At 40.9% G+C, this 130,308-nt stretch overlaps 1 protein-coding gene across 4 annotated transcripts; it reads left to right on the top strand.

The window, feature by feature from the left end:
* Positions 1-14,554: 14,554 nt before the first annotated feature.
* On the top strand, positions 14,555-119,284 carry LDLRAD3 (low density lipoprotein receptor class A domain containing 3). Of its 4 annotated transcripts, none has more exons than XM_050334948.1 (6): positions 14,555-14,640; positions 48,000-48,146; positions 65,125-65,250; positions 68,157-68,291; positions 115,441-115,786; positions 117,312-119,284. In XM_050334948.1, the coding sequence occupies exons 1-6, from the start codon at positions 14,607-14,609 to the stop codon at positions 117,568-117,570; spliced, it is 1,047 nt and encodes a 348-aa protein (XP_050190905.1). In that variant the 5' UTR covers positions 14,555-14,606; the 3' UTR covers positions 117,571-119,284. The 4 variants fall into 4 exon arrangements, with proteins under 4 accessions (XP_050190905.1, XP_050190904.1, XP_050190907.1 ...); XM_050334947.1 differs by having other exon boundaries at positions 117,309-119,284; XM_050334950.1 differs by having other exon boundaries at positions 14,613-14,640; positions 48,004-48,146; positions 117,309-119,284.
* The last annotated feature ends 11,024 nt before the right edge of the window (positions 119,285-130,308 follow it).

Below are 130,308 nucleotides of genomic sequence, written 5' to 3'. Positions count from 1 at the left end.
TAGGACTGGAGACACAGAGCTGGGAGCTGGCAGGCCAGGGGAAATGCTCTCTAGGAAGACAGTAACACATTCTTCAACTTTGGGAATTTCGTGAAACATTTCAGGGCCAAACACATGTTCAGGATTACTTAGCAGAAATTTATATGACTGTCAGCAAACTAAATTGTTTTGAATGAAGATGAACAAGGCATGTAAGCCGAGTCAGAGAACTACTGTTAATTAATCACTTGTCTGACCTTAACTGCTGTCTAATTACGGGTCCAGAATGCCTTAGATAAATGCTTATAGTAACATAATGCCTTTTACAGGAGGACTGGCAGTGCTTTATATGTAGACACATCAGGTTGAGAAGGATATTAAGTCCTGTGAGACAAAGTGCAGGCGGGTTTGGTGCCGGCTGCCAGCTTCTCCTCCCTGCCTGCTGCCTGGGGTGATGTGCCCATGGGGCCCAGCATGACTTGCTAGACCACCCCAGTCCCTGCTTTGCTCCCCTTGCACCTTTCCCCTCTCACAGGATGTGCCACCTCAGAAGATAAAAGCCTCAGATGTCCCAGGCATGGACAGGAGTCCTTCAATGCTCCCATGACACTTTATTAGCGGGCTCTGGAAGCTCAGGGAGCAGGCAGTGGGCCACGAGGATGTTTTGCTTGGAAGCAGCCACCCCACATTATGGCACTCATAATGTATAAACACAGTAATGCATCCAGCTAACACGTGCCAGTCTGCTAGGCACTGCCAACCACAGCATGGATGGGGCAGCCTGGGGGACTAGGATGCAGCCTCTCATCTGTGAAATCCAGGTCAAAGCAGAAGAAGTCCAGTCTGATGGGCCCCTGATGTGACATTAAGCCCCAGAAAACTAACAGCAGGCACCAGTCTCAAGCTTCTCTTCTGGAAACCTCTTTGATTGTCCAGCTCTAGGGAAAGAAGCCCTGAATGGGTACTTAGACTAGGCTAGCAAAACCAGAGCCTGGGTGCTTCCCAGAGCCTGTGGCCCATGGTCCCTTTCCTTCCCTAGGAAAGGACTGATCTCTGCCATATTTGTAGACTTTGCCCACCTGAGATCTCACACTGAACACCACCTGGCTGTGGTGAGAAGGCAGCTGTCTGCCTCCCCAAAACCAGAGGGGTCGTCTCATCACCGAAGGCAAATAACCAGACACTGCACCACACCTGCAAACACATTTGTTATAGCAGCATTGTACACAGGTCACAGTCGTGGGGGATGTCTTCTCTGGGCTGAGCACAGGGCTAACAACTTGGGAAACAATCATCCAAACAGGTGAAGGGTAGTGGGGAAACAATTGCAATGAAATGCTGTTGGCTCACAAAAGGGAAAACGAATGGAATAGGATATCTTCCTGGTCAACTAATACAACTCACATTGAAAATGGACGCCAATACACCAGTAATTTGCGAAGGCAAAGACATTTTGGGCTAGTCTTACAGTATGGAATTATTTTCACATTCCTGATGTAAGTCCCCATTCTCTCTTCTGAATGCGGATTAAATTCAAAGACTTATTCTCTATTTTTAATAGCCGCCTTCTATTGTTTTTTTTTATCTTTTTTTTCCAGGTGCCTGCTTTTGTATTTCTCTGATGTTTCCCATAGGGGTAGTCCTCAGTGATTCCCTACAATGACACTCCTGAAAACACGTTGTTAAATATGAATCACAGATGCCATGAAGAATTCCCTGATAGTACTGCCAAAAGGGAGGTACAGGTAAGAAAAAGTAAAAAACAAAGTAAAAAAAGAGGAAGTTAGACTTCAGGGTAAAAAGCAACACCATAGCAGAAGTTTGTTCAATTCTGCATGCTGCAGGAAAGAATCTTTTTAATGTAATGTTACAATCTTTATAGACTATCTCTCTCCTGGAAGGATTCCTTGGGAGCCTCTAAGTGCATTGTTAAATCTTTGCATTTAGGCCATACGTCTCTGATATGGATGATTTGGAAACTCTAGCCCCTGTTTCATAACAATAGGACAGACCCTAAGCATTGGTTTAAATCTTTATATTTTATCTGGGACAGGATTGATGCAAGGTCTGTAATAACATGCCAGACAGAAGTTGTCTTGTCTATAATGAACAGGCCAGACGGAAGTTGGAAGATGTTAGATTGCCTGATGTTAATAGCTGTTTCTTAGCATTCCTGTTGCCTGGCTTCCTGTTTACTTACCATTTCCTTTAAAGGATCTTAACAGACCTGATGTGGTATCAATTCATTAACTCCTTCTTCCTCTGTACAGAACAGAAAAAAATTGGATCCTCCTGCCTTAGTGATGAAGACAGGAAGTTTGTCATGATAGACTGAGGCTGTTGCTACAATCCCTCTCACTCTTTAAAAAACACTTTTACAACTTGTTTTCCTCTTCTAGAGTCTCCAACTCTGCTTGCCATACTGTTCTCCTGATTTTATTTTTCTTCACTCATCCATTTTACAATCTTCACTTATTGTACAGGGTAGGAGCTTATACTCAAATGTGTTTTTAAGCTGGAGCTTTCGGTTTTTTCCATGGAGAAATTAGAATATGGACAGATATCTTTTAAATTACACCTCTTAGCTGGTTTCAGTCCAGCTTAATCTGACTTGCTAAATCTCAGTGTGAGTCACAATTTAGCCATTAAAAAGGTCCAACTTGGAAATAATTGACTGCCTAAAAATAAAGCTTTGAAAAGAGGGTTAATAAAGATAAATCCCATTTTCATGCCATCTCAGCAAGTTCAGAAGCCAGCATCGCAAACCATTCCACTAGGGACTGACTCTGCTAACGTCTGTAAGCTCAGGGGAGCACTCTTTGTGTATATCACTACATTTTTACAAGCTAACCCAAAGGAATGCCTATATAGTACTCCAGTCAACCTTAAGAGGCTTCTAACAATACACTGAGTAAATACTCACCTGTTACCAAATAAATCACTTCAACCCACTGGCCATCTAAGTGGAGGACAAGCCCATGCTAAGTAATTGTGCAACATCTCATGCAAAACTGCAAGTGTAATACAAACAGTAATGAAGCTATTTCATGGGCATTAGCACCAGCTGCTGAAAAATGAACCCATTGGACTTTGTTTTGTTTTCAGATCCATTTTTGCACTGGTTTCATATGAAATCCCAAGCCAGTGAAAACTTAATTTTGATTTCAGTATAACTCTGATACACACCAGTGAGACACTTTGGTCACTAGAGCTGACTCAGATCCACCTGATCTTTGCCAGAGGCAAAGAAATAGGGATCACTACTGTATTCTGCTATATCTGCTCCTACACCTCCTCCTAAACTGGTACCTTCGTCTGGACTTTTGTGCTGGAGGTTGGTGGTAAGCCTATGTGATAGAAATAGCTTCTAATAGTGATTCTGTGGGGTTTCCCTATATCCATGAAGGTTGTACATTGTAACTTGAAGTCAGCTGGACTGAAGTCAGCCCTTTACCTGATATCTGGCCATCCTCTTACGTAACATGAGCTTCATTTTGGTGTACTACCATGTGTGGATGTGTGGCTTTGCATGGTGCTCTGTTAACTCTGGTTGGAGTATGAGCGAAGATGACTTCTCTCCTAGGCAGTGATGCAGGAAAGAACAGTTCACAAACATAAGCTGTCCATTAGCATACCTCAAACCTGCTCTTTTTGATGGACAGAGAAATAGGAGAATTTTTTTGCTGAGGGAGATGTTTGCCAATGCTGGGCCAAAGGGATTTTCTGTCTGGAGAGTTTCAGGTGTGACTGGATTTGCTAGGGTTCAAATCCCCGTTCTGGTTTGTGGCAAAAGTTATTCATTTTGCTGTTGGCCCTGCTGATGCTACTAGCAGCTTCTGGACCTGAAAAGCCCTTAGTGCTTCTGGCAGGAGAAACAAATACCAATGCATGCATAGAAGAGGTCATTTTGGACTTCCATACAGAAAGGTTTTACTTTTTTTTTTCCTACTTTTTTTTTCTTTAGGTGAGGGTGAGGAAAGGTGGATGATAGAACATTATTATGGAACTTGTAATTGCTTATACAGCTTTTTAACCTACCTATATTAACAAGAGCAGGATGGAAGAGAGGCAAGGGGCTGACTGGTCTCTGTAGAGTGGTAGGGAAGGGCAGGGATGCATGCAGGGATGGAGAAGGGCTCTTCTGACATTGCATACTTAATCTAATGTAGGCCATAATAATTTCCTACTGGCTCAGCATCAGTCACACCATTAGTCTAACGCTGAAATTAGATCTTGTCTGTCAGTGACATTTGTTTTCCTATCTGGACCATCTCTGTACTGCAGTACTTCCTGTCTCAATTCATGTGGGACCAACAATCCCAGTTATGTCGATCCAGACGTAGCAGAAAGCTTTTACTGAGCACTCCCTGCAGACAAGGGAAACCATCAAAGTGAGTGTTTCAATATGCCATTGCTCTCTTGTGTAAAATAAGAACAACTCCCCATTGCAAGTTGGGGTCTTATTCCTGTCCAACACTGCACTGATCATAAACAAACAAACAAACATTCAATAATAAAAATATCATAGACTCATAGACCTTATTGTCCTGGTTTTGGCTGGGATAGAGTTAATTTTCTTCATAGTAGCTAGCGTGGGGCTATGTTTGGATTTGTGCTGGAAACAGTGTTGATAACACAGGGATGTTTTCCCTACTGCTGAGCACTGCGAACACAGAGCCAAGGCCTTTTCTGCTCCTCACACCCCCACCCACCACCACTGAGAAGCCTGGGGGTGCACAAGAAGTTGTGAAGGGACACAGCCAGGACAGCTGAGCCCAGCTGACCACAGGGACATCCCAGACCGTATGATGTCATGCTCAGCATATAAAGCTGGGGGAAGTAGAAGGAAGTAGAAGGCATTTGGAGTGATGGCATTTGTCTTCCCAAGTCAACATTACGTGTGGTGGAGCACTGCTTTCCTTGGAATGGCTCAACACCTGCCTATGGGAAGTGGTGAACAAATTGCTTGGTTTGCTTTGCCCATGTGCACATGTTTTTTGCTTTACCTATTAAACTGTCTTTATCTCATCCCATTAATTTTCTCACTTTTATCCTTCTGATTCTCTCCCCCGTCCCACCAGGAGAGTGAGAAAGCAGCTGTGTGGGGCTGAGTTGCTGTCTGAGGTTAAATCACAACACCTGTCTAAATCCATACCATATCTATGTCTATACTCTGTGCAGTCAAGCTGAGACAAATGAGCTGGTGGGACAGATTCATTCAGGGCAGCTACAGCCACTACACCTTTTCCCTGTGCACCCAAAGTGGTGTTTCAATAAAGGGTTCTTCCAATAACCAATGAGTTCTTCACACTTCTGAACATTAGAGAAACCAGGACAATTTCGTGTGTGAGTCCTTAATTTCTTCTGAGCCTCCTGTGCTTCCCAGGGGGCCAACTTCTTGCTGTATTCATTACTGATGGCTGTAGCTCAGGGTCGGGAGAAGTGATCTGAGCCCCAGTTTAGGCACCCACTCTTGCCTCAGGAAGGCTGCAGCTCACAGGGTGCTGGCTCTGGATCTGTAAAAGCTCCAGACATTTCCAGTTTCCACGGCAGCCAGACACTGTGGGCTTTTTTCACATTTAATTGAGAGAAATAGGCATTTCAGGGAATTTAGCTCATCTTGAAGCAGACGTTTAAAAAGCCAGATGAACCCTAGAGGTGCTTAGGAGGACTTTATCTGTGAACAGCTTGAGAAACATTAGCCATTGAAAAGACTGAATTTTGGACAAACTCCAAATGGAGATTACCATTTAAAAATATAACATTTTAGGCACACATTGTAATGTAAGCAAACATTCAATTTACCCTTGTTAGCAAACACAAAATTACTTAAATCACAGTTTTTCAAATACCAGCCAGGTTTTCAGTTAGGAACGGCAAACACCATATAGGTTATCTTCTTCTGACATCTTGTTGCCTTGTATTTCAGGAGAGCTTAGAAGAGATAAGATGCATTCCTTCCTTCACCTCTTACGTAATCACAAAGTAATTTTGTGGTCAAGACCATTTTAAAGGAGTCTGATTAAGGACCTAGGGGTTCAATTCCAAAAGAATTAATTTAAGATCTGGCACTCGGAAAATTCAGTTTTAGCTTAGGGCTTATTTCCCTCTGAAGTTTTCAGGATCCTGGCTACTTCATTGCCTCCCACCTTGTGTTTTTAATACTTGCCTGCTTCTAGTTATATTTCCTCTACCCTATATACAAAGGCATCAGTGTGAGATAGCACCAAATATTTTGCAAAAATATTTTTTAAAAATTCCCACATATGCACTTCAAAGGAGGCTTTCATGATGTGAATTTTTCATTAGTTGGAGCAAAAGAGAGAGACTCTACTTTTAAAATAGACATTAAACCAGAGGCAGGAGTTAAACTTTCAGACCTTCAGGTAGCATAGACACCACAGGTGGTGTAATATTTTACTTTAGCTGGGGTTTTACACACATAATGTAGTTTTATGCCATTTTGCTGCAAATTACCACAAATTTTCATTATCAAAACATATCAATTTGTCTTTTATTATTTATTTGTTAGAACCTCTTTAAAAGGACAGCTGGAGAAAAACTACTGTGGTCCTTCTAGGGAATATAGGAATATGTATTGATCCGCCATTCATTTATTGATTAGCTACTTTACTGCCAAACACTGTTTGCTTGTGTTCATCTATTTTAGATTCTGGAAGCAGCCTGGAAAGTTCATGCACTGCACATTACCTTAGTGGAAAGTATTGATATGCTGATTGTCCAAGAGGTGATCAGAAGATGTTGGGAATAACCTAATCATCTTGCTGTTCTACATGCTGTCTATGATTACTTATTTCAAAATCATTGGCTGAAAATATTGGCATGTAGGTAATGAATAAAACTCACATAAGAGAACCAAATTACATTTTTAATTAAACCCACACACTTCCCCCTCTAATGCAAAGGATTTCTAATGAGTCCCTCCAGAAAACATAAGAACTCAGAAAATAAAGTATAATAAAACTGTGACTTGAGTGAGTGTGGGATGGGGGGTGAGGAGCTTGTAAACAAGAACTCTATCTGGCTTTGTAGCTAGAGAACTGTAACTATAGAACTGCCTAATTGATCTGTACGTTTATAAATAGGTGTCTTGTTTTAACCTCAGATGGCAGCTAAGCCCCACACAGCCGCTCACTCACTCACCCCCACCGTGGTATGGGGGAAATAATTGGAAGAATGAAAGTGGGAAAACTCATGGGTGGAGATAAAGACAGTTTAATAGGTAAAGCAAAAGCCATGCACACATGAGCAAAGCAACACAAAGAATTCATTCACCACTTCCCATGAGCAGGCAGGGGTTTAGCCATCCCCAGGAAAGCAGGGCTCAATCACACATTAATGGTGACTTGGGAAGACAAACACCATCCCTCTGAATGTCCCCCCTTCCTTCTTCCCCAGCTTTATATACTGAGCATGATGTCATATGGTCTGGGATATCCCTGTGGTCAGCTGGGGTCAGCAGTCCCAGCTGTGCACCCTCAGCCTCCTTGCTGGTGGGGCAATACAAGAAGTAGAAAAGGCCTTGATGCTGTGCAAGCCCTGCTCAGCAATAACAAAAACATCTCTATATTAGCAGTGTTTTCAGCACAAATCCAAAACATAGCCCTGTATCAGCCACTGTGAAGAAAATTACCTCTACCTCATCCATAACCAGCACAATAGGGAAAATGGAAAGGATGCAATTTTTTGCAAAGTGTTTTTACTTTGCTGTTGAATCTGCTAGTGTAGCTCCCTGCTGCTCCACAGAGTAGGATTAAAAGGTAAAACAGGCATCAGAACTTTACACTAGTGTTTCTGATTTCAAACTTTGTCCTTTGTATCAGAGTAGCTGGAATTGGCAATTTACTTGGCTTGAGCAAGGGACGTGAGGATACAGAATAGTCTAGACAGACTGGTGCTACCACATGTGTTGGGGGAGGTGGTGGCTGAGAGGGGGAAAACTGCTCTGAAAATGCTCCAGCTGAAATTTAACATAGCTCAGAGTAAAATGTATATAAGGTAAAACAGCTGTGTACCACCTGAGTGATACAAATGAGGGGTGGGATCCTGCACCTTTTGTGTTAACAGGGAAAACATAGACATCACCCAGTAATACTGTCAAGTTGTCATTATGCTAGGCAGAGTGGTGAGCTAAGCCCCTTACTCTGCTGTCAGCTGTGCCCTAGGAAATGCTGCTACTGCCAGGACATTACAGCCTTCTACCATGGCTTTGGCAGTATGGGAGAGCTCAAGACCAAAAGCATCCCGTTGCACTAAAGGACCAAGATTTTGAAGCCCAAGGTTATGCCTGTGGCACAAAAACAGAGTTAGAAAGGATTTTTGCCCCCTACTTGGCCTCAGTCCCAAAACCACAAGCAAAGGGTAGAGAGGAGATAGATGGAGGAAGTCAAGTAGTGAGGAGCCAGAAAAAGTGGACAAATGATTAATCACTCTCAGAGTATGGTATAGTCTCCTGGAGCACAGCGTGGCAGCCCTTTCACTGTGGGTCAGTAAGAGGGACCTAGACAGGGGATGTAAAGATTTACTGTGCAGTGTAGAACAATCCTACATTGCCCACGTTATGGACCAATTGACCTTACAAGCCTTTTCATCTCTGGTTTCTGAGTCCCAGATAGAGAATTCTGTTACAGCTGCAGCTCAGGCCAAATGGGAGCTGTGCAGCAGGAGGCCCTCTGCAGACTGTGCAAAGAGAGAAATGCAAATGAATGGGCCAGAACTTCGGGGCCTTCCCTTTCCACAGCACTAGGGCAGAAAAGCCAGCAGTTTCTGTAGAGCTAGGAGTTTCTAACTTGGTGAACCCACAGCCTGGCAGGAGAGGAGGAAGAGGATTTAACACTTAAAATAACTTAATTTGTACTAGCAGAACAACCCAGATTTTGTCCATCGTATCATACTCCTTCTGGATACTCATTAAACCTTTTTGCCCATAGAACACAGAGTAGTTCAAATCTGTAGAGTCCAGTCCTAGTATTAACCAGTCATGAGGAAGCTGTGAGGAGTGAGTTCCTGGGAACATAGAGGAAGGTTAGGACAACTGAGTGGATGCCTGAATCCAAGTCTGGCACTCCTAGAGGTCAAGGAAAGGTACACAAGTTTGCCCACGTGCTTCCTGTCACTGCAGGCTCTGGAGCCCAGGGTACGCATGGGACAGGGGAGGGTTGTCTCACTCTTTGAGCTCCATCGTAGTTCAATTTTTTTTTGAGAAGACTGCCTGTGTAATTGCACGTCTCAGAACTGTTCCTTTTGTTTTAAACTGGCATAGTGACGAAGACCACATCAATGCATAAAGTAAATAGCCTTTCCCATGTTAAGAATGTTACAAGAGAAGCATATGAGTAATTTGAGGGAATCTGAATGCCTCTTATGACTCCTCCTTTAAAAACTCATCTCCAGCTCTGTTTTCTAAAGAGAATATTGTTGCAATAGTCAGGAGAGCTTCAAGCTTGATGCAGAGCTAAAGATCACAACATTACAAAGCCATAGTGGAGATGAATTCTAATGGATAGATGGATATAGGCTGATATGTTAATATACCTGTTTAACTTGATAGATGTTAATGGTCATGACAAATTTATAAATGTATTTGGATCTTCATTTATCATTTTGCTGCAGTATGTTAAAAATTTGATTATTTTGAATCTTTCAAAAAGCTGTTGCTAAGCACAGCTCCAAACTCCACTCCAGCTTGCTAAGTGGCAATTCAGTCATATACAAAATATTTCAATATATTATTACAGATTTTTATCCTTAATTACAACAGTCCTGACTTTTCATCAGTATCATTCCTGTCACTGGGCATGACTCATATAAATTACTAGAATTAATTCTTTTCAGAGCACTATTTACAGATTGAAGCCAGCAAATTTAGATTGCATCTCAACACATTATTGCATTTTGCTTTTTTTCCTCAAACCAATGTGAACTCCCTAAAAAATCAACCTCTAGCTTATAAGAAAGATTGTGAAATTAAATATAGGTTGTATACTGAGCTGATTAGAAACAAGAAATGAAAAATTTGAGCTTCAGCTTACAACATGCTGAGCATTGGTACCTCCTAGAAAGGTCAGGTTCTCCTGGGATGCAGATCCTCTGCAATGTACTTAGGAATGGAGCCCCTGGTGGTCTAGGGGGTAAAGGCGCCGCGCTATCACCGCGGAGACCCGGGTTCGATTCCCGGTCAGGGCCACTCCCGGGCAGGTGGGGCTCGTTAGCCCTTAAAGGCAACCCACCTACGTCCTGAGGACCTCGCTGCCACCGTCCAAGCTCGCTTGGCCCCGGCAAATGAACCTTAGGATTAAAGGGTGGGCTCAGTTCCGCGCACACTGTGTCTCACCTAAAAAATCCAATGCGCAGGCTGGAAGGTGGAAAGACCTTCCCCGGATCTTCGCTCGCGAAGACTGGCCATTATATATTACTTAGGAATAATGCTTTGTTCCCCCAGGTAAGGAATGGCAGGTCTACCAATGTGAGTTGAAGACATTCTATGGTCTACAAAAGCCTAAAAACTGGCAATCTTTATGTTAATACTTGGCAGAGATTAGTTTCAATAAACATCTGGATAATGCTTTTTGTAGGAAACTTTCTATGTTATTGGTTGTCTTTGATCTGGACTTCTCAAAAGAATATGTTACCAAAAAGGGTTTAAATCCTACAATCCCAGTGGTAGATTTTGCAGTACAAAGATTAAATTTGCAACACAGTAACATGGAGAGAGAACTTTATGCCAAAGCCAGACATCCTCATACCTATTGTACTGTCATTGGATGCCCAAACTTTGACACACCATTTACTGAAAGAGTATTTGATTTTTTCACAGATACACCCCAATGACATTTCTAGGCAGGACAGAATAGAGCTGTGATGTGAATAGGGACAAAAATTGTGTACCTCTTGCATTTCACGTGTTACTCACACAAGAGACCATCCCCAACCTCCTCAGAACTTCCTGTGGAAGAGTGCAACTATGCAAGTTGTGCGAACACTGCCCTTACGTGAAGTTTTATTAAATGCTGTTTATCAGGAGATTGGGATGCTTATAAATGAGATGTTTGATGATTTCATTTCAAGATAGGTCAGAAAGTGAAGCTGCATTTGTATATTCAAATCCAGCAGCAAAATCCCACATCTTTTAGACCAGTGAAGGAAGTGTCAGAAGCTTTGGCTAGTAGATCTGCTCTCCGCTCAGCCTTAGTGAGGCTACATCTGGAGCATTGTGTCCAGTTCTGGGCTCCTCAGTACAAGAGAGACATGGAGCTCCTGGAGTGGATCCAGCAAAAGGTTATGAAGATGATCAGGGGACTGGAACATCTCTCTTACTAGAAACTGAGGGAACTGGGCCTGTTCAGCCTGGAGAAGAGAAGGCTGTGAGGGGATTTCATCAATGTATCTGGTTTTTTATTTATGTATCGAGGGGGGGAAGGGTGCCAAGAGGATGGATCCAGACTTTTCTTGGTTGTTCCAAGCAATAGGACAAGAGGCAATAGGCAGAGTCTGATGCACTGAAAGTTCCACCCGAATATATGAAAGAACTTTACTCTGTGGTTGTCTGAGTACTGGAACAGATTTCTCAGAGATGTTCTGTAGTTTCCCTCACTGGAGATACTCAAAAGCTGCCTGGGCACAATCTTGAGTAATGTGCTTTAGGGAAACCCTGCTTGAGCAGGGAGTTTGAACCAGATGACCCCATCAGTGATCCTTTCCAACCTTACCCATTCTGTGATTCTGTAATTCTTTGATCTTGTACTGATACAAATAAGTCTTCTGTGATAAGCTTGGCTCTGAAGAAAATTTCTCTTTCTAGCCCTCAATCACAGTTCACAAAGATAGAAAAAGTGGCTTTCTTGTAATGGATCCTACCAAAACCACAGGCCAAGCACAGCTTGTCATTACTCCAGCATCATTTTCTATGAAGATAATAGAAGCAAGAAAATAATCTTTTTTTCCAGAATATATTCCTTGTTTGTTCTGATTATTGGCTGGTGCTCTGCATTACTAGTAGCCATTCAGAATCTAGCCACATTGTGAGCAACCTGAAATTATTTATTTATCCTTTATCTTTGTGGTGTAGGTGGCCCATAGTTTCATCAAGAGTCAAAGCATGGATTGACAAGAGTGGCTTGCTCAAGGCCACATGAAGTCTGCAACAGAGCTGGGATCACATCTTGCTTTGAGGGACATGAGCAGCCATCTACCCTGATTATATGAAGGCAGTTCATATGAGGGTAAAGTGAATTAAATATTGTTGACCGGAGGTCTGTGGTCCCATTCAGTTACACATACTCAGACTGTTTATTGTCTAATCTAGTTTGAAGTTTGCTAGTGTTCATGTATACCCACACAGAATTGACAGAGCACATACATATAAGAGAGCTAGAAACAGGATTTAATTGGAATATAGGACAGGCTGTGGTGATCAGACATACGGCTCAGCTAGACCTGACTATCCCCTTTCATCCCCTTTTTCCTTTATTTTCCCATGTTTTTTCCTCCTCTAGCTGCCTCAAACTTTGCTTCTCCCTTCATTTGGTCTATGCCCTAAACTCTATGGTAGATAAGTCTTGCATGTTCTCAAAACGCTGCTCCCATTGCATCCCTTAACGTGTCCTATGCCATAGGCAATAACCATGTGTAGTTTGCAGGGCATTTGGGAGTTTCTTGGCAGACATCACACCAGATAAGAAGGCTTAATCAGTTTTCTCTGATGTGCTTGGGAGCAGCCAATGTTGCATGCTCCATTTTCCCTGATGAAGTTACTGAGGTTTCTCTGCCTTTGTTCTCCCTGCATCTGTGTGTTAACAGGGATTACACTTTTAATCATGTAACTCAACACCCAAAAGGTAATCAGAAATCACACTGGAGCCTTTATTCTTTGCTGACTTCTATGTGACAGTTAGCTATCAGGGGTTAAAATACCACTGAAGAACTAACAGAAGCTAAAAGCTAGGTATTCGAATAAAATACTTATTTTAAATAAAAAATTAAATTCATCCTTCCAAATGCTGTGAAATCCTTATCAGTAAATCTCCTCGAGCTCCTCTAAGTTAAACATGAATTGTAAGAATTCTGCTTGAAACAGTATTATTGTGCAGATTAGCTGAGCACCGTTTTAGAAATCATTTGGCAGCTTTTTGCTGCTATAAATTGGCTTTAATTCTTAGCTAAAATACCTTCTGCACTAAGCCTGCCTCTTCAGCTCTTAAATACATGCTGCAAGCTTTTTAGAGAGTTAAACTTTATTCTATACACATGCAGATCTACTTATGTACTTGACAGACACACAGAGGAATACTTTACAACCAAAAGGTACCACTTAATGAATAGGCTGTGATTTTCCCATGAAAGCAGAATGGTACTCAGTAACGTGGGTTTCTTCCTGGTCATCATATACTGAAAAATGATGTTTCTTAAAAGAAGGCCCACTCCTGCTCCCATAGAAGCCAAGTGAGGTCAGCATTGGGCCCCTAGACTGAAAATGCAATTTAAGTTTTCCAAATGCTGGATTTCAGAGCTTTACTAGGATAGTAAATCTCACAGGCTAGCTCTGATTTCTGTTTGTGTTAACTTCCCCTGTTCTCAGCACTGGTGAGGCCACACCTCAAGTACTGTGCCCAGTTTTGGGCCCCTGAATTTAGAAAGGATTTTGAGGTGCTGGAGTTAGCCCAGAGAAGGGCAACAAAGGTGGTGAAGGGTCTGGAGCACAAGTCCTATGAGGACTGGCTGAAGGAGCTGGGGTTCTTTAGTCTGGAGAAGAGGAGGCTCAGAGGTGACTTTATCACCCTCTACAACTACCTGAAAGGAGGTTGTAGCCAGGTGGGAGTCAACTCCTGCTCTCAAGCAGCTAGTGACAGGATGAAAGGACATAGTTTAAGCTGTGTCAGGGGAGGTTTTGGTTGGACATTAGGAGGAACTTCATAGAGAGTGCTATTAGACATAGGAATGGACAACCCAGGGAGATGGTGGAGTCACTGTCCCTGGAGGTGTTTAAGGAAAGACTGGGTGTGACACTTTGGTGGTGTGGTCCAGTTCACATGGTGGAGTTCGGTCATAGGTCGGACTTGATGATAACAGAGATCTTTTCCAAGCTAATTGATTCTGTGATTCAGTGACTGACTGGCTATGAAAATGTTTCTTTTCTTCTGGTTAGGGAATGAAGTTAAGGGGAAGCTTTTTGAGAGCAACGTACCCCTCCCTCACTGCGGAAGGGGTTGAGTGAGCATTTGTGCCGCTCGTGAGGGCACAGCCCATCTGCAGGGGTGCAGCTCTGACCCAGACTCTGCCAGGTGTTACTGAAGGGCTCCTGCCCGCCGCCGCACTGCAAGCGGAGGGGTTGTTATGTGACACGCTAAAGCCACCACAACCCTGCACGGTCCCCAGAAGCGGCCCTAGGTGTCCGACGGGCAGCAGCTGCGAGGGGCTCCCAGCGGCGAGGCCGGGCGGGCCGGGGCGGCAGCCGCGGGTGGGCACGACGGCCCAGCGGGGCGGGGCGGCGGCAGCACTGCCCCGGGCCCTCCCCGGCCCGGCCCCCGCCCCGCCGCTCCCGCCGCAGGCTCCGTGGGGCCGCACTGGCGGAGCAGCCCCGAAGTTTGCGGGGCGGCCGGCGCGGGGCCATGTGGCTGCTGTGGCTGCTGCTGGGCTCGGCGGGTGAGTGCGGGCGGGGGCGGCGCCCCGGGGCGCTGCCCGGGATTCAGGGGGCGGCTCCGCTCGGCGGGGGAGGGCGCCGGGGCCTCCCCACTGCCCCCCGCCTCCGCTGGGCGGCTCGTGGCGGGCCGGGGGCGCCGCCGGCCGCCCCTCCCCGGGCCGCTCTCGCCGCTCTCCCCTCCCCTTCTCTCCCCTTCCCAGGCGGGCCCGGGATGCCCGCGGCGGGGGCGCGGCGTGAGCGGCTCGTCCCCTCCCGCCCCTCGGGGCGTGCTCGGGGTGGTCCCGGCCCCGCTGGGCTGTGCGGGGCCGGCCTGGGGCGAGGCGCCCGGAGAGGGCGGCGGGGCTGGGGTGGACCTGGGGCCGGGCGACCTGGGGTTGAACCGGGCTTCGAAGCCGCCGAAGGGGCCGTGGCTCCTCCGGCACATCCCGGGCCGGGCCCCCTTGCCGAGGCCGCTCGGGCGGGGAGGAGGCGGTGCAGCCAACCCCGCCGGTGGGGCCGCGGCAGGATGTGCCCGAGGGAAGCGCTCGGGTTCTGCCCGGCTTCGCTTGGGGTGCGGAAAGGGGATTTCCTACTTTTTGTTCATATTCGACTTTATAGATACTCTCACATCCCCCCCTCCCGCCTCGGCCGGCATATGTCTGTCAAAGTCGGCGAGTTGATGATGTTTTGTGCAGCTTTGCTGCAGGTGTGAATTATTTCTGCAACATGATCTTAGCGGGCGCTTTTCCAGACAGTGTAAGTAGCCTGGCTGCGTGCTGCTGTGTCTTGTTTCCGAATCACGCCTTGGCGATGAGGTGATGACACACAGTGCGTAAAACTCAAGATTATCAAGCTCAATTTATTTTATTTTGTTTTCTTTTTAAAGAGTATTTGTTGTCACGAAGAACACAACTGCAAACTGCGACTGTGACTTTCGTAAGTCTTGTGTAGGTTCAGGTGTCTTTGCAAAACTATTTTAGCAGTTCCTTTTTTTGAAAGCTTCAGGCAAAGCACAGGTTTGTTTATCCATATTGTGTTGCCTTCCTCCTTATTTCCATTTTACTACTGCCAAAGTTTCACCTAATTATTCATAGCAAGTTATATGTTTCCATGTATTGAATATATTTGCTTGTAATACCACCTTAAGATTAGCATGGAGGGTTCCCTTCTACAAGATCCTTATCTTTACATATGAAGGTTTCCCAGCCACCCACACCCCATGTGTTCCACCTTGGCTTGGGGGCAGTGACCAAGAAGACCTGTTTCTTGTATGGAAGTTGGTACCTCAGCTTTTCGACTGCTGAACTGCCATTCTTGCACAGCATTCTTACAGTTACTTAACCAGAGGCTCTGGCTTACTTTGGGGCAGATTCAAAGAACTTTCTGAAACCTTTTTTTTCATGTGTTCTGTTTGTCTTTTGAAAAATAAAATATGGGGTCTTCGGGGATTTGTTTTTCAAATGTTGCTTCCTCTGTATATTTTGGCACCCCTGCAAACTTCCCACAGGGAGCATTAGTTTGTCTCTGCCTGGCCTTCACTCTGTTTTGAATTTTACTTCTGGTAACTCCTGAAAATATTTCTTTTCCTTTTGAGTCTTTTTTGAGTACAGAAACCTTGAAACCCTGGGGATGCATTTCAGTTAACAGAAGATAAACACTGTATAGTGTCCCTGTCTAAACAGTTTTCTGTTAGCGTGCAGAAGTAACTGCAGACTTGGATTGTCAGTAAACTTTGCCTTGCAAATGTTCAAACTTTTATTTGCATCTTTATTCGTAATGTTGTAGTTGGATCAAATAGTGCTTTTCATCCTGGAGGACCCTATCTGCATGGGAAAGGTTTTTTCTTGTTATGATACATATAGTGTGAACTTAACACCAGGCTGTTAATTTCAGTTTGTAATTGCAACTGGTAACTGACCAGAAAGAGACTATGGATCAGGAGTTTTAGCCTCTGTTCCCTGCTCAGGAGCTCCCCGATTACCCAGCTTTCCTTTTCTAGTCCCCACCTCATTTCAAGTCTCATCAAGCTCTTGGGTAGTGCACACATCATGCACACCCAGTTTCTTTCATCTCTCCGTGCTCTTGCCAGTATAAGCAGGTCAGGCTCAGCTCTGATTCCCTCCTGCTACCCTGTACAAGTCATAGTGTGACCCTGTTTCCAGCAATTTACTTTGGCTCGGTGTCAGCCCAGGAGTTCCTGGATGTAGGTTAGGTCCTGCAAGAATTCCTGTTACCAACTCAGACTGTAACAACTTTTTCTGGTTAAATTAATGACTGTTGGTTACAAAAGAGACATCTATGTTTATCTTTTTCTACTGTTTGTCTGAAGTAATTCAAGGTGATGTGCACATAGTTATAGTGAGTTTTGGAAAGGATTGTTTCAGAGAATGGAAAGTACATTTTAGCTGAAAAACCGATAAAATGTAAATGGTCCCTAACAGAAAAATGAGCTCTATTTTGAACACAGATTTAGATGTTTTTTTCTTCAATCTGTATGTCATCCATTAAGGACAGAAGTGATGGCAGGAGTCAGAAGCACTTAGGTAAATTAATGAATTTTAAAAGTATGATTACAAAGTCAGCGGAAAAGGGAGATTATAGTTTTTTCCTGACAATTACAAACCTTCCTCTTTTAACTGTGAAATAGGTTTTAAAATCTCAGTCTTCAATTGACTGGAGAATCAAAATGCAGTGCACAGCTGAAATTCCTGAGTATCATCCCAAGATGTCACAGTTCAGTGTAAGGTGATGCATAAGTCAAATAAATAATGTAGATATTTTTTGATCCATAAGTCAAATAAATAATGTAGATATTATACCTGTTAAAATATACTCAACTTGCTCTATATTAGGAGGAGGCTTCTGTGTCTTGTTCCCTCCAGTCTTTTGGTTTAATACTGTTATATTCAGGACCCTGTTCCACAGACGGCATAAACATGCAGGGTCACACAAGTACTTTCGTCACATTTTGCAACTACATCTCAAAAGTTTGGAAAAAACCGGAACCCCCCTGAAATCAAGCAGGGGTAGGAGCTACTTGAAGTGTCATGTTCCCACATTAATCTGCATTGTGTAATATCTGCTAGCTTAAAACTTCCACGTGGTAGTGAAGAAATAGCCATTATTTCCTTACGTGAGTCTTCATGTATACTAACATTCAGAGGTATTGCTATGAGTAGAATTTCTTTGCTGAAAACAGATGTACTCATGGGAAGAGTATTCAGCACTGCTGAGTACTGTACTCTACTGCTGTATAAGCAAAGAGCAAGAAAGCAACTCTCTACTTGGATATTTGGGTCTGTACTATGTATTCAGTAGATCTGTTTTGTATTTTTCAGGCAATCCTCTTAAAAACTCTTAAACGGAGTCTAGTCTTCATAACCAGTGTTTGTCTCTCTCGGCACACAGGCCAGCTGTGGGTGCGTGCGTGAGAGATGGACAAGGACTTGGGTAGTTGGCAGGTCACAAGAATTCCAGCTTGGGATAGTAATAGGATAAATAGATGATAAACTACAAACAATGGATATTTGCTGAAGATATAAGTCTGACAGTGGTCAGAGAAGCCAGGAAGTACTAACTGCAGTGCAAAGCTCCACATCCATGCTGAGGAGAAGGTGGGATTTCTCACAGAAGCCAGCGCCCACAGACCAGGTCTCTTGAATCAGTTCCTGGTTATTGGAAGTTTGATGTTTGAGGCTGTTGTCAGACTTTGCTCTTGCAAGTACAGTTTTTATACAGGGACTGAAGTAAGCAGAGGATGATTTTGGGGGGATTTTTAATAATGTCAGGGAAGGTGATGTGTCCTTGGCTAGACTTAAGTGGATTACTGTTCTCCTTGGATGTGAGGAGTTTCAGGGCTCAGGAGCTTCTAGCCATCCCATCTCACTTGGGATAATTCTGCCACAACAGGAGTCTGCAGTTGCCAAGTTGTCAGGGTGGAAGCATATCTGCATTGTTGCAGTCACATGTTGTGATAGGAAGTGGATATCGTTAACTAGAAAATACACAGTAAAAATGCACCTTTAGTACAAATGTGACATAAATTGTTACAAGGGTGCAAGTCAGTCTGTCATACCAGATACACTGTGAGACCAGCAAGCTCCATACCTCTTTGATGCAGAAATTTCCTGCTGATACTGTAATATTTTTATTGTGACAACAGGAACCTGCATCCTACTTTGATTTGTATGCTAATTATCTACCAGGTGAGGAATAAAATGGCTCTCTTTGCTGTAAATCTGGTAGACTGTAACAGGGTGATGATGGTTTGTTAGGCAGCAGTGATGAAATGAGCTGTGGTTGAAGCATCTCTGTGTTTCAGGGCAGTAGTGTAGGAAGGCCTAATACAAAATTAATTTATCACCGGGAGACAGAATTTGTTTTGGGTTTTTTGTTTGTATTTTTAGATTTTAATTTTATTTTTCGAAACTGGTAAATTTTACCTGAATAGTTTCTGCAATATATCCTGTTCTGTGATATTTCTCTGTCTGTGTAAGCAGAAATGCACTAATTGAGTAGACCTGAAAAATCTGTAGCATGAGATCTGTTGTGATGGTAGCAGTGCCCTCCATTTTGATGTCTTGTTCATCGTGGAAGTTGATGAGTTTTATGAATTGGTAGGAAGCCTTGGAGGCTGTTCAGTTATCCTACCTGCAGCAGACTGAAGCTATGGGTATTCTACCCTTGGTAGAAGGCACTCTGTTATAAGTATTTCAGCTGGTATTTTCAGGGTCTGTATTTGAAAACAGTTTCATTATCAGCTGGGTTTTGAAAATGAGGAAGGAGAAAGATCTTCAGTCTCAGTAGTTGGGTTTGGGTGGTTTTGAATTTTAAAGTATTAAAGCATAACTCTTCTGCTCTGGCAGGATCTCATAATGGGGTATGCTAAGATGCAGAATGGAATATTTCAAGTGAAAACAGTTTTAATGATGTATTTTAAGGTATCTGTCAAGTGAAACACTGAGTAGAATGCCCTTTGCCTGAAATGTAAATAGATCATAGCTGGAAGTAATTGTATAGTCAGCTATTAGTATAATCATTTGCCATAGATTTACTGACTGCTGTAGCATTTTTGAGGGAGAGCACATATATATTTAAAAACCCCAAACCAACAACAAAGATTAAAATTTTATAAATAACTTAAGGAAAACAAACATGAAATGATAATGAAATGAATCTTCCGTGGGGGTTTGCATTTGCATGGACTGAATGTGTGTCCAGATACTTGCTTCTTTGACATGTAGAAACTTGCAAGCTGCAGTAATTTGATCACGTTAAGTTTTTTTCATGTAGCCTCTTGAGCCAGTGAAACCATCAGGCTAAAAGGCATTTTAGGCCAGCTTTACATTGCACGCAGTCCTTTTAGGGGAGAAGATGGTGTGATGCTAATTGGTTTTCGTGTGTGTGTTTGTGTTTTAATTTGCACATGGGAAATGCTGAGGCAGTGACATTTCTAAATGGAGCCATTGGTCTCTCTGCTTTTTGTTGCTCTCAGCTGCTTATGCAGATACCCACTTACTCATTTCTTGATTGCAAAGAAACTTATGGAATCAGATCTCAACGTAGTTATAGCTTATAGAAATATGTCCTCTTTGAAAGTTTGAGAGAAATAATTGGTAGGTTCTGTTAGTGTGAAAAATGTGTTCAAAGACTGGGGAATCATGTGGGTGGACAATCAGAAGGGCCCAGATGAACGAAATGAAAATGGAAGCAAGTTGGGAGGGGGTGTCTGGTGATAACTTTTGCTTCTGTGATCCTTAAGCCTTCTGCCTGACACGGGCTGGACAGCTGTGAACTTGTCACAATTAAAACATATCAAGCAAAGCTGCTCTTTGTGTATGTGTAAATGGTTGAGTAAGTTGCTCTGTCACAGTATGGAACATGTCACAGGGAACAAAGAGCTGAGGTAATGAATGGAAGGTGGTGATGTGAAACTGCTAAAATGTGGGATAGTTTAGGACTGGGTGCTGATGAACTCATAGCAGATCTGGGGAGGTCTTGGTACTGTGTCCTCTTAGCCAGGAGGTTTCAATTTTTAAATGGGTTTAGTATCTCGGGGGGAGCCTGTTAGGCTTAATTTATTAAAGATTGGGAAGTGTGTAAGTTGAACATGGTTGAAGTGTGCTGTTGTGTTATGAAATAGTTTGTTTCAATGGGGACAAAAATACAGTTTTTCAGGTTTTAGTGCTATTTTTTTTCCTTTAGGAGAGATCCTGATTCTTTTTTTTTCTTTTAAATTAAAGAAAATACCTAAGTGCCACACCTTGCAACAGGTCCTCAGTGTTGTGTTGTTACCTTTCATCTGCTTAGACAGATTCCAGTTGTCTCCCAGGGAATGTAATGGGGGAGATTCCTGATTCAGGGTTCTCTTATTGAAGACTTCAGATGGATTTTAGATGGAAACCAAGTACATCAGATGAGGTAGCATATGTTGGTCTATTTTGAAACAGCTGGGTTTGTTGGATGAAAAGTTCGATTTTAAGTAACTCTTTCCTATGAGGATTTATCTCTGTTTTTGATAAAATGCAGTCATGTTACTGCAGCAAGTAGGTTGAGGTTCTATTAAAAATTAAGATGTGAATTCTGGCTACTTAGTATCACTTTGTGCTCAGATTCCTTCATTCCTTGGAGTCCTTTCTCTTGCTTTATATTTTGGATGAATTTATCACTTCAGTTGGTAACGAGTGAGATGATGCTTATAGCTCCAGACAGAACACAGTTGCCAGCCATATATATGTGTCAGCTGAAGACTTGTATTCTTCTGGGCAGAGCTGTTCAGGGTCTTAGTGCTGCAGGACTTACTCCAGGTTAGTATTACTGATCAACAGTATGACTTTGGGCAATATTTCTTTCTTTCCTCACTGTACTCACTTTCCTTTTACCGTTTAAACATTTTTTGGACACAGGCTCTCTTCCCATCTTTCTTTGATCCTGTTAGTGTTACCCTAGTTTTAATCTAGTGCTATATGCTACAAATATGAGGAATATCTTTTTACAGTTTAAAACATTGCTCTTTGCCTTTATAGGCTCCTTGCCTTGCCTGGTATGGATTTGATGTGAGCTAAGTAGATTTTTCTTGATGCAGTGATTTTTACTCAAGTATTCCTGGTTTTCCCTTCTTTTTGTTGTTAGTGTAAAGTCATTAAGATTCCTCAGAGGAGTTTTAGGTTTACGAAGATGTGAAGCACGATCGAGACACACAACTTGATATAATTGTGAAAATTCATGTAGTTGTCAATTTGTACTTTCTCTCCCTTTTTTAAGGCAAGGTAAGAGTTGGCAGTTTGTAGTACTGCTGCTTGCGCTGAAGTACATGTATTTTGTCTTGAGGAGAATGGCTGAGGAGAACCAGAGTAGTTTGGGGCTCTGATGCTGATCTTGGATGGGTGGTCTTTGGAATGCCGAACCAAATCTTCCATGATCTGATCAGCAGTAAGGAACATGTGTTTTCAAGGCCTTGGCATCATGGAAAACCCAAACATCTTGGTTTGTTCAGGTGACTGGAAAGGCACAGTACGGATCTTGAGATCAAGATGCACCGAGGCTGGCAGAAAGCAGACTGCGCTCGGGAAATGCTGAAGTCTGGAAAAACTGTGCTTACTGCTCAATCACTTTTAAAAGACCAAGTCATTAAACTAATTAGGCATAATTAAGAATTAACTAATGAGGAACAACAGTGTGTTTGTGGTGATTGCTGTCTTTCAAACTCAAAAAAAGGATTCTTTTAACTTTCAGCAAGTTTTTGAAAGGTGGAAAGAAGGTGGAGAGGGAGAAAAACAATCCACGTGGCTGTTAGTTACATGTCTTAATAAAGTGCTGGCTGAATTTCAGTACCTGATTGTGAGTGAAATGAAAGCACGAATGGAGTTACAGATAGAATTGTAAAAAACCCCAACACATTGTGAACTTGTAAACGATCGGATCAGATCATTCACTTTACAATGTAACCAGGGTTCTGCATGGTAAACTTGTCCTTCATTAAATCAAGTCCCATTAGAATTCTGATTTACATTCTCTAAGGAGTGTTGGTTTGGTAACCCTTTCTTTAAAAGGTGAGATCTACCTCCTCTTGTTAGGCATTTTCAATCTTGTGGATATGCTGACTTTGAGTACCAGCAAGGGTGAAGGTAAGAGAAGAGTGAATCCCTGTAATATTTCAGCTTATGAGTTCTTAATCAAGCCACAAACATTTGTCCTTTTGCAGTCAGATGGAGGAGTTCCCCCTGTTATCTGCAAGCAGTAAGTTTCAGGAACCAATTCTTTCTTCCTCCTCTGAAAAAAGGAGCTACAATGTGCAATGAACAAATCAGGAGTGTAGTTCTGACCAAAGTTCTAAGTGGTCTATCTGAAACATTAATAGGGTACATAGTAGATAAAAAGGATGATGATTTAAAAACACTACCAATTGGCAATAATAGTTATACTCTGAAAGTCTTCTATGAGGAGTGTTGTCTTCTAAACTGCAAGCTTGATGCAGAGTGTTTTCAGGGTTTTTTTCACCTTCAAAGATTGGTTACAGCATCACATTTATTTTTTTAAATTTTTTTCATGGCAACATTTCTTTTTCAAAAAAGAGCCAAAATAGCTTCAATGACCTTATTTCATAGTTGATTTATATGTCCATTAAAGTTGAGAGCACAAGAGCCATTTTTCTTCCTCCTTCAAATTTTCATAAAATGAGAAACAAAATGTTTTACACTGCAATTTCAAGTGATTGAGATGCCTTTCCTTTTCAACACTTTAGGTATTGGTACACATTTCATGAAGTACTTCTGATTCAGAGGACTTGGATGTAGGCTCTTTTGAGGTAGCATATAAAAGTGCTCGTGTTGTAGTTACATCAACAGAGTTCACCCAAAGTAGTGGGTACTTGATGACATTGGTTTGCACAGCTATACCTTTTCATCAGTCTCACTTCTTGTCAATATATTATAGAAAGCTTTTGTCATTCTTAGGCAAAACTGTGCGTATTAGTTATAGGGTAAATGCTCAGTGCCTCTTCCTGCTGCAGCTTTGGTAACTTTCAGGCTTTCAAAGTTAAAGGCTCTTTACTTATTTATGACTTCTGCATGAGTTAGACTTCGGTGTCTAATCACATTGAACATCCTTAAAATTTCTAATGGGATCCTTGAAAATCTGCCAATGGACTGTATAGGTTTTCTGATGAATTGTTTTAATTGAGCTCTGCCTTGCTATTTGGTTAACAGTCTTCAGGGTAGCCTCAGGCTGCTTACTTTCCAATTTCCTTGTGTTATCTGTAGATAAATGTCCACTGTATTGAAGCTTAATGGCCAATTAGCTGAGTCAAATAAAATCTGAAAACACAAAAAGCAGTTCTGATCACTGGCAGGATATTCTTGTCCTAACTGAGGTTGAATCCAGAGTTTCTGACCTGCTGACTGCCACTGCTCCTTGTGAGTAGTCTCATGGGGAAATTGTGTTCAGCCTATAAAGCACAGTTTAGCTAATTTTTCCCTGCAGCATTGGTGCCTCATTTGTTTACTCATCAGTTGCTGCAAAATTAGGCAGACCTCTACTGTGAACAAACTTTCAAGTCAAAGAAGCAATCAATGTAACTTCCTTTGGGCCTGTATCCCAGCGACCTGTGTAAGGCCTGTCACATGTTAAAATTAATTTAACAGGCTGTCCTGTTAGAATTAAACCCACATGGAATCATCAAATCATCAAAGTTGGGAAAGGCCTCCAAGATCTAGTCCAGCCTTTGACCAAACACCATCCTGTCAATTAAACCATAGCACTGTCATGTCCAGTTATTTCTTGAGTACTTCCAGGGATGGTGACTCCATCACATCTCTCAACAGCCTGTTCCAATGTTCAACCACCCTTTCACTGAAAAAGTACTTCCTGATATCCAGCCTGAACTTCTTCTGGCGCAGCTTGAGACTGTGTCCTCTCCTGTCACCAGCTGCATTGGAGAAGAGACTGACCCCCCACTTGCTACAGTCTCATTTCAGATAGTTGTGGAGAGCAGTAAGGTCCCCTCCCTGCCTCAATCTCCTTTTCTCCAGACTAAACAACTCCAGCTTCCTCAGGACCCTCACATAATTGGCTTTGGCCCATGGATCCAGCCTGTCCAGATCTCTCTGCAGAGCCCTTCTACCCTCCAGCAGATCAACACTCCTGCCCAGCTCAGTGTTGTCTGCAAACTGAATAAAGGGGGCATTTGATCGTCTCATCCATATCATTAATGAAGATGGTCTCAGAACTGAGCCATGGGGAACACCACTTGGGACCATCTGCCAGTTGGATGTATCTCCATTCCCCACTGGGCTGACCATCCGGCCATTTTTTTTACCCAGTGAAGAATCCATGATTTAGACTTCTAAATGATTTTGACTTCTAAGGAAATGTCTGGTGCTTATCTCTGTTTTGGATGGGAAGCATGTCTGATCTCGGATATCTCAGAGGAGCAGTGACCTTGAGGAAATAGAGCTGTCTTTGCACCTCTGCCAATCTGGCCCTTGAAAGTGGGTGTTTGCAAACACAAACCTTCCAAGCTGATGCACACCCCTGTAAGAAAATGCACTTGGCATAGATTTAGTAACTGTTTCAGTGTTGTTTACTTCAGTTTGGAAGGACTATGTTGGCCTCTTGTGTTGGAAAAAATGTGTTATTGAAATGTTGTAGTAAATGTTTTGGTTAGAGAACAGTTTGAGTGAGCTCAACTGTCAAAATTAAATTCTAGGTGTAAGCAGCTGTACCAAGAGCTAGTCATTGCATGTTTACAGGTCATGGTAATTTTTGGATACTTTATAATGTACAGATTCATAACCTGTTTTTAAACAAACTTCCCAAGTTGTTTCCTTCTCCTCCCACAAATTACACCACAGCATTAAACAAAAGGGTAAGTGCAAAAGGAAAACAGAAGTTAACACCATACCAGATGTTAACTGGTATATACCTATGTATACCTCTGAGTGTAAATAAGAGGGCAGTTAATTCTGTATCTAAAACATCTTTTTAGGTCCAGGGAATCACTTCTCTCTAGAAAGTCACTGAGAGTGAACTGGCTGTAGCTGGTAATTGAGCAGACAGAAGTTTGTAAATTGGGGCTTCATCTGTTACAGGGTGGGCCTACCTATATTTTAATCAGAGTCCCTGAACTATATTAGCTGCATACCTGCTCAAAGATTTTTGGTTATAACTTTGTCTGTTTACTGTTGAGGAATGATTTAAGTCTGCAGACGACACCACGTCAGGTGGGCGCCCGTGTTGATCTGCTGGAGGGTAGGAGGGCTCTACAGAGCGATCTGGACAGGCTGGATCAATGGGCCATGGCCAATTGAATGAAGTTCAACAAGGTGAAGTGCCGGGTCCTGTCCTTGGGTAAGAACAAGCCCTTGCAACACTGCAGGCTTGGGGAAAAGTGTCTGCCCACTGGAAAAGGATTTGTGGGTGCTGTTTGTCAGCTGGCTGGACACGAGCCAGCAGTGTGCCCAGGTGGCCAAGAAGGCGAATGGTATCCTGGCTTGTATCAGCAATAGTGTGGATAGCAAGACCAGGGCAGTGATTGTCCCCCTGTACTCAGCACTGGTGAGCCCACACCTCAAATCCTCTGTTCTGTTTTGGGCCCCTCACTACAGAAAAGTCATTGTGGTGCTGGAGCGTGTCCAGAGAGGGCAACGGAGCTGGTGAAGGGTCTGGAGCACAAGTCTGATGAAGAGTAGCTGAGGGAGCTGGGATTGTTTAGCCTGGAGAAAAGGAGGCTCCTGGGGAAATCTTATTGCTCTCTACCTGAAAAAAGGTTGTAGCAAGTGTGGGTAGACAGGTAACAAGCAGTAGGACAAGAGGAAATGGCCTCAAGTTGTGCTAGGAAGGGTTTAGATCAGAAATTAAGAAAAATTTCTTCACTGAAATGGTTGTCAAGCATTGGAACAGGTTACCCAGGGAAGTAGTGGAATTGCCATCTCTGGAAGCATTCAAAAAATGTGCAGATACGGTGCTTAGAGACATGGTTTAGTAGTGAACTTGTCAGTGCTGAGTTAATGTTTGGACTCAATGATCACAGAGGTCTTTTCCCACCTTAATGGTCAGATGATTCAAGATACATGGTAGGGCTTTAATATTAATACTTTGTATTTTTTATAATGCTTCTTGAAAAACAGTTTATATATTTGGCAAACTACTGATCAGTATTTATCTTCAGGTACCCACCTCCTCAGTATCTGAGTAGCATGGTAACATAAATTATGGATGCTTGCAGTTTTCCTGTGGGATAGGAGAGCATTAGTGGTCATTAACAGATAGGGAAAACTGAAGCCAAGGAAAGCAGAGTAATGTGATCATATAAAATGTCTGTGGCCAGACTGAAGCCTGTCTCCGGTCTTCTCAAATTCCGCACAGAAAGCTGCCCTTTCCTGAAAGGCATCCTGTCTGCAAGGATGGACTATGTTGCAGGTACTGACATTAATCTTCTCCTGAAGCTTATGTCACCAGTATTCCTGCTGGAGAGCTGACTAAGAGGCAGCACACTGGCATTTAACCACTGTGGTGTTTGAAGTGGCATTGTGGTGTTTAATGCCGGTTGGGTGACACATAGCTGATAATTTGTAAAGCTGAATCTGTATTTGCCTCAACTCTGGCAACTGCTGCTGAGGGTGAAAGCTCTATGAGTGTGAGACTTACCTTTATGTGCATGTAGACAATATGTAGGGCTGTCTGCTTGGTAAACTTGATGAAAAATTGGGAAGAGGCAGAATAGAGAATCAGGTGCATTAAATGGTCACGTCCTCTTGTATCTGTTTGGTTTTTAATGGTACATATAGGTAATGGCATTGGAAAGCTCAGGTGCGAAGTGCGGTAGGAGTAGAGTTCTCTTTCTTAGATTAGTTTTGTGTGTTAGTGATAGGAAATGTTCCTGTGTGGTATTACTGACAGCTTTGAGTGGCTGGCAAGAGTGTTTTAAATCCAAGACTGAATTCCTTGGCTTTCTGCTGAGTTTCTAGTTGAATATATTTGCATTAGCAAAAAAAGTTGGCTTACTTAAAGACATGCTATGCACCGACTTAAAGTATCTTGAAATAGTTGGACTTGAATAACTTCTTTGCTTTCTCAAGGGCAAATTCTGCCACTGAACATATGTTGTATATCACAGTTTCTAGTGTTTTTTCCCTGGCTCCAATTTTAGTGTCCCTTACTTTGAGCAGCAGGATGCGGTTACTGAAATTACTGAATTTTGTGCCTCTCTGAAGTAGAGTGGGTAGACTGGAGCAGAAATCAAGGTGATGTGTGATCATGTACAAACAGAACTAAGATAACATCCTAGAGATAGTGGTGATCCTTGGCAACATATAAGCTTGGGGAAATTGTTTCCTGTCTGTCTGCCTTTGTGCTCTACACAGAATGGTGATGCCATGTATCCACCTCAGTTTCTTTAGTTTCATAAATGCTGGTAAGTGCTCAGTTCCCCAAAGTGAGTGTCATCAATAATTCATTACCACTTAATTGCTGGAGCTGATTTCTGATTGATTTGGTAAGTAGGACACGAGGAAATGCTATTTTCCCCTGTCAACCCCACTTCACTGCTTTTGCCAGTGTTTCATGGGGGTGTTGTCCACGTGCCTTTTCCTTCTTCCTCCGTGGATGCTTTGCCTTCAGGCCACAATAAAACTGGAGTAGCTTACAAATAGAATGGGGCAAACAGCATCAGATGGGGTTGTGGGTTTCTTTTTGCATCAGCAGTGTGTCCAGGAAAGGCTGAACTGCAGACAGGCTGAAGTTGGAGGGCTGAGCCCTGCATGTATGACTCACTGTCACTATTTGTCACTTCTGCTTATCTTATTTGTTCAAATAGAGGGGCTGCTCTTACACTGCTGTGTTTTCTTCATGCTGGTGCTTAAAGATCTGCTGCTTTTGTCTGATGCTGTTGTCTGTAAGCTTGTCTGAGAAGGCTGTTCCAGTTGTCCCTTTTATATCCCTACTTTGAATTACACGTGAGTTATTTCTGATAGTTTTCCATCATAATGAGAATATGTAGTTTTGGAGTGGATGACAGTTGTATATGTTTTGCTTTTTAATGTGAGGAATCATACCATCAGACTTTCAATTGTATCAGCAGAGGTGAGGATTTGGAATTATTAGGTTGTTCTTCTGGTGTTTCCTGATTGGAAAAAAGTAAGTGCTGCCAGTCTCCCAGGGTGGAGTAGGGCATATTTCTTTTCTGGACATTAGAGAAGGGAGAGGGGAACTTCAGAATAGATGTCCTGGAAAATATGTGGTGCTTATTTTTATTAGCACAGGGTAATCTCTGTTCTGTGTTAGATACAAATAAAATACAAATGAGGAAACAGTGCTATTACAGTCTCGTATATCTAGAAATGAAAGGTGGGAAAAGACTAATCATTTGTCTATATAGCTTATACCCTGGGGCTGCTGCAAGCATCTTTCATCCACTTTCTTGGTTTAAGGTCCAAAGGTAAGTAGCTACATCAGGACTTTATTCATAGTATCTTCTGATCACTTTCTTAAAATTTAGGACATTGCATTACCTTGCAGAATCTGAACTATTTAACCATGCAGGGTTTGGCCATGCAAAACATTCTCAAAGACTCTGCTACATCCCAAAAACCAGCATGCTGGAGCATGTCCCTTATCTGAATCTAGTTTGCTAAGAAGGCATTACAAGGAAAGTGTAGTTTGTTTTTTGGGGTGGTGTGGATGTGGGTGGTTTTTGGTTTTTTTTTGGTATAAACATACATAGCTTCCAAATGGATTCAATTCTATCTTAAACACATACCAAGAATTATTTGATTAATACTTTTGTACATTTTTGGGGCTTTGTGTCCCAATTCTTTAAAGAACTTATGTGGATATGTTTTAAACTGCTATAAGTATAAAAATGGATTGACAACTCAGTTCTCAGAGATAACTTAATATCCTGAGTTGGAAGGAACCCACAAGGATCAAGTCCAGCTCCTGGCCCTGCACAGGGCAATCCCAAGAATCACACCATGTGCCTGAGAGCATTGTCCAAATGCTTCTTGAACTCTGTCAGGCTTGGTGCTGTGATCACTTCCCTAGGGAACCTCTTCCTATGGTCAACCACCCTTTGGTGGTTTTGTTTTAAGGTGTGGTGATGTCTTTAAACTTCATTAAAAGGACTGGACAGAATGTTAATGTCCATCAGTTGCTTTGTCGGATTCCTTAAAAACTACCACGTTCTTCTTTCAGTTAGCAAACTTCCTTTAAAAAGTGCTGGTTTCAAAATGAAATTTCAAATTATGAAATGTCATTAAAACTGAAAGAAGTGAATCTTTTCAGCGTGCTGCTCTTTGTTCTATCTATAGTCACTCTGTCTCTTTTCAGGGGAAGAGGAGAACACAAAAGGTGCTATTACTTTGAGTGAATGGTTTTCCATGGAGGAGCTCTTAAAGTGAGTTTTAACTTGAAGGAGTTGCAGCTAGGATGCTTTGCACAGTAACATACCTGCACGCTATGTTCCTAAATTGTATCTTTAATGTCTCAAGGAAATACTTATTGCAGTCCTTTCTAGGCAGCAAATTGGTAAAGGGAAAATAGTGTTTTAAGGTCTGAGTGCAATGGCTTAAACCTACGTTTCCATTAGAAAAAAAGAAAAAGGTTTGATTCTGTGCCCTTCTGTAGTGAGATTCCAAGAGCTTCAGTGAAGCACCTCTGATATAAATCTGGTGCAAGAGAAGGAAGAATTAGGACTTGGACAGACCTATGGAGAAGGAATAATTGGGTTTAGTTTCTACTGGCACAATGAGTTTTGTGTTCTGGTTGGGGAATACTTGGGAGAAGGAAGCTTATTCTGTCTCTACATTTAAAGTTTTACTATGGTTTTGATCTTGTCATGCAAATTTTTTTTTTTTAGCTAAATAAGTGTTTGATCTCAAAGCATCTCTGTTAGCATGTGCTTCTTGCTGCCAAGGTGCTTCTGAAGGTACGTTGACATGCTGGAAAAGTTGTGGTGTCACCCGTCTCTGGCAGTCGCTGTGATCGATGTGACAATCTGCTGTGTCTGAGCGTGATGAAGAATGTCATCCAGGGACAGAGTTATCTGCAATACGCTGAAAAATTCTTAATGGCCCCTCAAATGATGACAGTAATGAAGCTGCAAAATTACCTTGCTGGTAGCAGTCTCTGTGAGAAAGTCTTCCTGCCTTTGGGATGGAGCTTCCAGACTGCTGAAGGATAGTCTGTACCGTTGCTGATCATATGAGTAATCATGGTGATTGTGTAAGGCAGAAGGAAGCAAGAACTTTCATCGTCAGCTTAAGGATGTCTACGTTTGGGATAGTGAATCATGGACATTTTCATATGACCTTCTTTTGAGTTCACACATGGAATGAACGAGTGTTATTTGGTGGTGGTAACACTTCAGTTAAGTTTGTTTGTGCAGTCAGCTGTAATGCTGTCAATACTTAAAGGTATTCCTTTTAAATTTATTTCTTGGAAAATCTGGAGAAAACACAGCCATAGTTCAAAGAGCTAATGCATAATTTTAAGTGCTTCTGGATGAGTCACATTATCTGCTTTATGTATGAAATAGGAATGTGGTCTAGGACACTTAGAGCTTGTGTTCACGAAGAACAAAGTTGCTTGGTGCTAGGCTCCTGGGCAAGTTTAGCATTACATTGTATTTTCTGTGTCTTAGTTTTCCCTTTATACTTTCAGCTCATTCACAAAATATGGCTCAGTGTACATGGTCAAAAGTAATACTGTTTTTGCATTAACTTCCTGAATCAGAAATACCCATACACAAAGCTTACAGTGAAGCAACAAGTGCGTAAATATTTCTTTTATATGTTATAAATGATATTGTAATGGAATATGTGAAAATTAATTGCATAGGAGCTGACCAAAGTGGAAAAGACTCATAGTAATCACAGTCAGCCTTTTCTCAGTGATTAAAAAGGAAGTTAGAGCAAGAGTATTTATTAGTTGAGCCTCATACCTTTTTTTTTTTCCCGAAGGAACTAACCCTTGAACAAAAAAAAAGCCTTGTTGCTTAAGTAGAAAGCAAACACAATTAAAGGTAAGTACTTTCACTATAACAGTTAATTTTTCCTGCAGCCACTCCAGTTACATGGTTGTTAACATCTAAATTATGGATGAAGTATTCTGAAGGAAGTCTCTCCTGACTGTCAGCTATCCTCTTTTGTCTGGGCTAGTCAGTAGGGTCACAGGAGTGTCATTCCACGTGAAGCAGTATGAGATGCAGACAGGCTTTCTTCCAGACTTGAAGAGGAGAATGTGACTGAGTTGTTGATATCTTTCATGAAACTCAGTTCTTCTAGTTCCTGAATGCAAGGAGTTTACTTTTATATTACAATGAACGATGAGCATCCTCTGACATACTGATGAACAAAGGCCTGTCTGGAATGATTCGGTCTGGGAGGCACTTGCATGGGGGTCTCTGAAAACAGAACAGCTTGATGTATTGTATAATATATGAGGTCACAGGTTATCCAGTGACATCACCAGTCTCATGATTGTGCTTATCCTGGGTCCTAGACAGTATGGCTCCTTGTATTCTGATAATGTGTAATGTCCCCTGCTAACAGGAGGGTATAGCTGTCCTGTTAAATTGCTGTGACAGGACGGCACTAAGCATTAGTGTTAATAAAGATGAAAGCACCACTGTTTTGTTTTTTTAACATTTTGAAGGATAGTGAAATTTTCTTATTTGTAATAAAAAGATTAAAACTGGTTCCAAGTTCGTGGTCTGTATGGTCTAAGCACAGGATTTGTCTTTATCAAATATTTTTTGCTTTTGTAAGAGTGACTTTTGTGCATAAGTACTGATCTTGACGTACTGCAGTAACTTGCCAGTATTGGGAAATAAAACTGAAGGGAAGATTTAGGGAAGATAATTGTGTTAAATGCAAGCGCCCTCCTACTTGTTTTGCAGAAGGAAAATCTTTGCTCTATTTTAATTTTTTTTTTTTCATTTGTCTGATGCAAAGTACATAAGATCTTTCTGAAGTGTTTAATTAATTTTCCAAAGTTATAGCAGGGCCTGTTACCTCAGAGCTTTGTACCTCACCTGTTATGCCTGTTTTCCTGATCCTGCTGAAGTAGATTAAGAGAATAGGCAAAACCTCGGTGTATGGATGATTGGAGTTTACTGCGCTTTCCAACTAGGAAGGTGGGAGCTGTGACTGCAGCTTTTTGACACAATATCTGAACATAATGTGTTAGCTTGACTTTTAAGAAAGGTAGAAATTATTGCAGTAACTTGGAATCAAAATTAGAGAAATGAGTCTGTTAAGAATCTTGGGTGCCTTTTTAAGATCTTCATGGTTCCCAAGTGTTTTCAGTTCAGGTTTTTCCAGGGGAAAAATGAGTTTTGAATGTTCAGCAAGATTCCTGTTCTTTTAAATATGGACCTTTCTATTTGAAAAGAGGACATGTGTGGCACCAGCTCTGGTGCTGAAACACTGAACGTCTTAGTAAGTGTGGAGTAAATCTGCTTAGGTATTTGGTTACAAAATCTAAACCCAAATGAGCAGCAGCCAGTATGGACTGTGAGTGGGCTGAGACATTGTCCTGCCAAGGAATATTGGACTTGTCATAACATCAGATGCACCGACACACTGGCTCATGGAAATGCGAAGGCCGGAGGCTGCTTTGCTTTGTTGCTGCTTGTTGCACACTTCAGTGAAGTAGGAGAAACCTTGGCTAGTGCCTGTCTGCCTTATACTACTGGTCTCTTTTGATGGCAGTGGCTGTCAGCCTAGCACTCTGTATTACCTCCCAAAGTGTCCTGAAAAATATCTATTACATACAGGTTTCACTGCCTTATGAACTTCTTGCAACGTGTGGGAAGGACAGAAAGGAAGGTGCAAATGTGGATGTGAGTATAGTGGAGAGTCAGTTAGAGCCATCCAGTTTGAGTTCTTGGGGCTGTATAAAAATAAATTTAACATGGTTGTTACAGAGAAAATATGTACAGGTTGTCCTTGTATTCAAAAGATGTCTCTTCCTGCTTTTTTGTTTTACCTCGATTTGATAGCTGCTTGGCAGAAGTCTTGGCATTGCTTGGCAATAGCAATTCTCTGCTCATCAACTTGAAAAAAATTACTGTTGAAGCACAGAAATGCATAGTTCTGAGCTGCAATGTATTTGTCATTATCAAGTCAATACAGTTTGATTTTTCTTGTTTCTTTCCAGAGATTTGGGGAAAAAAAATAGACAAGCTTTCATGAAGTGTGATATCTTTCTTTTAATTCTGATTAATCAAATACAGTCTCTACCAGTAAAAACATAATGTGTAAGACCCACTATGCTAAATTTACACCCTGCAATTTTCAAACATTAGTTGCCGCTAAATTGGCAGAGTGACTGGAGCCAAATATACCTGCTTTGCAATTATATCTGCTGGGTTGGTATTTGTGGGAGTTGCCAACTAGGCCAACAAGACTCAAAATTAAAATTAACCCTTAATGGCAGCATGCTGGTGCCACTGCAGTAATAATATTTGCTTTCCAAGAAACTTGAAAAAGAGGTTGGAAAATTTATGAACTTAGTGCATCCTAAATTTCGGTTTGGGTTTTGTGTGAAAACAAATGTATCCTGCCTTGGAACCAAGTAATATGGACTTTGAGAATAAAAAAATTATTACTGAATAGGTAGAATACATGCCATTTGCCTGGGCATCTTGAGTTCTCTAGTTTACGGAGATATTATGATTTTTGTTTTGTTGTGAAAGTTTTCATGCATTTCTTGAGATGATCTCTGTTTCTTCAGATCCCCATCTGTGCAACTCTGTAGGTGACTCCCCAGACCATGTTTGCTCTGCAGCCCTTCCAGCATTTGCCAGTTTGGGGCTCTCTGTCTGGACATGTCTTTACTCCATCTTCTTCAGAGAGTACACTTTGTAGCATACGTAAATATGATGGGTGCCAGGAGGAATGTGGAGTTTTCCATTTGTTTAACCACTAAAATGATGCATGGGCTTATAGCAAGGTTTTAGAGATCTCCTGAGTTTTGATTTGGCTCAGTGGAAGAATACCTGATGTAAAAAATGCTGAATGAAGCCTTGAAAGGCAAGAATGGTTTTGTAGTTAACCAGAAATTTATTAATTTTTGTTAGCTTGGACTTAGTTCCTGGGATTGACTCATATGAGTAAAACACATCCAGGTTTGGGAGCTGCAGGAGGCTTAAGTAAGACACCCAAAATATTTGGATTAGGGGCTGAAGTATATAAGTGCTTATTCTTTCTTAACTGGAGTGTACTGGGAAGCTTCTTGTTGAGACTTACTGTCTTACGGGCACTTTGAGTAGGGTGGCATAGAAATAAAGGAAACAGAATATCAGAGATAGAAGAGAAGCAAAAATTGGGAAAAGGAAGAAAGCTGGTACACCACTTAGACTAAATCCTGGACTGTTCCTTGTGTGACCCCTTCACACACACTAACCACAGGTGCCTCCAGAGCTCCTGGGGAAACTTCATTTTTCTCGTGCACACATGAAAAGTTTCCTGCTTTTTTGCTAAATCTTCCTCTGTCTATCTTCGTTGCAATATTCCTCACTCTTCACTGTGCTGTTAAATGCAGCAACTGTTGAGAAAACCAAAATCCAAGATTACCTATATTGCAATCAAACCCCTGATTTTACCACTAGCTCAAAAGCAGTTTGGAATATGTGGTGTGTGGATGGTATCTTGCTGTGGCAGTATTTTCTGGAAAGAATCGGTCAGCAGTGGCTTGCAGGAAGATTGTACACCCACACTGTGCACCCCGAATTAATGTCCTCTCTGTGTGGAGGCAATGGAACAACATCATTGCTCTCGGCTATGCCTTCTGGTACAATGAGTAAGTGGAACAGATAAGGTGAAACTAAACTCCTGTGAAAAGAATGAGCCCCTCACTTCAATATAATCCCTGCCATATATCTTCCTAACAGCATGTTTCCTATTGACAAAATGCAAATGCCATTTATTTTTCGGGTTTTGCTTTGCTTACAGAAAGCAGCAGCAGTCTAATCCGTGCAGCAAACACTGAGTCACTTTATCTTCTGTATAAATTTTTATTATTACTGTATGAAGCACATCAAAGAGCTGAGTCTGAATGGGAGAAAATCACACTTTAAGTAAGTGGTTATAAAAGCTGTTATTTTTCACTTGAAGTGATTATTTTCCAGGTCTCTAGTAGTGATTATGGGAAATTTCCAACTTCAAATAAATAACCATTACTTGTATACATCTGTCATTTCTGAGCCCTATCTTCTGCCACCATTTAACTCTCCTTGAGGCTTACCTAGTGGAGTAGGTGTGACCAGAGTTACAGGAAAAGGGCAAATATACAGTCTTCTATAAAAAGAAAATCCTCAACTCCAAAGTAATGTCGAAATCTCTTCCAATAGACCTATTGCATTACATTTGAAGACACTTGTGTCGTGGGTCACTGTTGAATTGGACCGGTATGTTAGCAGTGATCTACAAAATACTGGGAGAGTGGTGTGAGGTCCTGAACAGTTTGAAGCTGTGGCTGCTCCATGGCTTGTCATGTTTTCATATATAAAGGGTGGATGAAAATTGGCTGATTGTAATCCAACCTGGTGATCTTCTGAAATCAAGGCTCTCTTTTGGCTTGTCATGTTGAAATTGTTTTTTCTAGCAGTGTCCAGTTCTGCATTATCATTGCACCTGGTGAAGAATGAGTTGCCTTTCCTCTTACAGGATTGAGTTCTCTAAATTCTCTTTGGACCATGTTTTATTACTCAACTCACATGGTCTTCATGTATGCCCTCTTTTCAGTCTTACCTCTTTGTTGGATTTGCATTCCAATTTGAGGAGGTTATCGTCTATTTCCAGGTAATGTTTCTGTTTAGAAATAGTAATCCCATCTTCACTGGCTGTGTGCTGTCACTAGCACCTATTACAGTCACTTTCCTTTTCTTGAGCTGTTGTCTTTCCTTGACTCTGATTGTCTTCTGGTAATTCTTCTCCTAATTTTAGCTGTTGCTTCAGTGTATTGTTTGGAAAAACATTCTTGTTCCTCTTCCAGATTTTTTTAGGAGCCTCAGGAGAGAGGTTTCTGGTCTCCTTGTTTTCTGTTCTTAGGGCGAGACTTCAAAGCAGAAGCTGAGTTGCCTTCCTAGGGTAGGGAAGTCTTCAGATCTGTCTCTTGTCTAGATTAAAATCATGATTATCTGTCATCAGTCTCCTCACACTTGGAAATTACTTCAGTGTTGTTGAGTGAGAGGTTATGAGTTTTTTCTTTATTGTTAAGGACACTGTTAATGTTTTGTTTTGTTACTCTATCCTGTATCCTGGCCTTTCTTGGACTTGATTCCTCTGTGGAGCCTCAGATTACAGCCGTGTCTTGCAGGCTCTTTTCAAGGTGTGACCTTTTCATGTAGTCACGGAGCCCAAGTTCTACCCTTGTTACCAGTACGTACCACAGCTTAGTTTCCCTCCTGATGTGCTGTACTGACATGCAGTCAGATCCTAAATGCAAACTCTCCAAATGGGAAGATAGCTCTACCATCTCTGTCATTGGGAAGATATCATTACCATAACTTCATCTTGGTTTGCTTTCTCTGCCATGCCTACACAGTGAGTTTGCTTTCAGAGCCCTGCACATTCTGTCTTTGGCACACTTGTGAAATGGTCATTCACCAGTGTTGAGGAATACATTTAGAGCAGGTAGCTGAGAGGGCAGATGCAGTGGGAGGTGAAGGTTGTGCCCTGGGTAGGGAGAAATAGTGGGAGCCCCAGGCAAGGGACTGTGACCTGGCACTGAACCCTTTGCGCAACAGAGGGCACAAGGACCTGGGACACTGGGAGACACAGCAGGAGCTGAGGACTCAGCAGGAAGACCCCAGATTATCAGGGGGTACAGACTGTGAGGGAATAAAAACCCAGGGATTCCTCTGCTCAAGGTACTTCCCTGGAGGCACCAGCTGGAGCTGGTTTTCTGTTACATATCATGATTAAATTAAAGGAACCAGGGGTTTGGGACCCTGCTATGGGAAATCCTGGTTCAATCCAGTAAGGAAACCTTGTCCGACTGTGTGAGAGTGGGGCGTGTGGGGAGACAAGTGGGTTACTGGAGCCACCTATGTCCCAACAGTGAAAGTATCTGGTGGTGGGAGTGTGACTCCCAGAGTGATTCCTGGGTGATCAGACAGGAAAATTTCTTTAACACCAGTAAGTGTACGCTGGCAGTGGGGTACCAGCCTTCACCATTTACATGTTTGCTAGGACACAGCATGGCACGTCTGGTTCTGACATGCAGCTTTCCTTACTGGGGAAAACTTTGATATACAGTTATCAAGACAAATCAGTGCTCTTGAAAACTTTGTTTTGCTGCTTAAAGAAGGAGTGAGTTGTGGCATAGTTGTTAAGGACAAGCAGCTTTATGAGACTAAGTCATATCTGTTGGTGTTGGAAATGGCAGGAGTGCTTTAGGTTATCTGGTTTAGCCTGAGAAAAGGCTACAGTCCCTGCCTTGTTCTTAATCTGGGGTGGGCATGTATGTTGCTTTCTCTCTCTTCTGTGATGGTAGATGCTCTTGAAACCTTGTGGTGAGTTGATTCAGACAGTACTGAGAACCACAGGCTCTTAGGTTAACTGTTTTTTAAAGCTTGCTGCTCACCTGTGCTGGAGTTTATGCAACTAGATAGTAGGAGGGAACGTAGGAATTTATAGTCAGAGTTGGAAAAAGATGGGGCTGATTTATATAAGCTTCAGCTGTTGTGGACATGCACCTTTAGCTAATCAAAGCTTTGTACAAAAAGCAGCAGCTAGTTTGATGTAGTGCTTCTGCCCCTGATCAAGAATACCATTCTGTACTGTCATCATTATATGGATTTGGACTCTAAGGTCTCTGGAGGAGCAGAGGTTGTCTTTTTGTTTAGTTGGGATTTTTTTTTCCTCACTGGAGGATACATTCTTTTGCCTACCAGTTAATAATTTCTGTTTTTAAGTTTGTTTGGGGGCTTTTTGGTTGTTTGTGGGGTTTTTTGTTTGTTTGTTTGTTTGTTTTCTGTAACACATAGCTCCTGCTTAAACTGCATTTGCCTGGAAAGGTTGATTCTAGGTGTGTGGCAGGACGTGAGACTACAGAAATACTAAATAATCCTATATGTGCTGAGTGACTACTTATTGGAGAAGGGGCAAAATGATAACTCCTTAACATCATGCTGAGGGATGAGATCAGCATTCTTCCTTTTCAAGGTGCTCTCCTTCCGTGTTTTTGTACGGCTGCATGTTTGGGCATTGTTGGTTTTGTATGCTGGGATGTAAAGAGGGTAATGAGTCCAGTATCAGCTACCAACTCCAAAGGACTTCAGTGTTTTTTATGCCTATAAGTTACAACATACTGTAAATGCTCCTAGAGCAACTGACATTATAGAATTATTTTTTTCAGAGAATTAACACTGACTTTCACAGCCTCTCAGTTGACTGCTGTCAGTCCTTGTGATTACTTCTCCTTTGAGCAGTACTGTAAGTCATTGTTGTATGACACAACAGAACAGCTTGAAGTACTACTTGCATGTGGTAAAGAAACTAATAATGAAATCAGTTGTTTTCTCCACAGACAGAACAACTGTGGGATTTTTCTTACATTGTGTGTAAGACCTAAAAGAATTTGTCCAGCTAGTAAGGCTGAACATCCCAGAGTTCGCTAATCCATTGTCTCTGAAGGCCCCTAAGTGCAGGTAATTCAATACATGTTTTTAAGCAAGAAAATGTGGTTAATGGCAGCCTTTTATGACCTGTTGCATCTGCACAGTGCAAAAAAAAAAAAAAAGTCCTTGCAGAAACAAGTCTCAAAGAGCAATTAAAGACCTTTGATCTTTGAAAGCAAATGTTCTGATTTTGTGATTGGAAAACTTAATTATGGTAGGTAGGTTTTTTATTGACATGGAGTATCATGTGAGAAAATTTAAACCTAGCCCCTCCCAATTGTTAGAAATACAAAAAACACCCCACAGTGCTTGTTGTTACATGGATTTATTTTTTTTATCACTTGAGTTGTTGTATGTTATTCCTTTAAATTTGATAGTGAATGAATCAGACTCAGTCTTGCTGCTGCCACAGTTCAGGCATGAACTGTATTTTCCAGGCAGAATGTCAGCTTGGTGTGATTTTTGGGAGATTGGAGCAGTGTGATGGGACACATGAACTTATCTCCTCCTTTACCCCTACTCCCCATTTAAATTTTCTTAGGTACAGCTGTTTGATGCAAACATTCCTGTTTGACTCCTGATTACAAGTGTATTACTAAAGCAGAGACCGGAATAATGAAATCTAAATTCTACCCCAAGATGTTGTAGATCTTCTGCTTTATTGTGCAAAAATCCTTCCGTCTTTTAGTGAAGAAAAAAAATAGTGTTTTCCTCAGGGTGGTGTTATAACAGCATGTCAAAGAATCATAGAACATGCCAAGTTGGAAGGAACCCACAAGAATCATTGAGTTCAACTCCTGGCCATGCACAGGACATCCGAAGAATTCCACCCCTGTGCCTGAGAGCATTGTACAAACACGTCTTGAACTCTGTCAGGCTCAGTGCTGTGACCACTTCCCTGAGGAGCTTGTTCCAGTGTTCAGCCACCTTCTGGGTGAAGAACCATTTTCTGATATCTGACCTAAACCTCCCCTGGTGGCTTCATGCAGTTTCCTTAAGTCCTGTCACTCGTCAGGACAGTGAAGAGATCGGTATCTGCCCTTTGGCTTCTCCTCGTGAGGAAGTTGTAACTGCAATGAGGTCTCCCCTCAGTCTCCTTCTCCAGGCTGAACAGACCAAGTGATCTCAGCCACTCCTCATACAATTTCCCCTCCAGGCCTTTCACCATCTTCATTGCCCTCCTTTGGACACTCCACTCTTATATTGTGGTCCCTAAAACTGCACACAGTGGGGCCACACCAGTGCAGAGCAGACTGGGACAATCACCTCCCTCTGCTGGCTGGCAATGCTTTGCCTGGTGCCCCCAGGACATGGTTGGCCCTTCTGGCTGCCAGGGCACTGCTGACTCATGTTCAACTTACCATTGACCAGGACGCCCAGGTCCCTTTCAGCAGTGATGCCCTCCAGGGGCTTGTTCCCAGGTCTGTCTTTACATCCAGGGTTGCCCTGTCCCAGGTGCAGAATTCAGCACTTGCCCTTGTTAAACAAACTTGTTACAGTTGGTGTCCCTCAAAGGTATTAAAAGTGAGATATTTTTATCTTTGCTGCTTCTTTAATGAAGCGATCTGAGTAGCTTTAGCTCGCATAAGAACAATTTATAATCTCCATTTGATGTTCTTACTGAGGAGTGCTTCTCTTTCAATATGCACCCAGTTCAGTAATCTAAACTATTCCTTCCTCCTCCCCTCTGCCACCTTTTTCTGTTTAAACCTGTAGGTTGGAGTTGTGCTCACTCTGCGCTGTTAATGGCCCATAGCCTGTTTTTCTTCCACCACACTAACTGTGCTGAGCCCGCAGACCTAGGGGGATGTATTTTTGGTGTGTACTCAAGCAGCTGCACTGCTGCTGAGACAAGCAAATGTGGAAGCTTTAGTGAAATGCCCAGTTCCCCAAATATAGAATCCAGCCATGGAGGCTGCAGGATTAAAGTAAGCCTGTTCACCTCGACTCACTTCCTGCATGTGTTGTTACAAGGAAAAAGCAAATGGTGGTCTATTAGGGAATGGTTTAGAAAATCATATTTAATTAAGGCACTTGCATGGCTAAGTGCTGTCATGCAACCATCTACTATAGGGAATGTGCCAGTTACTTAAACTAAGGCTGTAAGATAGTGAGAAGAAGATATTTATTTGGTACATGTTGTATTATTTATGGTGGGAACCATAATGTATTAATTGATCTCCAGTTCAATAAAGGCAGCTTTTGCTGTGAGGAATTAATGGGTGAATGATTGGCATGAGATAGTAGTCAGTGTCCCCTGCCATAATAGTTTTTCTGTCTAAATTGAAAGAAGCTATACTTTTTAGTGCTTTAAAAAGGGGTTCCCCACTGACTTTGACTTGAATCAGTAATATTTAGTATTTGAGTTGAAGTAAGCACAGGAGTGTCTGATCTTTTGGCTAGGACTGCCCCATTTTAAATCTTGAAAATGCTGGATACCTAATATATTGTATCTCATGGATAGTGGTTGAAAAACTGAGGGAGGGGAAGTCGAACCTAATCAGTGAGCAGTTCCTTGAATAATCACTAATTTATCTGCTGCTTCAATGAAGAAACATTTTTGAGCCCTTGTATTGCAGTGGGACTGTCAGTCTGCCTTTACAAATAGCCTTCATAACTTCTGATGTAGCATAAGCAATGTAATCATCAGGCAGTTTAAATGAGGATGGGGAGGATAGGGATTAAAACCGTTCATGAGGATTTAAGTTGTCAGATAATCACTGGCAGGTGTCCTTTACTTGTGGCAGATGGCTTAGGTGTTGTCAGAGGCTTCACAGCAGAGCAAGAGAGAGCTTGTCTTATTCTTTGCTTCCCAAAGCCAGCCTGAATGTGCACTGGCATGCTTCTCTTCTGTTCTGGAAAGATACCTTTGCATCAGTGCATAGGAAAGCAAATCAAACTGACGACAAGCATTTAGGGGAATTGACATGATACGTTTATGAACATGCAGCTGCAAACAACTTTTTGGGTAATATCAAAGGTGTTTATTTAAGATATGGAAAGTACGCTTCGTCCTCATTGGTGTATTTTCCTTCCCTTTTTGGTGCTGTTAATGAGTAGTCTTCCTATGCCCTACATGCTTGAATTCAGTATGAACACCTTTCTCTTTCCTGAAAACTAGTGGGTGTGCATTAGTGTAGAGAAGAGGTTGAGCAAGTTTGTTACCAGTCTCTCTGGGTGGCTGCACAAGAACTGACTTTGATGTTCTCCCATAATCACAAATCATCCCTGCCTTCAGTGTAGTGAGTGTTAAGCCAAGTCTACCTTAATTCCGCTGGTGTTATCTTGCTGACAGTGTACTTCTTTTGCCAGTGAAGTTTGTGCATGCACATGTTAAGCTGAAGTTTATAGGCAAGGCATGATGTTTCGAGTTTCTTCATGCTCAGCTTTTGAATTCCTCTTCTGGGTGCATCACCTGCATTAGTAGATCTCTGCAAAGTAGAGAAGTCAACATAAAGAAGTATGATAAGAAACATCTGTCCTTAGTGGCTAAATTTACAGAAGCAACTGGACCTGAATGTAAGCATTTGGAAATAGTTTTTCATTCTCTGAGGAATCAAATCCTGAAATAGCCTACCAGTCACTTAGTGCTGCTTATTTGCAGTCTTTTAGGATGATGGAGGAAGATCAAAAAGTGTTTGTCCAAGTCTGCCGATATTTACTCGCTTTTCTTTAGTTGTGATGTGTATTGAAAATATGCCGTTTTGATGGCGACTTACTGCAAATTCCAGCTACTGACTTGCTCTAGTCTCTCTCCTTTTGTTTTCACAACGTGTTGCAGATTTCAGTAGAGGCAGAATGGATTTCTGATACGCTTAAATCAAACCTGGTGTGGCAAGGTTTAAGCAGACAAAAAAATGAATTCAAGTATGAAATCTAATGCATACATTGTGTGACAAGAAAGTATCATGAGTAGCCCTTCAGCCTAACAGCTACATACCAGCCTGGACCAAAATAATTCTATAATTCTCTTCACATGCAAAAAACTTTAAGCAGTGATCCTTTGAAAGTATCCAGTGAAGATGCCATGCTTCCCACAAAATACATGCCGAAAGTTTGGCTTTATCCTTGGTGATAGATCCTTTTTGCCAAGAGGCTGAAGTTACTGGCATTGCTCATGAGGATGTTGAACACATAAGTGTCTTGTATTTCTTCCTCAAAACCTTCTTGGCCAGGGTGACTGCCTGTTCTTACTGATTATAGTTTCTGATACAGAGGCAGCTGTGTTATCAGTAGTGATCTGTTCTGTAATGTGTACAATTCTCTGGAGTGCTTTCAGGTAAAATATGTTTTTATGAAAGATATCCTTGACTTGCTTTCTTAATACAGTGTAAAGTGCTTGCGCTGTATGACTTGTCTTTTTATGTATTTTTCTCTGATTCTTTTTCAGGGAATATTAAATATTTAATTGGTAACATTTTTGAAAGTGGCTGCTAAAACAGATTGATTTTCCTTACTCAGTCCCCTTCTCAGTGAAACATGAGTCCCTTTTTTTTTTAATTCAGCCCAGATGGTATGCTGCTGAAAGTGAGCAATGTGTTGCAGTGAAAATGGACTACTTTCCTCTTCTTTCCTTCCTCCTTTATTTAACTGAACACATCCGTGTAGCTCGTATTTGGGTTGAATTCAAAATTAGTCAAAGAGGCTGCAGGGTAAATATGTCAACTATTGGAAACCAGCTCTGCCAGATTGAAGGAATTTCTGCCCCTGCCAACAGGGAGTGCAGCAAGTTGGCTACACAAAACCTGACATCTTTATGGACCTTGTTATAAAACCGGACAAGATGATCTGGTTTGGTCCTTTTCATGTCTGTCTTATGTGTGTGTCTGTAACAGGGCTCTGCCTCGTGTGTGCACAAATCCCGGAGTCATGCAGTGGGCTGTGTGCTGAGTGGGCAGGCACCTGGCATTCTTGAGGGTTGGGAGATGATGACTGCATTGAGGATTTCTTTGAGGATCATTTAAAATCCATTAGAAGAGACCTGCAAAGTGAGGGAAACGAAAGGAGCAATACAATTTAAAACAGTTCCGCATGTGCCATTATTTTAACAGTTCTTTATCCACCAGTAGAGTTTTTGGGCATGGAGTAATACACAAAACAAGTTTCTAGGTGGGATGACTGTGACTCTCAAGTTGCTATCTGTAACACGTGACTCTCCTAGCAGCTGATGAAGGTCACATTTTAGAGAAATATCTGTTGCTTTAAAACTGGATTGAGTCAGAGTTCCCGTGTTCCCATTCTGCAGCAAAGCTTTCGTAGGGCTGTCTGCAAGTAACTCGATCTACCTCTGTCTTTTGTTTCCTGTTTGGTGAAAGGGTTGGTAGTACATCCTTGCTTTATAAGAACATTGAGGATAAATTTATTGTATGACAAAGGAAATCCTATAAACAAACAACTTACTAGGTAACAGAATCTGATACTTGTTCCTGGATTGTTGCTCTGATTTAATAGAAGTATGGCATTTATTTAAAGGAGTTGTTAAAAATAATGGAGACTTGCTGCGTTTTTTAGGGAGGGTTGTTTCTTGTTTATGGGTTTTTTTGCTTTTTGAAACTCTAGAAATTTCCAAAATTACATAGCTTGGTCTAAATTTTTTCTTTAAAGGAGCGTGGAGGTCATGGCTAAAGCTTTTCAGGCAAGATAACAACATCAGTAAATCTGACAAGGAAGTGTTACAGTGCTTGAGATGAAACCAGTTATATTTTCTCTCAGGAACACCATGATGCTTAGTAGGGAGAGGACAGTTCTGTACTTGGGGCAGGTAGCTGTGGGACATGGTGTTGGTTCTTATCTAGAAACTTGCCCAAGTCATGAAGAAGTCACACACAAGTGTTCACAGGAGGATTTTCCATTTTGAATAAGTGTTGCTTCCATGTGGAAGTGAAGCAGGTTGGTTGAGAGGTTGTAAGTATGAGGTTAGACTAGAAGGTAGTGCAGAGCAACAGCGAGAGATGCCATGAGATTGGCATATTTTTGATGTTGCTGCCAAAATGTACTGCCTGGTTGCTTAGATTCTGAGAGGGCAAAAGCCTTGGTAATTTCTAATTCTCTTGTCAAGCTTGGAAAAGCTCTGTTTTATGTCAGAGATTTATTCTTAGGACATTTCAGTTTTGTAGTATCTGAAAACTTGTGAATTCTAATAAAAGTTATGACTGTTATCAGGAAAGTCTTTCAGTCGTACCACACTGACCTGAAAGCTGGTTTTTGGGGAGACTGTAGAGAAGAGAGTTATATTCTGCTGTTGAAGCTCTTAGAGGCTTTATAATTAACTTGATACATGGTATATTGACTGAACCTTTACTTAGCAAAGAATAACCAGGTATCTCATCTCTGTCATATCTTGTCATATTTCACCCCGTAGTTGTTTGAGTGTAGTGATTTTTGTTTGGTCATTACTTACCAGGTACACATCAATGATACAAAGACCAATCTGATTGTGTTCCATTATTGGTGTAAGGGGAAAACACCATAATCAACAAAAAAGCCCTTTCTGATTGAGCACAGATCTGTGGAACTTAGTTATCAGTGATGGCTGTAAAGCAGCAGTAGCCTGGGAGTGGTTATTGATACATAGTGCTGTACCCTGTTCAGTGTTTCATGGCAGGACTATCCAAGGACAAACTGTTGCCATTGCTGACTTAAATTTAGGGTCTAGGGCATGAGGCAGAGTTGGGTATAGCATTTTTCCAGGAGCTGCTGGGAGCAGTGAAGGCCCTGCCTGACTGGGCTGGAGCTGAGCTTGTTCCAGTGTGCTGTAGGTTGTAACAGGGTGGAGGGCAAACCGGTTGCTTCTCCTGTGATGCAGGGAATGAAACTGAGGTTTGAATGAAGCTGCTAAAAGACTTGAATTGCCAGCTGCATGCCTGGGCATGCTTTTTGGTGGCTGTCACTCTCTTTCTTTAAACAGGAGACTTAGGAGTGACTCTGGGTGTGTGGCCACTGGCTTGGATTGCCCACCTGCCTCAGAAGACCTTATTTCCACCTTTTTGGGTTTTTTTCCAAGCTACCTTGTCTTTTAACAGCTCAGGGCAGATTTCCACTAAGGCATCTGCACTGTGCTGGCAGATTCTTGAAACATCCCCAGAAGAATCAGCCATTTGCAAGAAATAACATTTGGGAGGAAATTCATTGTTTGGGGCAGACATAGGCTTAAAGAAACTACCACCCTGAAGCATTTCTATTGTGTCTTTTGAAATAGTGATGTTAAACTTAGCAGTTTTGCCTGTGTCAGGGATGGAGCATTTTGAAATGCTGTGGGGAAGGAAGGGAATAATTTGGCTGATTCAAGAGTTTCTGGAAAGCCTCATGCTCTAATCATGCTATAAAGCTTGTTATTTTGGCAGGTAAGTTCTCCAAAGATGCCCGTACAAAGCAAATTCCTCCCTGGGAGTTCAGGAATAAGCTAGGAAGGGGTCTTCCCTAAACTGCTGATCCTGCCAGTTGTGATCTACTCTGTGCCCTGTGCGGGACTGAAGAGTGGGGCGCTCCCCATGCTGTGTCTGTAGTGTTTTTCCTTGTCCTTGGTGTTCAGGCCTTCCTGGGGAAAGGGAGGAGTTGGACTTCAAGAGCAGCAGAAGCAAGCTGGTGTAGGGTGGGCAGTGGAGGGAACCGACTGCAGCTCTCCCACTCCCCCAGGGTTTCAAAAGTAATGTGGTTATCCTCAAAATAGATAAATGATAAGTAAATGGTTAAGCTTTGTGTCAGCTTAATTTGTTCTTTCTGGATTTTAATGATGAAGGTAGGTAGGCAGGCGGGGGGTGGAGGGGGGACATATTTTTGTGACAATTCCATCCTTACCTGGGAAAGCTTTGTATTTCTGATCCTTTACTTGGTCAAGTATATGTTGCCTGGGACAAGTCTGGAATATGACAGGAAGATGAGGGGAAAGATATTTTTTCTCCCATTCTCTGCCTTATCTTGCAGCTTCCCCCCAGCTTAGCAACAGGTCATGCCATTTTGGTGCTTATTAAAACTACTGAGTGTCATTATGTTCCTTCATTGAAATTTGTGTTTCTGTGATATCTGCATTCCAGAAACAATGCACTAAGTGAGAAAAACGGTAGATTAAAATGACTGACTAGAGCTGTGTTTAACCTTGAAGGCAAATCTCTACATTTTTCGCTTTCACTGTTGATCTCCAGTATCCTGCTACTGACCCCCACTACTTGGCCTACTGCCTTACTAGCCTGTGGACAGATAGATGCCAGGAGACTATATTAACACTAAGAAGCTCAATTCTAACTTTGATCAGCAGCACTATGTTTAAAACTTAATTGAAAACCTAGTAAGAATTACGCAGTGCATAGCCCTTGGGTAGCAACAACAAAGTATTCTGCCAGCTAAGTACTAATGTAACAAAAGCGAGGGACTATAGAGCTGAGTTCGTGTAGCCTCATCTGTTTTATTTCTGTTTAGACTGACCATGTGTAAAAGAGATTTTTTTTTTTTTTTTAAAAACAAATTTTGCTTTGACCTGAGTATATGTATAGAAGGCTGCATGAGGTTCCTAGAACGAAAATAGTAGGAGGGAAATCTGCAGAATGGACTGTGAGAATGAAGAACAGGTAAAATGATAATTTAGGAAAAAGAAAGTGCTGCCAAAGTACCATGCTCAGGCTGCTGATAGGATAATGACACAATAACCAGGGTCAAGATCCATGTTTCATCTCCATTCAACCGCTGAAACAGCTTGCTCAGTGACTGCTTTTGTTGCCTTTGTTAAAATCCTCTGTAGACTTACCTCTCTTTCATTTGTCGCAGACAGCCAACTGTTGCCTGGGAATAACTTCACAAATGAATGCAACATTCCTGGAAACTTCATGTGCAGTAATGGACGCTGTATCCCAGGGGCCTGGCAGTGTGATGGGCTGCCAGACTGCTTTGATGACAGTGATGAGAAGGAATGCCGTAAGTGACCATTGCTGTGACCTTAACATACTTTATATCACAAGGCTTGGCTGAGTAGTGTTACTGGGGTGTTCTGTAGTGTGTGTTAGGGAAGTAACAAAGCTGATGCCAGTTTAATTTAGATCTTGTTAGGAAAAAAAAAAAGCACAGGCTTTATTATTTCAGGTCTTTAAGATTCTTCAGTATCCAATGTAGTTTCTTGATGTGTATGCTTTACAGAGGTTTTCATTACACTTAGACTGAATTTATAGGAAGCTTACCTTTCCCAGGACACTTCCAAAACATCATTAGCTTTCCTTATGGAGCAGGAGGAAAAAGGAACAGTTTCTTTCAAATTACCTGAATAGAAATACCATGTGTTGTTAAATATTCTTGCTTTTTTATCTTGATTGCCTCTACATTAACCCCAGTTATCCATACCTTTTAAGTAAGGAGGCTTTAATAACTGTGTTGTGGAAATCTCCATATATAGTTCTGCTTTAAGGCAGGGAGCTTTGCTCACTTTCTAAAGCATCTGTGTGAAATACCTAATGTTTTGCAGTTCTTATAAGGCATCAGGCTCATGCTGCAATATTGAAGACAGGTTAATTTAAGTTTTTTCTTTACTTAAATGTTAACATCTTAGGAAAGGATGGGTTTGTTATTAGGATTGATCTTTGTCATGCATATCTGTTTTAACCCTAGCAGAATTGATATCGGTGGGAGCTTTGGCAAGAATAAAAATATCCAAAGTTCAACCTGTATTTTTAAGTGAGGTGTTCCTGATGACAACAGCTGTGTGACTCAGGTTCCTTATTACTTGGCTCCTGAATAGACTGCTGGCATGACTTTGGGTCTGCTGTTTCTACTTCTTAAAACGAGCTGAAATGATGGCACTTCTTGGTATTTATAGGATGCAAACCAGGAGTTTTTCTGTCTCTAAGAGTGTTGTCATCATCTGCCTTGCATAAATTTTGTTTCACCTGATACAATTAGATGATTTTTGTTGAGATTTTCAATAACCCTAATGAAGATTTCCTTAATGAAGGCTGTACTGGTATTTATCCAAGAATCAGTAACAGCAAAATATGATTTGTGACTCTGTTCAAAAATTTCCTTACTAAAATCAGTTGAATTACAGACAGTAATAAACATAGTAACTGACAATAAAATATAAATAGCTGTAAAATGACAGTTCATAAGAGCTGTTTTTGTCACAACAGACTGAAATAAACCTCACTGATCTAGGCTATGCTGCAACTATGAATTTTAAGTTTCTGCAGAATTGTCCTTTGTTGAGTTTTATATTTAAATACTTTTAGCCAGCTTGACTGGCTAACATTTTCTGTATGAGCATCCTTTTGATCCTACACAAGTTGATGGAGACAATTAGACTGTTCTTTCTTCTTGCTATACATCTATCTGCTATCTGATCACCCTAACAAATGGAAAATAAGCATAGAAAAGAGACTTGCAAGGAGAGCAGTGCTATCCTATGCTGGCCTACTGTTGACAGGTCAGATAAGCCAAAACAGAATGTAGATAGTGCTCATTTGAATCTCCAAATCTGTAGTGTTACCAACCAGTCTTTTCCATAATGAAGTAATCAAAAGTTGGATGGGCTTATACAGCTTAATCTGGTGTTAGATTTGTTCCTAGCTAGAGGAAAGGCCTGGAGAAAAGGCATTGAAAAGCAGCCATATGGGTATAAAACTTTTCTTTTTTGATCATTTTAGGCTAGGCTTTGTTACCTTCTCTCTGTCAGAACAGGGCTCTACTTTCTAAAACTTACCTTGCAGCAAAATTAGTCCTTTGTTTTCTGCTCTGATTTTGCTGTGCAGTAGCTGAGCTGTTGATAGTGGAGACAAAGCCATAGGAGTTGCATTAGCAGCACGAGATGGCTGAGTTCCCAGTGTGTTACTACTCTCAGCTGTACTCTTAAGCTCGCTTTGCCTGTGATTCCTCATCGAGTAACTATTTCACACTGAAAGGTGTTAGACTTGCTAAGAAGTGTTTGTGTGTGAATAGGAGCTTGGTTACAGGATTCATTTGGTACTGTAGCCTGGTATTGTTGTACAGACAAGTATGCTGTATTTTGGCATGCTGACTGAGGAAGTTTCATGCACACATGTGTGTAGTTATGTGGAAAGTCTTTCTCTTCTGGTTTGTCTTATAGTTAAATGTGGATGTAATCAATATTTTATCAATTCCATTACTGAAGGATCTCATCCTGTCTGTCCCCCTTCAAACAGGAGAACTTGGAACTTCTGGTCTGGTTCTTATTTTTTGTGGCCCGTGAGTGGAAAAGTGATAGTCTGGGTGTGAGAAGGAAAAAAGATGCAAAACAGAATTACCTGCAAGTTGTCCATTCATGTCTTACCTCTTCCCTCTCTTCCTTTTGTCCATCTTTCGTCTCCTGCTTTGCAGGACCTTCGTTGTTAACCATGTCCCTTTGCTTGTAGGCTTTCTCTCCATCTCCCACAATTGCTAGAATCCATACTGTTTGTCATCTTCCATGCTTCCTCTGTACCCCGGCCTCTCATCAGTTTAACACTTCCCACACTGGCTGACTTTGTGCTGTTATTGCATAGAACATTTCCTTCTGTTATGGTGATGTGATGACTGAAAAATTTTACCTGGTTTTATCTGGGGAGGAGGGTTAAGGGAAAGGCATGGGAGGGAGGGAAGGAATAAGCTGAGACAGTGGCTCCACATTGTTGTAAATAAGAACTACTTCTCCTTGAAGCAGAATCCCTCTTTTGTTTTTCCTCCAAGCCACTTACTGAGCTTGAAAAAGAATTAATGGTCCATAACAATGTGAATGTTTTGTAAGTACTTCCAGTTCTCTAAAGTTTGAGTAATCTGCCATCATCAATGTATCTGCCAAAGGAGAACCCTTTTGTAGTTCATTCCCCTGTCTCTTCTGGTTCTCATCTGTTGGTTTGCTCATCAGCCTGTGTAGTCCAGTATCTGTCATGCATGTTTCTTTCAAGTGTTACTACTGCTATTGCTTTTTAGCTGTGTAGATGATTTATAATGGTAACTGAGGCTCTTCTTGACAAATGCAGAATCCTTACCAACAGGACTTTTCATGAGGAGCTTATAGGTATTGATTGCATGTATTCTAAGTCCTGCACTGGTTGCATACCACCAGGCACTATATATACCTGGGGTTAGTGCTTGCCCTGGTGAGGTTGGGAGCTTCATGCTGTCAGCCACTCAGTTCTTAGTGTTATTTGATCTGGAAGAGCCAAAATGTCACAAAATACAGAACCTGAATGGAAAGAGCCTAGAAATGGGTGCTTGCACGTTTCAAAACATTTTGAGGTAAATGCATTAGCTTCAGTGCTGACCTTTGTACCTACCTGCTGACCTATTCCTTTGGGGCCAAGACCTGCATCTTGCTGTTGGAAGGATCTTGTGATTTAAGAGTGCACTAATGTTCTTAGTTAAGCTTATAATTTACTCTGTCATCTCTGTTTCCTCTTTCCTTTGCTCTTTGTACATCTTTGTATTAGATTATGACAGAGAGAACATTGTGAACACAGAATGGCTGTTGTCAGTAATGAGCAGCAGCTAGTGGGGAGATGGCATGTGCTGCCTTTGTCAGCTAACGAGCAGCAGATGGAGGGGATTCAGAGCATGGCACATCATCCGCACTAAGTGCCTGGCATGACAGCAGCCAAAATTAGAGACATACCAAATACCCAGGAGTCTGGATTTTCCTTCACTGCTCTTCTGAGAGCCATCTCTTACATGCCAGATTTGTACGTTCAGCTATGAGCACATAGTGGCACACAGTGAATACAGTGACTAGCTGTGTTAATGGAAGGGCTAAAGAGCGTAGGCTGTGGCTAGAAAAAATTGTTAATGCAAGGATAGCCTTGGGGCAGTGTGTTCTCATGTTAGAAACTTCTCTTTCCCATGTGTTTCTGTTTCCAGTTGTCATTGTTGCTCATTCAGCACAAACATAAAGGTAAACCAGGTTTTTGAGTCAATGCTAAAAGATACCTGAGCAAGAGGGCATCATCCATGCTTGTAGGAATGTGCTGCCAACATACTTTTGCACTGGCTAGCAAGAGCCAGTCTGTAGGAACATACTGGAACTGGGGTAATAAAAAGCTCATTTCATCACCAGCAATCCATCGTCATCAGACCTTGCTCCGATTGTCCTTCAGACAGAGTCTTTATGTGCAAGTCTCCTCCATGGGGGAGAATGTCTTCTTTAAATGAAGTGCTGCATGAAAACAGTCCATTTTAATAAGGATTCCCCAGGCAGGTATTGAAGCCGCCTGCCAAGCAGGCTTCCACTAAAGGTCAGCTTTGTCTCTTTTCCTGAGACACGTGTGCTTGCAGGGAACTCAGTGCAATCAGAGCTGAAGGTTTTATGATGCCTACATTGTACACACGTATGATGCTGGGTTGCACTCAGCATGGTGTGGTGAGCCAAGCTTGTCTGCAGTCTCACACCAACACACTCTCATGGTCCTGAGCCCTGTGACTTATATTTGGGCAATATGAGAAACCAATTTAATCCAGGTGTCTAGCAGATCTGGTAAGACCATTTCTGTTTCTGTATCAGAGAACTGAAGCCCCTGAAACACTGTCCTGGTGACAAATACCCTAGGAACACTTACATCTGGTAGGCTGCACGTGGTAGTGCAAGGATGAAGGTGCATGGTGGGAATGCTTTCTGATCGGTGTTGTTGCAGTTGTAACCGTGCTGGTTTTGCAAGCATTTTTAACTGTCTTTGCCAGGTTAGTAGAATAATACTTGAGACGGTGTTGCAGTTACTTGTTCATTGCTGATATGTTGGCATATTAATCTTTGATTTCATCTTCTCTTACGTGTCTCTTAACTTTGTTCTTGGTTTTACACTGTGGAGTTTGAGCTGTATGTATATATTATCATATAATATATATATGTATATGTATATTGTTATATATAATAAACATGATCTGGTTTTTTGGATTCCATTCCATGCCTTACCTTTTCTACGTTGGGTATGTTTGCCTCTCCATTTAATCCATCTAAATGCACACAGTATTTTGTATAAATGCTTTATAGTCTCAGAAGTCTTTGTAAATCTTCTGGTGTCGTCAGGATGTGAAGTGGCAGGATGGGAGACATGGCACAACTAAGTTTCCCTCATTCAAGGTGTTTTTATCTGCACACTTTCTCTAACTCTTTGCTGACCCTACACTGGTGGGGAGTTAGGCTGGATTAGCAGTATATTGTAGTTTGAAATTACAGCCCACAGTAACCATTTTTACATCTCTCCAAGGTTTGCTGTACCTTATTTTCCTTATTTTTTCCGTCTCCAGTATAAAAATTTCCTACCAGACAAATGTTTACTGCTCCCTCTGGTGTTCACTTGCAACAGGTATCACAGCTTGACACGTTCAGGAATGGAGAGTCCGCAGGAAAGGGTTCATAATGATCAGTTATACACAGACGTGGATGAAATATAAAGAGTCTTTTCACAGGAACGCTAAATGAAACCCACGCTGTGCAATTAGTAGCCTGGGTTTCCTAGATTATGTGAAGAATATTTTCCCGTGCTTTAAAACCTTTAATTTGGGAAACTGAAACTCTTGGAGAACAAAGGCAGATTAGCTAGGTTTTCTTCTTTAGGTGCATTTTGACTGACAGTGGCATCCAGTTTTTACAAAAGAGGTAGTTTTTAAGAACTATACGTGTTAAAAGCTTCACAGGATCAGAAGGCTGGAAATTACTTAAAAAAAGAAAAAAATCCCACTGAAATCGAAGTTATATCTGGGGAAGTTGGTCTGTCATTGGAGAAGCTCCTGAGTGCAAGAACTACACTACCTGGCGTGGGCTGCAGTAGGAAGGTGGATTGAGTGGGTTGAGTGGGGCTGCACCAGCTTCAAAGCCATGTCATAAGTCTGGAAGCCTCAGATGAGAACTGTCAGACTACCTTGTCCTGCCCTCTTTGATGCAAGGTAGATTTTAGAAGGCGACCTTTAGATTTGTTGCTGCTTTAAAAAATTAATCATGGGGTTTGCCCTGAATCAAGAGCACACTTTGAGTCTGCTCTACAGGAATCTCACAAGCCGATATTATATTAAAGGCGCATTATGTACCCTTGCTTTTCTCTTTGTAAGTGCCAAAATTATAATGGAGGCAAAGACAAAATTTATTAATAAATGGTCGTTACTAACAACCCAAATCGTTCTGGTGACAGTCTGAATTTTGATATGTGTCTTCATCTTGCGTTACATTTTGCTTTAAGAGCAGTCAAATTCATGACTTCCACACTGCTAAAAATAAGTAACCAGATCTAGAAGCCACTTTAAAAGACAGAGAGAAAAGATCTTGTAGAGGCAATGAGTTCTGCAATCTCTATAAGCTATTTAATGACTGCTTATTATGATAGTACAGTTATTACAGCTGAAGATATTTTGCTTGGGTTTAACCACTCAGCAGGGTCAGTCTAATGAATGGCTTTCATGTACAGGAACAAAGGGCACAGGAACTCTGGCTCTTATCCTTTTAAATACTAGGCTTTCTGTTCAACAAGCAGAGCTCAGTGCAATGAAGAATGAGATACAGTGTTTTGTTAAAAAGAAATGTCTGCTTAATTCAGAAGGGATTGTCTAAGCCATCTGAGATCTAGAAGTACAGCAGTGGGCCAAGATCAGGGCAGGACTAATCCTACCCATCAGTAAAGATTACTGACTTTCAATTGTTTAGTATATCGTGGCCCCAGAAAATTATTCTTAAAGCATCAGTCAAAGCCTGGTGTTGACTAAGGCTAATGCTACAGAAGATGAGGGGCAGGGTGATATTTTCAAGAGATGGTTTCAGATTCCCAGGATTAAGATCCTGCAACAAGTGTAAAGGTGGAGGCATCTCACCTGGTGCAGTCTGTTGCTGCCAGCCAGGTGCACTTTTAGCTTTGAGAAATTTCCATTGCTGGTGTCTGGTAAGTTGTATTCTCTCTTGCTAGCTAAAAGCTGATAGTAGTGCAAACTAAATAGCTGTGAAGTGGTGTTGTATCAAAGCTCACCACATTTTGGAGAAGATAAATAAGCAAGTAAGTGATTTAGCAATCTGACACCTAAAAAAATATTAAAAAAATGGACATCAAAATCACTTTTTCACATTTGAGGATTTTACCTTATGATTATAACACAATTCAAAAGTGTTAGAGCTGAGTCTCTAGTCTTTAGTTCATCAAATCTAAATCTGGTACTTTGGAATTGTAGAGTGGCTGTGATAAGCTTCACAGAACTCACAAGAGGCTTGAGTGGCTGTGAACTTTGGTCATTGTCTGTGTGTAATTTTGGAGATGATGACAAGCCTCTGCTGCTAATGGATGTGTCCAAGGACAGGTGAATGGTTGGTGGAAATAGCTGATCTGGCTGTCAAATACTGACAGATTTGAAGTGCTCTGTGATTCCCTATGAGCATGAAGGAGAGTGATACAGGCATAACAAACAAGATAAAGGCATAGAGGTAAGTGTAAAAGCAGTATGTTAAAATGGTATAAATTACAGCAACTTGAATGCTTCATAACTCCGAGTCCCTTCTAAAATATATGTGAAACAGTGGAAGTGTGAGGCTTGTGGCATTTTCTTGAGATATTATCTGGGAATTTGACTGTCCTTGTAAACAGGACTAACAGCCTACCTTTGTGGTGCCCTGCCTTACACTACCTCTCCATCTAGTGCATTTTAAATGTTTGCAGAGAAAGTACAGGACTGTAAGGAATCACGGAATCTCAGTATGACAGTTGGATGAGATGTAGTGAGCACTGCCAATTTGGACTGCACACCCCGAGTCGTTCAGTTTAAAGCCTGCTCACTGAGTTGTCCAGCCTCTGCCAAAGATTCCCTTGCCTCTCCTAGACAGGTGGATCCCTTACAAGAAACATATAAATAGGGATTTTTTTTTATATTAACCACTTGAGGGGGAGGGGTGTTAATATATGGAAGGAGAAAATCTGACAGCAGGACCAGAACTTAGGAAGAGAGAAGCATTCTACAGAGCTAACATCCTGGAAGGATCATGGCTATGAAAAGCTGCAGTCAAAATAGATTTTGTGTATTAATGTTAATGGAGTAAGCATCGTCGTGTGCTAGGATTCCAGGCTGTCAGGTGTTGTGTAAACAACAATCTTAAACTCTACAAACCCAGTCTTTAGTTGTCTTATTTATAATCCATTAATAATTTGTGTAGAAAGCTAAAGAAATTAACACCTCTTTTCTTCTTTTAACTAAGTAGAATATATATCAGAAAACTAGGAATTTCTCAATAAAAGTAGTTGTATGTTTTGTAGTAGCTGTACATATACAGGAATACCTCTGGACTTCTGATCTTCTGTTCACATCTTAAAATCACTGAGTGCTTGTAAGTCTCCTTTTGTGTTTCTTGCTGCTTCCTGTAATTTCCTCGTTGGCGTGGAATATTTCTTGCAGGTAGGTAACAAACATCAGAATTCTTAAGATAAGCTGAATATTAAACAACATCTGACACGAGCATCTGCATTAATTGGGAAGATGCTGTGAGACACCTGCCTGATCTTTTTGTCACTTACTCAAATGGCTCTCAAACTTGGAATATCAGAGTGGAATTAGCTCTTGTTTTCACTCATGATTAAGCAACCAAATACTTAGTAGTTATAATAAGATTTGTAATTAAGTGACCATGGTGAATGTTTCATTTGAAGCTCAATTACACATGAGTAAGGGCAAGTGTAATAACTGCTTACGTTTGATAGCTTTTTATACAAGGAGATCAAGAGGGTTTGTGGTGCTAATTATTTAATCCTCTTGATGGAGGTCAGTAAATAGCCCAGTTGGAGAGCTTGGAATCAGACAGGTTTAACAGTTGGATGGAATTAGTGGCAGAACTGAAAGAAAAAGACCAGGTAGGTAGTAACCTAGGATGGAGTGAGGGACTGTAGCCCATCAGGAATGCAGATGTCCTCTGAGGAGGGCTGCCTCTGTTACTGAAGTCCCTTAAGGGTGGTGTTCTGTCCTGCCTGTATTCATCCTGAGTAACTGAACAACTCTGAAGTTGTGCTTAATTTGTGTGGTGCAAAAAAAGCTGTTTTCAAATTTGTCCTTTTGTATGATATTATTGTCTGGGTTGTTTAGTGAGCAGTAACTTCTGAAACACTTTTTAGTGAGAAATTGCTTTACTGAATGTCTGAAAAACAAGATTTTTTTGTCTGTGCTCTCTTGTGACATCTCATCTGCTTTGTGATGATTTTGAAGGACTGAAACATAGACTCCTAGACCATGAAAGATTACTTTAAGGCCTTACTTCTGTCAAGCGGTAAAGGCCACTGAGTCGTAGTAATTAACTCCAAAGTGAAGTAATTTGGCTTTGCTATTTTCTTTCGAAGAAAGCAGTTCACTCTTCAAAGCAGTAGAATCTGTTGGCTTTTTTGCTTTAGCACTGTCCTTTCTCTCTTACTGTTAACTGTAGTGTAAATACTACCCACGTAAGTGGGTGATAGTTTTCTATATTGGAGGCAACCTCTGATGTTTCCTGTAGGACTAATTTCACTCCTTTAAAAAAAGTAAAATTGGTCCCTTTAAAATAAATCAAATTATAGGATCATTTTCTCTGAGTTTACATTAGCAGTTTATGATTAGCAACTCTTTCACCTGCCTGGTTAAACAGGAAGTAAAGGAAAGAGTGACCCAAGGGCTTTTTGTAGGTGCAGTGAGTGCCCTGCAGTTGTCTGTGTTTTGTATCAAAACTCATTAAATTAAATAGCTGTTTTGTTTTGAATTAGAGAAGTTCTGGCATAGTAGACTGTGGGGTGGATTTTATACTGGGAATGCTATTCAAGTGCTAAGCTTTTTTCGAGATAGGAAAAAGCAGGCAGAGGAAGTGAAACTTCTTTGTGTCATTCTGCAAGAGAGCCCTGTTCCAGAGCTCTCTGAGCCAACAAGTGGTGCATTTGCCATCTGTGCTGAGGCAGCTGAGGGACTGCAGGTAGCAGTGGTTTCCCCACTGGGAACTGAACTGAAAATACTGTAGAGTCCAAACAGCAATTAACTAACCCAAAATAACTGTAAGCGTTAACAGAGTTAGAGTTTATAGCAGTTCTTGGGGTGAAAGGGATCATATCCTCATGCCATCCTGCTAGTGTTACAGAGCATTGTAAAATCATTCCTTCTTTTGTAAATGAAAGTTAAAACTTTTCACTCTTTCACGTAAAGCCATTACTGAAATGCTGCACCTTGCCACGCATGCATCAGAAGGGTCTGATGCGGCTGTGGAATCTCTCAAACTAAATTACCAACAGCAGAGGACTTTAAGGTGGTTCATTATCAAAGTCAGGAAAATACCTGTGGCTCTGCAATAATGCAGCATCTGCACACAACAGTTTCTGTCAGGAGAAATGCTCTTGTCACGTGCAAGTAATCAAGTTTTGATTACTTGAATAAATCATCATCAGTTGGGTTGAGACGTGTTGCTGTGAAGCAGCATAAAGTTATTTTGCTTGATTGCTACCTGGAGAGGTTCTAAGGCAACAATTTGAGTTTAAAGATGCTGAAGTTCTGTGCAGTTTACTTCTAGCTGTAGGTTGTCAAAAATGTGAGCTCTTGTATCTTATACATCCTGTCTACTCAGTCCAGATTGCAAAATAATGGAGAAATATTTCAAAATAAAAATGTTTTTAAAGTTAAAAGAAGGAAATAGACTTGTCCTACTGGCCACATCATGTGGGGTGCCTCTTGTGTGCTATCTTTGCGTGTTGCATGAAGTAAAAAGTGCCCAGTTCACTATAACTAGATGTAAAATGCTGGGGTTGTGGACTAGCTGGCTCAACAATAACACAGTCATAGAATCACAGAAATGGTTTGGGTTGGAAGGGACCTTAAAGAGCATCAAGTTCCAACTCTCCTGTTTGCCACTACCCTCTGAATCTGACCGTCTAACTAGTTCCTTATCCACAAAACAATTCACCCATCAAATCCGTCTCTCTCCAGTTTAGAGAGAAGGATCCTGTGAGGGACTGTGTCAAAGGCCTTACAGAAGTCCAGAGAGATGATATCCATAGCCCTTCCCTTGTCCACTGATGCAGTCACTCCATCACAGAAGGTCACTGGGTTGGTCAGGCAGGACTTGCCCTTGGTGAAGCCGTGCTGGTTGGCTGTCCTGAATCACCTCCCTGTCTGCCCTGTGCCTTAGCACAGCTTCTAGGAGGATCTGTTCCATGATCTTCCTGGGCACAGAAGTGAGACTGAAGGGTCAGTAACAATTCAGTCAGAAATTTTTTTCCCTAAAGGTTCATTAACAAGACTGTGTCCTGGCTTCTGTAAGAAAAAACTTGACCTGTTCTAAATGTATAATGCTTCTGTTATAAGCATTGTGGCACTTCAGTGGGTCACACCTTAAATTTTTACTGTGATATCTAAACGGTAGGATAATATCTACTTAGAGTTACATGTAACAAATTTTTTTCCAAGAAGTTGGGCCATGGCATCTGTCCTGGCTATATTCCTCAAATCTATAGGCTACAACTCCAGCTTACTTGTAATTGTTACTGATAATTATAGAACTCATGTCTTTGCTGCTCCATCTAGGGAAAATAAAATCACCTGCCCATTGCAGAAGATCAGTTGTAACCTCTTACTCAGACTTGAAGTCCTTGTAGCCAAGATTGTCAAAGATGCTTTTATTCAATATGTATACAATATGAAGTTATACATGGTATAATCCAAATCTGATTTCTTTTCCCTTACTACTGTGCATCTTTGCTGAGAAATAATAATGCCTTACACTTTTTTAAAAATAGTACTGGATCACACTTAGTACCCTAAAGATAGCAAAATGTTTTTCTGGTAGTGCCATAGATCTGTCACATCTTCAGTGGAGCGTACTACTGGTCCTGATGGGAAGTTACTATTTTTTTAGACACTTGAAAGAATAGGGTTGAGAGGATCAGTTTCTGTGTAGCAGAAGGAACGACTTCACTCACTCACACGTACAACTGCCAAAATAGTGTCCTTGAACTTAAGCAAAGCAACCTGGAGGGAGTGTTTGGCAAGCTTGTACTGTGACCAGCAGCTCTCTGCCTCCATCTTCACCATTTGCTTCCTGCTTGAATTTTAGGAGATGAGAAGAATATTTTATTGAAGTGCAATTTCTTCCCATGGGTAATGGAGTCAGAGGAGGGTCCTCAAGTGCATGGTAGCTCAGTGACACCTCTTTTTAAATACTATGGCAGTTCCCTTTTGTGAAATGTAAATACAGATTCATCTTAATCTCCCAGTCCTGGATTGCTTCTGCCATGACTGGGTAACAAATGAAGAGCAGAACTGGATGGAATTGATCCTTTCTGCTATAGGTTCAGAAATGGCTTGGATGGCAATTTTTGGAGATGTCTTTTGTACTTGCTATATTGAATCCAGACTGCATTTGTTATTTGAGTAGCCTTTCTTTAGACACAATTTTGTAAGTTGCTGTGTGATTTCTTGCTGTATTTCAAATGTGTCCATCAGCCCTTACTCCTGCCCCTCTAATGTCAGGTTTCTTAGTTTCTGGAGGCCTAGGTTCAGGAGAACTTACCAGTTCCTTTAAAGACAACCAAATTCTCCCTTCCCTTTGCTTTAGCTGGTTATAATACCATAAGACCAGATGATCCGTATGTGCCTGTGTCCTTTCTCACTTCTCTTCTGTCATTTCCTGATATTCCAGTAATTTTTATTACCTTGAGCCCATTTCAACCAAGCGTAACAGGAAAGAATATAGACTGCAGAGGTAATGCTGTCCTTGAAAGCTTCTCAAGGCTGATGTCACAGAAAGAGCTGAATAGATGGCTGCTGTTTGGTAAATGTAAATCTTGTCACATGCAGATCTCCCTGAAAACTTGAAACTTGTGCAGTAGGAGACACAGTGGTGATCAAAGGAGAAGAAAACTCTTTTTATAACAGTCATGTAATGGGAGCAGGAATTGCAGAGGAATGCTGGAATAGGGCAGCACATGCCTTGAATGTCCTATAGGCAGTCATGATCCTGGTATCTGTACCTGTTACCTATGAGGTGTTGAAGACCTGAAGAAGATGGATAGCCCCCTCATGTTCAGGATCTCTCCAGAGATCATTGCAGAATGGAAAGGTACTGGAAAGGTACTTCTGCTCTGGAAGAAACTATTGTGCTTTCCATAGGAACTTTGATCAATGACCAAACAATGCTTGAAAACCTCAGGATAACTCTGCCAGAGAACAAAAAGGATGTAAAATTGAAAATAAAGCAGGAATTCCTCAGTGGAGTTCTCCAGAGCCAGGGGATGTGACTTGGACTAAGCTGTTACTGTTTTCTCATTTTTCCTGCATCTATGTGCAGCATTATGAGAAATGCATTTTGTGTCTGGAACTGGAACTTGGAAAACTAAGTTCTGTTTGGGAGCAAGACTTGTGTTTCGTAAATGGCTAGCTGTGTGATTAGTGAATCACTATGGTGTTTGAAATGCTCTTTTGTCTTTTCAGGGTCTCCAGTGCAAGTATAGGTTTGAATTTGGATCAGTTTGTGTATATATCAGGCCTAGTGCAAATAGGAAGAACTGTATTTGGGGTTTGTTTGTTATTTTTTCCTTCCCTTGATAAAAAGTAAAATCAGTGGACTATATAAAAAGGAAACAAACACAATTTGAAGGTGTTTAGTTTCTTGTTCATTTTTGGTCTGTGGTTACTAGTATGTGTTCTTTTGATAAACAGTTATTTGAAAACAGAATTTTCTTGTTCTAATTCAAGAGGAGGAGATAAGAAAAGGTCTGGGGAGAAAATATTGAACTAAAAATTATATAGCTGTGTAAGTCACACCTACATTAAATAATTGTCCTGAATGGGTTCTCCCTCTTCTTGATGGGCTATCAGTATGCTTTGGACAGAAGAAAGAGTTCATTTTCCAGAAACTTGACTTTGTTCCTGGTCATTCCAGCATCTTTTTCTTCCAGGTGTGGTCAAACATTAAATATTGCTTATGGCTTTACTGTGGTAGCTCAGTGTAATGCACCAGATGTGCTTTGGGCCTTCTCACCTTTCAGGGCCAGGTGTGAAACAGAGCTCTTGCAGCATTCACCACCATTAGCTCTGATTAGGAAAGTGCAGGCACATGACTTCTGCTCTTCACAGAGCCAGAGGCTCAGGTTTTGACAATTCACAGTCTCAAGTCTGCCAGGAGGAGTAAGGCTGCAAGAGTAGGAGATGGACCATGTTAGAAATTTTAGAAGTAAATTTTGAAGCCTTAATTTGGCAGGGTTTTCAGAGCCTCTGAATTGAGACCCCAAATGATTGAAGAAAGCCTGCTTGAAGAAATGGGATCCAGTAAATGTTAACAGAGGCAAAAGCACAGTTGCTTTCCACTTTCTTATTTCTTTTCCCTCTTGAAACTCTTGGAACTTCTCCCTTCCTGGAATTGTTCTGGCTCAAAATACACCTATAAAATAAGATGTTGTCCAGAAGCCGTCCTTTGGTCCGGGAAATGTAAATACACTATATGGTTTCAAAAAGGTGTTAGCTTTTATAGAAAGAAAAACAACAACAAATGAAAAAAAACCCAGCACATGAAGCATTGGGCAACTCTTTACATACATGCTACTGTCACATGCTCCCAGCAGCATTTGACTGGCTTCTTAGTGTGTTAGTACAGACTGCTTGCTCTGATGACACTGAATCTGTTGCTGAGGTTGTTTTGCTGCTTTTGTTCAAAGACAGGGAGTATGATAGTGCCTCAGTACTTGTGGTTACTGAATTATTTAGCTAAGACCAGTCTACCTCAGAACTCTTAACACAGAAGTTGCTCTTTGAAGTTGTGTGAAGAATTGCCGGGGCTCAGATGTTTTGGCTGAGGGGTTTCTGTTGCTAGGAGTGTGAAGCACAGCAGCTATTTCAGGGTAATTTATCACCTGTTTTTCTACAAAGTAATGGATCACTTTCTTTTCCCCAAGTGGACCTTGGATACTCTTCAGAAAAAGTGCTACTTGAATATGTGAAATTCAGTGATACAACCTATTTTACACTTCATAATTCTAACTAAAAACTACTGGTAATAATAACAAAAAACATGCAAGAGAGGAACTGCAGGAATTTGCTTTTGGAGGACACTAAATCAAGTGAGAATTACTGTAGTTGTGGTTTAAAACAGTTTATATGCACTCTGTTGAGTGATGGAAGAAGGCTTTACTACAGCTGCACTTAGTTTTTAACCCTGGAAAAGAGGATTCCTTACAAAGTTATACTAAAACTGTTTATCTCTTTTGGATATACTTTCTTTTTTAATATACTCTGGTTGCCTATGACCTTGTTTTGGCCTTATAAAACTGCACAGGCTGGTGTATTGATGTGCCAAGGGGCCACATAAAATACTTGCATGTTACTGTTATCCCCAGATATGTCACATTTCAAAACCTGTGAGTTGCAAACACATCTTGTAGATTTGAGGAAGGAGTAGGAAACATTTACTCAAAGGCCTACAAGCTATGGATCTGGTTTGTTTTCTGGTGTTCTGTCATCATTGGTCTGTGCATGGTATTACCACGTTATACCATACACACCTTCCTGCACTTACCAGCATACTCTTCCATCAGAGACTGCCTTTGCTTTAGAGTGTACTTTCTGAAGAGTTCAGTGTCTTGTGATGTGGTCTGTTGTGTTGTGGGATAATTTGAAAAAGAAAGAGGGAGAAAAAAATGTAACCACATCTCTTCTTGTAAAATTGTGTTTTTACTTTAGGAGTTGTATTCTTCTAGGCTGGTGATAGCACAAGACTTAGCTGATGCTTGCCCTGAGCATCATGGCGGAAGCATCTGCATCGCTTTAGCTGAGGGCTGTTCTTGCTGTGAAGAGTTGCTGTGCAGTGAAGTAAAAAATGAGTAGTACTTGAGACCATAATAAGATTCTGTAATCATTCATTAAACACATTTTGATGCTATTGTTAGTATTTAGTGTTTCATGAATAGCTGTGCTGGTGCTGTGAAATAGATGTAGTTTCTGTCCGGAAGAACTGCAGCAAGAGATGCAATTTATATAACTCATGTTCCTTTTGCAGTCAATTGTATATAAATCATGCTGGATAAAGGCAGTATTAATTATAGCACTGTCTTTTTTGAGTTTGATTTTGCAACCTGAAAAATACTTCTATGAGCATCTCTTGTCTTTCTTATTCTCACAAAGACACTAATTTGCTTAATATCTCTGTATTACTAATTTTCTTCTTCAGATAGTTCCTTACTCTTTCTATAATTGTCATTGTCCAAATTTGCCTACAGATCCCAAATTCTTAGAACTTTCTACAGTGTTCATTATCTCTGTCTTCCTTGGGCACTTGAGTGTTTTGCTTCTCTGAGCAAGCAAGAGAAGCTTGGTGGTGTACAAGATCTAGACTTTTGCTGCTGTTTAGTGTTTGTGGACTCGGCATGACGTAGAGCTGTAGGTTGTTGGGGGGTTTACGACTAGTGCAGATAGACCTTTGCCTCTGAGGGTTGTTGTCTGCCACCTGAGGACCTGCTTACCTGTCTGTCTCCTGGACTTTTGCCTGGGCCAGTGACATTTACCACAGATGTTCATGCAAAGAGGTCAAGTTGATCTTGTTTTCTGGGGAGTGTGACCCTCTGTGTTAATAGTTCTACTCCAGTGTAAAATGTTGGTTAAATTCATGTGGGTCTTCAGGGGACTTTTAGGAGTACCTTCTTGCCAAATTTACAAATTTGTACTCCAAAGCATTGAGCAATTTAAATTTGTTTTGAGAGGTCATTTGACTAGTTTTAAGTTTAATTGTTTCAATCATTCTGGAAATTGCACAAATTGGAAAAAATCAGACCAAGCAGGTGAAATCTCACAAAAAATACTTAAAGTAGTTGAAAGCAGGCCATAGGGAACTTGGAAGGCACCTAACATCTGTGCCAGCAGCACTGCATAGAGCACCCTAAACTGTACTGCTAAAAAAGCATCTCTGACCTTTGTAAATTGTTTCCCTCACCTCTGCCCACTCCTGTCTCTTGTCTTCTCCCAGCGAAAACCAAATCCAAATGCGGCGCCACATTCTTCCCCTGTGCCAGCGGGATCCACTGCATCATTGGCCGCTTCCGCTGCAACGGCTTCGAGGACTGTCCCGATGGCAGCGATGAGGAGAACTGCAGTAAGTGTGGGTCTGCATGCGAGTGAGGGCACTGCTGCTTCTTTCAACTAGCTAATACCACTTAGAAAGGGAAGAATTGGGTAGCCTTTAGTTTCTGAGTCAAGTATTCTCCCTGTCAATTACAACCCATCTTTGTCTTTTCACTTTATAAATCAATCTGTGGGTTTTTTTGTTTTTTAAGGTCCAGCTCACTCTTGCTTTGCATATAATGCCTGTATGATACTTCAAGCGTCTCTGTGACTTTGAAATGAGTTTGTGACTTTTGAATGAGTTTTAAGCTTCATGTTTGCTTTGAGCATGTTCTATGTACTCAAATGTAACTCAAATGGGGCAAATATTAAGTATCACTTTGAATTGTTCTGTTTTTATTTGCCTGTTTCGTGTCACTGAAGAATATGATGTATTTGTTATTCAGTAGGTTTAGGTGTCTTTGCTTATACATGTTCTCAAACAACAAAAAAGCAAATAATGGCATATTTTGAGAAACAGGTTCTCGGAAGAAGGAGGTTCTTGAAGGTGGGCCTGCCTTTCAATGAGCTAACTTGACAGAATATTCTGAGTTGGAAGGGACCCACAAAGATCATCAGGTCCAACTCTTAAGTGAATGTCCCACATGGGGATCAAACCTACAACCTCGATGTTGTTAACACCATGCTCCAACCAACTGAACTAATCTCAGATTGAGCTGCTGTTCTGCAACTTGCAGGGAAGTTGCAGCACGGAGTTCATCTGAAGTACTGCTTGACTTGGGCTAAACTCTCTGCATGTGGCTGTGTAGATCCTTTTGTATCTGTAAGTCTAGAAGGGATATATCATAGCAGGAAGGAAAAGTTATGTTCAAGACAGCAGCTCTGTTATTATCAAGAGCTGGTAAAAGCATGAGTCTGCAGGTAAAAGCTTGCAGGAAAATACTTGCTTATCTTGTTGGAGCTTGCTGAGTATTTCTTTTTAATAACATTTAAAGGTCAGGAGGAGGACAACAGACACCAGCTTTCAAAGATAACAGAAAGGGTGATCTTTACAGTAATATATCACTGTCTGCTTCTTGGAGGACTTGCCTTTCTTGTTAGTGTGCTTTCCCCCACAGCATGAATACCTCTTAAGGTTCCATCTGTTGTTGGCCTAGAGAGTCTGGTTTGGGCCCTGGGAGGATTGTGGCAGGGAGTTAGCACTTCTGCAGAGCAAGTGAAGCTAGAGGTAGATTGAAGGCTAAGGAAATTCCTCCGGGTTGTGCTTAAACAAGCGGACTAAAAAAAGTTTTGACAAAAGTGCTTTGAGTATCCTTGAGGTGGTGACCTGACAAGCAGCAGGTCTCAACTGGAGGTGCACCAGCTTATGAAGTTCATTATGAATGAAACAATTTCCCATGAGCTTGTAGAGTGTAGCTCCAACAGGACTTTACAGCTGATGATAACATGCTGCAGATGTCCCTGTTTTTCGATGCCATTTAAGCACGCACTTGATATTTTCTATCATGTCTAAATGTCTAGTCACTGCTTATGAAGAGGAACAACAATGAGGCCCTAAGGTGACCTCAAAAATCAGCGTGCAGCAGTTTTGAACCAAAGGAGCTTTAGCATGTTCATGATAAACATGCTTTTGGGAAGCTGGAGAAATTGGGAGTGTTTGTTACGTATCCTGCAAGTTATATGCAGGTCAGACTCCATAGTTTCATTTTTTTAATTTTTGAAGACTCTTTAAATCCAGCTCTTACTTAAATAATAAAAAATAGGAAGCCAATTAGTATTTGAAAACTGAAATGCCCTTTGTTATTGTGACAGAGAAGCAGTTTGAAGCAGGCAAGGCATCTAAACAGCTTTTTTAAGGTTTTCATTTGGAAAGTTGAATTCAGTTTCAGTCACCTCATTGAGAAGAGTCAGAGAAGAGTGCCAACAATGATTGAGGGAGAGAGGTTGGTTTACGAGTACATATTAAAAACAGCTGAGTTATGCATATCTTGGCTAAGCAATGACTGTGTTGGAGAGTAAGGATATATATGCTGTATATGAAGGATGCAAATGCTGTTCAAGGAGGGGTCATTTAGTTATGTGTGCTGGGCTATAGCTAAGAGTAGGGGGTTGAAATTAGAAAAGAGAAATCTGTATCAAGGAAACCTTGGCAGTGAGATGCATTGAAACTGTGATGTAATCTGCCAGAAGTGTTGAAAACTGCACTGCTTGAAGCTTTAAATGAAAATAGACATAGCATTTTAGAGCATGTATACTGCTGGGTTTGGCATGGTGAGAAGACTGCTCTACCTAAATGAGTCTGCTTAAATACTATTCTGTTTTTGCTCTCTGTGCAACAGTGGGTCTTAGGTGAAAGGACTTTCTGGGTGCTACTGTAATGTGCATATACCCTTAAAAAGGAGTTGAAATTCGAAACAGTGAGAAGTTGAGAGATTTCAGCAGTGCCATTGTATCAATTCAAAATAGCAAGGAAAATGGGGTAGGAGGAAAAAACCAGAAGCAAGGTAAATAAACCACTGCCTGGCAGTTCTCAGCCAGGATCATTGCCTTATAGTATGGAACTTGAACTAAACTGAGTTTGTTGTAGAGTGAATCAACAGTCGGTGTTTATGGTAGGCAGTTCAAGTCCATATGTCTTCAGTGTGAGCAAATGTGGAACAGTGATCATGATTAGGGCTCTCATGAAAATGAACAGAAGGCTTATCACAACTGTGGGTGGACTAAATCTCTGCTAATTGTAATGAATCTTGCACGAATTGGAAGTTTCAGCTCTCCCTGTTTAGAGGGAAGGTTGGTGTGATTGCCAAGTTACTTTCACATATTCAGCGGATTGACCAGCTGTTGAGTTGTGGCCTGTTGTCATTGATTGCTTACAGGCTATTTAACTGCCTGGGCAAGAGAATTTCTAATGAAAGATCTCACTTTCTCTTTTTGCAGCAGCAAATCCCTTGCTTTGCTCTACTGCCCGATTCCACTGTAAAAATGGTCTTTGCATTGATAAAAGCTTTGTGTGTGACAGTCAGAATAACTGCCAAGACAACAGTGATGAAGAAAGCTGCGAAAGCCCTCAAGGTAGGCACAGGGATTTTATTCTATTCTGCAATGGTATTCCAACTCAAATTAACATGGAACAGGCTCAGCAGGAAATACGGTTCTGTTGGCTTGCTCTGAGTTGGCTGGAGCTGTGGTTTCCTTGTTCTGCAAATAATGAAATGTGTAGAATGTGTGTGTGTGCATGCATACATTGAATTTTCAGTGCTCAGAAGACTGGTATCTTTTTCAGATTAGTAAAAACACATTTTTGCAGGAAGTGCTTGTAATCTGTGATCCAGTGCTCACTGAAGTTGCTGGGAATCCATTTAGTAACTTCTGTGAGATGGATTGGACCCAGGGGGATCGATAGTAAAAGTACAGTTGGAAGTGAATCTGTCCATTTACCAGATGAGTAACTCTTGTGTAGTCTTAAAACTTTAGATCCTCACTGCTCAGTTACTTTCTGAAAGTCATGTTTCATTGCAGGACAAGTCTACTGTAAAAGCATTTATTCCTACCCTTCCTTGTTTCTGTATATAGAGTAAAGGACGAACACAGGGAAGAAAATTTTTGTTTGAAACTTGTTGTATATTGAATCTTGTGAGAATCTCAAAACAGTCTTTGATTTTTTTTTTTCTTTTTGACCTATGCTAAAGTCTACGTCTAGTGCTTTTCAGTGTTGTTTTCTGCAACTTGATACCATAGTATTTTATAAAATGTCAAGTATATATGAATGACTTGAGGTTAAGAAATGATATGTACTGGGCATCACTACTAAACATTTTAATGTCTGAGTTACTACTGAGAGATAGGCAAAATATGGGAGATGCAGGATATCTGCAGGAGAGGGATGATATGCTTCTGCCTAAGGAAAGCAGGGCATGTGAAGAGAGATAGAGCAGGGTATGAAGGAAGAAGTAATTAGTGGAATTGAAGGAGGATGACTTTAATGTCTAGCTGCACTGATCATTTAGTCTTTTGTGGAAAAGAAAATAATCCTGAGCTTAACATGATGATAAATATTATTGACAACTCACAGAGGAAGAGGGAAGATATGCAACAGCAATGCCAACAAAACAGGGTTTATAGCAGTGGTGTGTGACAATCTCCTCTGTGTCGTTCCTCCACCTAACCTGTGAGCTCTTTCCTGTGGCTCCACATGGAAAGGCTGAAGAAGTCATCCTGGTAATGCCTCTGCATGCTGAGCTGCATTACAGCCTGGGAACAGGACTTGGATCAGAACCTCGGAGAGGGGGTCTGACCTGCCCCTACTCTCTGTCTGGAGGAGGGAGGAAAGGGATGGTGAGGGACTAGCATGGGCTGAGGGACAAATTGCTCTTCACTACAGGTCTGAGGCAGCATAATAAGATTAATGCAGGTGGTAAGGTTTTGTAGTGGGTTTCTCTTTCTTTCTCTCTTTTTTTAGCTTCTAAAGCCTAAAGAAGCAGTGCTGTTTTCCAAGGTTGGGATGAATGCTTCCTTTGCAGATTAATTGGCTGGATTGCATCCAGGTTGTTTGTTGTCATGACAATCTGCTTTTGAAAGTGACTGTTGGGTGTAGGAGAAGAAAAGAGCTGTATTTCATGAAGCATTTACTCTTGTCTCTATATTTGGTTCTCCTGGAAATGTCAGAATAGGAAGAGGGTTAAGCAAAGTAGATCTATCTGATTATATATGTGAAAGAGACCCAAACAAGGAAGAAAGAACTCTTTTTCATTAAGACAAGAGCATCCATGGTTTGCGGGCTCTTTTATTTAAAGAAAAAAAAAAGTCTGACTGTGGGGTTGGAAGTGAGGAGTTCCAAAAGTGTAATGCTGGTTTTGGCATGTGTGGTTGGTTTTGGCAGCTCAGAGCTTCCCTGAATTGCCGTTTCACCATCTGTAAGTGGATGATGCTTGGGTACCTGTCTTTCAAAGCAATGATTAAACAGTGTTCAACTGTTCAACTTCCCATCTCAATGTAAATGACAGTTCCCTGTGGAGTTTTAAGCTATGGGTATGTTGTCCTGGCTTCCAAACACACCGACTACTTTGTGTTAATTGGGAGTTAGAGGCTACTGTGGACAGTCTTTAATTTCTCACAGTTCTTTCTACAGCAGATCTAATTACTGTAAGTACAATGTTAACATAGTACCCAAGAATCCTGGTCATTAACTAGAACTCAAGTGCTCTGGGTACTTGGGGACAGAGCAAAGCAAATCTGTAAGGTGTTATAAAATGGAGATAGAGGGGTTTTTTCCCACTGGCTATGTTATCACGTCAAATGTGGTAGCTTTAGTTCAGTGTAATTGAGTGTAGTCTGACATATGAGATTGCCCTTTTGTGCTATTTTTCTATCTATAAATGTGTTGATTTAGAAGTCACTAAGCTTCTGAACTGCTGTATGATACTGTCATTATCACCATATAACAGATGGGGAAAAGAGGGCATAGATCAGCTAAACAAAATGCTCCCAGAGTGCCATCCTGGCTGGTAGGAGTAGAGCTTCATCCATGCTTGTCTGCTTCAGGGGCACGTCATTAGACTTAATCAATGTTTGCAAACTGGTTTGAGATACTGTGATAACATGGAAAAATAGAAGTGTTAATTATTAATTGATGCTTTGCTCTCCTTCTGCTCTTGGGTATACTGACAAGCTTTTTAAATTAACACCTCTTCCTACTCTTCCATGAACTTCAAAGGCCTCCTTTATCCTACTGTCATTACTGGAAAGCTCCAGTAGCATATCAGTTTGGTTTGTGTCAGATACTCCTCCATGCGTAAAGATCCTTTCAATCAAGAAGGGTCACTCTGCAGGCTAGGAAAACAGGAATGTGACCTCCCATTGAAAAACATACTGACCCAGCTTTGACATGGAGCACTTCAAAATGTGCCATCCTCGATTAATAATAGCTTTACTGGCATGCTGCAATTTGGGATGAGCCTGAAGAAGTGCGTTTATAAAGATTAATTTTAGTCATAACTACTAGCAGATTCATTTGAGAGGAGGGAGACACAGTCCCCAGGATTTAGTTGTGAAAATGAGAGGAAGATCAAATTTTGCAGGACGTGTTCCTTTCTTCTTACCACTTGTAACCGAGTGTTGCATGTCTTACAAAGTCATGGTGTTGTATGTCATGGGGAAAGTGCCAGATTAAACAGGGACAGTTTAGCAGCGAGTCAAATAATTCAACTCTAATTCCTGACAGAAATTATTTGTAGCTCTTGTCACTGCCACAATAAACTTAAGGGCTGTTCCTTTAATCCCACCCCAGCTAAACTTTGGTCATCTCAGTTTCCCAGCATTGAAGTAGTACAGCCAAATACTTCCCTTAGTCTGGAATGTGGTGTATTCATCAAAGTATGTGCTTGAGTTTTGGGATTGGATGGAGGATATAAGTGCTTGGATTATCCATGAATCGAATATATGAATTACTCTTTCTAGGGAGTTATTCCAGTTTTAACACCAGCAGGGATTGGAAATTTCTGCTCCTGTTCTGTACTTAATGGATCTTAATACAGGAAAAGTTCCTCTTCCCCACACACTTCTTTCCCTTGCCACTGTAAGATCTCTCCCTGTGCCTCAAATTAGCAGACAGTGCTAATCATTCATAGCATCTACTCTGGGTGTACTCCTCAGGCCTGCCTGTTGTTGGGGGGATTTCCTGTTCTGTGACAGGCATTCACTCAATTGGAAGGGAATTTCTCCTTCTTAATATTTTCCAACAACTGTGTAAATTTGTTCAGCTCCAGGACTGTATTTAATTTATTCTCTAAATTGTGGGATTTTATCTATTTATCTAAATGTATCCTCATAGGGCCTCTTCCATTAGTTTCTCCTCCATTTTGTACTTAGGGTTTAGAAGGCTTTAACACCAACAAAAGCACACTGGATATTTTGATTCAAACTCACTTTCCTTTTGTGGCCCTTCTTTTCTTTCCATATAAGTTTACTAAATACCGTCACTAGCTTTAACCCCGTTGCCTAGGAAGGAGAGTTTTATTGCTGCTAGTCTGTATTCACTCTGACTGCTGCTGTAAAGAGAGGCTCTTGACTTCAGTAATGTTTCTGAAATTCTAGCTCTGCAGTTGTTTGTAAACAGTACAGTTGCAGTCGAGTTATAAACCAAACATTTTGGAAGTGTTCAGAAGTTAATTTTTGCCATATGTTTCTGCAGTGTATTTGGTGATGTCCACTGTTGCACATGTGGGTACCTCCTTCTTTTATTTTTTGCATATCTTTTCACTGAATTTGCATTAGGATTTTGATATACCCCAGTATTCTAAAACAGGTTTAGAAGCAGACAGAGTTTTAGAAGTCTCTGCCCTTTTCTCTGTGGCATAAAAATTGTCAGCATATGAAAAAAAAAAAAATCTGACCCTGTATCAAATAAGTGGAAAACCCTTCAAAATGTTGACTTACTGAAATTAATTTTTAGGTGATAATATGAATTCTGTAATGGTAATTTCCATGGATTAAGGTATGGAAAAAGTTGGAAGCAGACTGGCTGTAGAGGTAAGCACTATGGCCATTGCTAGTGTTTGCATGATGGAATTGCAATGCATATTGGATTTTAGACTTGACAGCTAAGTGGAACAGACGTACTCTAAATTTCAATGAAATACCACCAAACCTAATTTTTGAAACACAAATAACTCCCAGAATCTCTGACTCCATAAGGAGCTTGTAATTAGCCCTTTGGACGTGGTATATTGAAATTCTGAAATTCCCAAATGCTGTGGTATTACTTAGACATCCCAAAGCTTTGTAGTCTGATCCTGGCAGCATACATTTCCTTTTATTGAGTTTCTCTTTGACTCATTATTGACTCAGCTTGTAAACTGAAGCTCGACTCACAATTATTGTGCATAATCTTAGCCCAGATTCAGCCTACAGCAGGAATTTAATACTCAGAGGCAGACAAATAGAAGCAGAAACTTAAGGAAGGATGCAAACAGAATGTCACTGAATGTTTTATTAAATTAAGGTTTTGCCTGAGCATATATAACTCTCTAATATCCCATTTTTATAACACTAGCTGTGTGGAAATGTTTTTGTCAGCTGTAAATTCTTTCATTCCTGTGTTCCTCTATTCCCTGCATCCAGGCTTCCTCTTCTTTCCTTTTTTCTCTCCTCATAAGATTTTTTAGAGAGAGTACTTGTCAAGAAAAAAGCGCATCCATCTGCGTGGGGACTTGTAGGTAAGGTGAGCTACAGGAGGGAGATGTTCATGTCATTGGTACTGGTGATTCGAGTGACTGGTAAGTCAACCTGTGCATTGATTTCGACAGCACGTGCACTCTGCTGTCTGTGCTGCCCCCAGGCCACTCCATCGTTTGTAAAATGGATTGTTCATCACTTGGTAGGAACAGCAGATAATAACCCAGGCATTACTGGACACGGGCCCAGACTCATTCAGAAGCATGGTGACTTCTGAGTGGGACTGAGAGAGGAACTCTTACTTCACTCTGCATGAAGGCTTTGGAATTAAAGCAGTTTAAAATAGATGTCAGGGGATATCAGGGAGAGTTCCAGCCAGCTGGTGCAAATGGATTTGAGTTGCTACGTCTCTTAGCTCCCTGTGCTTGTGAATATGACAAAGTTTTGTTGCAGAACAGGCATATGTACCTGAGGAATAGTCTTCTTTTAGACCAGCATGTTGCTCCTGCAGACACTTTGGCCTGTCATTTTGGTAGAATAATAAACGACATGCTGCCAAAATGTTACGCTACCCCTGTTTGGAGAGCAGCTATTTTATTTAGAACAATATAATGTGGCAATAGACAAGCAATGACTTAGGTCTTCAGTGGACAACAAACTTACTTAAAAGGGTGTTTGTAGATCTGAGGAGGTGTCCCTACTCTTCACCTGATCTCCCCTGCTCAGCCCACCTTTGATGGCTTCAAGCTCCAGATTACCAGCAGGTGATGACTTGGCTATTGTAAAAATCAGTTTTAAGACCTAAGGTCAAATCATAGATGAGCTATTGCCACTGGGAGTCGCCATTTTTGCCAACAACTTTATCAGATAAAAAGGAAGAAAAATAGGATCTAGCAACAATCATCTTGATCTGAAAGCAGTTCTTTGGAGATAGTAAGGACAAGGCACTCACTCTTTGCCTGCAGCTTGTGTTAAGCCTGTTCTGTAGACAGACATACTTCAGGATGCTGATGGTAGCCTTCCCTCAAGGCACAGCTCACTCCCATGATGGAAGTGCTGGTCCAACTGCAGTGCCTCATTGGACTCCTGCTGTAATACCATGATTCTTAAATGTTATTGTTGTTGCTGGGACTCAAATTGCAGTTCTGCGGCTAATTACAAAAACAGTAGGTGTGGGAGTAACTGTGTATCAGATACGTCCCTTTCAGGCAGTGGCTGATGAGAGGAGCTGAGAATTTCACCTGAAAAAGCATGGGATTTTCTCACCTGTGCAGAGATGAAATATGAGCTTAGCAATTGTGTCCAGATATTTTTACCTTCACTTTGTGACATTTATGCCTAATTAACAGTTCCAGAAAGAGGTGATGACTTGAATATCCAGTTTCATTGCCTGTGCTTCAGAACTTCAAAAACAGGTGATAAAATGTCACGCTGAAGGAAGACAAATGTAAAGTAAAGGACATTTTTTTTCCCCGTTGATCTTGAGGCTCATTATCTCTGGAGTTGTCATTAGTGAAAATTAATTACTTTCAAATACATATTCCACAAGTTTATGGCATCATGTATGTGTTTGAAGTACACTGTATGTATTGGCATGTCGTGCCGCGTCCTGGCTGCTGAATTACATTATCTTTTCATGGATGTCAGTGTGATTCAATTGTGCAGAAGGCTTCTGTTGCTGGACTGTAGGTGCCAGCCCTCAGTCTTTTTGGTGTCAGTGGAGAGAATCCAAACAAAAGGCACAGATGTTAATCTTGGACTTGGTATAAAAAAAAATCAGCTTCAGGTACGGTGACCAAGTGCATTTTCTACAGTTATTGTAGAAAATTATTACAGTGTTTGTATTTAAAATGAAACTTTAACTTTTGTTAGTATAGTTTTAGTACTGGGACAACCTGGTTTTTGTTGGAAAATGGTAGTTGTCATAGCAAACACATGTCAGGGAAGAACCACATTATTTCCTTCATTAAGTACTGAAGAGATGCTCTCACTAGCAGACTGGGAGTTAGTTTGGCTGTCTCCTCTGTTTCCAGTTCTAACCCTCATTTATCAGACTACCCTGCCTCAACCTGTAATTCTACTTTCAAGTACAGCTGGGAAGCTGGTCTGTACGACTCTCCCACCAGGTCTGGCCCCATCAGCCCTACAGTTTCAGTCAGATGGCAAAACCTTGTTGTTTAGCCTGATTACTGACATTAATCTTAGGTAAGTGATACTGCTTTAGCCCTAGATGTAGCTTTGAGACCTGTGTGCATTAACTGGAGCAGCAAAAGTCTGACGTTAATTTGTGCTTTGCTACCTTTGCAAATCTTGGTCTGACATTGTCGTGTCTGTAACCACTTGTTAGAAATGATTTCCCAAGATGAACTATTGAGGAAGGTGGCTGCATTCAGCAGTTTGCATTGGGACTTGGGCAGAGAGCACCACTGTCCCTTTCTTTCTCTTTAGGAGTCGGTCTGGGTCTTTTGTGCAGCAGTGGAATTTATTAGAAGACCAGTTTTGCTTCTCAGAACTGTGCGCCTGGGAAAAACAGATCCCAGCAACTCATGTGTCAGACTTTGGGGTAGGTTTTTCATTTGTTTTCTTGTGTTTTTTTCCCCCCTCTGTGGCTGCCAACAGTAGAGTTGGAAGATGTGGCTCCTAAAATGTCAGACTGCAACTCTGTCTCCAGCTGAAACTAGTTTTGCACATGGTTAAAATCCATGTATTTTCACAACTTCAGTTATATCTGGGAATAATTTGTTATATGTGAGCTCTGTCAAAGCTTGTATGTGTGTTCTTACTCAAACGTAAAGCCACAAGCAAAGCCAACGTGACCAGGTGTAAAAGTGTCTCTGTTCAGATGTTGTAGCAGTTTAGTACATGTGACTGACCTAAAGCAGCATGTTTTCAGTGTAGACAGTCCCCTAGAGCAGGGCTTCTGAGCTCAGCTGACATTTGCTCAACAAGAATAAATGCAGCGACTCCAGGTCAGCCAGATGTCCCTGTAGCTAGAATCTGTGCTGGTGCAATGCACTTGGTTTGTAGGAAAGAGAGCACCTAGAAATGGAGAATTGCCTTCAGAAATGTAGGTGATCCCAGGACTGCAGGACTTCAATAGCCTCAGCAGTTTGTGTCTGTTATTTTGAGAAATCCTCGCTCAGAGTAATTCTGTTTTTTCTCTAAGTGGTTTTACTTCACTGTACTAGCATAGCTACAATTTCACTCTGCCTTACAGAAAATAGGATTCTATATCATCCTGTAGGACAAATAAGGGTATGGAAAACTGAATTGTGGGGGATATCTCACAACTGAGGTGGTATTAATATCAAAGTGTATCTACCAGACTTTACTATATCTTCCTGCCCTCTCCTTCCAAATGCTGGTCCCAGCCAGGTCAACTTTCTGCAGCTGAAGCTAAAGGTATTTGTTTCTTTATTGTAGGTCACACTTAAGTTGCTATACCATATATATGCTGTATTCACAGTGGAGCATAAATTGCTTCAGAGGGATTTTTAAAACCCAAGCAAGGGGCCAGCCAAGGTTCCAGAGAATGGTATTTCATGGTGCCTGATCTAAAACTAGCAAATGAAACTTGATAAGAAAGTGGATTATCACACAAAAAGAAAGTTTCTTGCCAGGCTTTAGATTAAGCTGAGATTCATCCTCAGCCAAGCATTTCAGTACCTGTAAATGTGTGAAGGATGAGGCTGTTGAATTCTAGCTTTTCCTTCTCTGCTGCTCTTGCATGAAAACTTGTGTCCCAGAGTCTGATCAGGCTTTCTGGCAAAGATGGGTACTGCAGTGGATTTTCTTTAGCCTGCTGGAAATTGTGAAGTGATGAGAGACATCACACCAGTCTTTAGTCTGTGTGCTGTTCCTGAGCTTGCCAAAGTAACTCATGCTCCCATCTCACATTACCAGATTTTTGGTGCTAATTTGCTGTAAAGGATTGCGTTAAAAATCCATATTTATGAGGGACGTTAAAAACATAAAGCAATTATATGGTTTTCAATTACATAAACATCAACATGCAATGGGAATTAAAAGATGAATAATTAATTTTATGTTTATTTGTAATATAGAGTCTATGCAAACAGTAAAACCCAGAAAACAAGCAGGGGAGGATTGTGGAGGGTACGGTGCCATGAAGTGCTTTTTAGCATCTCTGTTCAATTTAATTTCAAGTTCAATTTCAATTCAAGTTCAGATCTCCAGGTAGGTCTGGGCTGTTAAGGGAAGTCACAACCTGGTGAGTGGGAAGCATTGGGTGCAGAAGTCCTGCTCATACCTATGCCCTACTGGGCATAGGTACTATAATAGTACTATTTCCACTAACGTGGCTGAAGGTGGGGACGGGGACACTGGGAGTGCCTGTTGACGTGCCCTGAGCACAGAGGTGGAACTGCCTGATGCTCACTGCTACTGACCTGATAAATGGCCTTGGGCATTTTGGGTTGTATGCCTGATCTCTATTTTACATATGAAAAATACCAAACTTTTAACTTTTGAAAGCTTTATGAAATATTATACAGTCATTTGAAGAAAATAAATGTTATTAATCATTTCTGAATATTATCTGTCACCTGAAGTGCACCAGCTAGTCAGTGTGGGATCAGGTCATTGGTGCTGAATTACATCCTCTGAAGTTCCAAAGAAGCTTTCAAGGCTTAATTTATTTTAATAGTGTTATTGCACTACAGTAAATGCAGAAATTACCAACTAGTTCTTAAGTGGAAGTAATTTTGAGGATCTGGTGTTTTTGTTAAGAGGTTAGGAAATGTGTTACGCTGCACTAAAACCTGTGGGAATTAAAATCTAACTTGTTCCACTTGTTCAACTGTTTTTTGTCTTAGATCATCATTTCCCTCTGCCTCCTACATGCTGAATAGGAAGCAAACACCAACCTTGATTTTGATGGCTGTGAGGAAAATGCTGTTAGACTTTTTGAGGCAGATTTTTCCATGGCAAATGGTGCTCATAATTTACCCTTACAGGGGAGGACTTAGGACTACCCTTCTGCAGCACAAGTTCTAGAGCTCAGAGGTTTTCTGAACCAAAACTTGAACTGTTGTGTCAGTTGACACTTTGAAGTCCATGGTGGCTGGAGCCTTGCTGACTGTTTTGCAGGGAGGTGGCTTTGTCTTGGTTTGACATGAAGGGAACATTATGTGCAATTAAGTGGAAGCTCTGCAAGGTGTTTTGCAATGATACTTGCAAGAACCCGTAGTTGTAGGAATACTGTATGGGAAAGAGAGTGTCCTTACTGTAAGTGACCGTCAAATTTAATTTCCTTTTTTCACACTCCAGACTTAGTAAACAAAAAGCATGTGACTTCAGGAAAACAGTGGTGTGAGGGAAGTTATATCCTTGTTTGGTAACTGGATGACTGGGATCACCCAGGAAAAGGGGGATGAGAAGACTATATGTTCCATTCAAAAGTGAACAAATTCCAGGCTGTTTTTTTTACTTGTTGTTACTTGCTATTAAGGCCACAGTTGTCTGACCAGATTGGAAAAAGTGTGTTGGTGATAGGTTAGATAGGGAGGTTCTTCAGAGATGGGCTCAGACAGCAGGGTGGCTGCATGGCTACAGCATGTCTGAGAGGAGGAAAGCAACTGTGTGATAAAAAATGAGACCTGGTGGCAGTGAGTAGAGCTTGGCATGTAGATAGGGGGTGGACATTGTAGGTAGTGGCATAACCCATGCTCCTCCTTTTTTTTTTTTTTTAAAATTTATAATTTCATTTAATGAAAGGGTCACTTGGCCACAGTCTTGTCAATTGCTATTGTGTGGGAAACAACTCGTATAATTAAGACTGAGATGGTGGTAACCTGCTGTTCATATGCACACATGATCAGTTTTGTGATGAATTAGCTGCCAAAGTTTGCATCCCTAAGCCCAAATTCTTGCTTTTTTCATTGATCTCACAGCACAAGTGTGATTGAATCACTGAGTGCTTGCAGAAGCTACTGCTGGTCTCTCCCTTGTTTTCCAGACTACCTTTTCCGCCCCTTGATATGTAAATCCCAGAGAGTTGATGATTAGTTGGCAGACATATGAGATTAAATTCTAGGCATGACTGATAATTGCAAGAAAATATTCAGAGAGTACCTTCCTGGCCAAGGTGGATGTAATTTAAGACTCTGTATGTGAAGGAGTGCTGGCTGGAGGTGCCTGAGGAAACGTGCAGACGTGATTTTGTGAGCCTGCATTTTGGAGAGATGTCACAACAGATGCCTTTGCAAGCTATATGGCCCATCTGAGCTGGAAACCAAGCAACATGGAAAAACACTGTGCAGTGAGTTAACCTTCAAATAATGAATTTCCCAGGAAGGTACAGGAATGCTTTTGGTCTGAGTCTTTCTTATCTGTACATCAGTAATATGGTCAATCTTTCCAGAAAGTCTGGTGTAAATACAAAGTAGAGGAAACATACTGAACCTGTTTCTCCTGTTTCTGTGCTCTTTCTATCATCATTTCACCCTCACCATATTCTCTACTTTACCTTGTTATAAAAACTTTTCAAGTAAAGACATTTGTGCTTCCCCCTCTTTTTTTTTTTTTTTTTTTTTTAAATTGTCTTCTTTCCTGTAAGCCACTGGGGGCTTTTCCTCACTTGTTTCTGTTGTTTGTTCCTTCTGGCTTCTTTCTGGCTTCAGTGTTTTTATCATGCTCTTTCTTTGCATGTTTGTTTTTGGCTTTTCTGGAAGTATCAAGTAAGAGGAACTGTGCATTAAGCTATACCAAGACTTCACTCGTCTATCTACAGTTAAAACACTAAAAAGCTTTATTGCCCTATTTAGGTAAATCTTTCCTACTCAAACATTGTTCTAGTGTCACCCTGGAGAAGTAGAAGATCATCTAGGCTTGAAACACAAAGAAATACAAAAGAACCCTCAAAACCCATATGCAGGAGAAATCATACATCTCCCGGAGAAGACTGGATATACATTCATTTCTGGTCTATCTATGGACCACATCTCTCCAACATGATTGCCAGACAGAGGCCCTCTACAACAGCATTGCCAGCTGTTAGTATTCATAGCAATTGTGTGTTTCTTGATGGTAATTTCAACAGAGATTTAATATAAGTTTAGTGGTGTCTGCAGTTCACAATCAGGTGAGAAAAGGAATCAGTTTCTACTCTGGCTGTGCTAAAGCTGTTAGAGCAGGAATTTCCTTTCTGCCTATTTTACCATATGATCTGTACTGCCTATACTTTATGGCCTTGATTTATAGTGTGTGTCACAGGTTTCTGTGATGCTGCTAGCAGTTCCTTGCCTGTGGTTTGCTAGGTGGGAGCAGTGTCCTGATGCTTTTGACATAAGGTGTGTGTGTTGGCTGCAGGACATTCCCCTTGGACACCGGAACCAAGCCCTTGCAGTGGGAGGTGAGGGGATTGTTCTTGAAAGAAGTTACTGCATTAAACATCTGCTGGAGGAGGAAGTTTCCACAAGAACTGGGTTAATAGTCCATTTCTGGAGTGCAGACTGGGGGCAACCCTTTGCCCAGCCCTCTGCCAAGCACAACACATGGCAGCAAACACGGCATTGCAGAGGTTGGTGTGCAGAGCAGGAACTGTTGTCCATTCACGTAATAAAGGGGAGGAGGGAAATGAAGCCTTTGCAGCTGGGTTGAATGCAGGCTGTTGACAGCAGTTGTCTGGAAGTATTCCTCACTGTTGCAAGATCTGCGAGTGGTGCTTCAGAAAAAAATCTCCCCTGCGTCTTTGCTTTTTGAACCACAAGTCTTTGTTATGTGCAACAGGGTGGGGTTCTCTGCTGCGCTCTTTGCTGCTTTTTTTGGTTCTGGGACTTGATTGAAGAGAGGGGAGGGAAAAAAATTAATCAGACTTTTTCAATTCCTTCGTTTCCAGGGGCTGCAGGACTGCCTCTCCAAAACTATTATATTACTCTTATGGCAGTTGCCTCTGGAATTGCAATCACAACATATTCTGTCTTCTCCTGGTAGTTAGGAGGGGCTTCTTTAGCTTTTTCGTTTTTCTTTCTTTTCTATACCCTTTTCTCTTTTACTATGCAGTGAGAGAGCCAGGGAAATTAAGAGAGTGCTGGGAGAGGGTACTGTGCACTTCTGCCCTTATCACATTGAGAAAGGAATGTGTTTCTCTTAAGTATGCTATGGCTATGTCCCAACAAGAAAGCCAAAAGCTATGAGGTGAATTTTTTTCCCAAAGCATCTGTTTAGATAGATACACAAGTAAGCCCAACTTTTAGTAGGTTCTGTGCTCTTAGGCAAATTTGAAAAGATCACCCTTTTTATGAAAAGTCAGTGTGTTGTGTTTTTTTTCAAAGAGGTAAATAATGAAGTGCGGAGCCCCTGGTGGTCTAGTGGTAAGGGCGCGGCGTTGTCACCGCCGAGGCCCGGGTTCGATTCCCGGTCAGGGCCACTCCCGGGCAGGTGGAGCTCGTTAGCCCTTAAAGGCAACCCACCTACGTCCTAAGGACCTCGCTGCCACCGTCCAAGCTCGCTTGGCCCCGGCAGATGAACCTTAGGATTAAAGGGTGGGCTCAGTTCCGCGCACACTGTGTCTCACCTAAAAAATCCAATGCGCAGGCTGGAAGGTGGAAAGACCTTCCCCGGATCTTTGCTTGCAAAGACTGGCCATTATTATAAATAATGAAGCGCCAAAGATAACTTAATGCAAGCAAAACTTCTCCCAGCCTGAAAGAACTCTGACTTGAGAAGATATCACACAGTCTTTATTTATTTTCATTTATCTCCTTGTTAGAAGCTTCGAAGAGGATCTCCATGGCTTAAAAATTCAGTTTGCCCTGTCCTGCACCACTCTGCCATGCTTTCTTCGGTCTAGGATTCAAGGCCTTGGGGCTGTGAGGATTTAATTACTGTTTCTGGGTGATTATTGTACCTGCAGCTCTCACAAGAAGTTTTCCTGTTCTAACTTCACCTTTGCTCTAAAGCCAAGTAAAACTCTTCAGGTATTATGTAGCCTTTGTGGTTTCTGGGCCTCTACACAAGCCTGTAGCATGGATCGTTTTTTACAGGTACAGAATGACTCTAATATTTCTTTCCCTTTTGCATGCAGAACAAACTCTCTAGATCTCTGATTTCCTTTGATAGGGTAGTGTGAAATTATCTCAGCTTTTGTGGGTTGTCTCAGTTTGAGACAATTTGGAAGGGGCAGAGACATCAGACAGATGTCTCCTCCCTCCAATACAGAGAGAGAGACCAAATACGCCCTGATGTAAGTGAAGAAATAACTCTTTATCAGGAAGAATGCTAAGAACAATACTGATAAAACTGGGTTAAACCAACTGATGAGGAGAAGCTTCCCAAGCCCTGCCCACTGGACCAAATTGAGATGGCAGCCAGCCTTCCCCACCCAGAAAAACACACATGACCACAGCACAGAGACCAGATGTCCACCCTGCCACGTGGTTCACCTCCCCCTCCTGCAAAATTTGGCAGGAACAGTTGGAGAGTCAGTGCTGGCAGGAAACAACAGATAGCTGGGGTTCAATACCAGCTGGTGCTTGTGTGGTGCTGGAGTGAGGCTGCAGTACTGGAACAGGCAGTCCAAGCAGGGCTGCAGACCCCCCAGGTGACTGGAAGGACCTTCAAGACACCCATTGGATCCAGAGACAAGACTTGGTTGTTGCTGTTTCGTTGTTTGTTGGTCAAAGTGGTGGTTGTAGTCCTTTATGGCTCATCAACAAGAGATGAATTCCTTCAGGCCAAGTGTGAATTATCACAGCTGAGCCATCTGGAAAAAGAAGGAAAAAGAAACACTACCCCATCTCGAAGGATTTACCTCTTTCCTTATGTTGTTATAACACCCAGCCTGTAGCCTGAGGTGTGGGATGTGCACATCTTCAGCCCCTGGCGTGGGTGGCCACTCTGCACATTGTTAGCAAAGCACACATCAGCAAAGCACAAAGCTGATTGAACCATCAGCACCAGTAGTCCAGTCTCTTACAGCACCTGAGCAGCCACTGCAGGTGGTCAAATGTTTGAATCATTAATCATGAGCAGTGCAGTCTCTTTAAAGAAGGCAAAACAGCAAAAAGCCATAATTGGAGAAAAGGTGGGTACTAGAATTTTTTTGTAACCCAGGACATGGGTGAACACCGATGCTGAGATTAGAGAACTCTGCCCTACACTGGGCTGCTTCCACTCTTTCTGTGGTGTGTGGTAAAACTGCTGTTTGGCTGATGTGGTACATGTAAATGTAGTCTCAGCTTTTAATGAACACTCCATCCCATCTACATTTTTTTTATGAAGATTTTGTGTACCAATTCTTGCTGAGTCTTGTTAAATAACTCTTGAAAGAAGTTTCTCGTTGTCCAGAGGAAGGATCATGTAACTCTGAGCTTGTCTTTTGGCTTGTTACTTCTCCAGTGGTTAGATCAAGCTGCATTCAGGCCCATTTTGTCATTAGGAAGTTATTAAACTGCTGCTCTCTGGCTTCATCTTCAAACATCGACCTTTTTATTGACATTTTGTGTGTGGTTCAACCTGTCCTGATCTCATTCTGTCCTCTGCATTCTATCTGTTGTGAGTTTCTCCCCTGCCACAAGTCTCATGTGTTTGCATAGGTGCTTCATTTCAGAGGAGTACAGGAGGTATGCAGATGTTATGACTTCATTTTTTATTATTTATTATACTGTTTGGGCTTTTTTGATCTCTGGAACTCCAAACAATGATCAAATAAGGATTCTCTTTCATTTTTCTTGGCATTAGTTTCTCTCTCCATGGATGGAAGTGACTGAGGTTGATTTTCACAGAGTCAGTGACGGGTAAATCACATGAATCCATCCTCAGTCCAGCTGGATTGATTACCTATTTCTGGTTTTGCTGGTTCTCAGTTTCTAAACCATTCTTTTGCCCTTTACAATTTACATTTAGTTTCAGGCTGAAAGTGTATTTTGTGGTCCTGGGTGTAAATGTTTGGGGGTTTCCTACTTCCTGTTTTGCTTGTTCCTTGGGTAAGATCCACTTACTGGTGGTCAGCATGGAGGTGCCCTGATGAGCAGGGAGGGAGGAAGGTCCAGGCCCTTGAGCCCTGCCTGGCACAGGGAATGGCCCGTGCCTGCTGCAGGAGGGGAGCTCTGCCTGGCGTTTAGCTGATGTGCAGCTCTGCTGCACCCTCAGCAAGTGCTCAACAATACCTGTTTTCTGAGGCACTTTCAAGCTGCATGAAGATGATTTCAGGCAGCAGCAAAGCATTTTATTTGCTAAGTACTGTTTGAAACATCCAAAAACCAGATCTGGTTAGGAGTCCTTCCATAGGAGGGTAGAAGAAGAAGGAGAGGAAGAAGACAATTTTGCTTTGAAACAGCACCTCTCACAGCTTACTATGTACATCTCTCTGCTTACTGACTTATTTCCATTTAATACCTGGATATAATTATTATAGTTTTATAAACATGTATAGAAAAACAGTAATATAACTTGAGGGATTTTGTTCTTCAGAGCATTATGTATACTGCTTTCTCTGGCAGTTCCTTCTGCAGAGAAGTTTATTTGCAGCTTCAAAGTACTTACCCTGCTTAAGAACATTGTTAAGTATCTTAATTAGCTTAGAAAATGTTCTGGGTTCTTTTGTACTTTAATATACTTTAAAGATATTTTCTGTGGTGAGGCTTCAAAGTGACATTTCTAGAATTCTTTTGACTGTGCAAGTGGGCTGTCATATTCTTCAGAACTGTGTAAGCTACTGTTTCATATTTTTTTGCTTTATGCAGATGAGATGAGGTTTTTGCAGATTGTCACAAGGCCAAGACTGTTATAGGAAGAGGGAGGGAGAAGGCTTCAGGGAAGATGAATCTACTGTACTGCTGTGGAACATCTTGACATGCTGCATATGTCCCCATTGTACATGGCCATAAGAAAAAACAGAACCTGCCCAGACGCTGAGCACAGGGAATATAAGCCCCATCCAGAGCTAGGATCCCAGCTGGGGATGCTGTGCAGACCCCATTCAGTCCTCAGTTCTCTGCACCACTTTGTTTTATTTCTATGCAGTTGGCATGTTCCTCGTCATTAAAATCCATTGCTGGAAAAATCTGCTGGAGCGTCAGACAGAAACTTTGAAGTCTGTAAGTGTGTAGACATCAGAAGCTGTCTGAGGGTGTTCAGCAGTGTAGAAAGGGGGATCTCTTTGACCACAGTAGTGAAGTCCATAAGAGTGTCCCCCTTTTTCTTTCTTCCAATCCACCAGTATCTCTTAGAACTTCCAGTTGTTGCTGCTGCTTGTTAAAAGGTGTTTTCATTCTGTCATTTGTCGCTCCATCACACATTAATTTGCTGGTAGTGCTGCACCAGTCCTGTCTCACTTCTGGTGAAAAGCCTTTCCTTTGCACTTCAAGCAGAGGGCTTGGAAGTGCAGGCAGTTGTTCAGTAGTCTTAATTTTCTGAGTCAGGGGTGCTATGTTGAAATGTGGTAATACATTAGTTATTGTACAACATGAGAAGGAAAGGTTTATGCTTGCAGTGGTTATTCTGAAGGCAGTCTTTTCTCTCTCTGGTGAAAATGCTGTGCTGTCTCCACACCAGCTTGTTTGGCAGTTTCTGGTCAATCTGAAAGGGATGCAGCCTGCTGAACAGTGTCTCTTAGTGGCATAAGAAGCTCTAGGTTTTCCTACTGGACCCTGTGAGCTTGGCAGTTTGGTGTCACCCTTCCCCTGGTCAGTTTTCCCACCTTCAGTGGTAAATAGTGTGTGATAAAACTGCTGTTTGGCTAATGTGGTTTTAGTTCTGTTGGTGGAGAAGTAGTAGTGGGAAAAGTGGAAAAGGGGTGTAAGTAGGAGATGATATCCTTCACCACTGTGCAATCTAAGAAAGGAGAGGACGAGGTCTGTTCTGTGACTGTAAAGTGTGAACAGGAATGTCTGCAGCCTTCAAGGAAATGCATTTTTAGAAGAGTGCCAACCTGTCTTTTCCCTCTTGATTCCATGCTGCACCTTAGCCATATGTTCTGTCAGCCCTGGAGAAAGCTGCTGCTTTTTCTGGTTACACTTGCTTACCTAAGGTTATGAACGTTCATTCCTTGCAAGGACAAAACTCCTGTCTGTTGTCATTTAAAAGCATTTGCTGTTATGAATTATGATGCCACCTCTGCTCTGCCCAAGTGGGCTTTAAATGAAGCACGGGTTTGGTTCATTGAGGGAGAACTGTCGCCACAGCAGGAGACCTGTGTTAATATAGTGCTTGCTCCTATAGAACAGAGTGAATTTCCCACTCTACAGACTCACTGTCATCATTTCATACAACCTACCACTGCATCTTATGCTGTGTTGCTTAAAATATGCGTTCTTAAAATGCTTCATACAGGCTTCCAAAGTTCAGGTTGTTCAGACTGTCTTCTGTTGGGTACATCCTACTTTCAGTTTTCCCTTGCAACAAGCAAAAGCTAAATTCAGTGCAACAGCTTGCTCAGGAATGTCCAGAAGGCAAAGTGGGAGTCCTAAGAGCTCACACAGCGAAACTGCTTTGTCCTCCATGAATGTTTAGTGCTGTGGTAATGGCACTTCTGGTTTTAGGTACCTTTCCAGAGGAATTGCATTGAGGACAGTGGGGCACAGACTAAGATAAATTGCAATCTGAGCGCCATGAAAAATGCCAACAAACCGCAAATCAAATATTGACATTTCAAATACAGGACTGTATTTCAGTGAGGACCTTGTGATTTCATCTTAGATAAAGCCTTGAATATTGTGAATCTTCTAGCATGGTGGTGTGGCAGTGTTCCTGATAAAACCAGCACTTAACTTGCTGCATTCGTATTTCTGCTGTTGGCAGTAGCATTGTTCTTCCCCTTCTTCCTCTCTTGCACTGTCACAGGCATCTTGGGAAACTCATTTACCCTAATCCTGTGTTTGACTCATGAGACCCGATGAGCTAATAGCTTGAGAATAAATTGCTGTAGCAATTGCATTCATAAATATCATGAACAGCCTCCTTAAAGTGATGTTTGATGACTTAAGACAAAGCTTTCAAAACATTGAAACAGTTTAAAATAACCATTTGGCTAAAGCAATAAAGTTTTGTGGATACGTTTCATTTTCTATAACCATCTATTTATTTCCCTTTTCAGACAAGAAACCTGTATTAAAAAGTAATTAAATCTGCAACCCAAGCAAGACAGAGAAAAAATTTAATGCTAATGCAGTTTTTTCATTTTGCAGATGATTGTTGCCCACTCATATGCACACAAGTATGCACATCATTAGCATTGACAAAGAGCTGACTGTTAACTTTGAAATTCTTGGTTTCCAGGAGTTTATTTCACAATCTTGTTATGTAAATGTGGTTTTGTTAACTTGCATAGTTGTCATGAGGGTCAGTGTCTGTCTATTGGACTGCATGAGATGCATCCACTAAAGCTAGGTATAACTGTCTGTTCTGTTGAAAAAGAGTCATGTTGCTTTGATTTATAATTAATCTTTAAGAGTTTAAAGCATCTTGACAATATAAACCAAATAAATCTTAACGATCTGATGGTGGTGTTTGCCAAATGAGACAAAGTGTCTGGCAGGACATTGTTTACATGGCACAGAGGCTTGGTGGATTACTGCTTTGTAATTGCTGGCTTTCCTAAAGAAAAGGTGAGTGTCATGAGGCCATTTGAAAATACATAGAACAATAATTTCTGGCTATTTGGTTAAAAAAAATAAATTAGTATTGGGTCCCTAAGTTTTTCTAGCACAGCACTGGAAATGTTTGTTGGGAGAGTGATATTTTACAGAGCCTTGTTCCTGTTACATCTGGAGGCCTCATGTAATTGTTGATTGCATGTCTGATCCAACATCAGGGGAAAGAGAACATCCCATGAAACACCTCACTGCCTGGAACTCTCCTGGCTTGGGGACAGCTGTGGGAGTTTCCATGTCAGGTTGTTCACCTACCAAAAAAGGCTGGTTAAAGTCTACTTGTGGGTGGTAGCTGTGTACAGGCAGAAGCTTTTAGAGACAGGGGATGGACGTGGGAGAATTTATTTGCACTGGGAGAACAGTGTACTTCTGTGAAGCTGCAGTGTGTGGTACAAAATTTTGTGAGTGCTGTCAAATACTATTGGAAACAGCATACAGAAACTTGTCCCATGCTTCTGTGAAAATAAATTCCTTCTAGCTTTTCAGGGTGGGGAAGGAGATTGAATAGGCAAATGGTTCAAAATCATACTTCAAGACACATTACTTAACATGTTGTTAACCTTAAAAGGTTGTCAGTCCATGAATTCTGAGTGGAAGCTTGCAATGAAGTATGGTTTTACCAGTATTGTCCCTTAGTTGGGGTTACTGCTCAGGATGGGAAGCAAATTTCACCTGTTAAATAAAGAAGCTTATGTATGGCAAGGAGCTTTCCTCTGCGGGTCTGTGCTACGCTGAGAACGGGGAGAACAAACACATTCGCACTACTAGACTTGTTTGATTGTTGTATAGTATTGAATAAATTATATATGTAGCTAGAGGTGAGTGTCAGTTTTTTGAAATATGGAAATCTGTTCACTTTTATGTGGCTTTAAGCTTAGGGTAAAATGCAGTAACTTGATTATCACTCAGTCTCTGCAGTGTCTTCACAGCACAGTCTGGTTTGAACACTACTCTTCATCCTCACACCAGCAGTGTAAATGAGTTGCATTTTGTTGTCCTGGCCTTTGCAGCCAGATAGTGATAAGGATAAGGCTTCATTCTGAAGAAATGAACTATCACAGGCATCTCCCCAGCTGCCATCTCACTGTCAGGAGAGTGGTGAAGTCTCCTGTCATCTGCAACTGAGCACGATCATGCATTCCAAGGATCAGCGGATCCAGAGCATCTCTTCTGCTGATGGTTTCATTTTCCATGATCTGATTCATGAGTATTCAACTCATCACTGTGAGTTTTAGCATGCAAAACATTTTTTTGCTCCTTGTCCACTACAGAAGATGATTTGAAAGCTGAAGTAATGTTTGGAATACTTTCCGTATTTTGCCCCAGATATTTTGCTGTCAATATTCCTGTTTTATCATGTTTCTATGACTTGAAAATAGGCCACTTCAGACATTTTGCTGTATAAAAATTGAGCTAGACCTTTGTCAAGATAAACTTTTAAAATTAGAAACTTCTCACTTGAATGTCAGAGTTGTGTATAATTTTCTGTGTTGACAACTACGTGGCCTCTGTCACAGAAGAGTGAAGTGTCTTCAGCTGTTGCTAAGTAAGTTCGTGCCTGTTTCAACAGCTTCTGTGTTCCTGTAGTACAGATAAAGAAGTCAACTCTGAGTTGTGTTGTGGTTGAGCTCTTCTGGTGTATTACATACAGTCACTCTGAGGAAATTATCAGCCTTTCATATAATTGTGCCATGCCACGCTTATGCTAGTTGTATTTGCTACTAATGGTATCATCTAAGTGCTGAGTTTGTTTTTTGTTTAAAATTTTTAGAGCAAAGGGAAGATTATTCTTCTGTGGGCAACACAGAAAATTCTGGAATAATATGTTTGATTTTCTATTAGAATAACTTGCCATTTCCTCTGTCACTCCAGTGGATAATGTTTTCCCTTCTGGTTCCCATTGCTATGAGATGCATTCAGATCATTCTGTTTCTGTCTATTAACATGTAATCATGTGACTGATTCTTGTATGCCAAGTAGATTTTTTTTCCAAAGGAAATAGTTATTTACATGAGTTTTCAGGCCAGCTGTGTAAATCAAGTTCTTATGAAAAGCACTTTGGTGTGCAGCTTGAACACCCATATTTCAAACTTCTGCACTCTGCACTTTCCCCTCGTGTACCTCCATACCTGAAGTAGCTTTCTGCCACTTTAATTGTTAGTTTGCCTGCTACAATGCTTACTGAGATGTTCAAAGCACTGGCTATTTAACTTGCCAAGAGATGATGTTACTGTATCATGTGGATTTTTTTACTGATTGGAATTTAGTGGGAGGCTGACTTGCCTTACAGAATGGATCACTTATGTCAAGGAAAGCTGCTGACCAAGGATAATTTTAGACATTGTTAATGATCTAGAGAATGTACTGTCAAATATTTTCTTTTCAGTCTATTTTATTTCTTTGGCATCACATCAGGTTAACATTCACTTTTTTGTGTCTGCATCCTCGCATACTATAAATTCTCCATTCTTTGTGATAGCTGTCTATGCAAATCTTGTGACTCTGATTGTTTCTGTACCCTCCATTTCTTTTGTTCCCTGATCCATGGGAATAATATTGCCCTGAACTATAGTAGCATTTCTTAGGGTAGCCAGTATCTGTAAAAATAAACAAACCTAAATCACCCATACAAACAAACCTAAACCACCCATACAAACAAACCTCCTGTTTCTCAACCCCAAAGAATTAAAATGCCCCTGGATAAGGCATTGATGATCAATACTGTCTTCTTTCAAGTGGCCTTGTGCCTGAGGATAGGATTGGTCTGAGACCATGATTCCGGAATATTAATCCTGAGGATGTGGGTTGCTCTATCAGTCAGAGGTACAGATTTGACCAGTATTTCTGTTGCTAGCTGCAACGTTAAGTTTAGGTCAGCTGAAGAAAGACTGATGATACCTATCCAGCACAAAGTCTTCAGACACAGGCACTTGTTTTTAATAAATTTCTTATCCCAGAGAAGCACTTTGTATTATGTGGCCCAGGTATTTTTGATTTCAGACTGCAGTGGCTCAACAGAATGTCACTAATCTGGGAAGGGTATTGAAACTCCATATGTGAGCAGATACTGCATGCTTCATTTACTACTATCCTGAGCTGAAATAGACCTCACCTAAAAGCAGGAGCTGTCTTAATCTTCAGAGATGTCAAGAAGGATGTTTAATGCCTTTCCTTTATCTTGAATCTTCCAGTCCATTATGGTTTCAGAATTTATTGTTGTTTGTGACATAGACCAATTGCAAAGTAAATGAGAACATCCCAGGTGCTTGTGGTAGTGTAGCCCTTTGCTGCATCAACAGACTCAGGAGTGCCGTGTCTTGTGATCTTAATCTGCTGTTTATTGATATTATAATGATTCCAGTGATTCCTCTATGATAGAGCATCTTCCTAGGGAATAAGCATTTTCTAGGAGTATTTGTGTAGCTTGGCTTTATGAGTGTCCTCCAGAGAAGGAAGAGAGCTGCTGGAGGGAGTTTGACGTTTGGTCACTCATTTGACAGTGTGATTCAGAGTGCTTCCTTGCTGAATATGTGGAGGTATTCCTTCTGTTGAACTCCTCAGTGTTAGTAAGAGGATCTGCATTTTTGGTGACTCATTTTCCAGATCAAGGAAGATACCGTTTTTATTTTTGAAAATACTTATCTGCTATTTTAGCCAGAGTGCAAATATAGGGATGATCTATCTAAAGGTTTCCTTACACACTATAATTGTCACCAGAGATCATAAAGGTAAAGATCAAAGAAAGCATCCTTACCACTTGGGCCATCTAATCAAAGAACTGAGAGATTGAATTTAGTTCCTTGGTTATCTGTGATCCTACTCTGTGACTTATGGCAAATTTCTGTCTCAGTTTTTTTCCCAAAACTTTAAAATAGCAGTAGTGCTTCCTTTATCTTCAAAGGGTACAGATGGAGATTTATATAAACTATTTGTTGATCACTTGCTTAATCGTGGAATCATAGACTGGTTTGTGTTGGAAGGAACCTTAAAGATCATCCAGTTTCAACCCCCATGCCAGGAGTAGGGACACCTTCCACTAGTCCAGGTTGCTCAGAGCCCCATCCAACCTGGCCTTGAACACTTCCAGGGCTGGGGCATCCACGACTTCTCTGGACAACCTCTGCCAGTGTCTCACCACCCTCACCATGAAGAATTTCTTCCTAATATCTAATCTCAACGTACCCTCAGTTTAAAGCTGTTCCCCCTTGTGCTGTCACTACATGCCCTTGTAAAAAGGTATTAAAAAGACACTAACCATTCATGTCTTATCTTTTAGTATCCAGCAGGGCAGAAACATAATGTCATAAATTCACTTGAAACACTGTTCAGGAAGAAGCTGGGATTCCATTTCTCCTTTGGATATACTCTTAAAAAGATTAAGAGTTAATTTATGCAGTTCCCCACAGCACCTACAGCAAAGTGTTTTGGAATAGAGTGGTCTTGATTGGATCCTGATGTATGTTTGCAGTTCAAGTCAAAGTGTCCTTCTCCTAGAAGATTATTTCAGTAGCAACGTGGAGCTTGTGTATGTGGAGCATCCCAAAAAACTTTAATAATTCATTACCCAGACTGCTAGCAGAACTGCTCTGTGATCTCTGCATGAGTGAAATGGGCATCTTTCAGTGTGTGGAAAATACTTGTAACAGTCAGCAATTTGAAGTGCAGCAAAAAAAATGCACTTCTGATCAATACAGTCTGATTATAGGCATTTGTCTTTGTTTATTAGCATGACTCTTTTTATACCTTGTTAATTCAAGAAGACAGCTTAATACTGAAAAGCCATTTCACCCATGAATTCCTGGAAGCTAACACTTTAGAGTTACAAAAAAAAAATAATGTGGTGACAAGAGGATATTTGCAAAATAAGCATTTGCATTCTGATATCAAAATACTCACTTTGACCTCTAAATCTCTCTATCAAATGTTTTTATTCCTTTTTATATTTTTACATTTTCATTTGAAATTATTCCAGTAGTTAAATATAAATATCAGAATATCAGAACATGAGTAAATCATTCTTTTACCTTGGCTGTGCCAGTAGATAATGATGAATTGAAGTTTATAATTTGTTTCTTATTCTTTGTTTCCCATTGTTTTGACTTAGTTTGGGTTTTTTGGTTTTTTTGCTTACGTGGGTAATTTTTTCTCTTGAGAGGATAAAGGGCTTAGGTAGCCTTTTTGTTGTCTTGACCTACAATTCTAATGACTCTAGGTATGTTATCCCCTGCTTCCCATGAAGCCTTTCTGATTTTATGTGGGGTTTTGTTAGTTTGGGTTTTTTTTAATTAAGCTTGGTGTGCATTAGAAGGGTAGATTTTAGTTCTTTGAAAGACTGTCTTTATTAATTAAATCCAGTAATTATCAGGAAGAGCATAGTATTGCTCACTAAAACAATGCAATTAAAAGTGTTTCCAGAGCGTTCTTCCTCAAAAGCTAAATTTATGCTCATTCAGAGCAGCTCTTCTTGGAAATAGATGTAGAAAGAGAGGAATTTTCATTATAGATCAATGATGAAGGCCAAAACATGAAGTAAACAAGGCATGGCACAGAGAAGGTAATGAGGCTCTTGCCTTTGGTAAAGTGGCTTTTGGTTTATTACAGAGGTGGGGGAGGATTTTTACTGTTACTAATTAACATCAGGAAGAAGCATCTGGTGTTCTACCAAGGGTTTTTACTTGGAAAGTAATCTCTTTGTTAGCATCTTCATAATGATTTTGTTCACACAGTCTGTGTACATGCCAGCCTCTGTTCCCCAGAAGTTACAACATATAAGCCTCCTGGAGTTTGGGGAATGATGCAAGTGCTGTGGAGGTACTTGGAATAGGAGGCTTACTGCTTCTTGATTTTTTGGCAATCTGAAGTTGATACATGTATGAATATGGTCCTGTCCCCCCTCAGTTTGACAAAGAACAGCTCTTGTTTGTTAATTGTTTATAATCTATAATGTCAAAAGGCACTGTTTTGTTTTGGCATCTCCGAAAGTTGTTTGAGTCTGAAAGGGTACTTCTAAACCATAAACATTTAAACCTATTTACCATTGTGAAGACAATTATGAATTTTACATGTTGCTGTACATATTGAAAAGAACTGATATAAATCCCACAACATATAAATATTATGCGGGATATACAGTTTATTGATGTGAATTCTGTGTTCAGTGCTGCTTGTTCAGCTGCTTCTGTTGTTTCAGTTCTGTGGATAGCCAAGTGAAACAGTTCTCATGTTACCCCAATTTAAAAGATATCAATAATTCTTTCATTAATAATTGTGATGTAAATACAGTGTCTACCACTTAAATTCATCAATTCAAAGAAGAGACCAATCAAGCTAAAAATCCAGAAAATGGGGTCAGGATGTTGTGTGAGGTGAAAACGTTCCCTTAAAGAGTATGATTTTCTAAATAGGAAAGGCCAAGTTAGGAGAATAGCATCTGAAACAGTTGTTAAAATTTATAGTAGTCAGTGAACAATAAAGCAGTTACCTATTATTGCATTTCTCATGGCGATCACACTTTCAAGTGAGTATGATGTGTATATCATATACACAGCTCTGTAATACTGAGCTAAGCAAAAATTAGAGCAATGTGTTAATCAACTCTGAGGAGAAGATCTGGTGCTGCTGGTGACAGCACTTATTTACTTACCTAATTGGATGCTAGTGGATGCCATCCTGACCTCCTCTGGGTTGTGTGGTCTTAGAATTGTCCTTTTGCTTGAAAAATAGTGTTGTACTTCTATTATTACAAGTATTGTACCTAGAGAAATTTTGGGACTTGGATATTAGATTTGTTTCACGTCTGTAGGAATATGGGGGCAGGGAAGGAGAAGAAATGGTGCAAGAAAAAGATTAATTTATTTAAAACTTAATGAATGCCAGATCTTGAGTCATCTTCTTTCTAAGTGGATCTGCAGTGCATGTTATTACCCACCCATTACCTTTTAACCCAGTTAGAAGAAATGCAGTCCCTGTGTTTTAAGGAGAAGTGGGCTAAGAGGAAAGTGCTTAATGTTATCCCTCTTGCAATCGCTCTTCTCATGGCCTGGTGAATTTTGTATATAGTATAGAGAAGACCTGGTTGATTTTTTTTCCTGATTTTTCAAAATTAAGTATTGATAGTTTAAAGATAGAAACAGATGTTGATCGTAAATAAAGCCCAGAGATGAAGGAAGGTGAAGCTGTGCAGGCTTGTGTGTGTGAAGACATGCCCAATAACATGTTGGTACTGACATGGTAGGTTAAACTCAGCCGTATATATGTGCCTCAGTTTAAATATTCAGTTGACAGTTCTTGGATCACTTGGTCTCAGCAGGAGAGGAAAGGACTATGTCCCTACCATTATCTAGATAGATTTCTACCAAAAGATAACTGTTCTTGTCCATGTGCCCTACCTGGAAACTATTAGCTAACCTGTAGTCCACCAGATTGGTTTTTGTTCAGGTGGAGGCTGTCCTATTTCAGCAGCACGGCATGTTAATAAGTTTACATTTGCGTCAGTGCAAAAAATGAAACGTCTCTGTCATTTCAAGATTCAGCAAGTGCTTGGAAGCTCCATGCTAATATTGGAGCATGAAACTGTTACCAAGTACTGATAGATGTGACAGTATTTGTTATGAGAACTTGACAGCCAGTCTTGGTATTTTGTTGTTGTTGTTTAAAAAAAAAAAAAAAAAAAAAAAAAAAAGAATGGCATTGTAGATGTTACTGAGATGAATTCTCCAAGACTAGTTGCCCTGGGGGAATCAATATTAAGATTGTCAAAATGTTAAGGACCTGATCTCAATGTAATATATTCCATTTTAAATGGGTAGTAAGTCATCTAGTATTGTAGTAATTAATCATGTGTAAAAGAGATTAAAATCAATATCAGATTAGTGGCTAACGGGAGGCCACTGATTGGTGTGGGAGTGTCTTCAGGGACTTGGGAAAAATTCCAATGGCCTGTAATGCTGTGTAAACTCTTTTCTTTATTCTTTCCCACGTTTTTACTCTGCTTTTTCTCCATGCGTGAATTTGCAAGCTCTCATAATTTATAGTAAAATTGAAGAGCTCTCCTTGGGGGAGAGCATTTCAGAATTGTCTGCTAATCTCTGCTAGGAAAGATAACCCTGAAACCAGAGCAGATGGTGAAAATTTATATTTATTAATAGATGTAGCAAAACTCGAATCTTCCTGCCTAATATTGGTACAATTGGCTTATACTCTTACTGTTCTTTGTCGAGCCCCAATTCTGTCCGATTTTCTCACAGTCTTGCTTTATTGTTCTGCATTCCCTGCATTCAGGTTGCAGTACAGCTGGCTGACAGATGAGGGGGAATTTTATTTGTATTTCTTTGAACAAACTGTATTAATTATAATGCCTCCCACTGGGTTTGCAGTTTGCTTTAAGTAGCACATATCATTAGCTTTTAAAAACCAACATGATCATAAGCTTAACATTATTTTAGCTTAAATGGTGTATGATTTAAGATGTACAGTATAACCACAAGGCAGAACAGCAAAGCTGCACTCACAACTCTGAGTGTCCTACAGAAAAATGTATTTTTTTGTGAGGAAAAAGCGTCTGTATTAACTACAAGGGGGAGAAAGTTAATTTTTTTAGTCAGCAAAGCAGGTTAATTGCTTGACCAGAACAATCAAAAGTGAACATTAATACAGTCTTAACAGATATTTCCTTTTTTTTATATACATGTACATATATTACTGGAGAACAGGGAACCTGGCATGTTTTCTTGGTACCAAAAAGCTTTCAGTAATGAACAGCAGACTTTATCTATGGGCATGTTGTGGCTTGAAAAGTGTAGGTGTTTATCTTCTGTTTCCTGCTTTTCATCCGGGTTGGAATATTATCCTTGGCGGCCGAAAGCATTTGTTTGTGTCTTTTTGACATTTTAATGATCAGGAATTTGTCAGAATGAAGGAGTGAAAGGAGAGTTCCAGAATACCTAGTTTGCAATAAGGTACCAAGAAAAATAGCAAGGAACATGTTTTAGAAGAGTGTCATTCGTTACAGGGGAAAGTCAGAGCCTCAGATTATTTCTATACAATTCAGTCTGGGTTAGGGTTTATTGAAGTGACCTCGTGAACTGTTAAAAATGCACAGTATAGAATGACTGAATAAAGCTTTCCTGTGCTGGAAAAGAAGGAATTTGCATAAAGTATTTAAAATGTTTATCACACACCAGAAGCCCTAGAACTGAGTGCATTGCCATGGCAAATGCTTATGCTTTGTGGCATGCATTCACTGAGTATAAGTAAATAGAACAGATGAAGTTGATCTGTGGGGCTTCAGATTAAGGGAAATTTCCCTTATCTGAGAAAGTATTGGCCTCGTGTGATGTACTGCAGTATATTTTTTCACTCAGAACATTATTAAAAATGCTGTGCAGTATAAAGTGAGGTGCAGCTCATTAAATGAAAAGCTCTGTATTCAATTAGAAGTAAAATAGCAAACAACTAGTAAGCAAACGAATATTTATGTTTAGAGTTTCAGCAAAGAAACTATGCCAAGGATAAAGTTAAAAAGGGAGATTTTTTTCTAATCTGTCCCTCATAATTTAGAACTGCGCCACTGAGGTGTTGCAACCAGTTAGTGAAAAAAAAAAGACCTAGATTAATACCGCTGAAGTATTCTGTCTCTGCTTCCATTTGGGCAGGACAAGGCAGTTTGGCTTTGGTTTCACACCTGTATCTGAATGGGATGCTCTAAGCAGCAGTTCATTTACCAAAGACTCCCAGGGTGTGGAGGACTCACACGCACAAACAGGATTAAGTTCCACCAAAAGTATAACATTTGCATCCACTTAGCTCAGAAAGACCCAGGATAGGCTGATTTTCCCTCTCGTCTGCTATCATAGTTAGCTAAGTCTCGTCTGGGAGTATGGAACACCTTGCTGCCTTCATCCTAAGGTGATCAAGAGCAAAACACCTCAAGAGAGAGCCTTTAACTGTACAGCTTCAGGCTATTTGGGTGGAAATGCATTTTTCCTTATGTTTTATTGCTTTGCAGGAGAGAATGGTAGAGTCCTTAGGCTGGTAAGGGGGAGAAAGAGGAAGGATGCTACAAAAGTGGGATGGGAGGAGACAGCTCTATATTCCATTCTTCTCCTTAAGTGTGATTCACGTATTTATATGTTGCACTGTATACAGAAAAGCATAAGCAGTCCTTGGACAAGAGATCAGAACTGGCATCTCTTGTACCCCAGGTAAATTCTGTTAGGCCACAACCTACAGCCTAGGGAGGTTCAGTAACTCTGGGGAGATGAGAGAGTGTGGATTTGAACTCCTTTAACCAGGTGAGATCACACAACCCCAATTTCCTTTGCTATCAGATGCTAGTGAAGAGAAGGATAGAAGAATACTGATTTTGTATTAAATGTCATAATGCTGCGGTTCTGTTATGGAATTAGCATGCAATGAAGACCATGCATAATATTTGTTCTGTACAATGAGTGTCAAGTTTGGAGTCTTTGTGTAAGATGCAGCATTAAAAATAGGGTCTGCAGCACAGAGAATGTCATTGTTTTGTCCTTGATCTACAGATTCTGTTACTTCAAAACTGGCTTAATTATTTTCCTGGATATGGTCTCTTGGTACTCATCCTTAAAGTACCATGGGTTTATTCCCAAAGGCAGAAAGCCTTTCCTTTACTGAAATTTGGCAAGTCACTTTCACAGGAATGCAATTTTTCTGAGTCTGAAAACCTGATTTATTGCTTAGTCCCCACAGAGGATGTAGAAAGTGTCATGTGTTATACACTCTATGGGGTTTTTGTCTAGACAGAGTATTAGAGTAGGGTTACAAAGACACTCAGGAACATCTGCAATTTTTAAGTGCAAGAGGACTGTATTACTAAGTACCTTCTCAGCTGCCAGTTGCTTTTCACTGAATACTTGATGGTTTTTTAATAAATACAAATGCCTGTAGTTGCTTCCCACTAAGCAGCTTTGTCCTGTTTTCAGCTAATTAGATATTGCTAAGCAGGCAATTGCTTTCATTGCCTCGGTTTTGCCCAGAACCAGAATCAGTGTCTGCATCTGACACGTAGGCTTTTTGAGATTCTTGGTCCAAAATCATAGTGCAGGAAAAGAATGAAGTGTACACAGGTTTTCCTTCACAGTGGTCTGGAAATCAGTGAGGTGGGTTTCAGATTGCCAACAGCTAGCCTAGAAGTCCCTTTAGGACATAACTCAGGAGGGAACAGAACTTCTTACCATCATCATGGTGGGGATTTTCTTGGTCTCTTCCAAACCCCTGGTGTGAACAGGAAGCTCTGCAGTGACTCTGCTCAGGGTGATAATCCTCACTCCCTTGTCTGATGGAGAACACTTTGAATTGATGCTGTGTGGCCTTAAAGACTCTTCTGTCCCTCATTCACTTCCACACACGCTTCTGTCCCAAAGTTGTTTCCTAAGTTTCTTCCTTTCTTTTCCCTTTCTTGTACTATCCATCGTCCTCTATGAGAGCTTTGACCATTTCACTTCAAGTGACCAGACCCCTGGCTCCTGTACTGGGGTCACTGAGTGAAATGGTCAGTGACAAGGATGAGTCAGAGGAGAAAAGTATCAATCAAACATGAAGATATTTGGGGACTTCTGTGTCAGGTCTTACTGAACTGACAAAGTTAAGGTTTAATAGGCTTTATTTCCATCAAATATTCAGTTGCCATAGACCTCAGGTATGTTTGGGTTAAACTTGTTAAACCAGTACTTCTTTGTGAGCATTGTATCAGTGAGAATGATATTTAAACTGTCCCATAAGAGGCAAATTCTTGTCCAGCATCTTGCAGGCTGACGATTTTCTATTACACTGAGGTCATCCTGCTAACCTTCACTGGTTTCAAGGGGAAATAAGCTAATTTTAAACCCCAGCAGTAATTAAATCTGCATGCCTACTTGACTGATTTGATGTTTAATTAAAGCAGAAATATTGTGGTGGGGTAGTTGAGATAAATGACTGTCAACATTTGCAAGACTGACAGAATCTAATTTTTCTTCTTTCTTTTTGTTTTTTTTGGGGGTTTTTTTAGGTTTTTAAAATGTTTCTTAGTGTACTATGTAGGTATGCTTAGAGAAATCCACAGGACATCTGCATTAGCATGAAATTTTTGTAGCATGCGTTTTCTGAGTTACGAATTAGAGCATAGAAGACTTCCATCAGATGAAGATGCAGAGTACAAAAAAATTCATGAATTTCACAGCAAATCATTCCTTGTATTTTTGTTTATACATCTGTGTAGCACTATTGCTAGCCATTAGCAGAACAAAGGAAAAAAATTTGTTTGGTTAAGAAAATTTTAGATTTGTTTACAAAGAGCTTTGCAATTTTTTGTAAAGGTAGAAGTATTTAACTATAGTCAGTCTATAAAAGTATGGAACTGAATTTATTTTTTGCTTCACTTTTCAATTGGACATGATAAACAAGTAGGGATTTTTCCCCATTGAATTGCAAATTATCTGTAAAACAGAAGTCATTGCTTTCTGCCAGTGTACCAGTCAAGTTTGTTCAGAACCTCCTAGTTAATAATACACATGTGTCTTCCAGGTTCAGCAGCTCTTAGTCTACTGAGACAGAACAAATACTGTATTCATTTGCTTTGCTGGCAAGGGATCACTAGTCATAGGTCTTTACACCACTTGCTGAAAGAGCTTTTCTGGCATTCTTGAGATCTTAATTTTCAATGCTCTTTCTTTTTGATTACCTTTTAAATTACTCCCCATCCACCCTGGGAACTCACCGTGCGCTCTTGACTCAGTAGTTTTGGCTATGAAGTTCCCACTTTCCTTATAATACCTACTCTGGTGAGTATGATGTACACTTCCTCCTGATTTGATGACAGAAAGTCCCCTTCTGCCTCTTTCTGTAGCTCCAGGACAGCTTTAACCCTGGGCCCTGCTTTGTATTTCTCAAGCCTTCAGCACTATTGTCGTGTGCTCTAATAAGCACTTCCCAACACGGATGACAAGATTAAGTATCTGGGATCTGATTTTTGCTGCAATAAGATTTTGAAATAACTCTGTAGGTATTCCAGATGTAGTTGCTCTTACCAGTCTTTGGGAAACTGTTATTTGTTGACATCATATTATGCCTGAGATGTTCCTCTTCAGCCTTTTGCTCTTTGAAGACAGCAGTCTTCACTCTAGATAAGTGCAAGGCAAGGTAGCAGTAATGATTCCCTTCCTGGCAGAATAGCCTGCACTGGGGATCTTTGTGACAGATTTATTGGGGACTGATCTTTTGACCTGCTAAAGCAAAAGGAATTTTTGCAGAATTTATAAACTTGGTTTATTCCCTTTATGTAGTGATGTTTTTCTCATGGAGAGGCTGCTAAATGAAAGGCATAGTTGCTTTCTGAATGAGTCAGCTTTAAACTGTCCACCTTGCGTTGTTTCAGCTCACTCTCTCTGGTTCTTGTGGTGAAGCCTTGAAAGATTATAAGAGAACATTTACCTATTGAGTTACGTAAGTGACTTATAAAGACTGGAGGAGTAAAGAACAACTGCCCTGTTACCAAATGACTCTTGTCCTTCTGAAAATCTACTTGCTGATTAGATTTCTTGACAGATGAAAACAATAACATTTGATTAAACCCAACAAGATTGAACCTTTGAAGTTAAGATAGAAAGAGTGTTTCAGATATAGACTTTGTTTTGTTTAAAACATTAATGAATTATTTTAATAGGTCACAAAGCTAATATTACCACTATTATAAGGTACTAAGGACATAAGTTTCAATGAAAATAATAGTGGATAGATTTACATGGAGCTATGTGGTGTCCTCTGAAATGTCCTCTGGTTTGCTGAGGTGTGTTACTGGTCCTGTTTGAATACCAGTTGTGTTCTGGAAGTTGCTGGGACCCCCATCCAGGGGTTCTGCATCTTGCATCTATGGTCACAGCATGGGATTTAGGGTTTGTAGTAGACAGTGAGATTTTGCATTGTACAGTGTCTTTTATTAAAGGCACCCCCAAGTCAATAAATTACCATGTGTGCAATTGACTACAGGGACTGCCCTAGAAAATGAGGAGACCATGTGCTCCTGGGCTAAATCAGAATGTTTCAGGCAGTTATTTTTCTAGACCAAGTCAAACTTTGGCTTTCCTATTTGATTCTTTCTCTTTCCCTGCCTCTCAAGGGAGGGAAAATGTCTTTTTTCAAAATCCATTGTAGAACTGGACACCCAAAATCATTAGCTACCCTTGAAATATTAGGCACAATGCTTGAATCACAGTCAAAGAAAATTCCTGGTTTGAGCTTGATGTAAAAGCCAGCTGGGACTGACAGAGTAACCTGTGTCTCAGTGGGCAGGTTGAATCTTCTTTGAAGAATGTACAACTAACAAGCATATAGTAAATATGTATTAGGGCAATGGTCTTATTTTAAAATTATAAAATTTACTGTACTCCTCTATGCTCTATTACTAAAAGCCATTAAATGAACATTTTGGTTATGGCACCATCTGAAGTAAAAGCACCATGCTTTCAAGAATGACTTGGTTGGAAAAATTTTAATTTTCAATTAAGCTTGAAAGGACAAAGTGCAAAATTAACTAACTCGCAATTAATTTCAGTAGTAATTATGTAAAAAATTCCAGGCATATAGAAGATGAGAAGCATGGCATAATTAGTCATGGAGGTTTTTACTGCTGTAATTACAGTGATGAATATGCATGAGACTGTTTGGTGAAGGGAAGCACGGCAAGCAATTGTATTTAATTACACTTTTAGCTGGCTTAGTTATGGAGACTGCTCTTTGTTTTAATCCCTTCAAAACTGCTGTGGCACTCCCTAGGCAGGGTAGTTACACCCTAGAGTGAGAAAATTGCATTTTAGAATCTATTTTTCCTAGGTAGAGGTCTCCCAGGTCATCCATCACTTTATGAGTCGCAGGTAACCATTATGTTCCAATTTTACAGCTCGTGAAACTTCTGTGAAAAGCCCAATGACAGCAATTTGCCCCATTTATTGTTTGTGTATTTAAAATGTTCAAAGAGAAATATGTAGAGTTGCACAGGTGAGCATGAGGCAGAGGAAACATCAAGCACAAGGTGAGAGGGATGGCTGTATACAGGTATGTTAAGATCAGAGTTAGGCCTTTAGGATCCAGAGGCCTTTTTTTAATGGGGTCTTTATCTATGGAAACAAAATTAGCTGAAGAATTAAAGAAAAATAGTTTGTGAAGGGAGCAAAGAGTCATGAGGATCAAGTGTGTGTCTGTGGTTTGGTTTGGGTTTTTATTTGATATTTTCTAGATATTTGCTATTTTCCACTTAGTCTAGAATCCAGTGAGATGTGGTCTTTTTTTAAAATTTTCTTTCCTAATTTGTGTGTAGTGAAGTTTTTACGCTGAGATATAAGCTCATTAAATCAGTCTCCATCTTTAATGTGTGAACACTGTAGATGGCTTGTTAAAATACCACAGAGTTCTGGGGAGGACAGTACTGACTTGCTCAAGGATAATTAAGTGAACCTTAAGAGTAAAGCAGTAAAACTAACTCCTCTTTGAGAGTAACAAAAAAGTAAGTAATTCATTAAAGAAGTAGGGGGGGGGGGGTGGCGGGTTGGAGAGCTGATGAAGGGTCTGGCTGATGGAAGCCAAGAACTCCCAGTTCCTGAACCTGGATGACAGTTTTTAGCTCTGCAACTTTAGGTGAATCATTTTATTAAAGTAATGAAAGTAAGTAATTCATTAAAGTAAGCCTTGCTTTTTTAGGTAAGGAAGAGATTTACCTATCTTGTTGAACTACTGTAACATTTATGTGATTTGTCTGTAAATACTTGAAGGAATAACACTATAAAAGAATTAGTATGTTTAGTCATTTGCATTTGTACTATAAAGAAGTGGTAGTATATGGTTTTGTTTCTTCCTTCAATTTCTTTCAGATTGGGTAAACTATTAACCTTTTTTGCTTTAAGAATGATTTCTAAAATTGCTGCAGTTGGTCTTGTGTGTGTGAATGGAAACATGTCTCAGCTATTACAAACGATGCTCCCTAGCTTTTTTCCAGCACATACTCTATATGGTCACCCATCTTTTGTTTAAATATAGTCATGAAACATCACATTACCTATTTTCTCTTCTTCCTGATAAGTGTTTCAGTAAATTTATCCTGCATTTATTCCCTTTTACCCTTATTGCCTTTAGCCTTTAGTTTCTGATCTGCCCAGCAATCTAAAAATTAGTCACTGAGCTTATTTTTTATAACCCATGGCTATTATAAATCCTTCAATCATATCTCCTCTTAATAATCTTTTCTCAAGACTAAATAAATCATACTTTTTTTTTCTGTTGATATTTAAACCCTGTTTCCCCCATGCATCATCTTTGTTTCTCATGCTGTTCTCTCATCAACCTAATTCTGTCTTCAAATAAGCTGGCCAGAATAGAATGCCAGTGTTCAAACATGGTTTCACTGGGGCTTTGTAGAATCATGCAATGATACGATTAATATCCTTTGCTTATGATAAGCCAGTTTCCTATTAACCTTCTTTACTACTGCTATGCATTAGATGAAGCTTCTGTCAATAGAGGTTCATTTTCATGTGACACATTAGCTAATTCAGTGCCTTTTAAACTATGCAAAGCTGTACTAATCATTATTATTTGCCTCAAGTCTTTTCATGCAGAATGAGAACTATAAGTGTGCCACCAAAAATCTCTTCATTTGTCCTTGCATACAATAATTATCTTGACATAGTGATTAATAATTATGTTTCTTGCCTCTTAATACAAGTTTTAAAATAAATTTTTCTTTCTTCCATTGTACACATGCTTTTCATGTCAAGAATTGCACAATTCAGTATGACTCGTTCAGTCAGTCAGCCAGGGTCAAAGGGAAAATAAATGTTTCCACAATCTCTCTGGAAACAAAAAACAAGACTACATCTTCAACAAGAATAAAATCTGGCACTCTCGCGTTCATTAGGCTGCATTTGTCAGTGCTGAATAAACAACCTTTCATCAAGTGCAGCAATTTTCTTCGTTCTGTAATTAAAGATTTTTTTTGCTTAATTTATTTATATGAAAACTTGCTGAAGTGAAACCAAAATTTTTATAATGCCTATTTCAAAAAGAGGAATGAAGGTTCTGGATAAAGTCCCAGGTACTGTAATATCTTGATTTATGTCTGAAATGTTATGTGGAGTCCATCCACAGAGGAAAGCTATCCAAGTGTCCTCTACACATTAGAGGAGATGAACTCCTTCTTCCTATATGAATGCATGGTTAGCTTCTAATGCTTGTAGAATTTATAGATTTGTCAATGAAGTATGGACTCTTACTGAGCTTGGCAGTAGAATGGGATCATGCTAAGAGTGAGATAAGATTCTTTAAAGGAGGAGCTCCATCCTTGTTGTTAGAGAGTGGTTTTGGTGTTTTTTTCCTGTTTACTTGAAGACAGGCTTGATGAAGCCAAATTTGGGGTTTGTGGTGTTTTGAGTTATTTGATTGGTAAGGGTGAAAAGTGTTGTTATTTCTCTTTGACTACAGGCCAATACATATATTTAGGACTATTAGATGTCTCTGGGTACTTCCAAAGAGATATCTAGAGCATTGTTAGCTCAAGGGGATCTGTTCCAGTGCTTCATTCTCCTTGCCACTTAGCAAAACTGACACCAGAGCTACACATGAGGATAGCAAGTTGTTGTGGTGCTTTGCCTTTAGGGGGTAAGAACTTCAGACTCAACCTGGATTGTAGATACTTAAAATTTGTAGGATTTTTTATATACTTCGGAAAAACTTTGGGAAACTCTCCTGGGGACATAAAGGGTCCCTATGATAAAACCATCAGGGTAACTGGAAATCTAAGGGCATGGAGGGATGTGATGCTACTACTGTCCATTCACAGACAAAGGTGGGAGCTCTAATCAATTAGACGTATGAAATGAAACTGTGATCTCTCATGTTAGTCATCTGGGACACTTTCCTGCAGTGTTTGAAAGCCCTTGTGTTTATGTTGTTAGAGCAGGTCTTGTTTTGATTCTCTTTCATTTCAAACTTCTGTATTTAAAAATATTAAAAGCTTCCTTGCAATGTTTTCTTCAACCTAAACAACCCTCCTTCTTTAAACCCTTCTTGGTAGTTGGTGTCTTCTGGACATCTGATAATTCGTGTTGTTCTCCACCAAGCTCTGATTCATATTTGCTTTTTTTTCTAAGTGTAATGTACCAAGCTGGATAAATACTTGAGCAGACACCTTGCTATAGCTGGGTACTATTGGGATTGTATTTTTCACTGCCATTTAACATGCTGTTTTCTGCTGACACCAGAATACCTGTGATCCTGACCATCTCTGCTATTTTCAAATCATTCTTAGTTTTGATCTTGTCTAGCAGGGTTCATGTGTTGCCTAACGGCGAGCTGAATAAGCATTCTCTGTCATTCAGGTAGTTACTGAATAGTATCAGATCCAGATCAGAATCTTTTGGACTCCCCTGAAAAGATTTCCATTTTCTAATGAGCCACTGGCAGCCACAGCCTTTGAATCTTTCCCACCCACTTACTATTTTCAGTGTCATATTTTCTGATCAAGTGAGATTTGTATCAGAGGATGAAAAGCACAAGTTTATCTTCTTCCTGGTGTTAATGCCTTCCAGATGCTTATTATTGTCCTGCTTCTGTACACTAGCTTTCAAATGCAGCTTTTTTCTTTTTCTTCTCTTGGCTTCATTTGCTTCTCTGTTTTTCCTTCCCCCTCTCTTTCTCTGGCATTAGACAGTCTGTGTCTTGTGATCAGGAAGGCCAAATAGGGCTATGCAAGAGCTACGTTCACAACCAAGTGCTGTCTTCTCTGCTTTTGTATTTTATGCTTTATATATATATATAATATTAAAGATTTAGAGTTTGATTTAGAACCAAGTACAACATCTGTTAAGACCTTCCTGAAGGTATAACCTGAACACAGTGAAGTTACTGAGGCTACTGTTTGGCGAGACTTTCTTACTGTTTACTCCAAGTTTATAGAGCTTGCAGCTGGAAGGAAACAATAGTTTATACATCAAACAATGGTAATGCAAAGTCAGGATAACCTTAATAAACAAAGCATCTCATGATGTAACTTTGCACCGATGCTTGCTTTAGTGCAACCAAGTACTGTGCTCCATCTTGGTTTGGAGTGAGTGTCTACCCAAATCCACTCAGTTCTTGTGGCCTCCCATCTCCTTTTGCTTCCTAGAGCCAGAGGGTTCTAGAGCCTAGAGCCTGCAGGCTCTTGCTGGAGTGGATTTGCTGCTGGTTTCTTCTGTTTCTTCTCCTAAAAGCAGTCATTGAAGGGGCATTGAGTAGATATGAATGGATGATGTGAAATGTGACCCTAGGAACGGGATTACATGACCTGGCAGGTCTTGTCTGTCTCTGCTGTTTTGATCCTTTTTTTATTCAAGATCACAACCTGCTCATGGTTTCTGAATTGTTAGGACACTATCTTGAACAAGTAAAGCTATGTGTACTGTGTATCAGGCAGCATCTGTTCTTCACAATTCTAGAAAAAAGCAGGATTGATAATAGTAATATATGACAGGGAAGGGACTTTGTACTAGCACTTTTTAAAAAATCAGAGCCATTAAAATACACTTTTTGAATGATAAGACTAAATTTATAACCTAATTATAATTACACTACAGTATATCTCAATCACACTTAAACAGTATTTCTTGCCAAGTATACCTGATTCTGCAGGCTCCATAAACCCTGCACTGCATCTCCTCAAGCCTTATTATTGTTCTTATGCACAAGCTGTCCATAGCACTAATCAGCATCCAGTAAAAAGTTAATGTGCACATTCTAGCTGAGTATGTGTCTATTCTTACCAGCCTCCAGAATAATGCTTTAAAAATGCAATTCTACTGTCTGTCCTGTACAAGCATCCCACATTCAGCTTTTTCCATTGAAGTAACATGCATTTTTTCAGGCATATAGATCACTCAAGATAAACTGGTAACAGTTTTGCAATGGGTGTAATTTAGTTTCAGGGTTGATAGATGATAAAAACACAAGCATTTCATCCACTGATTTTCATTTTAATTAGTTTACTTTTTGTTTTGATTTGTTGGATTTCTCTGCCTCCTAGATATTCAAATGATTCTAAGGAATGTTAGTGGAATATGCCATGGAAACTTGGATTCCAAACGCTCAGACTGGAATAGGAAAGGCAAAGCCACTCATGGCCTTTGAAAAACCTGTCTTCCTTCATACTTTTGACTTGAAGGTAGAGCATGCTTCTGTGCTAGCAGGGAGCAGATACAACATCCAGGCTCTTACCTACCTCAGAGCTCCAATTAACCTTTGCAGAAGACAGGACGGTGCACTTGCAGACAAATTTACCAGTGTAGAAAATACACTTGGTATGCCATTAGTTAAAGAAGTGAAGATAAAGCTGATATTACAGAATCAAAGAATTGTTAGGGTTGGAAGGGACCTCTGGAGATCATCCAGTTCAACCCCCCCTGCCAAGGCAGGGTCACCTAGAGCAGGTGGCACAGAAAGGTGTTCCAGTGGGTTTTGAATGTCTCCAGAGAGGGAGACTGCACAGCCTCCCTGGGCAGCCTGTTCCAGTGCTCTACCACCCTCAGCATAAAGTTTTTCCTCATGCTGAGGTCGAACTTCTTATGTTGTAGTTTATGGCTGTTACTATTTGAATATTGGAGACTGAGTATATTTGGGTCTTGCTGATTGAATTTCACAGTCTGGTTACTTTTCCATTAAAGCATTATTTTGTTTAAACTTTCAAGACTATCCTATACTAGTCATTAATGGTATGCAATGGATTGCACAGCTACCAAAGACCCAAAACCTGGACATTATATGGAGTTTATACTGTTTGTGACTGGAACAAGGTGAGACTGCAATTTCTCTGGGGAGTTTAGGGGGAAGGAGCAGGCAATAGTACAAGATCATTGGCTGCTATCTCCAGCTTAGGCACCTTGCTTGAACTGGGGCTAGAGCGCGGGAGGTGTGTAGTTGTCATATGTCTCGGCTGGAGTACCAAGAGCATGTTAATGCTGTGAAGGTAACACTTTTTCTTTCTTTGAAGCACATTCTTGATTTCTTTTATAAGCTTGGTCTACCACATAGCCTTTTAGTGGCTGCAACTTGAGATTTTCATTCTGCAGAGCAGGTTTGATGTAGTGGCTGGAAAGAGGCCAGTAGTAGTAGAGGCCCCTAGAGCTTTCAGTGCATCATGCTCTTCCTGAGTGGCATCTTCCTGTCATAAAATGTTACGAGAAGTGTATAGTAACTAACTTCATGGCAGGCTCCTTGATGGTGACCCTCCACTTAAAAAGGAGAAAGAGGAGAAAAAATAGAAGTAACCAAACCCCTCTATTTAGAGAAGAGGACTTTATTAGGAGAAGGTCCTTCCTTTTTATGTTCTGCCTCTGCTCTTGGGCCTAGTTTTTGGCTGTGAATTAATTAAAGTACACCAGTGTTCTTTTGGGCTATCACATGTCCAGGAAATGCTGCACAGATCAATCCTGGAGTGATCCTGAATTGCATTTGACTAATACTTTAATTTCCTCCTTGGGCTCCATCCAGCTGCCAAGCCTGGACCTTTTGTTTCTGTGCTTTATGGCAGATTTTGGCTTTGCAGGTTTTTACATTGCTGCCAAGTTAATTTCAGAACTTTAGTTGCCATGACTACTGCTAAGTATTTCTTAAGTTCTCTACTTATTTGCTCAGTTTGCTGCTTTCCTTTTCTTTGTGTGTGTGTGTGAAGTGCATGGACTAATTATCCTACCCTGCAGAAGATGAAAAAGGATGGCGTGTGAGAGGTGAGGCTCTTGATCTTCAGGCTGACTCAGCTGCTCTTTCAGAGCAGCTGCAAAGACTTGAAAGTGCAGCTCTTGTGGCGCATGGTCAGGATGAGGGGTTTAAGTGTGGGGAGGAAGGCACGGGTAATGCACTCATTCTGATGCACTGAATGAGACATGCTAGCACTGCTTCTAATTCTGCTGACTAATATTGTCCTGAGTTTTATCTCGCTGGCTGCTTGCATAGACTTATAACTATATATAGTGCCAAGTCTTAGCTTAGCTTTGCATTCCTGGGAACAATGGCCATCATCTTGCTCAGAGCCTCTGAAGTGCATTATACAGAGAAATCCTGTTTCATTGCTTAGGGCTCAAGTTGTTACACTAATACCAATTGTGATTTTTAAAAAAATTATATATGTGTATAGGTAACAAGTTCTCCGTATCAAGATGTCCTACTCTGTTTATGTAGGCAAGGTCATGACTATGTTTTCAGTCATTTGAAAGAATAGGCCAAGACAGAGCACCCATTGGTGTATAGACTTCTGATTATGATTTGAAAGACTTAGAATTTTGAGGAAAATGTAGTCCTTGTCAGTACAATAAAGCTTGGGAATATGTCTTGGGAGTCCAGGAACATCACTGTCTAGTCTTCAGGTGGGAATAGCAGGGCAAAGAGCCAGGCAGATGTGGAGAAAATGACCTGAGGGGCGACTTCAAGGACTGGGAATAGATCCGCACTTTGCTTCAACTTCTTAGATCGAGGACTGTTCTGATTGCTGTGGTTCTGGTCTGTGGGTGTTAGGGGCACTCGTGATTAGCAGAGTTAAACACGGGATTTCAAGACAGGACGTCTGTGCAGATACAGGTTGTCTAGATGTGAAGCCAGTGCCATTAGAGACATACCTGGAAAGAACTTCATCCTGCTGCTTTCCCAGAAGTTTTATCCATTTACCAAGTACCTGGTAAACAAAATTCATATTGTATTCCTTTGGTCAGTTCCCATAGATAAGGTCTCTTCAGGATGTGTAACACTTCTATTAGTGAATCTCTCTTCCATGCATGAAACAGAGAAAACCAAAGCAGAGCAGAAACACACTGGGAATGCAGTTGAAAACAAATCCTTGTCTCTGGTGTCTAAGGGAACCGAGAAGCTTCTTCAGGAGGGGAACAGTGGTAACCTAGCATGAAACTTCATGAACTCAAGGTGCTGTGTTGTCTGAGAGAGATCTTGTTTGTAACATTGAGAAGGGCAATAGGGAAAAAGCATAACTAGGGTAGACAGGACATCACTGGAATAAAGAGCATTCTGAGAGTTCAGTGCACAAAATCTATGTAATCCATGTTTTAGTGGGACATAAAATCATCAATGATGAGAAATTTAAGAGTTTTGGGAGACCTAGGATGCCCTAGGAGCTCCAAGCACAAAAATTAAATAATGTGCAGAGGCTCTGCCTGTCCGAATTTGATTTTTGTTGTCTTTACCCTTCCAAGCTGCAGCTCTGCACTTTAACCAGTTGGAATTTAAATGTGTTGTTACAGTAGCATCTTTGTTGGAGATGGACCGTGACTCGTGCTCATTAAGGCTACAGATGTCTGCTCAGATTATGTATTTCAAAAGCTTTTTCTCCAATGAACTGTGAAAAGACAGGCTTGAGCAGAGGATTGTGAAAGATAAAATAATAGCTTCTCATCCCTGTGTCTGACAGACTTAATGCAGTTACTCTCAGGTTTTTTTTTGAACTTTGAGACGGCAGATTTGTTCACAGTCAATAAAATAGCCCTCTGAGCACAGCCCGTTACGTTTCCTTTATCAGTCTTTTCTTAAATTATTCACAAAGCTTTTTACACTCCAAAAATCTCTAATCTGTGAATTCAGCATTTCCTGGATACTAGGATTTAATAGGCATAAGTGGCATTGGTAAACTGTTTATTTATATGTGGTACAATTAGAAAACAGATTCTTAAAGGGGAGCGGGAGGAGGGAGCACAAAAGAGTAAATACTCCTTGAATTTAAATTCGCTTGCCCACTCACCTTTTTTGTGAATTTGCACTTAGTAGCAGAGCAGATGGAACTTTTTAAACCTGCCTGGATAATACCTGCTTCTCCTGGGAGAGGATAACTGAATTATCTAGAAATTCAGTTCAGTGACTTCTGTCATGTGTAAACATTTGCTTAAAGTTACTAGAGCAGAGCTAAAGAGTCATGGCTTTTGTTTCCTGTAGTCAAGCATGTCCAGCTGAGAGTTTTCAGGTGTTTTCTGTACCTCACTTTCTCCCTATTACAGTGTGCACAAAATGGATGAAGGTTCCTCAGGCAGTCTCAGCTCAATACCCCTCATGCCCTTTCACACCTCTGTGTATTTACTAGACTCTACAAAACCAGAATGTTATCTGGCAGTTATAAGAAGTTATTAATTTCAACATGATTGAGTGTAAGAGATGAAGCAAAAACGTGATGTAAAAGCCTCTTGTATGCAAAACTGCCTCTAGTTCTGCTACTTTTGTTTTAGCTGTGCCACAGAGCAGTTTTCTTGCCAGAGCATTACTTTGGAAGACTGTTAATGGCAGTTCATTTCTTTGCCCCTGAGTGGACAGTGCCCTCTCCAGGGCTACGAGCCAAGCAGTGCTGATAGGCTCAGGTAATGTTACTTTTGTCTTTTGCAGGTTTGGATTTAATGACTTTTCTAGAAAAGGGAGGTTAGATACAAGTTGGTCTTTTGTGATATTAACTATACCAGAGCAGAAGCGAAAGGCCACTGAATTTTACTTATTAGCACTGTTTGCTAAGGGAGCATAAGATTTTGTCTTCTTGGCCCAGAAATCCCACCTATCTTAAGTTTGTTATTGTGGTGGAAGAAGACTTTGTTTCAATGATAGCTGAATCTGTCTAGGTAGAACTCCATCTTAGGTGTGGTCTATTCCTGTGAAGTTATAAAGACTATCCATGTTTAGGGAGCTGGATTCTTTGAATGGGGAGAGTTTCTCTGTGCAAATATGCAACACTGCCTGGGGCACAAGAAGGACCACTTAGCAGATAAACTAGATTCTTCACAGGAAGAATCTCAGTACTCCTCAGTTAAAGTCACATGGGATAGAATTGGCTGAACTGGTAGAGATACTAATTCCAATCCCAAACACATCATTGCTGTTGGTCAGTTCAAATAGTGCACCAGACAGCACTATTCAAAACAGCACCTTCATGGCTCTGCTTCTGGTTCAGCGATTTCCACACAGATCTGCAGGCATGCCCTTAGGTTTTTCTTGTTTTGAGAGGGACAGTGAACTAAATGGGAATACAAGAAACAGATCTAAAAACCTAAACGGGAATAGTTACTGGTAAATAAATGATGTTTCATTAGCCACAGTAATCCCAATCTCCAAAACAGCATGTTAACTGCAAATTTATTCCAGATCTCTGCACAATATGTGTGTGGTTGTATGAAAAGGGTTGTAAAACCAGATAAAAGAGATGTTTTGTTTCACACTGTCCTAAAGCTGGTCGTCAGATCCCATCTGACTTTTGACAAAGTACTTCTTCTTCAGCAATCTGGTTAATCTGTTTGGATTTATGGAATTGTTTTTCATGTAGGACCTAGGAGATGCTATCCTAAACAGGTAAATATCCTTAAAAGTTTAGAAAAGAAGTGTACATACTTCTCTCATTTTTCTTCCCTTTTAGTAAGATGGAGATTATAAAGAGAAGGGACTGTGCTGCAGGATGATCCCGTGGTAACTAATTAGATCTCATCAGGTCTGCAAAGGCCATACTGATTTTAATCTTATGCAAGTGCACTGTAACCAGTGAGCCAAGGTGAATGAAAGTCTTGTGTTTTACTGGGATGTCATAATATATATATACCTTCCTTGCACTGAAGGCAACAGGTGGTGGTATTCATCCATGGATCAGCCCCTGCAAATAAACTTGTTGATATTTGCATAAAAATTACCTGCTTGTCGTTATACTCCCTGTGCTGGCCCTTGTCTGTGATATGTGACCTGAATTCATTTCTCAGCTGCTGAATTTAAGGAGTGTATTAAAAGAGCCACAGTAATATGTGATGAGCTGTAATTAAAATTACTAATGCATGTCAATTCCCTTCCTCCCTTCTGCTTTGATTTACATTCTTCATGCAGACTTTGTTCACTTTACTGAGTGAGCCAGAGACCTACTGATGACTGGTAACAGTGATTTCTGCTTTCTCTCCAGCACAGTTGCGTGGGGAAATAAATTTAGTAAGGATCCTCCCTGAGGTGTTACACTAAGTGTCAGTCAAAGTCTGTGGCTTGCAGCTGTCCTGCAGAGCTTTGGTCTGTGCTTATAGTGGTACTGTCAGTAAAACACATCTATTTGAGTGCTAGTTTTCTTAGTTGGTAACAGGACCAATAATCATAGGATCATAGAATGGTTTGGATTGGAATGGACCTTAAAGATCATCCTGTTCCCACCCTCTGTCATGGGCAGGGACACCTTCCACTAGACTAGGTTGCTCAAAGCCCCATCCAGCCTGGCTTTGAACCCTTCCAGGGACGAGGCATCCACAGCTTCTCTGGGCAGCCTGTCCCAGTGTCTCACCACTCTCAAAGTGAAGAAATCATGTTCTCTTAGTCCTGGTACGGCCTTTTTTTCCCATCTTATCCTTTCTTACTAAAATGTCTATGCTTTAAACTGGGGATGTTTAAAGGACTTGCCATTTTTATGTTGTATTATCTTATTAACAAATACAGAAGTTACTTTTAGTGATGCTAGAAATTGAGGTTTGTTTAATCATGGAAGTGAACTACCAAAATCAAGTATTGAGAGAGATACCTCTGAACAATGGGTGCTTGAAGAAAGCTCTTCTATTATGCTGGATACAGTCAATATTTATTTCATTATTCTATTGCTAGAGAAATGTATTAGTGACTCTGTTGCAATTCTGAATGACCAAAAAGCAGTTTTGGTTCACAGGGAAAAGAAGGGACAATCAAGATTTACTGCCCCAGCCTTCTACAGTAGGAAATAAAGAATTTGGATGGATCATGCTCTTGTAATTATGTGGCTTTTGGGTTGGATTTGGTTGGTTTGGTTTTTGCTCATCCTCTTGTTTTTCTTGAGGTAGAGGAATGTCAGAATAGCCTGTTTGAGTCTGTAAGGAATTATGGCATGCACAGAAACGGAAATTCTTGCCCAAAAAAAGAAAATCATTTTGAAGGCCACATGACCTTGTGAACATGGGGCTGAAATGGTGTCAGGGGAACGTAAAGTAAAAAAAACAAAAAAGAAAAACCGACTAGATGTCAGGCCTTTTACGTCTTGATTCTAGTGTGGTTTTTCAGCTGCATACTGTGGTTATGGCTTGAACTGGGTTTCTCACCTCTGGAAACACAAGTTGTAACTGATAGGTAGGGATGGGGAGATGCTCCCATGATTGTGCACATACTTCCTGCTATGGTGTGCATTTTCGCCTTTCTCTGTTTGTCTCTGCCTAATAGTTTATGTGCTGGCACTTACTGTGGGTGAGGATGGACTGAGGAACAGCCAGCCAATCTCCCATTGGCATGCATGTGCTTTTAATAATCCAATTTTTCACAATCCAGACAAAAAAGAAAAAACTGCTTTTGTTGCACAGTGTGTTAACAGAAAAGACAGCACATGTCAAACGCAGTTTTACGTTGGAAGAAGTCTGAGGCTTCCTTTTGCTTTTGTCTTGCAGAGGCAGGCAGCGGCCAAGACTACGTGACCTCAGAAAACCAGCTGCTTTACTACCCGAGTATTACCTACGCCATCATTGGGAGCTCTGTCATTTTCGTGCTCGTGGTGGCCTTTCTTGCCTTGGTCCTGCACCACCAGCGGAAGCGCAACAACCTCATGACTCTGCCGGTGCATCGCCTGCAGCACCCTGTGCTGCTGTCCCGGCTGGTGGTGCTGGATCACCCGCACCACTGCAGCGTCACCTACAACGTCAACAACGGGATACAGTACATGTCCAACCAGGCCTACCACAGGCCCGTGGACCTGGACTCCCCGCCATCCTACTCGGAGGCTGTGCTCGACCAAAGGTATGTACAGGAGGTGACTCTGTTTCACACTAGTGGTTACAGCTCTGTTAAGCTGTGCTGCTGCTCCCTGCTTGTTCTTATCGCTGCTTTTGACAGAATTCTGGTGTTGCACTTCTGTCGCATGCATAGGGTCAAATTTTGGTAAATTTGAGCTCTTCCTGTATCTGAAAAATTCATGGTCCTCAGGTCCTTTTACTGTTACTGATATTGAAGGGATTTGAGGCAAACTTAAGTCATGTTCTCTTAGCACATGTCAGAGATTTTGAGGATAGTAGGAGAGTGCAAAAAAAGGTATCACTTGTCTAGTATTGATATCCTGGGCTAGTATGGAGTCAAAACATGAAAACTGAATTAGCTAAAAAAACAACTATGTTTTAGGTTGTAGCATTAAAAAAAAAATGTCCTGTTCATATATGGTAAGTATATAAAAGTGAGAGAGTGCTTCGATTCATCTACAGAGAAACTGTTTCATTCTTCTGCTCTGCACTACTTTACCAATAGAAGAAAAGAACAGGACTCTGAAATGTAAAGCACTGTTCTTATTTTAAATAGCTGAAAGTGCTTTGAAGTTTGGTGGGTGGGTGTGGTTTGGCTTATGATGTTTGTGATGTTTTTGTAGTTATGACACTGGTTTTATGATACAAACTATAATGATCCAGATTGTTCACTATCACCCTGTTGTTATTTTTTAAGTATGAACTGTGGGACCTAAGAATAATAAATTTACATTCCTGTTCTCTGCTGCCTTTGGCTGCAGATCCCTTGTCTTAATGTTGACTTTCATAATAATGATTTCTTTTCATTAGTAAGGACAACTAAATGAACAGCTGTCCAGCTTGTAATCATTTCTCACCTGAGCTGATACAAACCATCAGCAATTTCAGAGCTAATTGCTCCCAGACCTGTTATCAATCTGCTCAACCCTTCAGTCCCTTTACTTGTTTGCTATCAGAACCACAGAACAGTTTACCTGAATGCAGTACTCATCTTGTCTGTGCCTACTTAGCAGTTGCTCTGTATGTGGTCTCGTGACAGCAAAAGTGATTTGTCAATGTGGAAAATTCAGTTTGTTATTTATTCGTAGACTGTAAGCCATTAATCTCTGTCACTTAATGGAGGTTTCCTGGGAGCTTCAGTCTAGTGTTCACATCATTATCTGTAGGTGTAAATCCACCACTTACGATATTTCTTTCAAAGTGCTTTCTCTGGCATAAATATTATACAGAAAAATTTTTTACCTCTTGCAGCTGTCTTTGAGCCAGCTTTGTTGGAAGTCCTAACTCAGAGTGTGGATTGTTAAGCAGGATATAATTAGTTATGCTGCACCTTGACCAGAAACCTGGGTTCCCAGGGTGGGTGTGGATATTTTGGAATTACCTACAGGCAGATGTGAGATCTCTTCATATGTGTCATAATTGAAAAACTAAGAAATACTGTTTGGTTTCTTCATAACTGGAATACTGTGTGCTGTCTTCTGTACCACTGTTTTCAGTAACTTCTTACTCTGTTGTGTATCTTACAGCAGACCACCTTGGTTTGACCTTCCTCCACCGCCTTATTGTTCTGAATCTGAACCCCCCAATCAACCCGATCTTCCTCCTTACCGATCTCGGACAGGGAGCTTGGCCAGCACGGACACCCCCATGGCAGAAAGTCCTCTGGGCACATCCGACAGTTGGACAAGAGACATCCATGGCAGCACGGATGGCCACAGAACTCTTCTTGGGAGGACAGTAGATCAGAGCGATTCTCTGGTCAACCGCGTTGCTGAAAGAGAAGTGTAACTGCTCCAGCTTTTGGGATGGGCAGGAAGGCATTTACTGTGTCTGTATGAGTTAGTCTGCAGTGGCTAATGGGTTTCAGGGGGACATGTGCCTGAATGATGACTTGATTTGAATTCACACTAAGTTATTGTTTGAATCCAGCATTTTGGGCTCATCAAGTACAGAGGACTAAACCTGGAGTCACATCAACTCTTCGTGATATTTCTGTGGGCAAGTTCTGGTTCAGACAAGTAAGAGAAACATCAGTGCTGTGTCAGAAGAACTGATGTGGTGTATTTATTGGACTGCTTACTGTATATGAATGTATATATGTGTGTGTATAATATATACAGAAGTTAAACACAAGAACTGTGCCAGAAGGACTCTGGTTTTCAGACTGCCTCCCATCTTGTCAACATGTGAGCTGTTTCTTCTTACTGCCTGGTGCCAGCTGGTGGTCAATGAAGCACGAGAGGCAGTCACTCTGCTTGGAGGTCTGACGCCCAATGCCAGCCCCCTGGCAGTGCTCGAATTGCAAATGATGTCTTACTTGACCCCTCTCTTCATGGCCTGGAACATTCTCACCATGAAGGAGTTTCAAGCTTGTAAGGATGCAACAACTCTAACTGAGCAAACAAGGTTTTTTTACAGATGCTAGTATCTAGGCCAGATTTGCATGGGTTGTCTCAGCAACACCACAAAGGTTGGTTTATCTGTCAGACTTCAGGGCTGAGTATAGAGGCACTGAAGCTTCTCAAAAACACAGCTCAAGACTTCTTTTCCTTTGTGGAAAAACAACATTACTCCATTTGTTCCCTCTTAAAAAAAAACAAAAACAACAAAACATAACTAAACAACAAAACAAAGAAAACACCCAAATTGTTAAAGCTAAATCTTCAATGCCAAAACCAGTCTGAGGCAAACACCCAGCCCAGAAAGCTTAAAGTTCAATGGCTAGTTTGTTGTATCTGTAAAATACCCGGAAGTAGGTCATGTGGCAAAGGATGTTGGAATTGTTGTCCCTCTCTATAACATGTATGTACATGCATGGAAATACATGTGTAATACTACATGTGGGTATGTATGTAGTGCAACACACAGGTTTAGTTCTACTGCTCCACAAGAACTCTAAACTGACAAAGTTTCATTTTTGGTGATCTTGTTTTTTATGGACTTTTTATGGAGTTTGCATTATTCATGTTCATTTGGTTGAAATTTCAACTTCTGCAGAAAACCAGGACTGTTTATGTCTGTTTTGTCCTAACTCTTGGAATGGTCTTCTGTCGAGTGTATTTCAGTGCACCTTATTGAAATCACCCATGTGAAAGCACCTCAGAGGTAAAGGTATTCAGAGTGGCAAGAGGGAAGAAGCCATGAGTTTAAATGCCACTGCAGTGCTGTGCTTGTGCTCCCTATCCAGAAAACAGTGCAGTGTCTTCCTCTTGTCCAGGGGGAAATTTGCCTTGAAAAACTATTTGTGTTTGTCTATCCCACATTTCCCACTCCTTTTATGCAAAAGAACTGTGCCATTAAGCAGACTTTGCTGTTTCAAGGAAATGAAGGAAGCAGACTGCCCCCACCTCTTGCTTTCTTCCTCCCCATCTTTCTAAGGTAACTTCTTTTGCCCAAAAGTTACATGTTCAGGACCCAGGAATTTTTGAGCTGGAGTGTAGGTAGGGGAGCAACTCAAGTTCGGTCTCAGTTCCCACACATACGCCTTAATTTTTTTGGTGTTTTTTTTGGTGGTTGGTTGGTTTTTTGGTTGGTTGGTTTTTTGTTTGTTTGGTTTTGGTTTTGGGGTGGGTTTGTTGTTTGTTTTTTGTGTTTTTTGTTTCTTTTTTTCATTTCCAGTTCTGAGGTCTACTGCCATGATATGTAAGAGGCAGGGGCCAGATAAATTTACAAGCACAGGTACCAGGACTGAGATGATGTGGGGGAAAGTATTGGAGAGTTCTAATGCTGATGGGCTTGGTTGACTTTGGAAGCAGATTAATGGCAGCCTGTCATGAAGTGTTGTTGAAGTTGTTGCTCCTAGGTCCTTGTAAAGCAGTGTACAAGATTGGGTCAGATTTCATCCTTGCTGAGAACTCAAGTATTTAATTATGCTGTTCTTCACCAAGCAGGATTTGGCTTATTAATGACTCCATCCGACACTGTAGGCAGACTGTTGTCATTGTCACACAGCAGACAGTGATCCTTTATTTTACAGGTACACCAAACTCAGATACACGAATGAGTTAATAGTACAGGCAGGTGCAGGGATGTCTCCTGTGATCACTGGGCCCTGCTGTCCCTCTTGCCTTTCATTAAAGTTCTGTTTGGCCTTTGTAAGAGCGATATCAGAATGCTGTATCAGAATTAACCTTGGATGTTCTTCTATTGCAGTTTTAAAAACTTTATATTGAACTTGAAAACATACCATTGAAGAGTTTGCAGTAGTTTCATTGGAATTAGATATCTTTTTTATTTTAAAGTTGCCTAAGGCTGTATTAGTGAAACTATATCGTTGTGTCCAGTATCCCTCAAACAAGCCTTCCATGGGGAATTACATTTCACCATGTGTATTCTAAGACACCGGAGTGTGTTCAAACCAAATATTTTGTGCCTATGGCATCTGAAAAGCATTGCCTTGCATTGCTAAGAAGTGGGAAAAGAATGAATATAGCCTGCTTCTTCTGCCTTCTGTGTCAGTCACTGTTATATATGTACATATTTATATATATAAAAATACTCTTTCAGGTTGTATATATTCATATAACTTTTGCATTAAGATAGTCCATTTGGACTTTACAGAGAAAAAAAAAAAGAAAAAACATTCTAAATGGTGTGACATTTCCCCTTCTAGCTAAGGGAGTATTTATCTTTGTATAGGAATCTTCTAGTTTTTGAGAACACAAGTTATAAAAGCAGATCGTGCCTTTCTGTTTGAATGTTGATTTGGGAGGCTGTTAACTGCATTTCTGGGTGTTGTTACATGTCATTGTCTAGAGATCCAAAAAGGGCAACAAATCTTGTCTTCCTCTTTGTTATTACTCCTGGGGACCACTGAACTTGGAGGATGACAGAAGTTCAGTATCTTGCTCCAAAAAGATATGCTAAAACTTGGGGTGGTTGATCTTACTCCAGTTTTCTGGTTTGCAGAACAGGTTTGCTAGCTGGTTGCTTTGGAAATTGCTGTAGTATTACACAGAAGTTGTTTATGATGTGTCACTTTTAGTAGTGTTAATACAGCGTTACACTGCATTATTCAGTGGAATCTTTGGGAAATGTGCTGATTAAATTAAATATTTCCTTGACAATCCAGTAGCTTTTCAGCATTTAGGCTGAAGTTAAATGTTCATCCAATACCACATGGTAGGATTTCTTTTCCGTAGTGGGTAAAATTGGATTGATCATCCTATTGCTTGCAATTGCTCTTAACCTTTTAGTTTGAGGTTAGTTGTCCAACAGCTTTCTTTTCTACTTAATATTTAAACAAATGGATGTTATTTCAAAGACCCATTCTTACAAAAGTAAAATCAGTTAAAGTTTTCTTCCAGAGCCAAATTCTGTTTCCACATCTGTGCTGAATGGTGACCACTGTTGAGTAGTCCTCCTCAGCGCAGGTATTAAGGTATTTGAACAAAAGAATTTGAAGAAATGACTACTTGAGGTAAATGAAGAAACGTGGATTAACCTGTTGGAAATAAGGTTATTTAAAACCAAACAAATAAATTTCAGGAGTTCTGAGTGTCTGTAACCTCTGCTGAGATCAGAGTGCTGTGTATTTAAAATTAGGCCATTAATGTTTCTGCTTGATAGTAATCTGAAATTCCTTGTAAGGCAAATTACTGTTTACCTCTGGTATTGGATATGGAAAATTGGCAGTAATGGTTTTAAAAGAGAACCTGTGAATAATTTTCTTGGCTCTTCTCTGCAGTGACATACACAACAACACTGACTGCATTGCAATTTTTAAATAACTCTGCATTGATTCTTACTTTCCTTTTAAGTCAAATCTGTTTTATTTACACTACTTCACTTTGATACAGTTAATAGGGCCCTTGTGATAGATTTAGAAACTGAGTGGAGGAAAGAGATGACTCTTATTTTAATTAATGCTGCAGCTTGTTAATCTTGTGCTCTTTACTTTTTAGACATCTTAGGAAAGACAAATGGTTTTAGTAGATAAGAAAAACTATTAATGATGAAAAGGATGGAGGGACACTGATTCTGATTTTTAATGAATATTTAAAATTGTATAAATGAAGGAAAAAATTAATGCTGTATTTTTAATGTGGTGATCAGAGGACAAGTACTATCTTTAACTATTGCTTATTGGAAGTTACTTGGCATATAATGTCTGTAGTTAAAATGGTAAGACAAGGGCTTTTCTTGCAGTTCTTAATAGATCTGAAATATATTTTTATTAACACAAGGTTATATCACACCCATGGACTAAAATGTGGACTGCAGAAAGAATTTGATTACTGTACTGGATTCTGCCTTAATGTATCCCAGTACAGGACAGTGGCCTTCATTTGTCTTTTTTTTTTTTTTTCTGGTTTGAGGGGCTTTGTCAACTTGAAATGGAGAAGTAACCTAAACACTTTAAGGGAGGTTGTATGTTGAAACCTAACCTTGTCCTAAATTTTTTGTAAACTGGAAATCTTCAAAAATGTATTCTGTATTCCTGAATAAAATTGGTGTTTTAATACTGTTCACAAGTGAGTGTGTCCCCTCATGAAGCCTCCGTTGTTTTAGTTTTATAGCTTCCTATGTGAGCCTTCTTACAACTTCTTTTGCATTCCATTTTGAGTTTTGTTAAATCTTTGTGGGTTTAAAATATATTTTTAAAACAAAGGTATATTTGAAACCCACATGTACCTGCATGTATAAAAATATATTATACAAATGAGAATCACTTAATTTCATAATTTCTCATTTTACTGTTCTGTTTGTACTACCAAGGATAAGGCATCTGAACCAGTGGTGTTTTGTTCTCTGCTTTGTTGCAGAGCTCTAGAGGCTTCAGCAGAGATTGGTGCTCTCTGCTGTATGTGGATTTCCTAACAGAGCCAAGGGACCCTCAGCGTTTCCTTCTCCTCACCACTTTCCCACCACTTACGTTTCCAGCACAACGTCTCTGTTTATCTCCAGGTCTGTGATCCAGGTCTGATCATGTCCGACGTGTGAGCCAGATTCAAGCTGAGATGCTTTGTGGAGGCAGCATGTCTGGCTGCAGTCCCATGCCAGGACTCTTTCCCTGGCAGATGCTGGTGCAGGCACCACCACTATCATGGGAACTGTCCAACTCCATGAAGTCCAGGCCCACTTGACATCTGGATCATAGCCACTCTTTTTATCAAAGTCACTCTAGGGACTATTGTTAACAAGTACCCCTTAAAGTTACTTTAACAGACTAAGGAGAACAGATGCAAATGTTACATCTAAATATTTGCATCTGTATCAGAGATTGGGTTGACGTATTTTACTTCCATGACTCTTCTCCACTTGCTACCTTCACAAAGGCACGCCACTTTTACCGTTATCCTCACTAATTAAATCACATACCCTCACTCAGATTCTCAGATGGTAATCTTTCTTTGATGCTGGCAAACTGCCCCAAAATAACAGTGGATCCAGAATTCACACCAGCAGCACAAGGAAGATGGAGCTGTTGAGGCTGCCACAATGGGCTCTTTGCAGGGGAGGGAATGCCGCGGTCTCAGAGCTGCCTCATTCAGTCACATCCCAGCAAGAGCTATTCTTGAGAAATGTTGATTCAGAAGACAGCTGCTTATAAAAATAAATGCCATACTCTCTAGCTAAGCTTGATTAATCTTTTTTATTCTCTCTGATTTGTTTAAAGATCTTAATTTTTATACCTTAAAAATTAAATAGGCAGCAGTGGTTTCTGAGTGCGGCTTCTTTTCTTGCTGGTTTGTAAGCAGTCTCTCAATCAGTCAGCCTCAGTTATCTGTTGGACAGAGAACTAAGCAGCTTTTCACTGTTTGGGGAGCAGTAGTCCAAAATGATGTGCTGTTATTAATTGAAGACATCTTCATGTGGAAATTCACAGTTCTGCTTTTCAAAGTGAAGTTGAGGGTATGCATATTGCATGAAGCACTTTGGAAAAGTACTGGATTGATCTCTCTAGGGAATTAACTTTTCTGTTTATCTGCCAAATGTACTGTGAATAGATAAACTGAAACATGATTTTCTGCTTCCCAAAATCCCAGTAGTATTCCTTACAGCCTTATTGAGGGGACCACTGGAGAAGAGGTAGAGCAGTTTTGGGGCTGGTCACACCGTTAGCATTTCTGCAGGAATGGGTACTAAGTGTTTCAGTAGTGCAGTTGCTTTGGTGCTGGATACCATGCAGAAGACCCCTATTCACTGAGAACTGATTCAGGACCATCACTTCCTGTATGCTTCCAACAGCCCCTCTACTCTTACCTAAGTCTAATTCCTATCAATAACCTCGAGGTAAAACCTTTCATATTTCATTATTTGATACCACAGCCTGTAACTCATTCAGATTTAAACCATTGTCATTTCTTAGCACAAAAGTACAAGAACCTTCACCTCTGTAAGAACAGCAGGAGCAACCGCTCAGCTTCACCCAAACCCACTCACTTCTGGAGGAGCACCCAAGCAGTTAAACTGAATGAATCTGAAAGGTTAGTTTACATTTATTTGGAAGACCTGCCATTTCCTTGACAGATGGGAGTCATGTTGCAGCATAGTGATGAAGTATGATGTCGTGTTTGACAGAGTAGATTTTTCTTCTCATTTGTTTGCAACATTTAGTAAACACTCTTCGCCCAGCACTGCATCCAAAGCAGCACTAGCTTGCAGAGTGTATGGGATAAGGGAGGACAGCAAGGTTGGCTGTTTGAGATATATGTATGTGTGTGTGTGTATGAAACTCCTTTGGAGATTTCTTAAGTGTTCCAGCTGTTTTACCTGAATAAGAAGTATTTAAATGCTGCACAGTAAGTGCATTTGCAGACTAAGGAAATATGGTTGATATTTGGCTGCTCTTTTGCTAATTTCTGTTTACTCAAATATGGTGCAAAGTCAAGACCAGAAATTCTCCATGCATCTGTTGCTGTATTTATTGTTCTTCCTTGGCAGCCTGTGCAGAGCAGAACCGGTGAACTACCCCAAGTGAATTTGGAGAGTGCTTTGCTTCAGGAATAAAGGAGCTGGCCTGCATTTCCATTTTCAAGGTATCGTGTTAGATATGCCGGTTAAGACATGGATTACATAAAATAAAATCATACCTGAGCTTCTACAGAAAAGAAAAAGAGAAGCCACAACCCGAAAGATGCAGCAGATCTTCATCAGCAAAGCCAGTCTCTGGAGCTGGCTGCAGGTCAGGGTTAGAAATTCACATAGAAGTGCACTGTAAGCTCAAGTGGAGCTTCGAATGCAGCACTCACAGTAGAAGGGGTTTGCTAGAATGAATTGGTATCTGTTACCTGAAATAGGTGAAAATCATTCTTAGACCAATTGTCAGCTTCCTTCAGGAAGCTAAATAGAAATCCTTTGGCTGCTTTGTTAAGTCATGCTTCTCAAGTAACTAATCAGTCTTGTTACTCTTTCTTCTTCCTTTTTATCTGTTACAAACGAAGATTTGCACTGTTTTTTAAGTAGGGGATACCTGAGACGGCGAGAAACATAAAGATGAGTTTCAGGAATAACAGAACCTGCATCTTCCAAGATCCAGCTTCCTGACCACTGACTAGTGCTGTCTTATCCATACATTTGTAATCTTTTAAATCCATTCAGTTTTACAGAAGATTTGTTTTCAGATTTAAGGAGGGGAAAGAAAAAAAACCAAAGGTAAGTCTGGCCTTGTAACTGTTTCACGTTCTCTTTGAAAAAATTCAGGTGATGATCAAAACCATAAACAAATACTTGAATTCCTTATTTTCTTCTAACTTCTAGGTGCTTGTTTGCCCTATTATTTTTTCAGACTCATTGAAACAGTTATTCTGTATAGCTCTTTGCATGGAGGAGGATTCTGCTCTAGAATAAGATTCCAGACTTTGTAGGAAAGTTGTAGGTAATGAATATGTGGACTGTGAGTGTCTCCCATAAGGAGCTGTGGTGTATTGGAAACAGGTTGCTGTAAATAATGCTCGTTTAAAGATGTGAACTGCAATTGCAGTGTGTGGAGAGCAGGGCCACAGGTTCCTACAGGTGCTGAAGAAACACTTTGTCAGATGGCTGGCACATTTTTTGCTTTACAGAACTGGGGAAAGGAGGGGGAGAAAATGGGAGGGAGAAATGTCATTTTGACCCTGAGTGTGTAGGTAGCCCGAAGTGATACAAGCAACTACAGAGGAGAGTGCAACCCGGCTGCCTTCATGCTGGCATTTGAAAAAATAGCTCAAGATAGTGCTTTGAAGGGTAATGTTATTAAAAAAATAATAGAGTCTCCACTTTCTTTTTTGGTATTGATATGAAGAATGAGATGACTAATGTGGGTGTGAGAGTGATTTGAAATGGTTTTTGAATGGCTTTTTTTTTTCTTCTTTTGAAATTTTAGATGAAGTTAATTATGGAATGGCAGCAGCATCTGAACTGAAGGGAGTGCTTTTATCTCACCTCCTGCTTTTAAAATAGCTGTGCTCTTATCTCTGCTTTGACGGTGCAAGGGGAGAGCACCCTGGTAGGACCTGGCGGTCACCAGATGAATGAAATGCCTTACAAGACCTGAGGCCGTTAAAGGCCTCAGCAAAGATATCAAGAGCCTGCCAATGTGCTGATAGCATGTTTTGTATTAATCTGATGAAGTAAGCAGAGGAGCTGCTTCCAGCATAGGCAGGTTCAGTGTAGGGAAGCACTTACTGTGCCCAGCGAGACAGGCTTTGAGCTGTTCTGGGCTGTCAGGGGAAGGTGTGGTGTGACACCGAGACAGAGGACTGAATGCAAAACCCTAGGAGAACGAGGCCCTGGCTGGGGAGGAAGAAGGAGGCAGGGAGCTGGAGAACCAGTAGCATTGCTGCCTGCTAATCCCATGAAGGCAGAAATTGTCTTTGCTCTTGTTTTTTTTCCTGGGGATTTGCCTGCGCCAGCCTGGGGATGTGCGTGGTGAGATCCCAGCTCACAGGAGTGCTGAAGTTGATACTGCTGTGTCAGGGTGAGCCTTCCTTAAGCTGCTGGGTAATGAACCTTATAACCCTGTTACAGGCAGAGGTTAATCCTGCTGCATGGTGTGTTGGGTAGCACCAGTAGCTTCAGGGGTTATCCATCGCTTCTCAGTGACACAGGACATGCCTGCACAGGCACACCTAAGGGTTTCAGATCCTTCTGAGGAAAAGGCACTTATTTCAGTGGATGAAATCTGATCTGACATTCTACAGTCACCTGTAGCCAATGGTCCATCTCTTGTCCAGCTGAGCTGTGCTGGATGGACTTTTGATGGTGACTATCCTACTTCTGAAGTGAAAGAGCCTTTAAAAAGATGATCATTCCTAGGATTTTTATTTTTCAGGTCACCAAGGCGGAATCCGTGTGAGGGGAGCTCTCGAATATGCTCAGGGCTTTGGGCTTCAGCCTTCTCTCAGTGACTGAAATGGTAGCTGAACCTCTATGGCAACGCCAGGAGTAAGTCTGTCTGAAACTTGTTAAACCACCTTTTGGGATCCAAACATCCCCTTGAACAGAAGCAGCAAAGATCCTCTTTACCAAATGGAATGTGACAGGTCTAAAGGCAAAGGGGAGGAAAATAAGGGGAGGGAGGGATAAGAACAAGAGCTGTTATCTGGAAACAAGCTTGTGCTGTACTCTTTGGAGAATGTCTTGACTTCGCACCGTCAGTCACCTACGAAGGATTCCTGAGGCTATGGGGGAGCTTTCCCTTGCAATTCTCAACTGTTAGGAAAATGCCAGAGAGTCTGTCTGCCCTTATCTCTGTTCAGTCTGAGAGTTTATTAAGATACCCTGAAGAATTTCGCATTCTATTTGTCCCTGTGGTTATATCTCTTCTGTCAGCTTCATTTTACTTGTCCCTTTGGTGAAGGTTTGGTGCTCCTGTGCATGCTCAGTCTGAAGAGTGCCTTCTGGCCCTTGCTTTCTCTTCAGCTTACATGACTGCTTTACAGTGCCCTGCTGATGGAATGTAATTCAAGGAATTAAAGTTATCTCTGAACTTTTATGGCATATTTCCACAGCCCAACATCTGCCAGTGGTTCCTATCACAATTTGAGATAAGGCCATCTTATATGGGCTTTGTATCCTATTGTATGATGTGTTTTACATTCATAGAATAATTTCAGCTGGAAAATGCCTTTAAATTAATCAAGACCAACCATTAACCCAGGACCATGTTCCAAAGTACCACATCTATACATCTTTTAAATGCTTCTCCAGAGATGATGACTCTACCATTTCCCTGGGTAGCCTGTTCCAGAGCTTGGCAACCCTCTTGGTGAAGAAGTTTTTCCTAATATCTGGTCTTCATCTCCCCCTGGCACAACTTGAGGCAGTCTCATCTCATCCTGTCACTTGTCACCTGGGAGAAGAGACCAACTCCCACCTCACTACAACCTCCTTTCAGGTAGCTGTAGAGGGCAATGAGGTCTCCTCTGAGCCTCCTTTTCCAAGGCTAAACAACCCCAGTTCCCTCAGCTACTTGTTCTCTGTACCCTTCACCAGCTCCATTGCCCTTCTCTGGACAAGCTCCAGCACCTCAGTGTCTTTCTTGTCATGAGGGGCCCAAAACTGCAAACAGGTTCGTGGTGTGGCCTCACCAGTGCTGAGTACAGAGGGACAATCACTGACCTGGTCCTGCTGGGCCACACTTTCTGATACTCTTCCTGAAGGACCCCTCTTCTGCAGTGGCAGACTGGAAAAGTCTCTCCCTAGCAGCACACCAGCACTGGCTTGTTAACACCGGGCATCTGAGGCACCATTCATCCTAAGGCAGTCATATTTTCAGTCAGCAGCCTGTGCGAGGGGTAGGGAACTTTCCTGTAAGCAAGACCCTGGATTCAGACAGATTAGCAGTGCACTAGTTATGATGTGCTTGTGGTTTTCAAGTGTCTTGTTTTTTCCAGTGGGAAATTACAGCTTTGGCTGTAGTCTGGTGAGTCTAGGAGTCACAACTAAAGGAAGAAACTTTCAAATCCAGGTTCTAAACCAATAAATCATCTCAGATGGTTACTGCTGAGTTAATGGCCCAGTGAATAAACAAATCCTGTGTGATCCTTCATGCTTCTAGTTTGCCTGATCTTCATTCCCCCCCTGCAGCCTATCCTCATCACCCAAAAATCAAACACAAGGCAATATAATCCAATGCAATGTGATAGTCTCCTTTTCCTTCTCTGGCAGGGCTTGTTTTTCATCCTGTGCTACAGAACAAGGGGGCCATGAACACATGAACCTGAATTCCTGGCTCCCCCTCTTCTTCAGCAAGAAATTACTCAGATATTTTTCCAAGATCAATGAGTTGCCATCATGTCCCAACAAGCTTGCAATCCCTGATAGAGACATGAAAAATGATTGTTTGTCTTTTGGGTGACACTGGCACTCTGGGTGACAAACGCTTCCCTCTTTATGCCCGTTTATGTTATGGCATTGTGCATCTTTCTAGATAAGCTGTGTGGCAGCTCCCTCGTTAATCAGACATTGCTGGCCTGTGAACCGGAGGCCTAGAGCACTCTCTGCTAGATTTGACCCAACTGAATGCAGGATAGAAGGGGCTGATGGTTCTGGGAGGACTGGGATTATGTCCAGTAAAATCACATTTCTCTACTGAGAGCCGTGCACTCAGATAAACAAGTGAGCCCCTGGAGTATTAGCCTGATTATTTAGCAACCTCTCCTTGAACTGTATAAAGCATTTAATCTTCTTTAGTCTGCAAGTAAACCAGTGATTCTCAGTTAAGGTAAAAGTAAAGGGAAAATTATCAAGAAATTGTCACTGGGTGCTTTTAGACAAGATTCTGAAAAAAGCCAAAGAACAGCACTTTATCATTTTCTATTTGAAAAATATTAGTTCTGAGCTTTTAATTTTGGAATGCTGAATGACCTCCTAAAGACACCCTGCCCCCCAAGTGAGACTGCTAATGAAGCAAACAGATGTTGATTTGAATAGAGTAAAAGGACGTCATAAAGATGTGCTTTGAAATAACCAGACAGAGCAAATTACACAGGAGACTATGGAAAAGAAAATAATGGAAAGCTGAGAGCAAACCACCACAGATCATATTGTTCACCAAATGGCCCAACATGGGAGTAATGGCCAGTCTTCGCGAGCGAAGATCCGGGGAAGGTCTTTCCACCTTCCAGCCTGCGCACTGGATTTTTTAGGTGAGACACAGTGTGCGCGGAACTGAGCCCACCCTTTAATCCTAAGGTTCATCTGCCGGGGCCAAGCGAGCTTGGACGGTGGCAGCGAGGTCCTTAGGACGTAGGTGGGTTGCCTTTAAGGGCTAACGAGCCCCACCTGCCCGGGAGTGGCCCTGACCGGGAATCGAACCCGGGTCTCCGCGGTGATAGCGCGGCGCCTTTACCACTAGACCACCAGGGGCTCCTTAACATGGGAGTGGAGAGCTGTTTAATTATCTTCCATAATCCGATATTAACAAAACTTCTTCTAACCAGAAGATGTTGGGCTGATCATTAAAGAATTGTAGTCCTGATCAAGCACAGGGGCCAGTCGCATGCATCTGTCTGTGTCTGTGCATCTCACTGCTGTCTCCGGGGCTGTGCGTGTCAGCAATGACATTTGTTTGCTTTCTATTTTAAGCAGTGCCTGGGAGAA

This window comes from Myiozetetes cayanensis, unplaced genomic scaffold (genome assembly GCF_022539395.1).
Source record: "Myiozetetes cayanensis isolate MyiCay16 unplaced genomic scaffold, myiCay2020 scf6-25, whole genome shotgun sequence".
Taxonomy (NCBI): Eukaryota; Metazoa; Chordata; class Aves; order Passeriformes; family Tyrannidae; genus Myiozetetes; species Myiozetetes cayanensis.
Note: the sequence above shows the minus strand (reverse complement) of the source record. Positions and strands in the feature narration are given on the sequence as shown.

Excerpts from the sequence above, each read along its gene's own strand:
- LDLRAD3 (XM_050334947.1), top strand. The coding sequence starts at position 14,607 with ATGTGGCTGCTGTGGCTGCTGCTGGGCTCGGCGG. Across the intron at positions 68,292-115,440 it reads AAGCTGCGAAAGCCCTCAAG|AGGCAGGCAGCGGCCAAGAC; the intron begins GTAGGCACAGGG and ends TTTGTCTTGCAG. Across the intron at positions 115,787-117,308 it reads GAGGCTGTGCTCGACCAAAG|CAGACCACCTTGGTTTGACC; the intron begins GTATGTACAGGA and ends TGTATCTTACAG.